Source organism: Chionomys nivalis, chromosome 8 (assembly GCF_950005125.1).
Source record: "Chionomys nivalis chromosome 8, mChiNiv1.1, whole genome shotgun sequence".
NCBI classification, from domain to species: Eukaryota; Metazoa; Chordata; class Mammalia; order Rodentia; family Cricetidae; genus Chionomys; species Chionomys nivalis.
Window position 1 is genome coordinate 4,665,004 of NC_080093.1, and position 121,896 is coordinate 4,786,899.

Here is a 121,896-nt window from a genome sequence, read left to right on the forward strand (position 1 = left end):
CCTTCTGGTGTGCAGTCACAATTCCCAGAAATGACACCTGACAAAAGAGAAGTAATTTTCGTCTTTCCTGTTGCTTCTCAAAAATGACAATTGGGAGGTAGGTACATTACCAAAACATATTATTACAATGTCAAAGTTACTGTCAAAGATACTTCAGTAATGGTGCTAACGGGATTTCAGTTACATTGCTGGAGAGATTATATTAATGTTTCCCATTCTATCCGGATTCATTAGCATGATAGTAAAATTATGATAAATGAGCAGGTTCAAAGGACCAGAGAATTAATACTCATAATCAGTGGGTAAGATCTACAGCCAAATCTTGAAAGGGAATAAAAAAAAACCACACAAAACAAACAAGCAAACTGGTTAGAGTATTTGATTTGATAGATGGTCTGGTGTTGTGTTTGTGTGTGTAATTATATAAGTGCAAACCAACAGCTATCGACTTGAAGCAAACTTCACAAAATACTGCCCTCATAATGTACAGTGATGACATACTCATGGTGATGTAAGCAGTGATGTGTTTAACTATTTAGTAGTAAGAACTGCTTACTAATGCTAATGAGGAACAGGGCAAGAGGAAGATATGGAGAAGAAGGTCTTGCTAGCTCCCTGCTGAAAGTTCGTTCATGGCTTCCAACTGCAGTAGAAATAAAGGTGAAGTCCCTTGTGCTGCGGAGATGGCTCTGTGGATAAAGCACTTGCCATATGAATGTGGGGACCCGAGTTCAGATCTCCAGAGCTGATGTGAAGCTGGAAGCTGTAACAGCCATCTGTAATCTCTGCACTCCTACCCTGATGGAGTCAGTTCCTGGACCAGCTAGCTGGGTGTTTACAATGGGGCTGAGACTTTGTCTGTCTCAAAGAAACTGAAGGAGAAAACTGATACCCGAGGCTTCTCTCAGACCTTTGCTTGCACCCTGCGACACACGTGTGCTTTCACTTGGGCACAGGAACATGCGTACATGTGCAGGTGCAAAAACCAGACTGCCTTGCTCATACCCCCACTCTCCTTTCCTCTCCCTTTGGTGATACGTGTATGCTCACTCTCTTGATTGCTCCCCCCCAACCTCGTGTGTGTGTATGTGTGTGTGTGTGTGTGTGTGTGTGTGTGCTGGCATGGTCCCAAGCAACACAGGCTGGCCTTGAACTCACTAACTTGAATTTTGATCTTCTTGCTGTTTTACCCTAAGGGATACAATTATCAATAACCCCAAATTATTTCTCTTATTAAAACAAATTTTTAACTTCATCAAAGATTTTATTGTTAATATTTCCTCTACATAAAATAATGTTATTTTGGCTAGGCCAGAGCAGGCCTGAGTCAGTGAACTCCACAGGAGCAGGTACAAGGGAGCAACCATTGAGGGAGTAGGTAGGAACCAGCGTCCTCTGTGGGTCTAGGCATGAGTCTCGGACCTGTGAAGGATTAAGCCTGAGCCAGGAACTCTGTGGGTCTGGACATGAGTCTGGGACGTCTGAGGAAGTAGGCAGGAAAAAGAGACCTCTGTGGGACCTGGGCGTGAATCGCAAGAGCAGGCCCAAGGCAGCAACCTCAACCAAAAGAGCCCCAGGCATGCAATCTCTGTGGCTGCAGGCCCTAATGACCCCTGGTATTACAGAGCAAACCCCAGGAGCACCAAACAACCTCCAGGATTATGGTATAACCAATGAGGTGACTGGAACTCTGGCCCTGACTGCACCATGAGAAGCAACCATCTGATCCTTGGAACCACTGGCACCTGGAAGATTGATCACGAGAGTCACAGACAGCCCCAACTACACCAATCAAAGGAAAAGATGGGTAGACAAGGTAAGAACACATGCAACGCAACAAAGAGCAACACGACACCAGTAGAAACTAGTGACACTACAACAGCAAGACTTAAATACCAAATAGAGATGAAACAGAAGAAAATGATCTAGAAAATAACTTGAGGAGAACGTGTGAGGCCCTTAAAGAGGAAATGAAAACTTCTCTCAAAGAAATGAAGGAAAAGACAAACAAAAAATTGGGAGGCATCAACAAATCCCTTAAAGAAAACAAGAAAAAGCAATAAAACATATGAATAAAAACTACTCAAGACTTGAAAACGGAATAAAGAAAACACAAGCCGAGGAAATTATAGAAACAGAAATCATGAGAAAATGATCAGGAACCACAAATGCAAACATAAACAGCAGAATACAAGAGATGGAAGAGAGAATCTCAAGCGTTGAAGATACAATAGAGGAAATAGACTCATCAGTCAAAGAAAACGTTAAATCTAACAAAAAATTAACACAAAATATCTGGGAAATATAGGACACCATGAAAAGACCAAACCTAAGAATAATAGGTATAGAAGAAGGAGAAGTTCAACTCAAAAACACAGAAAATATATTTAACAAAATCATAGAAGAAAACTTTCTCAACCTAAAGAAAGATATGCCTATGAAGATACAAGAAGCTTACAGAACACCAAATAGACTGGATCAAAAAAAAAAAAGTCCCCTTGCCACATAATAATAAAAGATTAAACATACAGAATAAAGAAAGAATATTAAGAGCTGCAGAGGAAAAAGGCCAAGCTACATATAAAGGCAGAATCACACCTGACTTCTCATTGGAAACAGTAAAAGCCAGAGGTTATGGTCAAGTGTTATGCAGACATTAAGAGACCACAGATGCTGGCCCAGACTACAATACCTATCAAAACTTTCAATCACCATAGAAGGACAAAACAAGATAGTCCATGACAAAACCAGATTTAACCATTACTTGGCCACGAACTCAGCCTACACAAAGTACTAGAAGGAAAACTCCAACCCAAGGAAATTGGCTACATCAACAAAAACAAAGACAATTGATGATCTCACAGCAGCAAATCCCAAAGAAGGGAAAAACACACAATTAACATCATCAACAATGAAAACTAAATTAACAGGAGATAGAAATCACTGGTAATTAATATCCCTTAATATAAATGGACTCAACTCACCTATAAAAAGACACAGGCTAATGGATTGGATACAAAAACAGAATCCATCCTTCTGCTGCATATAAAAAACACACCTCAACCTCAAAGACACATTGTCTCAGAGTAAAGGGTTGGAAAAAAAATTTCCAATCAAATGGACCTAAGAAACAAGCTGATGTAGCTATCCTAATATCTAAGAAAATAGACTTCAAACTAAAATCAAAAGAAATAAAGAAAGACATTTCATATTAGTCACAGGAAAAACCCATCAAGAGGAAATCTCAATACTGAACATCTATGCCCCCAAAACAAGGGCATCCTCATAAGTAAAAGAAGCACTTCTAAAGCTTAAATCACAAATTAAACCCCATACACTAATAGTGAGAGATTTTAACACCCCACCCTAACCATTGTACATGTAAGTAAGACAAAAATTTAACTGAGAAACAATGGAACTAACAGATGTTATGACTCAAATTGACTTAACAGACAACTATAGAACATCCCATCCAAACATAAAAGAATAATACCTTCTTATTAGCACCTCATGGAATCTTCTCAAAAATGAATCACACACTAGGTAACAAAACAAACCTGAAAAGATACAAAAAAATTGGAATAACCCCATGTATCTTATCAGATCACCATGGCTTAAAATTACAATTCAACAGCAACACTAATTCCAGAAAGCCCACAAACACATGGAAATTAAACAATGCTCACCTGAAGCATCAATGGGTCAAGGAAGAAATAAAAGACTTCCTAAAATTCAGTGAAAATGACCACACAACATACCAAAATTTATGGGATATAATGAAAGCAGTGTTAAGAGGAAAGTTCATAGCACTAAATGCCTACATAAAAAAGCTGGAAAAATCCCACACTAGTGAATTAACAGAACATTTGAAAACTTTAGAACAAAAAGAAACAAACTCACCCAGGAAAACTAGACAGCAGGAAATAATCAAATTGAGAGCTGAAATCAACAAAATAGAAAAAAAAGGAAACAATACAAAAAATAAGACACAGAGTTGGTTCTTCGAGAAAAATCAACAAAATAAACAAACCTTTATCCAAACTAACCAAAATGCAGAGAGGGAAAATCCAAATTAACAAAATCAGGAATGAAAAGGGGGACATAACAACAGACATGGAGGAAATCCAGAGAATCATTAGGTCATATATTGAAAACCTGTACTCCACAAAACTGGAAAACAAAGGAAATGGACAACTTTCTGGATAAATATCACTTACCAAAATTAAATCAAGACCAGATAAGCAAATTAAATAGACCTATAGCTGCTGACCTATAACTGCTGAGGAAATAGAAACTGTCATCAAAAGTCTTCCCCTCCCCCCAAAAAAAGTTCAGGACTAGATGGTTTCAGCTCAGAATTCTACAAGAGTTTCAAAAAAGAACTAATACCAATACTCCTCAAATTGTTCTACACAATAGAAACAGAAGGAACATTGCCAAGTGGTTTTTAATGAGGCTACAATTACCCTGATTTCCAAACCACATAAAGACATTACTAAGAAAGAGACTTACAGACCAATCTCACTCATGAACATTGATGCAAAAATACACAATAAAATACTGGCAAATCAAATCCAAGAACACATCAGAACTATCATTTACCATTATCAAGTCGGCTTCATCCCAGAGATGCAGGGATGGTTCAACATATGAAAATCTGTCAATGTAATCCATCATATAAACAAGCTGAAAAATAAAAATCACATGATCATGTTATTAGATGCCGAAAAAGCTTTCGACAAAATACAAGATCCCCTCATGATAAAGGTGTCGGAGAGAGTAGGGATACAAGTAACACACCTAAACATAATAAAGGCAATATACAGCAAGCCAACAGCCAACATCAAACTAAATGGAGAGAAACTTTCAGCAATCCTATTGAAATCAGGAACAAGACAAGGTTGTCCACTCTCTCCATGTAGTTCTTGAGGTCCTAGCTAGAACAATAAGACACAAAAATGATACAAATTGGAAAAGAAGAAGTCAAACTCTCACTATCTGCTGATGATATGATAGTTTACATAAGCAATCCCAAAAATTCTACCAAGGAACTTCTACAACTCATAAACACCTTCAGTAATGTAGCAGGATACAAGATTAACTCAAAAAAATCAGTAGTTCTCCTTTACACAGGTAATAAATGGACTGAGAAAAAAAAATCAGAGAAACATCATCCTTCACTATAGCCACAAATAGTATAAAATATCTTTGAGTAACTCTAGTCAAACAAGTGGAAGACTTGTATGACAAGAACTTTACATCTTCGAAGAAAGAAATTGAAAAAGACACCAGAAAGTGGAAAGATCTCTCATACTCTTGGGTAGGTAGAATTAACATAATAAAAATGGCAATTCTACCAAAAGCAATTTACAGATTCAATGCAATACCCATCAAAATCCCAGCAAAATTCTTCACAGACCTTGAAAGAACGATACTCAACTTCATATGGAAAATATAAACACCCAGGATAGCCAAAACAATCCTGTACAGTAAAGGAACTTATGGAGGCATCACAATCCCTGACTTCAAACTCTACTATAGAGTTACAGTACTGAAAACAGCCTGATGTTGGCATAAAAACAGGCAGGAGGATCAATGGAACAGAATTAAAAACCCAGATATTAATTCATACACCTACAACAATCTGATTTTTGACAAAGAAGCAAAAAATATTAAATAGAAAAAAGAAAGCATATTTAACAAGTGGTGCTGGCATAACTGGACATCTACCTGTAGAAGAATGAAAATAGACCCATATCTATCACCATGCACAAAACTCAAGTTCAAATGGATCAAAGACCTCAACATAAAGCCAGCTACACTGAACCTCATAGAAGAGAAACTGGAAAGTATACTTGACCACATTGGCACAGGAGACCACTTCCTAAATATAACCTCAGTAGCACAGACACTGAGAGAAACAATTAATAAATGGGACCTCCTGAACCTGAAAAGCTTCTGTAAAGCAAAGGACACAGTCAATAAGACAAAACAGCAGTCTACAGAATGGGAAAATATCTTCACTAACCCCACATCAGACAGATATACAAAGAACTCAAGAAATTGGTCATCAAAAGAACAAATAATCCAATAAAAAAATGGAGTACAGACCTAAAGAGAGAACTCTCAAAAGAGGACTCTAAAATAGCTGAAAGATGCTTTAAAAAATGTTCAACATCCTTAGTCATCAGAGAAATGCAAATCAAAACACCTATGAGATTCTATCTTACACCTGTAAGGATGGCCAAGATTAAAATCACTGATGACAACTTATGCTGGGGAGGATGTGGGATAAAGGGAACACTCCTGCATTGCTGGTGGGAGTGAAAACTGGGTATAGCTCCTGTGGTTATCAGTATGGTGACTTCTCAGAAAATTAGGAAATAAAACCTACCTCAAGACCCAGCAATACCACTTTTGAGTATATACCCAAAGGATGCTCAATTGTACCACAAGGATATGTGCTCAACTATGTTCATAGCAGCATTGTTTCTCATAGCCAGAAACAATCTAAGTGTTCCTTGACCAAAGAATGGATAAAGAAAATGTGGTACATTTACACAATGGAGTACTACACAGAAGAAATAAATGACATCTTGAAATTTGCAGGCAAATGGATGAAGCTAGAAAACATCATTTTGAGTGAGGTAACCCAGACACAGAATGACAATTATTATATGTACTCACTCATAAGTGGATTTTAAACATAAAGCAAACAAAAACAGCCTACAAACCCACAATCCCAGAGAACCCAGACAACAATGAGGACCCTAAGAGAGACATACATGGGTCTAATCTACATGGGAAATAGAAAGAGACAAGATCTCCTGAATAAATTGGGAGCATGGAGACCATGGGAGAAGGTTGAAGGGGAGGGGAAAATAAGGAGGGGAGTAGAGAAAAATGTATAGCTCAATAAAATCAACAAAAGATAATGTTATTTTGATACAAAATGAATCGCCCCCCGATACCTAGTCTCCTTTCTCAGGAAGCAAATTTTAGCTTAGTGCGTGGCTGCTCAGAATAGAAACTGCATTTCAATTATCTCCTACAGCTTGGTGCGTCAATGTGACTAAGGTCTGGCCAAAAAGACATAGGCAGAAGAGATGGGAAATTTCAGAGTTGGCAGCCATACAGAAAAAGTATGCCCTGCTCCTCTGCTATTCTTCTTACTCTTTAGACTTCAAGCTAAGGTGTCCAGGGATTTCCAGACATGGAGTAAGAAGGGAGAAGGAGCCTGGGCCCTGGTTAGTCTGTCCTGAGGCTACTGTAAGAAGCAAATGCAATGTTCATTGGCTAAGCCATTCTTGTAAGGTCTCTGTTACCCAGAACAGATCTTCCTCCAATGCACAGAGCTTCCCTTCCACCCCACTGTCTCACAGTGCAGGCATTTCTCAGCACGGAGGGCTCAACTCAGATGTCACCTCAGAGGAACATTCCTTTACTACTCTGTTGAAAGCCAGTCTATCCACTTTCTATCAACGGCGAATATTTGTACACAACCCAGCAGCATGTTAGCTTCTTTTGCTCAGTGCTGCACTTTCCAGTCGCCTTTTCTCTAAGAGTTCAAGTTCCGTGGATGGAATGCCCTTGTCTCTCACACCTGTGGCTAGATCCCTAATTCTTGGACAATGTCTAGCGCATGGTGGGGGAGCATAATTTAGTTGTTGAATGACGAAGTATATCATACTGTGAAGTTAACAAAGTATAAATGAATCTTAAGACCAATGTACATATTGTTTGGAAGCATAGAGCTAAGTTAGGAGACACAGTATCTAAAATGTTCTTAGATGGTTACTTCTGGGAACCAGGGCTGAAGCGGAGCGGTGCTACAGGATGATACTGTTTATTGTTCTAGGTGTTACAGGATGATACTGTTTATTGTTCTAGGTGTTACAGGATGATACTGTTTATTGTTCTAGGCACTACAGGATGATACTGTTTATTGTTCTAGGTGTTACAGGATGATACCGTTTATTGTTCTAGGTGTTACAGGATGATACCGTTTATTGTTCTAGGTGGTACAGGATGATACTGTTTAATGTTCTAGGTGTTACAGGATGATACTGTTTATTGTTCTATGTCTTCTGATAATACTTGATTTTTTAACTTGTGCCTATATAACTTTGGAAAATATCACACTTAAAAGTAAATACTGTGTCAAGTGGTACGCTAGAAGACTACTTAATGAGACAGAAAGGCTATCCACAATATGAAAACTAAAAAGTTACATGGCATGTTGTTACATAGAGCAAAAATGTCATTTATTGAAGTGTGGAGTACATGTATAAAAAGAAGATAAGTTATAGTTAATATGCAGGATGGTTTCCCATGTGCAACCTAAGTGGATAGCCCCGTTCTGAAGACAGAATGAGTGCTGCTTGGTTAATCACAACGAATGGACAGCTGAAGACCATGTTTGAAGGACGCAGCTGGAGCTTCGGCCCCAGGGTATCCATAGGCCTTGGCCAGCCCTTTGCTTATGGAAAAGAGGGAGGAGCTATTGAAATATGCTGAGCTGAGGCAGTGTGATAAAATTTGTTCCCGGTAGACTTGTGAAATGGTGAGAAGCTGAGAAGCTATTGAGACAGCAAAGCTCCAGACCATGGAGACCAGAAGCAGAAAGCAGCAACATCAGCTGGAAAGGGTCTCAAAAACCTGCTCAGAGAGTTAGCAGGATTGGCTGGAGTAAGGAAGCGAGCGTCCAGGACCCCAGCTCCATGAGGGTAGTAAAGGCAGATTGGCCCTGTTTGCTGTTTCATCCCAGCGTACACCAGGCACAGTTGATGTGCATTCTGAACCGGATGAAGGCTGGGGCTTGCAAGACCGGCTGATTTGCCTGTGCTATGCAATCTCTACAGTCTTTCCTGAGCAGTGGGAGGGCCCTGGTGGAGGCGGCCAGTGAGCTTGGTTTGGATGTACTGCATCACAAGGCTGATGTCGGCACTTAGTCAAACAGTGGACAGTATTTGACAACAAAGCTGAGGACAGCATGGGACCTCCAGGCACCTCCCGAGCTGTAGGACAGGAGGGAGTGAAGTGTGGGGGAGGGGACGGTAAGAAACACTGTCAGTACAGCCCTGAGGTTAGTTCTGAGAGCTACCCCGACTTTACAAGAAGCTGTTGCTGCTGATGGGGCAGGGCAGATGCACAGGGCATTGGAGGTTGGAGCCTATGTTAGGAAATTAAGGACACTGATTGGCCCATACACCACACTGTCTTTCTTTAAGGTTTTTGTTTGTTTGTTTATTTTCCGCTTCTAACTTTAAGAAGTCTCTGACGCATACCCACTGCTAAATTGTCACCATCTTATCAGGGTTCCAATAGCTGTTTGGCAGTGGGGAGGCTTTTCCATTGCTCCCTGTCAACGCTGCTTCAGAACGTGGCTTCTACACGACCCGGACTTCCTGCGTCAGGTCACACCCACAGGTTCTGTGAGCCCTTTCTGTCTCTCCCAGGGTAAGCACACACTTTCTTTCAGCGTAGAGAACGGTAAAAAGGTTTCACAACATTAAAATTAAAAATAATGTTCTCATCATGTTCTTGATTAGCAATTGATATTTGGATCGTGTGTTTTTCCAAATTTTCTTGGCCAAGGATATTCTCAGCACACAGTTATTTCCTGAGTACAGATTTTTATTTTCCTTCTCTTTCTTCTTTCAATTCATCATATTTTTAAAAGATCACGTGTGTGTGTGTGTGTGTGCGTGCATGTGCGTGTGCGCACGTGTCTAAGGATGCATTCCTGTATGTGTGAACATGCATGTTCATGAGTGGAGGGCAGAGGCCAACGCCAGCTGTCCTTGTCTGTCACATTACAGCTTACTTTTTGAGACCGAGTCTCTCGAACTTACATACAGCACAGCATTCAGACTGGCTGACCGGCGAGCACCAGCATCTGCTTGTCCCTGTCCCCTGTTCTGGAGTGACAGACATGCGCCACTGTGCCTGCCATTTAGGTGGGTGCTGGGACCTGCACCCAGGTTCCTCAAGTGTGAGTTACTGGTTGCCATGGCTGGTAACAAACCTGGATGGCTTGGAAGAGCTGCAAGCCCTCTTGACCACTGATTAGCCCTCCAGTCCCAGAACCACATATTTTTAACCTGTGGCTCAGTATTTACTTATCTAACCGATTTTGTACCAGGAAGAACAGACCTTTCTCCTGCTTAGGTCTGGAGTGTTGGAGGCAAAGTAACAGAAAAAGCTTTTTCTCACGCTGGTGTTTACCTCAGCGTGGTCACAGCAACCATAAAATGATGCAAAGAGTTCATTACAATGGAGTAGCCCGCCGGGAATCATATGAAAGGCTAAGTGAGAGTTAGCCAGCATTTCCAGAATCTCATGGGCACACAGAGTGGAACAAATCCATATATGCAAACTGGGCATGGTGGCGCACTCCTTTAATCCCAGCCCTCAGGAAGCAGAGGCTGGCGGATCTCTATGCATTAAAGGCTAGCCAAGAGAATGCATACCTGCAGAATATTCATTTTTATAAACAATTCATTGACACAAATAAATGGTAATTCCTATGCATGGCACCAGCAGCCAAATGCTAGCTTACTGCTCAGTTTAATGCTGTCATACATGAACTGACTTTGACAGAGCTACTGAGCCACTTTGGTGACTTCTGAAGGATCTGTCCCTTTCCTGGAAACAGAATAAACCAGCGACCAACCTTCCAAAGGCTACTTAAAGGCATGAGGGAAGATGTGAGAGTCAGAACTTGCAAATGTCGTGTTGCCCTGTGTAAGAGCTGCTCACTCCCATTCCTAGGAGACATCTTCGGTGTGCCGTTCTCTCCATGTGTTCAAGATTCCTTCAAAGTCTTGGGATAGCCGCTTTTCCAGATGGCAATGATGAATTCCCTCCTTAGCAGGCAAACACGGGTCTAGTGCCTATTGGGAGCACCTAGAGCTGCTTGTTTTTGGAAAGGAGAGCAGTTTTTAAAGTCCCACTCCTCCCCATGATTCTTCCAGGGCTGCATTGTCCACAGCAAGGAACTGTGGGTGCATGCGGCCACAGTTCAAACCCCACTACAGACAGCTTGCTTGTTTATGCAGCTCCTGTTTTTCCATTCCAACAGCTAAATGCTAAGGACAATGAGCAGTTCCCTCTGTTTCTAAAGGGTCCCTGGAGACTTCTTCATGCCCTGGCTTGGGGAGAGAGGATGTTGTTAATCCATTGCCATCACACGACTAATAGGGCAGCTGGTTTGCTTCTCTGATAAAAGAATGAAAGACTTGGCTTGTCAATAGCTTAACTGTGCTCACAAATCTAGAATGGTCTTCCTGCCCTCACATTCCCCCAAAGTAGCTTCAAAGGCCTGGTTTCCTTCCTAGGGTGTGAGCTGTCCCTCTTGCTGATATTGGTAATTCCAGGAGTTCTCTGCGCTGACTGCCTGAGTCTTGTGGCAGCTTCTCCCTTGTGCTGGGGACTTTGAAGTTGGGAGGACAGTAGACTGCAGTCTGTGTGCCTGTTCCTGCCGTGGGGGTGGCGTGGGACGAGGAGGAATGTTTTCTTGCTGGAATCTGAGCTGTGGTGTGGTACTGAATTTTTCCACCACACTCATCTTTAAAAATAAGATGGATAATGTATTCCCAGCCTGCGCTAGGGCTGGAGACAGGGGTCCCCTGACTTTTCTGAAGCTCTGCTAGCATTTGCTCTGTGGCTGCTTCATCTTAAAAATAGGTACCTGATGGATTGCACACCAGGAGGGAAAGAGAATATATACATGAATGAGCCAAAATGAGAGGAGCAGAGAGGAGGAGGGAAAAGAAGGGAGGGACTAAAGAGAAGGAGGAGAAAAGAAAGAGGAAGGAAAAGGGGCAAGAAAGAGAGAAAATGGCAGTTACATGATGACATAAGACCTTAAAACCAAGCATCGCCTTTATGTGGTTCGAAGGCATCTGGAACACATCACACAACCTCTTGCGGAATCCGTCCATTCAAAACCGACTCCGATTCCTCCTGCCTTTCCCCAACCAGCTTGATAAGCAAAGAGAGCTCAGGTCTCAGAGTTACCAAGGACTCTAATGAGAAAAAGGGGAAAGGAGGAGGAGGAAGAGGAGGAGGAGGAGGTGGAGGAGGAGGAGGTGGAGGGAGGAGGAGGAGGGCAGCCACTCAAGTCAGTGTTTGCAGAACCAAGATTAGAAATTTGCAGGCGTTTTCCTTTTTGTGTTAAAATGGAAAGGCTTCAGATGATTCTAGTGCAAAAAAAAATTCATGGATTTACAGCTTCTTTTCCCCTGAAAAAGGTAAAATGTAGCCATTTTGTAGTGCTTGAATCATCAGGAAAGAAGTGTGGGCGTGTTGCCTAGCTCTAAGCAACTGGAAGTGAAGCCATGTGGGTGCACACACCAAGACAGAAAGGAGAGTCTGCACACGTGGTGGACAGCAGAACAAGTGGGTCCCTGGAGAATGAGGGGACTCACAGCCCCCAGTAGCTTAAGCGCCAGTAAAGTGACGTGTAGAACAAGAGACACACCTAAAATGGAAGCAGAGAAGGGCTTGTTAGGGCACCTCAGGACTCTGCAGCACAGCGCATGTCTCTCCGAACTCAATGCCCAGCTCCTCCCCATCCGAGGACACCTACAGAGCAAAGGCTGTGGGTCCATGACCTTTAATATTTCCATTATCCATCCTGGAAAGACGCTCAGCCCTAGAGTCCAGCCGGGTGGCTGACACAGCACACTGCTCTGTGTGTGCAACTACCAACGGCCGCTATTTCACACACAGATAAAAGTGTTTAAGTGATCAGTAACACGTCTTGAACATTTACTGAAAATAAGTTACAGAGAAAACTGTTTCTAATCAAGTTTATATTGATAAATTAAGGAGTTTCCCAGTTTATTCAAGCCTAGGTTTTGATAAATACTACTTGTGTATTGACCCCACACTCTTGCTGTTTTGTTTTTTCTTAAGAGCAGGCAGATGAGGAAGCTCCAGCCAGGAAAGGAAGAGGAAGAGAGCACTTGTGAGGAATAAACAGGGTGTGGAGAGGGTCTTGCTGAGGGTGTGCTTGGAGCCTTTGATGTAGAGCACGCACGTAGGACACAGGTGCTGGCGAAGGGCTTGGCTGAGTTTGGCAAGGAAACTGGGCTGTGCGCTGAGGGAACCTGCCAACATCACAGGGCTCTGCCAGTGGCCCAAACATATTCATCAAATTTTGCAATAAAAAGAATAGAAAAAAATAGTCATCTATATTTTATTGTTATCTCTAGTTTTGGTTTGACTTTTTATGATGCTAATTAATTGATTAGATGATATATTATTTTGAAAGATATAAATACTTGTAACAATGACCACACTCTGAGGATAACTGAGGATGCAGCTATCAGTTAGCTGGCACAGGACCCCATCATCACTGATGCTCGAGGGGGTCATAGATGACTGGGAAGGGGCCAGATCCCCAAGGATCAACAGTGCCTGTTGCACCTTAGCGGAGGGCCACACAGGAAAAGACAATGACAACAGTGGATGAAATGGCAGTAAATGAAGTCCTAAAATAGCCGAATGTTTTACATCCTGGGACCTAAAAAAAGACAAAAGCTTTTCCTGTTAAGCTGGCCTGTGATCATCCAGTATGAGAGTGACCCCGAGTGTTAACATCAAGGATGTGATTTCAAGGCTGTCACTTCCAAGAGCTTAGAGATGTCCCTCGGACATGGCCAGTGGCCTCACTTCCCTTGTCCATTTGGAAGCTGAAGGCAGCTTTCCTGAACTCATTCGTGCTTTTAGCCTATATAGCTCCTGGTGGGATGAAGAGTCTCTAAATTTTATAAGACGTTCAGAAATGGGTTTATCTTGAATTCTATTCTTTCTAATTCTGCTGTCAAAATATTGCTACTTCCTACTCAGAAATCTCTTATCAAGCTTGTGGCTTATTCTTCCTTTCAGGATTTCATTATAACTAAAGAGGAATGACCTCGGAACTTCTACACTCCTGAAAGATGGGGGAGGGGAAAGGGAGGGAGGAGAAGATGTAAGGAGGGAGGCACTACCTGGGCCCAAAGCGAAAATGGGCTGCTGGTTACAATGACCGCAAGGACTCCCCAGGAGAAATGACAACAGATCAGAATAAAACCCTAAAGAAAATCAGCCTGACGGAGTCAAGACCTGGGGCATCCGACAGCTTCTGTGGGGCGCCTGCCTTCCAGTGGTAGGGCGTTTAACTCCCAAGTCTCGATTCCTTCTATAAAGCGGATTAACAGTCTTCGTTTCTTGGGGGGCACTGGGCGGTGGGTAGCTTCATGCATGCTGGGAACCTCCTACAGAGCAGTACAGGCAGTGTCCCAGATTGCCACGCTCTTCACAGAATATTCTGTCAAAGACCCCTGTGAATCTCATCCTGAAGAACCCTGGCATGGCAGCCTTGGCCCTTCTCTGGCAGGTCTAGGTGTGTGACTGTTGGACTGGGCCTGTGGCAGTTTGAATGGCCCTTCCTGAGGACCCTTGACACTTAATTTGATGGCACTGGCTGTTGCTTCTAGTACCCTGAGTTCATGCCTTCAGAAAACTCTATAGACAATGGCATCTAAGTGATATTTAGGCCCTGTGATCATTTAAGCATGGTTTTCTTCATTCTCTTCCCTACACGGCAATGTTCCACTTCTGTTCTGGCTACTGTCCGCACCCAGCAAACTCGTCTGCCACTTATTCTATGTTGACATCTGCTCCTAGGAAAGAAACCAATTTGATCTTGAAGCCTGAAGAGTTCAGTTCTGGATTGCTTACCTAATCCTAGCACAGTTGCTCAACAGTCATGAACATTGGAAGCGCCCATTCAAAGAAGAATCATTAATACATCCCTAACCTATGATCAAATTCTCAGTTCCTCTGGGCTGGCTTGACTCTGTCTGTAATGTATAAATCCACTGAGATAATTTGTGTATTAGCCTTGGATGGTCATTCCATCTTTATCTAAGATTTGACTTTTGCACAATAAACACTAGGCAACTGAGAACCATTTCTAGGGCTCAGTGCAGTCCTCAGAGTAGAGGGACTGCCCACTCTGACCCCAAAAGCTGTTGCACTTCCGCTCCTTATCCTAGACATGGGCCAGTACACACTGAAGAGTTCCCTGTCAGGGAGACATGATTAGCAACCCTAATTGTTTTATGGTTTCTATCACCTCAGAGGTTGCTTATCATGAATCAAGCCATGTAATTGGAATTAATATCCAGCCCTGGAGATTTCTAAGTGCCAGATGCCCCCAAGTTGCTACATCATAAGAGAATTGCTCGCAAAGTCATCACTGTTTATGGCGCTCATCGGCATTGGGTCATTACCTCAGTCAGTCTCAGTCAACCAGGACCTGAAAGTCCCCTGCTGCTTTGGTGAACTAGTCTGTCCTCTTTCCTAAGCCAATACTGGAGCCCGGTTGAGATAGACCGGGCTTGCGCGCGCACACACACACACACACACACACACACACACACACACACCGGCATATGCTTGTAATTCCCCAAATGCCAAAACTTGGGTTTTCATGGCATTTGCTCAGACTTGTCACCCAGTGTCCCTCCTTTACCAGGAACCTGTCTGGGGACAGGAAGTGAAGACGGTCTTTCAGTCCTCTCCACTGTCAGCCATTCTGACTGGTCTCCTGTGAGCTCCTTGTGTTTCCTTCTGATCTACTCAACAGCCTTGGGAAGGCCTAGGAAAACATTCCACTTCTCTATGGAGTAACATTGGGTCTTTAAGGCTCACTCCATGGCTGAGAACAGTAGGTCACACAGTCCCCAAAATACCTTCCCACCCCAACACTTCTTGTATTGCAAAATTACCCTGTCTGTCTGTCTGTCTGTCTGTCTGTCTCTCTTTCTCTCTCTCTCTCTCTCTCTCTCTCTCTCTCTCTCTCTCTCTCTCTCTCTCTCTCTCTCTCTCTCTCTCTCTCTCTGTGTGATGAAAGAGAGAGAGAGAGACCGGAGGTTGGTGTTGGATGTCTTCCTCAACTGCTTCTCCGCCTTTTTGGCGTAGTGGTCTCATTAAGGTCAGAGCTCACAGATTTAACTAGACTGCCTGCTGCAAGATCTGACCAGCAGTCCCAGGTATCCTCCTGTCTCTGTCTCCCCAGTGCTGGGATGACACATGCATGGTGTTGTGCCTGCTTTTCGTGTGGAAGTGGAGGACCTGCTCTCGGGTCCTCACGCCTGCTCAGCAAGCGCTTCACCCAACTGAGCCACCTCACTAGCCCCATCATAAGCAGCCTTTGAGAGATTCTTAGAAGTGGTGGGACTTGTCCTTCAGTCCCGTTGGTAAAGTTGTGAAGTTAACAGGCACACAACAGTCTGGCTCTAATAGTATAAGACCATGTTAGGAAATGCCCCAGCCGCTGACTGCTGAAGCTCACAATTCTGATGGCCAAGCTTGAGAATATTACTGAACGAAGTTGGTAACCAAATCTGTGAGCACTTGGGAGGCCAATATCACCGACAGTCTTTTGCAATTTGTTGGAGCAGGGACAGACAGCTGGAAATTGCAGATATTTATGTAGATGGAACGCAATACTCTAAAGGGATTATATTATATCATGGCAAATGTCTAGTCACCATATTGTAAATTTAATTTTAACCAAAATTCTTATTAAGCCTATTGGAGAAAGAGGACACGGTATATAAACATTTTTAAAATTCAACTGCTTTCAAGAGGCAGAATCCAAGATACAGCAAACCTTCAAATGGGAAGATAATGTCCCATTTGAGTCGCATTTAAGCATCTTGAGGTAAACCATCAGCTCCCGAGGAGCTGATCACTGAAAGGTTCAGGAAAACCAGTTTGAGTGAGTGTCCTCATTTCTCCTTGACATCGAAGCCTGAGTCTTCAGCTTCTACTCTACACACTGTAGAGCTTGAAACTTGTTAAGGGTTTGACCTTGAAGTTCTAATATACTTCAAAGCAAGCCTTAACATTTTTGAGAGTTTCACACATTATTTCGTACTATATTTACAATATTTTCACCCTTCCGTTTCCCCGCTCCAACTCCTTCCATGCCCCCAATCCCTCTCAAACTTATGACTTCTTCTATACTTATTATTGATGCCTACATACATACAAAAATCCTACTGTGCCCATTTAGTGTTTCTTATATGTACTTATGTTTAAAGCTGACCACTTGGTATTGGATAGCCTAGGGGCTCATGGGCTGATTCTCTATTGTAGCAGCCTTTGGTTTTCTGTAGCTCTTTATCTAGAGATGGGGTGTTGTGCAATTTTTCCCATTCACATTGGAATGTCAACTGGTGTTGTCTTTATTCAGGTCTTATTTAGGTTGCCATATTGTTGAAATGTCATGACTGCTGCATCCTTGTCCTGTCTAGGGGGCATTATCTAGCAGCAGGATCCTGGTCCTGGCTCTTCCAATCTTTCCTTACGCTCTTCAATGATGGTCTCTGAGCCTCAACTGTAGAGGTTGGGTTGTGGATGTCCCAGTGGGGACTGAGCATCCCATGATCACTTGTTCTCTGCATTTGATCAGTTGTAGATCTTGATAATTGTGTCTGATGCAAACGAAGCTTCTTTGATAAGGAATAAGAATGATTCTTATCTATGGGTGCAAGGAAAAGCATTTAGAATATGGTACAAACTCTATTGATTTACAAAGATGAGAGAGTAGCTTACAAAGCAAATTTAAAAGACAGTAACCTGGTGCTTCTGAAAATCTTGAAAGAGATTTGGATTTCCATCATCTTTCCCCCTAAACTCCCCTGAAGCTGATGGGCATCAACTTCAATATAATATATTTTATGCATTAAGCTTGTACTTTTTAAACATTTTTCAATTTATATGTCTGTGTAAGTGTCAGCCACACGTGTGTGCAGTTGCATGAAGGTCAGAAGAAGGCATCAGCTTTCCTGGATCTGGGTTTTTTAGACAGTTAGACACCAGATGAAGGTGCTGGGAACAGAGCAAGTATCCTGTGGAAGAGATGCTGCAAGTGTTTTTAACCACTGAGCCATTTCTCTTCAGATCCAAGATACGTCTAACTTCCAATTCTATGGCTCTTTTAACATCATGATGACAAAAGCATTAGAGAGTTAAGACAGATGAAATACAGGTAAATTATAGTGTGTTAAAGGACACAAAGGTCTGAGTAGACAAGACAAACAAATTTGGAGATCTGTTCTTGGCATGGTGACTATAGCTGATAATAATTCATAGCAGACTTGGAATTTGCCAACAGTAGATGTTAAATGTTCTTATCACAGAAAAGACAGCTATGTGTGGTGGTGAATATATTAATTAGCTTGATCTATGCATATATCAAAACATTATGTGCACAGAAAGTAAATGAAGGAAGGTTAGACAGACAACAGATAAATGAATAGGCAGACAGACAGCAGATAAATGAATTCATGTTTTCCTAGTATCTCTGTATAAACACAATTTTTGAGAAAGAATGATCTTTCGTTTCAGGATTGTTTCCCTTTCTGTGACCTTTTCCAGCCTTTCAGATACTTTGCCTTCGTTGCAGACATTGAGCCTTCCAAATATCAGACCTAAGTATAAATTTCAGGAAAGAACCAAACACCGCAGCCTTGAGAGTGACTTTAACAAGCTCTTTAGTCCTTGAAGATGCTGTTGGTGCTTGCTGTGCACCCACTGGGTTTCTGAGCCTGGCAATTAGCCTGGTGGGTTGGCTTCTGCTTGTTTGTTTGTTTGGTTTCCCCGAGACAGGCAATGGAGTTGGGCCTTGATTGGGAGGGTGTGGTCCACATTCAGCTGGCCAGAGTGGACCACAGAGATAGATGATAGAAGAAGAAGAGGGGCCAAAGAGATGCATGGAACTCTGAGTGGTGAAGCCTGGGGGGCAAAGGTCGCTGATCATTTTCTCCATCGCTCTGTGGATCTACCAGGTTTTACCCTAATATCTGACCCACTATTTTTATTAATAAAACAATAAAAGAAGCCATTTTATTCCCCTCTACTGCTATCTACTGGCTGTAGATATTCAATGGCAGTTTCCAGACCAGGCCATGTGATCAATCGTGTGTGTGTGTGTGTGTGTGTATGTGTACATGCCTGTATGAGTTTACATTAATGTGAGTGCATGTGGAGGCCAGAAGTCAATAATGTTGGGGTCTTTCTCAAGCACTCTCTACTTCACCATCTTTTGGGACAGTGTCTCACTGAACACTGAATATTGGATGGGCATATTAACTGCCAATGAGCCTCAGGGTTCTGTCTCCCTAGAACTGATATTATAGACTCACACTGTGGAATCTGGGCCTTTGTTACACACGGGTGCCATGGATCTCAACTCAGGTCCCTTTTGCTCACACAACAAGCATGCTACCATCTGAGTTGTCTCGATACTTCTACCAATTGCATCCTGAGGTGGGACCCTGCAAAGGGATGCTTGACCCTGCCTATGTGTTAAGATCATATGGGATATTTGCAAATGTTGATGGTTAAGTCCCACTCTAGAGATCTGATTGGTTTTGGATTGCGGAGGGCCATTGGTATTATTCTGAAAAGCTCGTGAAGGAATTCTAATAAGCAACTAGGCTTGAGTCCGCTGATCTCAGCAGTCAAATCTCACAGGAACACACAGTGTGGAGCTAAATGTAATTATGAGAAACGTGCATTCAACTTTTCCATATCTAGACCAGGGCTCCAATTCATTTCATGCTCTTAACACAAACCATTTCAACTCAATGTGATTTTTATGGCTTAAGAAAAATTGAAATCAATTATTTTCTCTGCAAGCTTTCAGGATTGTCCTCATGACTAACCAGGAATCTGGCCTAAACTAAGTCAATGCTTTTATTTTATCGCATTTCATATTATAAGCTGTTGTATAAACAAATCCTAAAAATAAATTGAGCTATGAAAAATGTATAATTTAAAAGGTGGGTTTTTGTTTCGCATTAATATTCTCATAAACTTAGCATTCCTTTACCATGAGTTCTAAGACTGAGTTCTAAGATAGAGAGACCAGAGGCCTGCATTCTTGGCTCGTGGAGACGAAAAGGCAATTTATTTGAGATTTGATTTCTGTCCAGTCTTGAGGGAAACTGAAAATTCTCAGAATAAGAAAATAATATGTAATATACTTTACACACACACACACACACACACACACACCGTTGTGTGTAAATTACGAGCATTTGCACAGACAGTCGCAAATGAGTGGGAAGGGGGTTGATTTTTCTTGGAAGTAAGTTAAAAAGATGTTTCAAAAACCCCAGTTAAAGGAGACAAGCGTTAACTCAGCGTTGCCAAGAGATTCCTACGAGTCTTTAGGTCAGGAAACTTACCCTGGCAAATATGCCAATCAAATGAAAATGTGGCATGCCTATTCTGGTGCATTCTTGGGATTGTTGGCATGCTTCTTATCGCTGGTGTAGGATGCTGGAGACTTTGCAGCAGGAGCTGCACCTGAGAGGCTCTGTGACCTGATAGGGCCCCAGTGTGAAGGAAACCCTGTGCTCTTCCTTGGGGAAAACAAAACAAACTCCACCAAAACCTAAAACAGCACTCAGGAGGCAGAGGCAGGCGGATCTCTGTGAGTTCGAGGCCAGCCTGGTCTACAAGAGCTTGTTCCAGGACAGGCTCCAAAGCTACAGAGAAACCCTGTCTTGAAAACAAAAACAAAACAAAACAAAAAAACAAACAAAACAAATGAGCAGAAGACACACCCACTTTTTGCTTGCTTGCTTTTGCCTCTTCCTTTGGATTAAAATAAAATGCTGTGAACACTCAAACAAAAAGCCCTCCATGCCTGCTAAGGTGTCATGACTTCTCAGTGTTGTGTGGGAAGAAGGGTGTTCTCTCTTTCTTTGGGGAAAACCCACTCTTTTAAATCATGGAATATGATCCTTTTCTTGAGAAGAGGATCTAAATTTACTGACCTTAAAAATATCTCTCATAAATATAAATACAGCTCAGAAAAAAAGAAGAAATGTGTTCTTCAAAAATTAAAAATAGAACTACCAAATGACCCAACCATCCTGCTGCTGGACACACCACCAAAATAAACTAAGTCACTGTGTTAAAGAGCTAGATGCATGCCCACGTGCATCAACACACTATTTACAACAACCAAGAAAGGGGTCTACCAAAGTGTTCATCAGTTGGCGAACACGTAAAGAAAGTGTGGTACAAAATGGAATACTTATCCAGAAATCCAGAAGAATGAAATAGTTGGTGGCAACATGGATGGAACAAGAAATCATTGCGCTAAATGAAACAAGCTCAGCACAGAAAGAGACACTGCACTCTTTCACGCGTGACCTTGAGAGGAGAATGGTGGTTACCAGATACCGGGAGAGAGGAGAGGAGGGAAAGAGGAGAGGGGGCTCATGAATGAGTTCTAGGCTACAGTCAGGGAGTATTAGGAAAGCTCTTGGTACTGTGTATTGAACATTTCAAACAGCTAGAAGAAAGAATTTTGGAAAAAATATTACAAAGATCTGATAAATGTTGGAGAGGGGTAGTTACAATGATTTAAACATTATACAAGATACAGCACATATTGACCATGACATGGCTGCTTTTAAGTATGTTCAACTTTTATATATTTGTGCATCAATTAAAAACCAAAGTACAAGGAAATGAGAGAAAGGGCAGGTTCAGTTTCTTTTTATTCATATTGTCTGATTTCAAATGAGAAAATACTGTGCACTCATTTATTTCCACAGCTAGAGAAATGAATTGCAAACTGGGAGATGTGATCTTGAGATAATTTGCGAGCACCCCCACTCACTCAGTCCTGTTTGATCTAGATGATTAAATTATTGTCCGTGAAATTGCAAATATTGTAATGTTGAACTTAACCAGCATGCCAGATCTGATCATTCAGGACAGAGATGGGCAGGAATGATGTGATGTAAAATTTCCTGCTAACATCATTTTATCCCTGGAAAGAAGTCCTCTTAGTGCCCCCTGATATTGAAGAGTAAACACCTGCTGCACAGTTCTTGACTGGGGTTGGGATCGGCCCAAAACACACCCCTCAAGTGCGTCCGAGCACCTGGGTTCTATTTCAGACTAAGCAGGCTTACTCCCAGAGACCCAGCACACTGACTGAATTTAAGCATCCCCAAATTGTTTGAGAGGGAGAGCTAAATTTGGAGAGCAGGATTAAAGCTCAGCAAGAGGGTGATTTAACAAACCCGCCAGAACCTACAGGAGGGATGGGCTAAATCTAGATGTTGGCTTACAGGTCACCAAAGCCTCATTCGATTGATTACGGGTCACTAAGGCTTCATTCAACTGACTACAGGTCACCAATGCCTCATTCGATTGATTACAGGTCACCAATGCCTCATTCGATTGAATTCATCGATTCGTTTATAGTTCTTTTCATAAATGGTTTCCTCTACGTTTTCCCCATTGCCTTGCCTTTTCCAAGCAGTGTGCTTCAATTATTGGAATTGAAATTCTAGAGCTATTGACATCCAAAAGATGTCTGGTCCATTCCAATTACCTTGCAGACATGCAGCAAAATTATGAAGTGAAAAATATTTGGGGCATTTGTAAGAGTTGTACATATGGGACTGGTATTTCTCGGGACAAAAACAAGTTATTCAAGAGATGGCGTTTGTCAGAAAGCGACAGCCAAGACTATCCTGGCAACAGCAACCATGGCTCAGCAAGACTCAGAGCTCGGAAACAGGAGCAAATTCATAAAAGGTTATGATGTTGTCTGTTAAACGCATTTAAAAATTTTGTTTTGTTTCGTTGTGTGATAGGGCCCATTTGCTTCAGGCTAGTCTCAGACTTGCTATGTAGTCAAGACTGGCCTTGAATTCCTCTTCCACTTTCTAAGTGCTGGGATGATAGGCACATGCTACCAGGCCCTGTGCATTTAGATTTTTTGGATGATTAATTTACAATGCCTGCATTAACCCAGAGTGCACTTGATTTTCGCATTAGTGCACGAATAGATTTTAAAATAATGATATGCTAAGCAGTAATCAGTATGCGTTTGTTGAAAGAATTATTTTCAACTCAGAAGGTCACTTCATAAAAATTCTCCAGGAATTTGGCAGGAAATGTAGTCGCACACAGCAATATGGAAAGCAGATCCACAGCAATCCCTCTGACAGCAGCACGGGAGCGCCATGAGAACAGAGGTATGCTTCCCTCGTCCGTTGCTGCTGGCTCGGTAAGAAACACGTGAGGAGTGAATGGCTTTCCTCAGATATCAGGAGTCACCAAAACTAAGGGGTGAAGAATTCATCCTGGATAGTGAGCAATTAGTGCTTAGATTTTATTTCCAAATTCAGGTAGAGGCTGGCCATCAATTTGGAAACCATAAAAGGGACTTTTGGATGTTCTTTCTCTTATTATTATTTGTAAGAGTGATGATGATGATGATGATGATGATGATAATGAAGGTGATGATGATGTGTTTACCATATGTGTGTAGGTGCCTGTGGTGGCCAGAAGAGGGCGCTGGGTCTCCTAGAGCTGGAGTTAGAGGAGGCTGGGCCAGTACAGAGTGGGTACTGGAAGGTCCATCCTCTTCAAGAGCAGCAAACCTTTTATCCACTGAGTCATCTCTCCAGCCCCCAGAAAGGGATTTTAGCTCCAATGCTGATTTGTTTTCCAAACCTTGAGACTGTTTGCAGCCAGGAACTCGTGCTTCTAGATAACTTTCAAAACCAGAAATTCCAGTCAATAAAAGGGTCATGTTTCTGTACGTCTTCAGAGTGCCTTGTACCCAGTAGGTATGTATACTTGCATTGGGAGCTGACAACTTAGGTACTAACCATAGCTTCTATTTTTCTGAGCATATGTGCATCTGGGAAAGAACTGACATAAGGACTGAACGGGTAAACACACTGTTATTCAGTACTGTTGGAATGATTAAGTTTGTTTTTATTTCCAGACCTGGGGGAAAAGCAGTTAGCATATGGAAAAATTCTGGGCAATTCCTCCCTGCTTCCAATCATTTTCAAATAAAACACTATCTGCATAATTTCTCACATAGTTCTATGCTGTAACAAGATACTGTGGTTGCTAAGCATTTTAATACAAAGACCCTTCAGGGACCATGTTGGATGATGGTCATTGGCTAAACTTGCATCATGCTGGCACTTGTTGGCAGGACTTATACACAAGGCTGAACTCTCACCAGAGGGCAGCAGAGAGAGCTGGCAGTCAGGAGAGGGAAGGCTGTAGAGTGTGCTGCCAGATTCCTCACCAATGCTGCTTAAGCAACTCTTTATAGTGCAGACTTTCAACTCTTTTTCTAGTAGGGCTTTTCACGTCTGGAGCCTGGAACCCAGAACTTTCCTATCAAAGAAGAGTTGTGCTTTTTTTCTTCTTTTATTTCAGAATAACAAACCAAATAGTTTGATTCCCATTACCACGTAACTGAGGGTCTACCCTTGAAGGTGAGTTTATGCTTTACAATTGGGTGACATCTTGACTGTTTGCCATTACTGAGAAATACAAGTAGGTGTGGATGTGGATGTGCCAAGAAGTGGTGGTTGGGCTAGGACGTGGCTCAGTACATAAAGCCTTTGCCACACAGCACGATGTACTGAGTTCACACCAGAACCATGTAAAGTCAGGTGTCATAGCATGCGCCCGTGATACTAATACTTTTCCAGTGAGCTGGGAGTGGAGACAAGCTTGCAGTCCAGTTAGCCTGGGACACAGCAGTGAACAAGAGGCCCCGCCTCAAACAAGGTAGGTAAGGACCAACACCTAAACTTTCCTTCAGCCTGTGTTAATTCCGAGAGTCACCAGAGAGAAAAGAGTTCCACCGTTTTTGAGTCATATTTGATTCAACTTTTTATTAACTTTAAATATTGACTAAGATGGACTTCAGGACCAGTCCCCAGGACTTCCAGCTGCGTGGTCGCTAGACTAGTGCTGGCACTTTTATGGGCAAAACTCATAGGCCACCGTACTTTCCTATAAAGCTTTGTTGTTATTTGTCAAGAACTACAACTCCCAGCATCCCAGAATGTTATCTGGTCCTTGGGCAGGTGGGGTTTATAGTTTAGTGTTGGGTTTTACACCAGTACACACTTGCACTCACATGCACAAATGCATAAGTATGTTTGAGAAGTGGGGAGAGAAAGAGGGAAGGAGGGAGAAGTCGTGGTCATTAGAGAGGAGAGGATTTTGGCTTTTTTGTTTGTTTGTTTTTGTTTTTTAACTAAAAGCACCAGTAACAAAAGCTGGCTTAGATTGGCATTTGGTCACTTCCAGACCCGTAATCCATAGAGTTTTGGATTGCTCCACTTTGTGGAGGGCGGTACAGCACAGATGACGTCACTTCCATGCTGGAGTCTAGCTTTCCGTTCTTGACTTGCTGAGGGACATCAGGGTGACTAATGAGGAGGTAAAATCGAAGCCTCTGTTCTAAAGCTTTTTGATGTAATAATAGGTTATGCTTTATTACTAAAGGGCTCAAAGAAATCAGCAAGGGATTTAAAACCTGGAAGAAAGAAGCAGGGAAATACCGATAAGTACATGAGAGAATGAGTCCAAAATAGCAAGAGAATTTGAAGCTGTATAAATTAAAATAAACTTTACTATACTGCAAAAGTTCTGGAACTCTCTTTCTCCTACAGACCCCAGGAAACATATTTCTAGAAACATTACTGGCAGGTAGGTCCTTCCACCTAACTCCTGTTTGTCAGCTGAACTAGGGAAATAAATTTTCCATTCAGTCATAAGCCATCTTCTCGTTCTTCCCCACATGTAACAAACATAGATTATCAATGTTAAAAGTTATTAGATATTAACCTAGAAAGAGGAAGAAAAGCAGGCGTAGGAAAGCCCCTTGGTTTTATGCTGACATCAGAGTAGAACAAAGAAAGTGTGACCTCTGCTGACCTCAGCGGAGATGATGTGGTGCGGCCCAGAGAAGCCTGGTGACATGAACCAGATTTGCTCTTCTGGGGGGGGGGGGAGAGCGGCTGGAAAACTGTCCGAGCTTGGGGTAAGGAGCCTTGGAGTACTTCCTCTTGCGGCTCACAGTTAACCCCCCAAGCTTCCCGCTCCTTCAGAGGACCCTGAGGTCAGTTGCCAGCACTCATATTCGGGGACACACAATTTCCTTTAATTCCTGGGTCAGGGGACTGCCATGCCTTCTTGTGGCCTCCATTGACACCTGCATGTGCATGATACACGTCAACTCCCCCAGGCCACACATACACACACAAATAAAAATGTCTTAAGAAGATATGGCCTCTCCATATTTAATAGGGGAAATGTGTTCATACAGATGTATGATCTTGGTGATTGCTGCAGCCGCCTGGCTTTGCACAGTCCTCTCCATACACCTCTGCCTGATGTGAGCTGAAGCACAGAGTCAGCTCAGTTGTTCAGCCGTGGATCCTAGGCAAATCATTTTATTTGCTTCAAATGTAGATCCTCCTACAGGAAAATGCAGACAGTTTCGCCTCAACCTCAAACACATTGGGAGCCGCATAAAAAAACGGTGTCCCGAGCTTTGCATGCTCCCCATGTGTCTTTCTGTCCCCAGACGTGTCAGTTGTCCGTCCCTGTGTGAGCCTTGTCCGCATCGAGTGCTCTCTTAGCTTACCGGCAAGCCCCCTTTCTCCCAATTCCTGCATCGCTCACAGTTTATAGGCTGTGTCTAAGCACTTTGAATGTGTTATTTCTTACGTTACATAATGCTTGTCTCATAATTAGTCATGGCTCCCCGAGTGGAGTTAGAAAGAAAGGGCTCAGAATTACCAGGGTTCCTTAAAAGAATGTGCTACCACTTTTCAAAAAAGGGCTCCAACCCCACCCAACAGTAATTGGGTCCAGACGGGGAATGTTCCAGGTCAGGAAGCAACTAAGTGGCAGATTAACTATTAGGACCTTGGAAGACTGTGGTATCAGGCATCACATGAACTTGGCAGGTAAGTGAGTGGGGTTGACTCTGTGACCTGGAGACAGTGACCCAACCTCTGACCTCTCTGAACTTGGTTTTTCTCTCCTGTAGGGTGGTGTGGACATCACTCACCTCAAAAGTCATGAGGAGATGGAAGGAAACGATATTTTAAAAATTGTTTTCTAACCCAGTAGAATCTTTAAAGACCCCATCCCTAGAGGTTCTGATCTACCAGGCTCTAAGCACCCATCTGTGTACGTGACCTGAACAGAAGCCCTGCCTGATGGACCTGGACTCTCGGATCGGTTCCCACGAGTGATGCTGTGCTCGGAAGCGTGGCATCCTTTTCACTCCGGCTTAATAGGCACTTATTATTATTATTATTAGCATGCTTCAAGAATCTTCAATGTAAAAATGACCAAAATAAGGCTTTCCAAATCACAAAGGGCCTAGAGATTTGCTTGGAATAACAGATACAGCTAACCTCCCACATCTGTGGGTTCAACTACAGACTGAAACTATCTGGGGAAAAATTATGTTTGTATTGAATACAGCCATTTTTCCATTTCATTATTCTCTAACCAGGCAGTGTAACTATGCACACAGCACTGACATTAAATTAGTTAGGAGTGAACCAGAGGAGATGCAGAACATATGTGTGTAGGGCTATATGCAAATACCGCATTGTTCTATATAAGGGACTTGAGCATCTTGGATTTGGGTGTTTTCCTGGGGATCCTGGAACCAATTCCACATGGGTGAGCGGCCTAGGAAGTGACGCAGAAGCATGGATGGGGCAATCGGTTCTGCCTGGACAGAGAAGCATGACATTTGAGCCGACTCTTGGGCCCAGTGTTTGCCAAGTAAATAAATCCTGAATTGAAAATGTTCTCCACATAGCGATGATGTTCCCTTTATTTTTCCTTTCATACTGACCTCAGAGAGTTCTAGAGTTACTCTTCTCCAGCAGGGAGAAAGGGGGCACAGGGAAGAAGATGTATGTGTGCAAATCCTTTGATGATCGTGCACGATCTGTGAATCTCTAACAGCCAGCACAAGCTCTGTGAAGGAGGTCCCCTTCTCAGACTGATGGTGACACCAGATTCAGGTCTGTGTATCCAGCACGGCAACTGCCGATTCCATCAGTGTTCCCAGCACTAATAAATCCCCAGCCCTGCGCGAGCAGGGCTTATATAAGCTGGGGAAATTTTGGCAGAGTCCCTCGCAGTTTCGCACACTTTGTTTGGAAGTGTGAGATATTAATTAAAGAAAAACGAGATGACAGCATTCAGCTTGGTGACAGCACCTTGCCAACCATCTGCAGTGGTGGAGACCAGTTTCTTTCTGAAGCTTCCCCCTTTGCTGTGGAGCCCCCACCTTCTCCACTTAGCTCATGCCAGGGCTCCTGGCTCCTCAAGGAAAACTCTGAAGATCTTCTAAGCACAGTGTTAAGTGTGTGGTAAGATAGGACTGAAAGATGGCTTATGAGGACTGAAAATCCGATTAGTGTGTTACTTTCCCTCGGAGAACAGGAAAATCCTAGCGGTCTTAAGTGTGTAAGACTAAAGCAGCAGACAGGTTTCTCAGCAGCTCCTAAAGCAGCGGCTCTCAACCTGTGGCTCTCAACCTGTGGGTCTCAACCCCTTTGGGTACTGAACCGCTTTCACAGGAATCACCTAAGACCATTGGAATACATTACAATTTATAATAATAGCAAACTTGCAGTTATAAAGTAGCAATGAAAATAACTCTATGGTTGGAGTCACCACAACCTGGGGAACTGTATTCAAGGGTCACAGCAGCATTAGACAGTTAAGTGCTGCTCCCCTAGAGGAAAGCTTCTGAGGAGACACCTAGCAACGGCAGCGCGGTAGCCCAGGCATCAGTGCCCAGTTCTGGAGGAGTGGAGGAATTGTTATCTCATAAGAGAGCCTACATGCTTTCTTCCTTCGCTGCGATATAGCTCTGAATTCTAGCCTTTGAGGGGTTCTCTCTCTCTCTCTCTCTCTCTCTCTCTCTCTAGGTGTATCTGTGTCTGACTATGTGTCTATGTGTCTGTGTGTGTTGTGTGCATGCAGGTACACTTGTGTGTGTGTGTGTACGCGCATGTCTATTTCTCTGTGTATCTGTCTGTGCATGCAGGTACAGGTGTGTGTAGCACAGGAGATCACCTCAGCCATCATTTGGCTTTTCTTTTTGGTTTTTCAAGACGGGATTTCTCTGTGCAGTCATGGCTTTCCTGAAACTTGCTCTGTAGACCAGGCTAACCTCAGACTCAGAGATCCACCCTGCCTCTGCCTCTTGTGTGTTGGGATTAAAGGTGTGCACCACCACCGCCTAGTGACGTTTGCCTTTTTAAAGACAACATCACTAAGCGGCTAGCGAGCTGGCCAGCAAGCCCCAGGGATCTGCCTGTCCCCACCTGCCCAGTGCTGAGACTGGGAACTCACACCTCCACACCCAGATGGGTTCTAGGGAAGGAACTCAAGTCCTCATGCTTTCACGGAAGCTCTTCCCCAACAGAACCTGCTTCCCGGCCCTTTCTGTCATCTTCTGTTTTCCTTCAGCTCCAAGTTAAGACTCGTACAGCCATCTGTACCTACTACAGCACAACTACTACAGCGCAACCTTCCCACGGGATCCCTGCTTAATGTGCTTAATTTCGTCTTATTTTCTTAAGTTTAATTTTTCTCCCTCACACCCAGATTTATTTTTATGTACATTGGTGTTTTGCCTGCATGCATATCTGTGTGAGGGCACCATATCCCCCGGAACTAGAGTTATAGACAGTTGTGAACTGTCATGTGGGTGCTGGGAATTGAACCTGGGTCCTCTAGAAGAGTAGCCAGTGCTCTTAACCACTGAGCCATCTCCCCAGCCCTGGCTAATTTTATTTTAAGATGCAGTGAGTCAGAACTGTTGTCTGTAAAGGGGTAAAGGATTCTTATTAAGCAAGGCGGCAGCTGTCTCTTAGACAGGGACGCTTTTCCCAGGAAGCTTCCAGATGCTTGGAACCTTCTCCACCCTGTAGTTAGCATTGCGTGGCTGTGCACGGGGGCTCTGGCCTATTCTAGAGTATCACGGAAACTCTACTCATCCACTAAGATATAGGACTCCCTCTCCAGGCTCTCTCAGAATTCACCTACCTACGACGCTGCTTTTCCACACCAGCCACAGAGGAGTCCTCTTCACAGCTTTTGTGTTTCTGACACTGGATTTGGGTGAGAGGTCACACTCATCTCTTAGTTAGGTCTGAGTGTGTTTGCCTTAGCACGTGTGGGGATGAGGTTTGCAGAGTCGGAGTCCCTGTTACTCCTCACTCCCCTGAGGACAGTCTAACGTTTTTGTCACTGGAGATGTGTGAGTTACCAACTAATGACCGTCACATAGACCCAGACTCATCTGAAAGGACACCTGTAAAACATACAAACCTGTCGCAAGAAGAGCGTTGGTCAAATTCTAGTTTTCAGAGTAAAAACTAGGGGTAAAAACTATAGGTTTTTTACTTTCTCCTGGATAAAATGAGGGAAAACGATTATGTTACCAAGACAAGAGGCCCATCCAAAGGCTGAGCCACTCCAGGCAAGCCTTAGAAAGTGCGCTGCAGGTTTGTTCCCGCTCTGCCCCTCTCCTTTGTGTACCATCTGCTTCAGCGATGCTTCTTCTCTTCCATGGGTCTCCCGGTGAGGACAGTCAGACTCTGGTCTCCAGATCCAGGGCGTCTGGTTTGAATCCCACGCTCTCGCCAGCCATACCTGGAGCAGGTAAGTTACTTCCCTTCTCTGTGCTTCTGAGGCAGTCAGTCTTGTCTTCATAGAACTGTTGTAGGATTGGGAGAGTGTGTGGAGAGTGCCCTGTCACAGAAGGCACACAGCAGTGTGAGTCACGATTAGCGCTCTGTTTACGGTGGCCTCCTTCCTTTCTGAACGCCTCTGTCACCACACAGTGTGGTAATTTGTAGGCCTCTGGTTTTTAAAAAATAGCTTTATTCCCAGTCCTATTTCTGGCACTCTCAGCTGGTGTAGGAAGTTCTTCTGTTCATGTGTTGCTTTCATTGGTTAATGAATAAAGAAACTGCCTTGGTCTAGTTGATAAGGCGGAACTTAGGTAGGTGGAGAAAACAGAACTGAATGCTGGGAGGAAGAAGGGCAGAGGATGAGAAGCCATGGATACTGCTCCTGAGATGGATGCCGGTTAAAATCTCCAGTAAACCACTGCCACGTGGTGATATATAGATTAATAAAAAAGGGTTAAATTAATATGTAAGAGTTAGCCAATAAGAAACTAGAGCTAATGGGCCAAGCAGTAATTTAATTAATATAGTTTCTGTGTGGTTATTCCGGGTGTAAGCTAGCCAGGCAGCTGGGATAAACAGGGGGCCCTCTCCTTGTAATGCTCATCTATCATTTCAAAGGGGCCAAGAGGCAAATACAAACAATACCTTACCATCATCCTGCCCCCAAGTCCCAAATCAGCATCCCATAATGCCCTGGATTAAACACTGATGTCCACGTAAAAACCTCCAACACCATGCGCTGCTGATTCTTAGCATGTGTACAGTTGCAACAAGCCCTGATTTCTGTTTTATAAGTCCACACTTAAACAAAGAGGAGCTAAGAATGTCAGAAAATGCTCAAAATTTTGGAGCAACTATAATTAACATAACCCCAAACCTAGACTTATACATTGGTGTTCCTCAAAAGAAAATGACCTTAGCACCAAGATCACGGTAGACTCATTTTTCTCTTCGCTGTGGTCAGCAGTTTGCTGGAGGGTTGTGGACACTATGACTTCCTGTTTGTGTGACAGCTCCCAAGTGTGCTGCCAGCGCCACATAAACTTACTGATGATGAGGAAATGACTCATATAGAAAAGACTATAGCGGCTTTTCAAGTTAATTCTATGACACCAGGCAAGAAAGAAGCAAAAAAAAAAAAAAAAAAAAAAGAAAGAAAGAAAGAAAGAAAGAAAGAAAGAGAAAGAAGAATAGCCAATGTTACCAGGGTTATGGATGTCAATATTTTATTTTAAAATATCAAAATTGAATAATGTTTATGAATTAGTACTTACCACAAATTGTAGTGGTTTCTTCCATTAGCATTGTTTATCAAGCATTTGCTGTAAGCCACTCACTGTATTTATGGGCTGGGAATATAGGGTGAATAAATGTAACTGTTCTCCTCTTGGGACATAAGATAGGGAAAGGTATCTTCTAGAACCTTCTATGATGATGGAAAAAGTCTGTTTCTGTGTTATCCAATATTGTAGTTAATTACCATCAAAGGTTATCAATACCCCAAATGTGACTAGTGCTTTGATAAGGAATTTTAGGTGTATTTAATTTTAACTAATTTTAGATCAAATAGCACATTTGGCTGGTGGCTACCATATCAAGTAAGTCAGTCAGTTTCAGGGTCTAGCACTGTGAGTGCCAAGTTTTCCAGAACCATCTAGTCAGAGTGATTTGGAGAAGGGCCCCAAGATCCTGTGGGACTGTCGGTCATTCAGCAAAGATTTCATTAACTCGACGTTTTGGAGAGCTTTTCCAAGAAAACACATGTGCTACTTAGTCCATGTGCCACCAGTCCAGCTTCAGGAAGAAACCCTGATGTGATCCAGCTGAGTCCGAAAGCCTTGAGGCCCGTTTATCACGTTCCATTCTTCTCACCATGCCAAGGGAAAGTCACTTGGCGCATGCCCTGAAGAGAAGGGGTAGACTAGTGATAGAGCCACCTGTCTTCACTCCCTGGCACACACGTGTGCACATATACCACACACAAATGCGTAAACGTGGTCATCTGCTTTCCACACAGTAAAGAAACCTTCCCGGAATGCAGACATGTCAACAGCTTCAGTGTAATGTCGTGTGGCCTTGGCCCTGCACACTCATTCTCCTTCCTAACCAGCTATTCTTTGGAATTCCTTCTGAATATTTTTCATCTCAGCAGAAAGAACCAAATGGAAACCTCTGTATACCCCTGCGGTCTGTTCTGGAGACCCAAGGCACCCAGTAGGAAGCTGAGAGACAAAGTCCCACTAAATGTCATGATGTAGAGAAGGTATGGGTTGAGGAACTATGGGTTCAGCATGGAGCTGGGGTACCTTCAGTAAATCATTTCCTCTTTCTGAGCTCTGACTTCTTCCTCCGCCACATCAGACCGAGGCCAGCTCTGCTTCCCTTTGGGCCTCCGTGATCAAACACTTCAACCGGAAGCAACTTAGGGAGGAGAGGATTTATTTTAGCACGGAGGTTACACTTCATCTTTGGAGAAAGCCTGGGCAGAAACCAGGAAGGAACTACTGTTTGCTGGCTCACTCACAACCTCCTGCTTTCTTACACAGCTCAGGACCAGCTGCCTAAAGAATGGTGCTGCCCACAGTGGGCTGGGCCCTCCCACATCAGTGAACAAATAAGACGGTCCCCTAAAGACACGCCCACATTAGGACCAATCTAATCCCACAATTGAGACTCTCCTCTCATGCGACTCTAAGCTATGTCAAGTTAACGGGACATGGACAAAGATGAGACAGCCAAGAACAGCTCTAAGCCATCCTATTTTCTCTTTCACTGTCTAAGCAGATCCAGGAGGGGGCTATCTTTCCTAAGGACAGCTGGACCAGTTTCTTTGCAGCATAGACCAGAGCCATTTACTTGAAATGTGGTCAGTATGGACATCAGTGAAGGAGATCACAGATGGGATTTTCCTTGAGGCTGCCTGGGCTCGCATCTGTTGGTAGCAGGGAGTGTGCCGACGATGCTCTTCTCTTTAGCCAACTTGAGAACCACAAGGTACCGTCTTTGTCAGGCCTGGCCTGATGGCTTTTCCGGCCTTCTTCTAGCTGATTCTTGGCTGTATTCTCACCTGGGTGGCAGAAAAGGACAGATATCTCTCTTCCTAGGTCTAGAGTTCTCCTTGTGGTCACTGTTGTTCTTAGGAGAAAGAAGTGACCTTGAGCGCTAGGAGCATGTGGTTGTTTCCAGCTCTGGGGAAGGGGAGGCACAGAGGACGTGAGGACCTGGGCTCTGAGGAGCAGCACGGAGAATGGCATAGAATGGGTTCCCCCTGTTCACCCCAGCCACCAGCACTACATACCTGGGCCCAGTCAGGAAGGCTGCTTCCTCCAGGCCCTGGTTTAGTTGCTCTCCACAGAAAAGGAAGCCAGAGAGGAGCCAGATGCTCTCCTCAGGCTTCTGTTAGAGGCAGCTGGGTGGCCGTCTGTTTTTTCAGCACTACTGAGAGCTAGATCCTTTCCTGAAAGAGTGGATGTTCTGAGCTCTCCTGCAGACTGGGGGGCCTCTCCACTGAATCCCTGGGATGAACGCATGCTCTGTGCTGTCCTGCAGACTGGGGGGCCTCTCCGCTGACCCCCTAGGATGAATGCATGCTCTGTGCTGTCCCGCAGACTGGGAGGGGAGGCTCTCCACTGACCCCCCTAGGATGAACGCATGCTCTGTGCTCTCCTGCAGACTGGGGGACCTCTCCACTGAACCCCTAGGATGAGCACACGCTCTGTGCTCTCCTACAGACTGGGGTGACCTCTCCATTGAACCCCTAGGATGAACGCATGCTCTGTGCTCTCCTGCAGACTGGGGGACCTCTCCACTGAACCCCTAGGATGAGCACATGCTCTGTGCTGTCCTGTAGACTGGGGGCCTCTCCACTGAACCCTTAGGATGAGTGCATGCTCTGTGCTGTCCTGCAGACTTGGGGGGCTCTCCGCTGACCCACTAGGATGAACGCATGCTCTGTGCTCTCCTGTAGACTGGGGGCCTCTCCACTGAACCCCTAGCATGAACACATGTCCGGGCTGTCCTGCAGACTGGGGGAGTCTCCGCTGACCCCCTAGGATGAGCGCATGCTCTGTGCTCTCCTGTAGACTGGGGGGGTCTCCGCTGACCCCCTAGGATGATACAACAGAGACCTGGGTTTCTCAGTCCAAGCCCTTGAAAGTGCCATTCAGATGCCGAGAAGCACCCAGAGTGTGGTCCTCACCCCCCATTCTGTGTCAGGAGGTAAGTTCTGGGGTTGGGGTAGGGTGGCGGGTGGACAGTGTACTGGGAAGGACCTGCAGTCCTGTCTACTTGTCCCACCCAGCACTTCTGTGAGCTGGGTGGATGATCGACCCCTGGGTCCTCAGAGGACAGCTGGATTTCAGAGCCCAGGAATCCATCCCGCAGATGGCTTCAGGCAGTTTTACCTTAACGATTCTTTATTTCCTCACTGAAATGGCTTCTTCTTTTTTTTTTTTTAGTTATGAGATTTGAAATATTCATGTATAGATATTTATTTATTTCATATGTTTTATACACATATATACATGTTATACTGGCAACAATCTAGATAACAGAAAATGAAATACATTGAATGTCTCTCCTGTGTGCCAAAGGTCTTTACTAATCTAAGCCTACATACAAGGCAGAAGTCAGGGGATCTTTTTCTAAAGCTGGGTTAGATTCTTGGTTCTGCCCTCAACAGCTACTGAGCTCTGAGTCATGAAGACTGAATATCACTGAGCTTTCAAAGCCTTCTATTTTCCATGCGAAAGGACAGTATGCTGAGATGTGTCCTCTGACCGCCCGCCCCCCTGTACCGACATTCCCCAAGCTGATTAGACTTCAGCTGCCGACTCCTGCTTTCCTGATTAAAAGGCCTTTGGTTCTTTGACTTCACAGGACTAATTTGGTAATAAACCAATCAATTAAGAACATATAAACATAGTTTCCTGTTTACATTTGGAGCAAGCAGCTCTTGGCTGGATACAGAATCTAGCTTCCAAAATAGTTACCACGTCTTTAAGAAAGCAGGTCTACTGAGCCCGGTAAGAACGCCTGGTAACTCTGCCTGGCCTGACGGCCCCTGGGTTGCTGAGTCACAGGAAGTGTCTGGGAGGACAGCTACAGACTTTCATCTCTTGCCTCCCTGGAATGAATAATTCTAATTCCTAACAAAGAAGCAATTGTGACCTCAGAAAGCACACAGTACTACTAATTAGACCATAGATTTACTTAGTCGATGCCTGCTGTGTCTGGTGCCAAGTCTCAGATAATAAGGCCTTCCATTCTAACTCTGTTCCTTAGACATTACCCCGTGTGACCTCGATACAGCAGCTACAGAGGGGCTAGTGACCCCCATTGTTAGGACAAAGTAGGATTCTGTCCTGTCTCCGATCATGATGATCCAGGGCTCCATCCTTCTGCTGCTGCCATGGGCCCGAGGCAGATTACTCTCCAGTTGATTCCTTCTGGGTCTTTTTGATGGCTGGACTCCTCTTCAGTGCCTTCCCTGGCAAACCCTGTTGGTATTTTAAGGGGCATGCACAGGAGGGGGCATGGAACTTCTCTGAATGTGGGATCCGGCCAATTGAGAGTTTCACTTTCTAGGACACAAGATAGGAGAGAATTAAATGATTAATTAGAGAGTATCCTTGGGATCCCATCCTTCATACCTCTTGAATCTGTTTTTGAAAGAAATTGAACGATGAGCCAAAGGCAGTTGCAGGTGATCTGTATGTTCAAGCGGAACATGGACTTTGATTTTCTGACATCCACGGGCCTAAGCCTCTAGGCAGGCTCTGGAAAGGGCTGACGGCCCACTGTGCAGGCTAGTGTTATGTTAACTTGACACAAACTAGAGTCATTTTGGAAGAGGGAACCTCAGTTAGGAAATGCCCCCATGGGACTGGCCTATGGACAAGTCTGTAGCACATTTTCTTGATTGATAATTGATGCTCACTGTGGGTAGTGATGTCCTAGGGCTGATGGTCCCGGATGCTATAAGAAAGCAGGGTGTGTAAGCCGTTGGAAGGAACCTTGTAAATAGCACTCCTCCATGGCCTGGATTCAGTTCCTGCCCCAACTTTCTTTGGTGATGGGCTGTGATGGAAGTGTAAGAGAAACAAACCCTTTCCTCCCAAGTTGTTTTGGCCATGGTGTTTTATCACAGAAGTAGAAATCTTACTAAGACGTCCACAGAGGGATCCTGTTGCTCCAAGAACTCAAAAGACCTGGAGAACCCTGTGTATCCAAAGGAGACCACCATCCAGGAAAGCCCCAGCCAAAAGCAGAAGGAAACGGAAATTGAATGTTTCTCTTGCAGCTCGCCATTTCTTATCCCTCTAAACACACACACCATCTCCTCTGCCTCTAAAAAGCTGTCTCACTTTCCTCTCACTGTCCCTAGCCCCTCCCTCTGCCAGCCTCCCCCTTCTCTCCACTGTGGCTAAAGTGGATGTCATTGGCTCAGACACGCGAGACACAGGAGATGCCCGTGCTCCCACATGCTCTTTCCCAGAAACAAGTGCTTGCATTTTAAAAGAGGACTGGCCATCTGTTTTCATATAAAAGAAAGAAGTCAGGAGTGGTGGGGAGGAGAGTTTTCTACTCCTCTAGATCGGTGGCTCTCAACCTTCCTAATGCAGCCCTCTAATACAGTCCGTTCCTCATGTGTGCTGACCACAACCATAACATTATTTTCATTGCTACTTCATAACTGTAAGTTTGCTACTGTTATGAATGGTAAGATAAATATCTAATATCTAGGCTATCTGTGAAAGGTTGTTTGATGGGATTGAGACCTACAGGTTGGTGGGGGTTGATAGTGGTCAGTATTATTTGGGAGTTGTTCTCAGATGCATGCAGAAGACAGCAAGAGCACAGGAGAGGTGCGGTCTACAATGGCAGTCATGATGGTGCACATGCGAACGCCCAGGTGGAGATTTAGATGTGTGTCTGCTCACAACCCCTTTTCTGATGTGGGATTCCCCTCTGTATGCTGTGATTACCACTGATAAATAAAGGAACTGGTTTGGGCCTATGGCAGAGCTTTAGGGGAACAGAGCTGGATGGGGGAAAACTAAACGGAATGCTGGGAGAAAGGAGGCGGAGTCAGAGAGAAGCCATGTGGTCCTGCTGGAGCCGGAAGGAACTTTAGCAGGTAAGCCATGTGACAATACACAGATTAATAGAAATGAGTTAAATTAAGATGTAAGAGTTAGCTAATAAGAAGCTAGAGCTAATGGGCCAAACAGTGTTTTAAATAATATAGATTCTGTGTGATTGTTTCAGTTCTGGGTGGCTGATATGAACAAGTAGCCTAATACAACACTTTTCTTGATTGCTGAGCACATGTATGGATCTTTGGGTCAAAATAATAGTAACTTCCGGAAGTTGCACATGGTTTTCTTCACCCTTTGGCTGTAGGGTGGACCTTTGGCAGAAGCCATGAATTATAAATTGCCAGACTATTGGACTAGATCCCTCAAACCAATGTCTTATCTACCCTGCAAACTCGTATCAAGGATTGAACTCAAGCCAAACACTGCCTGCTGTGAGGGTATCCTCAGAAGACCCATCTAGTCTCCCCCAACACTTTCGGCTCACATCTCAGAGCACACACTGTATTCTGAGACTGCTGACGATACTTGCTATACCCGCTAATCTGTGAGCTACTTATGTATAAGCTGAGACCACCTTTGTAGCCTTAGTACGTAGCAGTAGCCAGTAGAGAGTAGGGAGATGTTCAGTAATAGCGAGGAAGCAGATGAATGATGAACCCTGGCACTGCCACTAACTAGTTTTGTATCTACCTTAGTCACATGCCTGACTGGCCTTTACCCTTTTAGATAATACAATAAGAATTTCTCCAACTGGCAGGCTTATGGAATGATGGAGAAGAAAGAAGCTGAGTCCTTAATACGCATGACACATAACCACAGATGCCCAGAGCCAGAAGATAGATCATTACTGTTGCAGTTTATAGAAATTTCAAGTCAAGGTTCTATGCTTTCTAAGAATGTTAACTCTGTGGTCCTGTGTTTTAGATGTATCTATCTGTTAACTGTGTGGTCCAGTGTTTTAGATGTATTTATCTGTTAACTGTTTGCTCCGGTGTTTTAGATGTATCTATCTGTTAACTGTCTGGTCTGGTGTTTTAGGTGTATCTATCTGTTAACGGTGTGGTCCAGTATTTTAGATGTATCTATTTAATAGAAGACAAATGTGAATGTCCCTAACAGAAGCAGCACATGTTGAGCCCTTCCTCTCCTTTCTCCCTAGTCACAGTCCAAAGATCCAAGAAGCACAGTTTGGAAACCATAGGGAGGAATGAGTCCTTGCTCTGCTCCTTGCTTTAGAGCAGAGAAGCTAAACACAGAGAAGGCAGCGGCTTTTCCTAGGTCACGGGGCTAGAAATCAACGTGGACTTAGAAGGAATGAAAAATATGAAAACTATACTACCCAGAAATGCCATTTACATGCATGTAACATGATCTTGGTTTTTAATAACTCCATGCAGAGGGTTATTAGATGAGAAAATTGACATTCAGGAAAGTGAGCCACTCCATGTCACATGGCCCTGCAGGTAGAGGCAAAGCCATAGTAATTGTGTCTGGGACATTGCGAATGTGTCAGCATGCTATATCATTTTGTTCTTCAACAACTGCTGCAATCACTGTCCCTAATTTTACAAAAAGGCAAGACACAGACTGCTTAAATGGGCTCTCTACAGTCCACAAGTTAGTCTGAGTCATGGTGCTATTTCTGCACCCCACAGTGCCTGAGATCAAAAGCCCCGAGCCCTTTCTCCTAGCCCAGTGCTTTCCCCAGTAGCACTTGAAACAAAAGACAAAATTTCATTCATGTTCTGAATCATTCCCAGACTTCCTCCCAGAGCTGGATCTTCTTCTTCCCAGCCCTGACTTGATCTGGCCTGGTCTGGTTCATAGGACTCACCTCCTTCTGGTTACAGCGGGTAAGAAACAGGGAAACCTCCTCCAGGTTCTGGGGCTTCAGGTCATTGACAGCCAAGATATGGTCTCCATGGCAGAATATGCACCCTAGTCGGGGAGGGCCTTCCCACTGAGCCACACTGCAGTGGGAACACAGCATCCAACAAGAAAGTGAGGCAGAGTTCATTGGCTCCTTGTGGGGGCAGGAATGGGGCCTGTGGGATCACCTCACTCTGTGCCGAGTTGCCCCACATTGGAAGCCAACCCTCTCCTTCTGTCTGGACTAACTTCTTCCCTGCCTCCCTTCCCTCAGAAGCCCTGCTCCAAGCTAATCACCCTTGCAAGGCCCTGCCAAGTCCAGTCCCTTGTTTTGCTTGTAGTTAATCTCTCCTGTCCCAGGACTTATAATTATGCACGGTGGGAATACTTTAACTGTAGTTCTGAATAAGATGTACTTTTTATATTTACTGACTCACGGGCCTCTCCTTTTCATCTGGCTTTATGACCTGGGAGTACAGAACTCCCTTTCTGTTTCCTTAGCTGGTGTTTAAAAATTGATAACTGCACAGTTCTAAGAAAACAGGATGCTCAACAAACACCTGCCAGAACTGAGCACACAGCACTGCAGTGAATATTTAATAAGTGGATGAATGAACGGACGTGTAAGCTTGGTCACAGACAAGTTCATAGGCCGAGCAGGCATTTACAAGTCTTAAATTACAAAACTTTTGTAAAAATGGAAAGTTATGGCAGTATGGGATCTTATTTATATTAAAGAGTTACCTTGTAAAAATTCAGTCTTCCACAAAAATGAATTAAACATGTTGGCTTATTTATTTTAAGACGGGGGAGGGGAGAGCATCTCATTATGTAGCTAAAGCTGGCCTTAAATCTACTACAAAGCTCAGGTTGGCCTTGAAGTCTATTCAAGGGAACTAAGGTTACTGGCATGTGCCAACATGTCCAATCACAGTCTAGGAGGATGTAGAATTAGATAAATAGAAATTATGGGAGGCAGAGACAGGAGGATCTCCGTGAGTTCGAGGCCAGCCTGATCTACAGAGTGAGTTCCAGGACAAGCCCCCAAGCTACAAAGCTGTCTCAAGAAACAAAACAAAAAATATTTGCCACACAGAATTTTGTGCTTGTGTTTTGGAATAGAGGTTTGAATGGAGTGTGGGACTCTTAGGCCCACATATATATCTTTTTCTTTTCGATCTTATAACCTCGTTCTCTTCTTTCCTTCTTTAAATATTCACTCCATGGTGCCTGGAACAGCCCCTTGCCATTCGTTCTCCTTTGAAGGATCAGAAACATCCTGAGTCCTGGGCTTTTTGGTTCTCTTAGATCCCCTCAAAATTTGACCTCCTATGTAATAATAATCTTTCTGCTGGCGAGCCCTCTCTCTGGCAACAGCAGCCCTAGTGCTCCGTTGGTTTTGTCAGATGCAGTGTTCAGAACGAGGGTGCCATTTCATCTCTGATATCTGTTCAAAGCTCCACCTACCATATCCGTCCCGCCGCTTCTACAAGAGCAAGATAGTCGATGGCATCTCGAGGAGTGAGGAACACATTCAGAGTCTCCACTTGGCTCTCGTCCGGGACATTGCTAGGACAGAAAACATTTGTGTAAGTCGCGTCAAACAGCCGACTGAGCCTCGCTCTGAGCTATCCTTCCAGAGTTTGTTTTTGACCTTCTGCTTCTGAGATGACATTTTCCAGTTAAAGCTTGCCCAAAACATACCAAGAAAGAAATATGAATTTAAGGTATGGAAAGACATTCATTAATCCTCCCAGCCCCTCTGGCATGTGGTAGTGGTTGGCAGACAGCAGAAGGAGGCAAAACTGGACCAAGTGGGCTTATAACCATCTCCATCCGGTCAATTTTACATGTTTGCTTTCTGGAACTTATTTCATACAGGAGGGCATGTAAAGCAGCTAAAAATCACAACTATCTTGTCAAGTGCCCTTGACATCACCTAGGACCTAAACTCTCCCCTTCTTATCTGCTCAGCACTTCAGGAGGCTTGCCTGCTCACACGACGCTAGTGCGGGAGGCTGGTGATGCACGCTGATGCTGGATCAGCGTGGTCCAGGTTTTAGGGCCTGAAAGATTGGCCAAGGGAAAAGCATCGAAACCGTTGGGAGGGCCACCCCCATCCCGGGGGACCACTCTTCTTCCAACTCTATCAGTTACTGTCTATGGTCACAACACCAGTGACACAGAGAAGGGTCACAGCCTCAATGACACACAGAGGAAGCCTGCCATGCTTGTCTGACTTGGGAATTTTCAGGAACTACTTTGAAATTTATAATATTGAGTGCATTTAAGGCATCTGTCTTGTTCTTAGGGCCCAAAAAGTTTTAGAAATCAGGGCTTTACTTGAGTAATATAGACAATTTCACAACAGTTAGGGAGGCGGACCCCGTTTTGTCTTCTGCAGTCTGTGCTTCCAGGTCAGCGAGTGAAAGATACAGATAACTCCCTGTGCCGAGTTCTTGCAGAGAAGTTGCCTGCTCCGGAGTCTCTGGGGAGCTCTGGGTTTCAGCTTGGCCATCAGCAGATGCAGGGGTCGATTGTTTGAAGAAGCTGGAGTATAAGAAGTTGAACAAGGGTCTGTTTAAGCACACACGGTGACAGCTTTCCACTCTACCTGTCAAATAGGAGCGTCTAACAGCCGTAAGAAGACTAACAAAGCCTTGGAACATGTTCAACCATCAGAATCCCACCAGAGGCAGAGTCAAACTGAACAAGCTTTCTTTCTAAAAATGGACTTGGAATTGAAATAACATTTTACAGGGCTGGGAGAACAGGGTGAGAGTATGAGAGACATAAAAGCCAAAAAAACCAGAAGACTTCTGAAGACAGAAGTGTCCTGATGTCACAGGTGGCTTTCTGTGGGTGAAGAAACCATCACCACATTCCTTTCTCTTTAGTCCACAGGTTGAACTCCCGTCCCTTGAGCATCTGAAACCTGAAATGCTACCTGACAATACGGATGCCGCGTGTGGAGTAAGTCCACACCATCATGCTGTCTTTCATGAACAAAGCCAATTTCAAACATTTTTGCCTAAGGTTATCAGCAGGCTGTATATATATAAGGTACATTTGGAAATATGAATCGTGCATGTATTTTATGTTTAGATGACTTCTGTTCCACAAGAGATCTCATTATGGATATGCAGATATTCCAAAATCTGAAAAAAGAAATAATTCTGAAACCAGAAATGTTGGCAATCCTAAACATTTCAGATAAAGGACATCGATCCAAATCAATCAATGTGCAGAGCGGAGTCTTTGTGATGCTTTGAAGCAATTTGTCAACAGTTCAAAAATGAACTGGGGGCTAGAGAGATGGCTCGGTGGGTAAAGCACTCGCCTTGTAAACAGTAGGGCCGCAGGTTGGCTCTCCAGGGCCCATGGAAAGCCAGGCGTGGTAGCGTTTCTCCAATCCCAGTGCTTCCGTGGCAAAATGGGATGTGGGGAATCCTAGGAAGTTCACGGGCCAGTTCATGTGGTATGTGCAGTGGCAAACAAGAAGAGAATGACTCCAACAAAGCGGAAGATGAGGACCAACACCCAAGGTTGCCCTCTGACCTCTACATATGCCTTATGGCTCATGTCAACGCCACACACGCGCACACATGTACATTATCCATATGTATACATATATATGTATGTATGTGCATATATCCTCACACAAAGGTTAACACGCTGAATTGGTGGTAATTGTTCTATTAAAAATAGGTTAGCTAATAGCAATACTTAGAAGGCATTTACACTCACCAGGATCTCATTGACATGTAATTGCTCTCAGATTTCTCGAAAACTTGGTCTGGACTACTGGATTCAATGGAGTCATCGGAATCGCTGGAGTCAGCAATATTCTTCAACTAAAAGCATGAAGAGAAGATGTAAGGATACACGTCTGCCACTGGCCAGGCCCCTCCTTACCTCCCACTGCTCTGCAATGGAATCACACATCTTCATGGCAAGGACAGCCGCTCTTCAGAGAATATCACCTGGCCTTAACCACGGGAGATGGAACCACAGTTTCTGGCAGATTCAAAGGCTGTTTTCCCTTCCTGGGAGCCCTTGGGTCCCATTCTAGACACATGCATTCTATTGAGAAGCATTGAATTTTCCTGTCTGCTCATTCCTAGTCATTCACTGCAGGAGCCTTTCCTCCAGGTGATTAATTCTATCATGGAACCTCGGAAGCTGATGGGGCCAAAGACTGGATGCAATTGTTGCTTCATATCCATGGATACTTCCCCTCTAATTCATATCCAATGACTTCTCTTCATATGCACGGGTACTTCCCTTCTAGTTCATATCCACTGACTTCTCTTCATATGCACGGATTCTTCCTCTCTAGTTCATATCCACTGACTTCTCTTCATATCCACGGATTCTTCCCTTCTAGTTCATATCCACTGACTTGTCTTCACATGCACGGATTCTTCCCTTCTAGTTCATATCCACTGACTTCTCTTCATATCCACGGATTCTTCCCTTCTAGTTCATATCCACTGACTTCTCTTCATATCCACGGATTCTTCCCTTCTAGTTCATATCCACTGACTTGTCTTCATATGCACGGATTCTTCCCTTCTAGTTCATATCCACTGACTTCTCTTCATATGCACGGATTCTTCCTCTCTAGTTCATATCCACTGACTTCTCTTCATATCCACGGATTCTTCCTCTCTAGTTCATGTCCACTGACTTCTCTTCATATGCACGGATTCTTCCTCTCTAGTTCATGTCCACTGACTTCTCTTCATATGCACGGATTCTTCCTCTCTAGTTCATATCCACTGACTTCTCTTCATATGCACAGATTCTTCCTCTCTAGTTCATATCCACTGACTTCTCTTCATATGCACGGATTCTTCCTCCCTAGTTCATATCCACTGACTTCTTTTCATATCCACGGATTCTTCCTCTTTAATTCACCACTGACTTCTCTTCATGTCCATGGATACTTCCCCTCTAATTCATATCCACTGACTTCTCTTCATATCCACGGATTCTTCCTCTCTAGTTCATATCCACTGACTTCTCTTCATATCCACGGATACTTCCCTTCTAGTTCATATCCACTGACTTCTCTTCATATCCACGGATACTTCCCTTCTAGTTCATATCCACTGACTTCTCTTCATATCCACGGATACTTCCCCTCTAATTCATATCCACTGACTTCTCTTCATATCCACGGATACTTCCCCTCTAATTCATATCCACTGACTTCTCTTCATATCCACGGATTCTTCCCCTCTAGTTCACCAATGACTTCTAAGTGGAGCATCCCCTTCCTGTCAAGCCAGTCATCTGTGCATCTGTCTCCTCACCAAAGGCTCTCTTCCAGACCTTACGCTCATGTGGTCTTCTTCGCCAGGCATGCCTTTTTCTTCTCCTGCCTGGTGAAGTCCTGTTGTTTCTCCACATTCCTGAATCACCCCAGCCTGCCCGACAGCTGTTGTACAGCTTCATCTCCTTCCCCAGACACCATATCCCACAGGGGTCTACAGCCTTCCTTTCTACATACCTGATTGGTTGGTTGCCCTAGAGAACACTAATGCAGAAGTATTCATGGTGAAAGAAAGTGTTTTATGCTTAAGAAACCATGGGCCATGCCTTGTGCTATGCACTTGGCTGCTTACAATGCAGAACTATGTACCAGGGGCTCTGAGAACTTCACTGTGATAGACAGCTTGTTTAAACCACTTGTGACTTAGCATTTCTATAAACAACTTGACCTCAGCATGCATCTTCAAGTTATAATGTCGTCATCTGGTAGAAACCCCCCAGTTTTGGAGATGATGCCACTCTGTTCCCCTAATTTTGTCTACCATCTCATTCCACCTTTTCTATCTGTGGCTAACACACATAGAACTCCTTGGCCAATGTTCCAGGAAGTCAATCCGTGTTTTGTCACTTCCCTGCTTAGAAGCTTTCTTTGTCCCTATGCTTCTCACAGAGTGAAGTCGGCTTGAAATCTAGTACCCGACATGGGCTGGCTGGTTCTCCCATCATGGGCTGGCTGGTTCTCCCGTCACGGGATGGCTGGTTCTCCCGTCACGGGCTGGCTGATTCTCCCATCACGGGCTGGCTGGTTCTCCCATCTTTTCTCCTGTTAATTTTCTACTCTGCCATTCCTTCACACACTCTGCAGTGTTGTCTACCTGAGCAATTCACCAGACATGGCAGATGCCAGAGGTCCCTGAAGCCTGCTTTAACTCAAGTGGAAAGAGAAAAATCTGCCCTATATCTGATGACCCTAGACCACTGCATGCCTCTTTGTGTGGCATTATCTTTGGTGACAGAGACTGTGGGCTCTGAACTGTGGAGGACCATGAGGCCCACTCGTCACTGGAACACTGCAGTGTCTAGCACCCCGAAGAGTGTCCGGTTATTAATAGGCTGCTTCACACACACTCACAGCTGATTACTCAGTGACTTTTACCCTTTTCCTTTCAGTCCAGGAAACAGAAAGACTACTAAATTCCAAACGTCATCTACTGAGTTCTCAAATGTCACCTCCTCTGTAGAACTTTCTCTGGTTTTCGACCTGGAAACCAGTTTCTTCTTCCCACCTCTGGTACTACCCAGGCATCCAATGGGTATGTGTCTTGCTCCTAGACTGGTGCCAGCATCATGAGCAAGCCATTGGTCTCTGCCAGCTTTACCTCTGTGCCTTCCTGATCTCAGCCTATTGTCCCAGCAGCAGTGTGTGGCAGAGGCTCGGCAGACGTGGTGAAGAGATGAATGATGGGTGGGTGGGGGCACTCACTTCTGAAAGGATGCTTCGGGGAGTCTGATAGTAATTTTCTTCTTCTGTGTCTTGAGGGGGTTCTGAATATAAATGGTCTTCATGATGATGATTATGATCTTGCCTGAGCCCTTGGAGACTATTTTGTATTAAATGCTGAAAAAGAAAGATGCAAAAGGAATTAATGAGTTCCTTCCTTCATTTCTTCCTTCCTTCCCTCCCTCCTTCCGTCCCTTCTTCCCTCCTTCCCTCCTTCCCTCCTTTCTTCCAATAAAATTAAACCAATCCTTTCTAGAAAAGCTTTAGTAGATGAGTTGTGTTGACAAGGACGCAGTCTCCTTCAGTACGACATTCGGAAGCCCACACACTGGACTTGCCTCTTCAGTCTGGGTCCTCTAATGGTATGAATGTTTAAGCTCATGTCTGGAATTTTCTCAACTGTGGAGAAGTTACAACTCAGAACAAGAAGTTTTCTACTGTGAGAGGCATGGCAAGACATGGAGCTTTGTCATGGTGCCTCCACCCCATGTCATTCCTGTCATCTCAGCAGCTTCTGAGGAGATAATCAGTCCGGAGTCACTGAACCTCCAGGGTTCCTCTTCTGTGTTGTGCCTTCTCTGTTTCCATAGTAGTGCAATTAGGTAGTGCTGGCTCCGTGACAGTGTGAATTATCGGTTTCCAGGTGAGGTAGATACGAGCAACTAATTATTGTCTTCCCTCTCCTAACAGACACCAGATACTCCATGAAGGCAGCTGCCTGAGTAGCCTAAGGATTGTTATGAGTGCAATCTAGTTACTCCAGGAACAAGACTGGGTGGCGAGGCCTTGCATAAGCCCCGGATGTTTGTTACGAATTCCATGGAAGGTAAGTGTGTGTGTTAGATAGATAGATAGATAGATAGATAGATAGATAGATAGATAGATAGATAGATAGATAGATAGACAGATAGAATACCATGATTCAGGATGGTTCAACTTCCAGATTTTTTCTCTCATAGAGAGAATACAAATGCAAGACACATTCAGTGGGAACTGTATTGCAGATTTTGAACTATAGTCTTTGTGTGGGCCACCAATAAGGGTAAGATAACTTTTTTTGTAAGCCTGGTGGCAGCAGTAGCCACAGCTCCTTGACAGCCCTGCAGTCACAGGGGAACAGCAGACCCTGCACTGCATGTTTGTTGCTGAGCTGTGATGTTCAGAAAGTCAGGTGCGGTAAATGCACTCTCAACTCGTGCTGTTTCCATTTATTATGAGTTTATCAGGACTGGCCCCGCGGAGAAGCCCACAAGCATCTCTATATACTTAAGTCATGTCCATTTCTCTATCTCAAAGCTCTCTGCTGTGATACGAATGTTCCCCTCGGAAACACATATTGAAATTTAAATGTCATTTTTAGAGCAGTAATGGTAGAGCTTTAAGAGATAGACGGGTCATGATAGCATATTCCTGAATGCCATGTCTGAGATGGGGAAGGATGGTTCACCCTGGTTGTCCTCTGCCTTGCTCGCATGTCTGCCGGTCACCTGATGAGTCAGCAAGAAGGCCCCTACCAGATGAGATTCCTCTCTTGATCCTGAACCTCACAACTGTCAGAGCTGGGGAAACCAATTGTAATTGCTGTTTGGAAACTCCTAGAGTACCACAGTGTTCTGTTATGGATGCTGAAGATGCACCCCGGAGCGGGATTAGGCTGAGTTGGGAGAGAAGGATTCCTGATGGACCAACAACATCAATAACAAATCCCATCAAGACACGTGGTTGTCTTTCACTTGAGATGGTTGAAAAAACAGTATTACTTGATCTGAATAAATAATGGGAAAAGGTAAAAGCTGCCAACAAGGCTCCTCTGTGGGGAAGGTTCCTCCGAGTGGGGTTTTGTTCAAGGTCAGTCTGCCTGCCTCGTGTCAGGCATTGGTTTTCCTCATGGCTGAGATGAGGCATTTGGCCTGGTGGTGTTGATATGCCGGAAAAGCTTTTAAAATGTTGGAGAGCTGCCAGCTAGATAAAATGAGAAGCCTTGCCTGTGCTTGGTACCCACAGAGGGAAAGGAGCCAGTGGGGTGTCTCTAAGGGATGAAATGACAGATTTCAGGGAAATAAACTGCCCAGCCTGTTTACTGAGAATAGCCAAATCTAGACACACAGCAAACCCAGAGACATGAGGGCACAATTCTGTGACCTTCAGGGGGCAGGCATGCTATCTGACTTCCTCAAACGTATCGTGTTCAGAGTGAAGAAGATCTGATACCCAGAATGAGAAGCCAGACCGATGGGGTGAGCCAAGGGAACTCCACCTTCCTGAGGGTATGGACAGCACAACAGGAGATCATGGGGTACTTGGGGGACTTTGTGCCCTGAGTGTGGAAGGAGGGGAGGTTGCTGGCCACACTTAGGGAAGGACCTGCTGTCTGTCAAGATTTTCAAAACGGAACTAAAATCTTTAGAGTCAGCTAGGTAAGCGTTAAAGCCTATCTGTAGAATAGGAAATGAGCAAGTATGAATAAATATTAAGATCAGAAATCATTCTCTCTCTCTCTCTCTCTCTCTCTCTCTCTCTCTCTCTCTCTCTCTCTGTCTCTGTATGCTTTTTGTTTGTTTGTTTTTTCCCACTGGCCTGGAACTCACCAAGCCGGCTAAGCTGACAGGCCAGAGAACCCCAAGAATGCACCTGTCCCTGCCTCCTCCATACTAGAGTTGTGATGTGTGCCACCACACCAGTTCTGGGGAGTCAAAGCCGGTCCTTGTGTTTACATAGCAAACACTGCTCTGAGGGACCTGTCACCTTAGCTATCTCCTCCAGGAAGAAAGATGGGTGAGGTCAATGCCTGCTGCTAGTTAGTGGTTCTATTCAGCAATGGCCGCCTCCCGGCTGCAGCATCCTGACACAGTAGGAGGAGCTTTGGATTACCACGTCTGGAAGACTGGCCCTTGGCAATGCGAGGCCGACAATCTCCGGTGCACTAGAGAGACCAAAGAAAGGACTGGGGTCGGAAACTGGTCTTCTGTCACCCAGCGAAGGCTCCTCCTGCTTAGACAAAAGTCGTTTTGCAGTTAGAGTGCAATCGCCCTCCTGTTACTGTCATCCCCTCCACGACCACCTGGGTGTCCCTTCTCCAGGGTCCCCACAGCCTTGACATCCGCACTGCCCAGTGGCCAGTGTCATAACACAAAGACAAGGGTCAACCTTGTCAGTGCGACTTTCTCCCGCTCCCCAGTCCCCAAGGACACCCAGCCTGGCCTAGCTATGGTTGTATCACTAAGACAAGTCCCCAGAGACACCAGCCTGGCTTTAACAGGTGCCCTGAGTGCCCCCCCAAGCCTCTCCTCCCCATCGTGTCTCCCTTCACGCCCTGTCGTTTCTTCTCTCATCATCGAATCTCCTGGGAGACATGCCTTGATCCCTCCTTCTCTTGGGCGTATGCTATCAGCATGGAACAACATGGAAAATACAACCATAAATGTAGCTACACCCAAGATCCTTCTGTGACAGGCTCTAAGAAAGGACCGGGAGAAATTTACAAAGCTCCTTATGAAGCCAATTAAAACCTTCAGCTGCTTACCTGACACAAGAGACATTATATTAAAATGCGGGCAGATGGAAACAATGTTTGAGACGCCTCCCTAGACTTAGCCATTCAAAGGGAAGCTGGCTATGCACCTAAAATCACAATGGTAGAAAATAGTATACTTCACGCTGCTATGAAAATTGCCACCATTAACTCTCACTCCTCCTGCCGCAACAATGACAATATAATTTAGCTCTCTTACAAAACACAAAAGTATTTTTCCTTTTGTTAATTGTGGAAGTAGCAAGGGCATGCGTGTCCTCGCTTATTCATTCTTTGTATTAGCACCAGTTGCTAAGGGGAAAGAAAGGGCTGCTGTTGTTTCTAAGGAAAGAAGGCAGTGTTCAGGTGTCCTGAACGCCATCATTAGTGATGTCGAGTTACCTCTGTATTCTGATGAGCTGCATGCGCACCCCGGCAATACGGTGACATGATGGAGACCCAGTCTTTGATCGTCTCCCTGAGGGCAGGAAGAGAGTTTCAGATAACACTGGTAGCAACCTCTCCCACACGCGTTCTGGACCTAGCAGATTCTTTGCACCCGGAGCAGCTTTGGGATCAGCTTTCTACAGAACAGAACTTTTTCCCCAAGCAGTAGCATGGTCCACTGTTCCCTCTCTGTCTCTGCATCTGCACAGTTGAATTAACCCTCAAGACTCCTCCAGTACGGAAACTCAGAAACAGCAGCAGGAACATGGGGCGCAGGGCTTCTGCTTTCCCAGGTGTTCTGCCTGTCAGCCGCAATTGTGTATCCTCAGGAAACGCATTTTTAGGAAGAGTGTTGTATTGGTTCGTTCTTTGTCTACTTGACATGAATACAGGTCATCTAGAAAGAGGGAAACTCAACTGAAGAAATTCCTCTATCAGGTTGATTTGTAGGCAGGTCTGTGGGGGTATTTTCTTGATTAAATATCAGTGTAGTAGGGCCTGGTCTACTGTGGGCTGTGCCACCCCTGGGCAGATGGGCCTGGGTGCTCTAAGAAAGTAGGCTAAGCAAGCCATAGCGAGCAAGTCAGTGAGCAGCACACCACGCTCCTGGGCCTCTGCATGGTTCCTCCTCCAGATCCCTGCCTCAAGTTCCTCCTCTCACCTCCCTCAATGACGGCCTGTAATCGGGACATGTAAGCTAAGCAAACCCTGTCCCCAGGAGCCAGTGTTTCATCACAGCAGACAGAAAAGCGAACGAGGCAAGTGTATCTGCGCAAATCGACACATTTCCCCTTCTTTTCTGTTGTCTTGGGTGGCAATTCAAAAGAAAACTGCAACTTTGGGTCAACTGGAAACACACGAAGGCTTCACGCTTGACTTCAGCCTTGCCTCCTCCCACACCGTAACCTCTCTCCCATAGATAAGCGGGCGTGAGATTCCACAGGAGCCACTCTTAAAGGCCACAGATGCCTTAAGGGTGAGCAGTCCCTCCCTGTAGCTCACGGTTTTTCACAGAATGCTTTGTGACTCTCTCCTCATCTACGAAGTCTTCCCGGCTCCCAGCCCTCAGCTGCTACCTTGCGCAGAAAGGGACTACTTGCAGAAATAGTTGGTTCGGTGGAGGTCACATGTAGAGATACCTCCTACACTAGTGAGACCGCTATCTGCGGAAAAAAGGGAGAAGTTTGACCCAGAGATGTGTGCATGTGGGGAACGCCATTTAAAAGCTAGGGTTTGGTGCGGAACTGCGAGAGAGGGATGAAAAGAGCCTTCCGTCCACAGTGCTTCATGGGAGAGGCCATGTTTGCTCCTCATTCTGACTCCCAGCCTCCAAAACAGTGAGGTTAGAAACCTCTGTTGTTATACCACAGTTATAACACACGTAGGCAGCTAGCAGCATGATTCTGAAAACTACTTTAAAAGTCAAGGAGGAAGATTAGTTAGCACTTGCCACGCAACCATGAGAATCTGAATTTAATCCGTACAGAAAAGCCAGGCACAGAGGAGTGTCTGCAGCACCAGCTGCGGAGCAGAGACAGGCGGATCCCGGCAGCTTTCTGGCGAGTCAGCCTAGACTAACTCAATCCAGTGAGGCACTGTGCCAAAAACCAAAGTGGACAGCTCCCGAGGTAGACAGCTCCTGAGGAGTGATGGGCAAGGTTGTCCTCTGGTCTCCATGTCCACACACACTCACATGTGCATGCACACACGTGTAAACACTCAAATATACAACCATACACATGTGCACACACTCAGATGTGTAGCCATGGACATATGCACACATACACATACGCACATACTCACATGTGTAACTACACATGTGCATACACTCTCACATGTGCAATCAACACATGTATACACCCTCACACGTACAGCCACACACATGCACACACATGTATACATTCAAATATGCAACCACACACATGTGGACACACTCAAATATGCAGCCACACAATATGCACACTGGAACATACACCACACACTTACATGTGCAACCACATACATGTACACACATAGTATTATGTGCAACCACACATATGCACACACATGTGCAACCACACACATGTACACACACTCAGTTGTGCAGCCATAGACATTGCACACACACATTAACACACACATATGCAGTCCACACATGCATACACACTCACATATCCACACATACTCCCATGTGTACCCACATACACATGCACATATACTCAGATGTGCAGCCATATACATATGCACACATACAATCACATGTGCGGTCAAACACATGTACACACACTCAGATGTTCAGTCATACATATACATGTGCACACATATATGTATACACACATGTGCAGCCACACACATGCATATGCATGTATACACACACTCACATATGCAGCCACACTTATGTGCACACACACTCAAATGTGCACACACACACACACAAAACCATTTTAGAACACTGAAGACTGCTGCTTTGCACTTGCAGCCTGGTTTCCATTCTCAGCCTGTTCATCATCTATAGATTTATGATTTATAATGCTTTAATTTCACACTCAGCAGACACGCTCTCATCATGCCCTCACCTGTCATGGCCAATGAGGAAGTAGTCCCTGTTTGCGGTTCTGATGGACATCACTTCATCCGGGTGGCATTTGAACATCTTCTGCACAGACTGCATCTTTTCTGGGCTATTTATACCAACTTCTATGATGGTGCTTCTACAGACACAAAGAAACCAGACTGATACAGAGAGCAACTTAAGATAAAAACAGATCCCTATTTTAAATTCGGAATGAAACTGATGGTTTCATTGACCCACATTTTAAAGACTGTCTAGTTCACATCATAAATCTCATTTGAATTCTTTCTATTTTAGAAAATAACTCTGGATCTGGTTCATCAGTAATTGAAAATACTCTGTTCAGCTTGAATTTCAATTCTGAAGTTTCCATTTGGGTTGGATTCCTGAGTCCACAAATCACTATATTTTCCACTATTTCTGGTACATGAGTTCTGAAGAAAAGACAAAGAATAGTTTATCTAAATATTTCTTAAAGTCCACTGTGGCTCTATGAAATTGAATTTAAGGAGGTCTTTCTCATCAAAAAATTAAGTGAGACAAAGTCCTCAATCGAAGGATCAGGAATTAGAGATTTACCGCCTATGACACACAGTGTGAAACAGCTATTTCACTTCTACCTACGCCCGTTTGTTATGTCGGTTCTTTTAGAGACACAAAACCTATGGCAGGTCTGAAGCCCTTGCTTCTTTTTGTTAGAGATTCAGGTTCAAGTTTCTGTGCAGCTTGTTTAGCGTTTGACTTGGGCACATTTGTTGCTGTTCAGTTTTCCTGGTGTGGATACGCACCGATCGATTTCGATGGAGCCTCGGTGTTGATGGTCTTTGTAATAGGAGAGGCTCAGGCCCCTTTCCCCATTCTGGGACAGGATGAAAAGCCGCCTTTTCCAGGAGGTCTGAAAATGAGAAGGTTTCGCTGTTCAGCTAAACCTCAGAAGATGAGCAGGGACTTTTCTCAACTGCTCCTGAGGCTGGTGGGAGGCTGGTGATAGGCTGGTGGGAGGCTGGTGGGAGGCTGGTTAAACTACAGCAATTACTTACTGCCGAGAAGAAAAGCTGAGGGGGTGGCGACTTAATGAAGTAATCTTGTTTGTGAACTTCATTTCCATAATAAAATGTAAACTGTTTACCTAATAAAAGAAAGTGAAGAGGATTCAGTTTGTTCTCTCATAAATTTCAAAAAAGAATGGCTTCACTTGGAAAACAGTATCTATCTCCAAATTATTCCGCCATTCAAAAGAACATGTACAGTAGCTGCTCCCCACCCTAGCCCTAATGAAAGACCAACTGTAGAGCATCTAGAGGCGGCTTCATTCAGCTCGCACCTGCCTGACTGGGTTTCTGCAGTTTGGCCCTGGGTCCCTCAGTGTGAGCAAAGGTTTGTTTCCTTTCTCATTTTGACAGTGAGGTAATGTGTGAATCACCCTCTGGCACAGCCAATCAAGGCAGGACCACGTGCTGGTGGGAACAAGGCAGGAGGCACTAATCTCTCTGTTGCCAGAACAGGTTCGGTGGCCTCAGAGAAGGAAGTTCAGGAGAGGGGCCTCACCAGCGTGACTGGATATCATGATCTCAGCAACCCCGACTCCATTTTCACCCAGCAGGCTTTAAGCCTTTGGGAAGGTCTGTCTTTTCTGAACCCCAAGGCAAACCAGACCAATAGCCTGGGATGGGAGATTAAAATGTGCCCTTAAATACAATTTTAACAGCACTGTTTTCCTGAATGAAAGTAGTCCCTGCATTTCATTTAGACAGTTTAGAAACTACAACATAATAACAACAACAACAATAGAAAGCTACCTTTAATTCCAGGAATTGCGATGAAACAGCTAATATTTGGGAGCCTCTTTATCACTTCTGCCACCCAAATTTCCACAGCAGGTATTTCTGCTTTTATTTGTCAAATTGTGTATGCATGTTTAGTGCACACGCATGTGCACACACACACGCACACACACTTCCTCACATACCAGGACTATTAATCTACACATGTATGTGTCACAGAAAAGATTAGAGCACCCACATAAGACAAGACAAATGCGATTCCCTCCAGCTCTGCTGGAAAAGACTGTAATTCCTGGGACGTCAGGTAGAGCACTGAGAACCATGCCAGACCCACCTAACAAATCATCAAGGCACGCCTTAGAAGATCACGTTGTTCCAAAGAAACCCAAGATTTATAAGAATAAGGAAATATTTGGTCCCAGTAAGGTAAAATTTGTAATGCCTGGCAATGGGTCAAAGGTAGCTGGGCACGCAGAAGAGGCAGACAAATGTGACAATAATAAAGGGGATAACTAATCAATCAAGGCAGACCTTGAATTGGCACAGGTGTGAGACATGCCAGAGATTTACTGTTATTGGCAAAAGCTCGGGAGATACATGAGTTAGAGAGACCCAGAGTGAACTCTGAGAGACGAAAACAATGACACCTTGGGGGCAGGGAGGTCTACACCATGGGCTGTAAGAGAAGACCAAATATTTTAGAGGAAAATTACCATGCAACCTGAATGCACAGCAATAGGGACTAGCAAAATAAGCAAAGTCCAAAGCATAAAAAGAAAACTCATGCACTAGGAGCAGTCTTGTGTGGCCCAGTATGCAAGCAGCTGGGATTCCTTAAAAAGAGGGGTAAAGGCAAAAAAAAAAAAATTAAAAAAAAATTGAAGAAACAATTCTAAAAGTTTTGCAAACTTAAAACTATAAACCAAGATCCAATCAATCCGATGAATCTCACGAAACACAAGATATGGGAAAAGTAACATACCCTGAGGTTCCTTAAAATTAAGATGTTCAAAAGCATGTCACCAGAGAAACATCTCAAAAGTAGACAGGAGAAAAGACAGTCCACACACAGCAAAGACAAGCAACAAAAGTGCTCAGTTTCTCTGTAAAATTTATTTATGGGTATGAGTAGTTGCTGTGGGACAATGGTCTTGTACCCTGTAAAGATTTGTTACTTGTATTTTAATAAACACTGATTAGTCAGTAGCCAGGCAGGAAGTATAGGTGGGGTGACCAGAACAGGAGAATTCTGGGAAGAGGAAAGGCTCAGTCTGTAGTCGTCACAGAGGAAGCAAGATGAGAATGCCTCACTGATAAAAGGTACCAAGCCACGTGGCTAATATAGATAGACAAGAATAATGGGCTAATTTAAGGTGTAAGAAAGAGTTAATAGGAAGCCTGAGCTACTAGACCAACCAGTTTATAATTAATGTAGACCTCTGTGTGATTCTTTGGGACTAGATGGCTGTGGGACTGGGCAGGACAGAAACTTCTGTCAACACTGCAGTGTAAAGGCTAGGGGTGGACAATGAGATTACATCTCTGCAATGAGCCTGGATTATTTGTGAACTAATATACTATTATTTAGGCTGTTATAGGTTTAAAAACATATAAACCCTAAAGTAATACCATCCGAGATTAAAGAAGGCCATTTTATAATACTATAGGAGTCAATTAATCCTAAGAGAATATAATAACAGTAAACATATGTGTACCCAAAAGCAGAGATTTAAACATGAAGCAAAACCTAACAGAATTGCAAGGAAAAATAAACGTATTCAAAATGAAATGCACCCTCGCCCCTTGTCCTTCATCTCCTGAGACAGGCAGGAGAGTTGACCCAGACCCCCACCAACTGAGTGGGTCCTGCACCTCACCTGGGCAGCACAGTAGAGCTGACCCGGTTTATAGGGGTGTGAGTGAGTCTTCCAGAATTCATGAATGTGAAAGACCTGGCCCTGCCCCTCATCTGTCATATCTTAGCATGGGCAAGGGAGAGGTGCCTTCCCTGACCCACTCCTGGCTGCCTGTGGCAGGTGGAGGAGCTGGTCCTGAGGTCATGAGAGTCCCTGCCTCTCACCAGCTGCAGTGCTCAGGAGAGCAGCCTACACCTCGTCTGAACAACACAGTAGAGCTGGCCCTGCTGGTGTAGATGTGGGTGAGCCATCCCTAAGGGCATGAGAGCAGGAGTAGTAGCCTCACTTGCTGCTTATTGCCTTGGGTGAGCTAGCCAGGGCAGTGCTGGAGAGGTTACCCTGCTGGTGAGGATGAGGAAGAGCTGGTGGACTGGCCAACCCAGCAGTCACCCAGGCCCAGAACCAGAGCTTTGAGCGGGCTCACTCCAGCATCTACCCCATCTATGATCTGCGGGAGCACCTGAAGATACCAGTCCTGTAGACCCAAAGCTGCAGGATCTCCATGACACAGGGCAACAACAGTATATCCTGTGAGGGCTGAGCATCAATAGTGTAGCAGAAACCAGAGGCTCTGAACTAGACCAATGACTCATTGCAGTGAACACTTGCTAGTCATGGTGAATGTGCTAAATGGTACACCATGTGACTCCCTGTGACAGTACAGCTTCTGTGATAAGAGGTTTCTTTTTCTTTTAAATTTTATTTTGTTTTATCTTGGACAGGTGTCACAAGGGCAAAGGGCAGATGTGAAGGGATAGGGTGGTGAATGGAATACAGATGCATGATGTGAAATTCACAAAAAATAAAAAAGTTAAATTAGAAACAAAAGCAAAATGACAGTCACCAACTTAAAAAGCCTTCTCTCAATAACAGAGAGAGCACATAAGGGAAAAATCAGCCAGGATACATCAGCTTGAGCAACATCACCAAGGGCTTAATCTGGTTGGTTAAGAGCATTTATAGGGGGCAGCGGCAGAATGGTTGGTTCTGTTGCCCTGTGTGCAGCATAGCTCTTCTTTGTTGATGAGGTTTCTGTCCTGCCCAGTTCCCTCAGTTGTTAAGTCCCAAAGAAATCACACAGAGGTCTACCATAATTATAAACTGATTGGCTTAGTATCTCAGGCTTCTTATTATTCTTATAACTTACATTAGCCCATAATTCTTGTCTGTGTTAGCCATGTGGCTTGGTACCTTTTTCAGCGAGGCCGTCACATCTTGCTTCCCCTGTGTCTGGATGATGACTGCAGACTGAATCTTTCCTCTTCCCAGAATTCTTGTTGCCCAGCCTTTACTTCCTGCCTCGTCCTGCCTATACGTCCTGCCTGGCTACTGGCCAATCAGTGTTTATTTAAAATACAAGTGACAGGGTACAGACCACTGTCCCACACTTCTTGACAGACTACGGTCAACTAGAAAGAGAAGATCCTTCAACCAAATCCAAGATATTTACTTCTGTTTTCAATATATAAAGAGCACTGAAGACTATGACCTTTTCTCTAAGCTCAAGGACAAGAGGAAAGTGTTTGCATTTACCCTATGCAGAGCAACTGAGCAAAGAAAGGAAGTAGAATGCATCATGGGTTAGAAAGAAGTAAAAATATATTTACAGATGACATGATCCTGTGGTAGAAAAATCTCAAGGAGTTCACAGACACAATAAGAGTTAATGGACAAATTCAGGGGTGTATGCCGGGTGGTGGTGGCGCACGCCTTTAATCCCAGCACTCAGGAGGCAGAGACAGGCAGATCTTTGTGAGTTTGAAGCCAGCCTGGTCTACAAGAGCTAGTTCCAGGACAGGCTCCGTAGCTACAGAGAAACCCTGTCTCGAAAAAACAAAAAACAAAACAAAAAAACAAAACAAAACAAAAAAAATTCAGGGGTGTGTGAGATAGGTCACTGTGTGTGCAGGAGCACAGACGTGAACCTGTTCCAGTGTGTGAAGTCACTGTGTGTGGAGGACACAGATGTGAGCCTGTTCCACTCTGTGAGTCACTGTGTGTGCAGGAGCACAGACGTGAGCTTGTTCCAGTGTGTGAGTCACTGTGTGTGCAGGAGCACAGATGTGAGCCTCTTCCAGTGTGTGAGTCACTGTGTGTGCAGGGGCACAGATGTGAGCCTGTTCCAGTGTGTGAGTCACTGTGTGTGCAGGGGCACAGATGTGAGCCTGTTCCAGTGTGTGAGTCACTGTGTATGCAGGTGCACAGACGTGAGCCTGTTCCAGTGTGTGAGTCACTGTGTGTCCAAAAGCACAGATGTGAACTTGTTCCACCTTGACTAAAGGTCAAAGTATTTGAGTTTACTTTTACTTTTTCAAAGTTGTTAACCACAGGTGTAGCTACAAACAAGAAACCCTGATTAGTTGGTGTTTTGGGCATTATGATGGCCCATAGAGGTGAATCTGTTCCATCCTGACCATAGGTCAGAGAATTCAAGCCTATTCCTGCTCCTTTATTTTCAAATAGGAGGTTTGATATAGGGAGGGGCTGCCTACAGGATACTTGGTCCAGGGTGTATTCACTGCATATTCTGCCCAAAACATCAGAATACTTAACTTAGGAAATAGTTGCTTGAGATCTCCAGCATTGAAGCAGGTAACTGTTCTGGCTGTCCAATGCATCATGTTAAAGCAGTATTTTATTTTCTCCCTGCTCTCTTTTGTATTGGGGTATAAAGACATATGAAAAATAAACACAGGTGGACTCACTATTCACTGAGTTGCCCTCCTGGTATTATCTTATATTTTTGGTTGTGAGCCTAGCCTTTAACGGCTGAGCCATCCCTCCAGGCCTCCTGGTATTATTTTAAGTCTCTGTGTTCCTTTCGTATCTCTGTTCCTCCTACCTAACATTTCTAACCCACACGGCCCCACCCTCGAACATAAGAACCTGTTATGATTGGATTGCGACAGAAGTCACCCCAAAATGTGGCTTACTACAACTATACAACCTTTCTCAGATTTCCATAAAGTGGTAAAAATGTCCTAAACAGAGATAGAAACATGCCTATATACAATCTGACAAATAACTTTGCATAGGTGTACAAATATTGTAAACAGTAATAACAAATACAATTTGAACTTGTATTAATAATATACAAAAAAACTATGCCAGTGTAAATTATCCATAAATAATAGCTCATAAGTATCCACTCTGTTACCCATTATTATTATCTAGGGAAAACTCATGCCACAGAAACAGAAAGTCTAAGTTCAGCTGTGCCACAGGGGAACCACACAAAGTAAAAAATACCTGGTCTGTGCCCCAGTTTGCCCCAGGCTCCAGGAAGCCACGCCTTAGCTAGGACCTACCTCCTAAAGATAATTGGCTAACAAGGCTTCTCCATCACCTACACATAAGTCTCAAGAAACATTCAGGGAGAAAGGGAAGAAAGATTGTAAGAGCCAGAAGACTAGGAAGTCTGCTGTAAAACTGAATCTCCTAGAAATGGCAGCCTAAATAAGATATTAACAATGGCAATATTAACAATCCTTAAGGGGAAAATCTCATGGAGTGTCACCCTAATACCAAGAACTACAGGGAACTGATAACCGTAGAGAAGGAGAATTAGCCTCTCACAAGGATGAGTCCCTTAACTGGTTACCCAATACAAAGGGATCAGCCCTTTTATTACATAAATGATAAAAAAGGATTCAGAGGTTGTATTTATATATATTTATATGTTTGTGCATCTGTGGGTATGCATATAATATATATGGGTGTGCATGTGTGTGTGCATGCATGTTTATAACACTTATAAAGAAAAAGAGGCCACCAATTTGAAAATGGATGAAGGAGAACCTAGGAAGGATTGGAGGGAACAAAGGGAATTGGGGAAGTGGTGTGATTAGATTTTAATTAGTAATATGTACAAAAATTTCAGAGGAGAACCAATGGAACTAAATAGAAGACCCAGATATCAATCCACACACTTATGAACAACTGATTTTTGACATAGAAGCAAAAAAATATAAAATGGAAAAAGAAAGTATATTCAGCAAATGGTGCTGGCATAACTGGATATCAACATGTAGAAGAATGAAAATAGATCCGTATCTATTGACGTGCACAAAACTCAAGCCCAAATAGACCAAAGACCTCAATACAAAACTAGCCATACCAAACCTCATAGAAGAGAAAGTAGAAAGTACACTTGAACACATTGGCACAGGAGACCACTTCCTAAATATAAAACCCCAGTAGCACAGACACTGAGAGAAACAATTAATAAATGGGACCTCCTGAAACTGAGAAGCTTCTGTTTCTCAGAAGCAAAGGACATGGTCAACAATATAAAACGACAGCCTATGGAATGGGTAAAGATCTTTACCAACCCCACATTGGTTGAGGGCTGCTTTCCAAGATACACATACATATACAAATAAAATAAGAAAGTAAGTCTCCCACACATGCTAAGACACAGCTCAAACAACTTCTCCATACCCCAGCCTTCCCTCCAGCTTCCACAGGGCTTTGTTCTCATCCATGATTACTTTGTGGCTCTATTAGACATGCTGAGCTGAGGTTCTCCATGCACTGCCTGTCTTTCTGTGTTTCTCTCAATTTCTCAGTGAGATTCTAAGTTCCCTGAGCACAACAGCTTATAGCAAAGGCTTCTGTACACCTGTTGGAGTTGAATGGGACAATTTGTACTCAAGCTACTACATCCCAAGTTCTGCTGTTTTAACCATTTTCCTGGAGCGAATTATGTGCGTGTATAGGCAGTGTGTGCTGTGTGTTTGCACAACATGAGCTGAGCTGCCCGCCTAACAAGCCCCAATGACAATTCGTGGTTTGTTAAGTAAGAATTCTATGCAAATTAAAGGAATATATATCCTAGTCGTGCCTGGGCTGTAATTTATTAAAGGCACTGTTCCAACCTACAAAGGGAACACTGAGCCAATGACAAACAGGAAATACCAAATGTCTTGATAATTCAGCTTTTACACATAATAAGCGAATCCAACAGCTTCTACTTTCTGTAGACCAATTGTCACCGTCCCAGAATATCTGTTGTCCCTACTAAGCGGGAACTGATGTCCGTGTCCTGGACAACCTGATGGACCTTGCTCACCACTTTTGGTGGACAGATGTTTTCTTCCACCACCACACCCCTTAGGTACCTGGACTCTTTGCAGATCTGGGTTCCATCTGGATGGTTCTTCTTACCTGTCATAGGAGAGGTGAGACAACAGTTAGCCTCCAGATGTGGCCGCAGTGACTAACTCCATCCGGAGTCAAGACAGGCCCCACCAACTCTGGCTTCTGTCTTTTCTGTCTGTAGTCTATGTATGGAGTCCAGAGGTCAACCTTGGGTGTAGTTCCTCAGGTGACATCCATCTTGTTTTTGAGACAGGGTCTCTCATTGGCCTGGAGTTCACCTGACTGGCCAGTAGGCCACAGGAATCTACCTGTGTCTGCCTCCCCCACTGATATGACAAACATGTGTTGTCATATCTACTTTTCAGTGCGGGTTCTGTGGAGTGAAGTCAGGTCCTCATGCTTAAACAGCAAACCCCTTACTGACTGAGCCAGTCTCTCCAACACCATCTCTCCAGCTCCTCTAATTCCTTGTTAACGTGTTCCCCCATTGTATCCAAAGGTGATGGTAGCCACGGCGCCTGTGCTTACCCAATTGGTGATCTACGAAGAAGCTGTGAAAAAGAGTACAAGGGCAGTCCTCCCTGTGAGAGACTACAAGGGCAGTCCTCCCTGTGAGAGACTGCAAGGGCAGTCCTCCCTGTGAGAGACTGCAAGGGCAGTCCTCCCTGTCCCCAGGGCAGTCTTCCCTGTCCCCACCACATGTGACTGTAGAAGGAGAGCCCCAGGGAGGAAGATTAGAGACACCAGAGCAGCACAGAGGCAGCTGATCCTGGGTCAGCTAGCACTGAGAGGCAGTGTGGGTTGAGAAGCCGCTATGATAAGCCTTCTTCACATCTCGGGGTTGCTTTCTTCAAAGAGAACCTCATGAGCAAGGCCCAGAGACCCCTCTTCTTCAAGTGCCTCTGCTAACCATGCAGCCATTCCCAAGATTTCCTGATGCTGAGGCCCAGGACTGACCCATGGAAGCTGACTCTAACCAGATTTGTCTATCATCCATGACCATCTAGGGCAGTGGTTCTCAACCTGTGGGTCATGACCCCTTTTAGGGGGTTGCATATCAGATATCCTGTACATTGGGTATTTCTATTACAATTCACAACAGTAGCAAGATTACAGTTATGAAGCAACAACAAAAATAATTTTATGGTTGGGGGTCATCACAATGTGAGGTACTGCATAAAGGGTCGCAACACTAGGAAAGCTGAGAACCATCAGTTAGGGGACAGAGAGGTCGAAGGGACGTCCATGGGGTGAGGGCTGCAGGACCAATGGACTAGGACTGTGTCTGTGACCTCTCTCTACCTTGAATTAGTAACATCTCAAAATGGAAGGCTCTGAAAAAGGAGGCACCAGGTAATCTGGGGCCCTCAGGGAAGAAGGCTGAGGGCTGTTTGCACGTCTGTCCTGGAGTGACCGCTCCTTTCCTGACCTTTGCTTTAGGTTATCATCAGCCACTCATCCCTCTCTCTCCTTTGCTGGTTGGGGAGAAGCATGTCGGAGCTATTGAAGACCAGCGTGCGTTTCTGGACTCTTCTATCTCACCCCCACTGCCTGGGGAAAGGGTTTCCCTTCTGGAGGGGTCCTGAGCAAAAGCAGAGGTGATTATCTCACTGCATCTCTGGGGCATCTCATTGCATGCACTGGAGAACCAGCAGCCTTTGCCCTCACCTGGGGTGATGGACGAATTCCACCAGATGGAATGCCAAGCAGGAGAGGCCAAAGGACTTCGTTCCCTTGAAGAACAGCTCTTTACAAGAACTTGAAGATACTTTGCCCTTCATTCCAAAGGCACAAATAATTAAAAATTAAAATATGCATTTTGAAATTGCCCTTGAGAATTTTATGCCAAAAGCATGAATTTCTGGCCACATCTGTAATCCCAGCACTTGAGAAATAGAGGCAGGAAGATCATATGCTCAAGATAGCCTCGGCTACATGATGAGTTTTAGGTTGGCCAAGGCTAATTTGAAATCCTATTTAAAAACAAAACAAAAACCTCCCTGGGCTTCTTTTCAATGTCAGAGTGCCATTGCAAGGAGAAGTGATTAGGAATAAGCCCTTTCAGCACGCCCTTTCCTCCGGCCTCCACGGTGTGGGACACGGCCATCCATGCATGTAGCGTTTGCCCCAGTGAGAAACGGTGCACAGAGCCTGGATCCTGGAGCTTTGCAGAGAAGGCCAGTTGTGGGCAACATATTTTAAAGCTCAAAAATGTTTGGAAGTTGTTCTTTGGGGAAAAAAAAGTTTTGTTTTTCCTGACAAAATACGTAATTGTTTTTAAAGGACTTATAGTCTGCAAAGGGGAGGGATAAAATCCTCCCAATAACGATAATAAGAACATCTTGTTACTTTGTACAGAATCCATGCATAATCCTTGCCCAGCACCAGAGCTCCAAGTGGAGCCAGGAAGAGTGGCCGTGGCACCCTGGGCACTGAGCACCGAAGGTACCTACGCATTTGCATATTTTATGATTTAGGGTCTCAGAACTAGCCTGCTCTGACGGGGGTATTTCACAAATGGAAACCTCCCTTTGAGAGAGAAAGCGGGAGGTGAAGCGCATCTAGTTCCCCAGGGCGACACAGACAAGCTCCACACCTGCATGTCTCTTCAATTTAGCACTTTGATCTCCTTCAGGAAGATCTCCCACTTGTTCCCCAACCTATTTACTGTCATGTCGATTGGGATTTCATAAGTGTGATGCCAAGAGGTCCCCTTTCCCTCTGGATCTGCCACCTAAGAAGATTATAAAGAAAAACCCTAAAATATCAAGACCGCTCAACTGGAAAATGTCCAGTTTTCCAATTTGTAGTTGCTCAGTTGTGAAAAAACTCCCAGATCACCAGATCTTGAGACTCTAAACTCACAGTTCAGCAAGCAGTACTCACCAGGCCAGGGGCAGTTCTCTGTCCGGCTCTGAACTCCTCCGGCTTACTCTGAGCCTGGCCAGAGGGCGAGGATTAAGTACAGGCTCTGTCAGAAACGAGAAGCAGCAGGAAGTTCTCAAGCCTTGGGAAAATCTTACTTTTGTCACAAGCAGGACTGGAAGCTGGTGCTCGGGGAAGTCCTGGCCTTTCGTTCTTCTTGTGGCTTGGAACAGAATCGCACCTGATGTTACAGGTATCTGGGGGCGGGGGAAGCAAACAAATTTGAAAAATTCCTGCAAGACTTTGGACCATAGTAACAATGACTCAATGCCAACCTAGCCTTGACCTTCTGCAGTGCCTACCACCGAAACAACTCCCCGCTTCCCACCCGGCCGTATCTCAGAAACACATCTTCCTTAGGAAGGAATTCTTTGTCCCCAACGAGGAAACAAAAGCTTGGCTTCTCTAACACAACTGTTCCTTCGAGGGCTCTCCAGGAAGACTGGCTCGTTCATGCTTGAGGGAGCAGTTTCATTGATGCAGTGAGGGGCTAGGCATGATGGCCAGCACATGGCCTCTTCCAAGCAAGAAGCTAACACAAACGGTTGCCATTTGACAAGGGCAGAGGTATTGGCCAGCTGAGGGGCTTGTGTGTATTTTAATTCATAGTTCAGAAAGTGAGAGGTGGTGGAGTGTGAATGAGTTATCTTGTTACACCTTTAGAGATGAAAGTACAGTCTTGGATCTTTGGCACCCTCACAGAGGTAGATCAGTTCCTGCCCACTTTGGCACGTATTCACATTGTAGTCTTTCAGACTTCAGACTTTGTTCTTCATTGGAAAAAATAGGATGGATAATCCTTTCGTTTTCCCTTTTGAGACAAGGTCTCATTGTTTCTGAGGCCAGCCTGGAACTCACTAGGTAGTCAAGGCTGGAGTCTGATCCAAGCCTTCCGAGATGGGGACTGTAGGAATATGTGCAACCATGCCCAGCTTTGAGACAGGTAATTCTGGCTTCACAGATTCTTTCCTAAGAAAATAAGACTTCAGATCTAAAAACCAACACAGTGCTGGGCAGCCTCCAGCCAAAGTTCTTTGTTGTTTAACTTCTGCACCCATGGAGGGTGTGGCTCGCGCTGGTTCCTTATTTGGCCACTCTTCTGGGCTCCAGGCACGCAGAAGCAATCAATTTGTGCACCTGCTGCACTGAACTCACTTTGCTTGTTTTAGGAGGAACCATTTCTTGAAATGTATTTCCTGATAGAAAGTCAGCCTTGAACCTGGACGCCCTCTGTGACTCCACAGCAGGTCTTTGTCTAGTCGCTGCTAGTTAGTGCCCTAAGCAGTTCCTCAAAAGCTGCTCTGGTCTCCACTGGGAAGCACAGAGTTTCCGAGAGTCTCTCATACAAGCAAGACCTAACCAAAGGGAAAGAGGAAATTGCTTTATGAGCTGTACTTCTTCACCACAATAAATTAGGCAGCAGGCCCAGAAACTTTCCATCCCGTGTTCCAATCTTTGTCCCTAATTCTCCAAAAACCTGACACAATTTTTCAGGGAAGAGGCTTAGCATATCCCACAGGTGCCTAAGAAAGCTACTTAAACTCTAGACACAACCTATGAACCGAAAATGATGTCTGCTTCTGGCATCAAATACCAACCTTGTGAGGTGTCCTTACACATGCCATGAGACAGAAGCATGCTTTTTCTTATTAATCATCACCATCAACATGGGCAAGGCTGTCAGCCAAATATCTTTGCAAGCAAACAATTTCTTTAAAATTTCAGACAACCAATTTGCTAATTTCATGATAGGCCTCTGTCATGAGATCATTCTTCAATTTCCTGTTCCTCATTCACCAAAACAGTGCTGGAGTGTGCACTACATGACAACACCTAGTGTTTATCGGGGATTTTTTAGCTCACTTAAAATATCATTCAATCACAACAATTTTGTAGGGTAGAAATGATGTCCTCATAATTTAAAAAAGAGGAAACTGTAATTTAGGGATGAAATAGCTTGCTAAAGGGCATACGTACACCCAGGGACAGAAATGAAGCTCTTGTCCATGCTGACCCTGTGGCTGGCATGTCCTCCTTTGTACTCTGTAATCCGTGAGACCTAAATTGGGACCGGTTGCTCTGGACTCTCAGCTTGCTCTGATGCTGACCGGCAAGGGTAACTGGACGGGTTGCCAGCTCCATGGTCCTCATGATCTCATTTCTGTCCTTGTTCAAAGCAAGGGCTCATCAGTGTACAGGCTGACCAGCCACATGGTGTAAGTTCATTGTCTGTGTAGACAGGACATCCATGTCGATGCCACCAGGAAGTGGTGACATCAGTCACTCTGCAGGCAATCTTTACTGTGTCTCTTTTTGGGGACAAATAATTAAAAGAAGCAAGAAAAGGCTCTACACACAAAACAGTAATAATGAGGGTGTCCTACAGGCTTTGTAGAAAATGACACCAGGGCAGAAATTCATCTCCTGCCCCATCTGATGTCCAAATCACCCTGTCTTTGTGAAGACAAAGAACTTGGTAATCTGAAGTATTTTTATGATTTTAGTGAGTTCCAACACCAGACCGATGGGCAATGTGGATCATCATTATTATTACTACTACTACTATTATTATTATTATTATTATTATTATTACTACTATTATTATTATTATTGCAGCAGTAGAAATCACAGTGGCCTCTTATTTGTCAGACATCATGCAGGATGTCTGGGTGAAGGAGACCAGAGCCAGTCTGATGACTTGGTGATATTCTAATGCTGGCTTTGTGGCTCTGATTGTTTCTGACATGGTTGTCTGCCATATTTATCACGTTCTCACAAGAAAGCATCCAAGCCCCAGAGAAGAGATGGGGGACAAGAATCCCTGTTAAATCCTTTCTACATCAGGGAGGAACAGTTTTCCTACAAGGCCTCAGGAAGATTTCCCATTGCATTTGATTGGACTGGTCACGGCACCTCACAGCCAGTCTCAGAACCAAGAGGAGATGGAGTCTCTTTGGCTTGGACTGGTTATGATTCTTTCCACTGTCACGGGAATGAAGTCAGGGCTCAGCCAGGCAGGCAGGAATGGCAGCTGTGCACCAGCCTGGCCTCCTCTCTGGGAAGGGCTGTGGAAGCGAAGCCTGTCCCTTATCCCTTGATCTCTGCATGCTGCTCTTCCTGGTCTTCTTCCATGCTGTTCTGCCCTCTAGCTTACGCTCCCTAAATTCCTCCCCTGGTTAACTCCTGCTCATCCTCCAGATCTTGCTGGTGCCTTGCTTCTCAGGGATCTCTCTCTCTCTCTCTCTCTCCCTTTCCCCCCTCTCTCCTCCCCCTTCTCCTCTCCTTTCCCCTCCCCTCTCCCCCCCCCTCTCAGGACACCATCTGGCCCTATGTAAACTTTGGGGCACATTTCACTACTCTTCATTTTGTGTTCATTGTCTGCTCATTTAATCCATGACTGTCTCATCCTCCACAAGACTGTGTGATTCAGTGAGATAAACACTGTGTTTCTGCTCACCGATCTCCCCACAAAGAGCTGTAGGATCCACTGAGATAAACACTGTGTTTCTGCTCACCGATCTCCCCACAGAGAGCTGTAGTGTCTCTCACAGTCTGCTCATGGTGGTGTACCTGCTGTACGGCAGTGACTGTGTTATGGATACACAGACCCTGAAAAGATGAACATCTTTGAAGAAGTCATCTTTGGGCCAGGGAGACCAAGGAGCTAGTGCCACACTGACAGCATCCACCTCTCTGTTCCTTCCTCCCTCCAAGGTCACCTTGAAATGGCCTACCTCGGTGTGACCCTTAAAAACTTTTAGCCTCTGTTTTTCAGCTGCACCTCCCTAGCTTTGCTGTTCTTCCCACCACCTCATGATAAACCAATCGTCTCTTCACCCTCTCTGCAGCCTCAAGATTGCCCATCTTCCTCATTCCTTCAGCATGTCAGCTATGCTGACTGGCCTCTTCTAACTAAAACTGCCGTTTCCTTTCCTCCTGCAAAAGCTGATGAGCTAGGCTGGGCTTTGCACGAGAAGACAGCTGAAGGGATGGAGTGAGTGAGCAGCAGCCCCTGGCACTGGCCTTCCCCTGGCTGGTCACACATAGCAGCCTGAATGACAGACTTTGCTCAAAAAGGCAATGGCAGTGGCCACCCTCGCTGAAGTCCTTTTTACTTGGCTTCTAGGTTGCTCTCATCCGGATCTAATCTACACTGGTCAGTTTCCTTGGTTCCATCCTATTTATTTCTCTATTCACGTTTCAGAACCCTCAGGGATCCTTCAGAGATGTCCTGCCTCTGCCTTTTCCAATGCTAGAAGCACTGTAGGTCCATTGAGGTTCACAATGGTAAGTGGCAAGACACAGATTTGTCTTATGTGTGACAATCTTTGGTTCTGGAGCAGATATGGGAAATTCATGGAGGGTGGGTGGGTAGGTGCTTCCATTCTGGGCTAGCGTCTGCTAGGGAGGAACCACAAAAGAACCGAGGAGTTAGGTGTACTGACAAGTGAGTGCTCAGATGATGACCCATGGAATCAAAGGGGTATAAAGAGGGAAGACGTAAAGAGACACATGGATAAAGGAAACGAGAATGGGCTCCTTGGAGTGGGAGTCCTGGTGAGGTCAGAAACTGATGGTCCAAGCTGGCTGGAAGAAGGTTGGTTCATAGAAAGAACAAGTTTGAGTAATCTTAAAAATAGAGTGACATGCCCAGCAGGGTGGTAGACTGTGTGCAAGGCCCTGGACTCACTTGTGCCCCCAAAGTAGAGCAGCTGCAGGACTCAGGCAATTGAACTGAGCAGTACAGAGATCAGTGACAACGAGATCAAGGAACTGAGGACTAAGGTGTTTCATCTTCCATGTGGGTATCCAGATAATGGAACAACATCCTTTTGAAATTTCTAAAAAGAGGGTTTTTTTTTTCTTGTTTGTTCTATAATATGGTTGTGAACAGAGCCTTGGCTGTGGCCTATAAAGGTTTTAGAAACAGAAAAACATAATAAAGGCAACAATTTCCTCCCCCTTAAACACACACACACACACACACACACAAACACACATTTTTATATTGGATTCGTTGGTAAAAGCAAAGACACAGACACCAAAGAGGACTTTTAGATCCATATAGTGCTGAAGTCATGTTTATCTTTATTTCAAAATGACATTTGGGTCCACATAGCAGTGAGGATGGAGATAGACAATAAAGGGCGAATCAAAGATTCCAGACTCAGGAGACAGTATGGCAGTGAAGCTAGGAGGGAGGAGGGAGGTTTGGAGACAAAATAAGAGGGAGGAGGGAGGCTAAGAGGGAGAAGGGATGCTAGGAGACAGGATAGGAGGGAGGAGGGATGCTAAGAGGGAGGAGGGATGCTAGGAGACAGGATAGGAGGGAGGAGGGATGCTAAGAGGGAGGAGGGATGCTAGGAGGTAGGATAAGAGGGAGGAGGAAAGTCAGGAGAGAGGAGGGAGAAGGGAGGAGGGATGCTAGGCGGCTTCCTCCTTTTACTCCCTTTCCTTTTCCTGTCCTAAATGTTAATCCTGTCATTGTGGCTGTCCATGAGCTGTGAGGTCTTGCTGGACACGGAAAGGGGCTGCAGTTCTCAGTACAGAAGATGAAGGGAGAGAGGAGGAGGGCCTCAGGAGCAGTGGTCACCACACAGAAACTTACCTTCCACTGCCCATTATATTGTCCAGGATGTAAAATGACTTCTGGTCTCTGTGAGTCAATGATGGGGCTTTCCTCCTGCTTGTGGTGTGAGTGGCCCAATTTTCAACTTCAAACATAATAGAACTGACTGGCCATCCATTTCCTGAACCATAGAATAGAAAGTAGGCTGTAGATGAATTTATATGAATCATAAATTCAAGGAATCAGATAAGCCCCATATAATAAGATTATACTCCAATTGGTATTGTGCTTTTGTTATTGTCCGTTTGTATTGGGAAATGTGTTTTTTTCTTCAATGTTTTAATCTCTTTCAAGCTCTGCTCTAGTCTGCTTTCTGTTGCTACAATAAACACCATGAAGGAAAGGGTTTATTTCAGCTCACAGGTCACAACCAATTATTGAGAGAAGTGCAGACAGGAAGTCAAACGAGATCTGAAGCAGAAGCCACAGGGAAATGCGGCCAAGCTACCTCTCATACACAATAGCTCAGGCCCACCTGTCTAGGGATGGTACCACCTATAGTGGGCTGGTCCCTCCTCCATCAATGGAACAAGGAAGATGCCCACAGGCCAGTCTGATAGAGGCAGTTTCTCCATTGAGGGTCCCTCCTCCCAAGTATGTCAGGTTGACAACCGAAATTAGCCATCACAATCTCCTATTTCAGTTGATTATATTAAAAGGGGAATATTTAATTTCAACGTTTATTGGTATGAATTGGATAGCAGGCACTGTGGGAATAGAGAAAGAGATACACTTGTGTGGAAATAACCAGGGTCTCTGTCAGGATCCCTCGGCTTGGAGTGGACATGGGAAGACTTACTAAGGGGTATTTACAGAGGTGTCAGTTGGGTTAAGGGAGCCAGTCAGGCATGGTGAAATGCCAGGGCCCACTAGCTGCAAGCCTTTACCATATCTAGGCCATGGTGAAATCAGAAGGAGGGAGGGGTTACCAGACTGTGAGGAGATTTGTAGCCATGGAAGAGGTACCACACTGCTGCAGCAGAGGCTCTTGGATGGCCAACATCACTGCCAAAACCATGACCAGAACAGACAAAGTGGAGGAAGTGGGGATGGGAAGGGATGGGGAGACGTCAGCAACGAAGAAGGGATGAGGAGAGAGCCAGCAACATGGCATCAGAGAGAAGCAATGTTTAGGGAGGTCAGCCATGTCCTCTGTCATCCAACTGGGATGCATCTCCTGGATTTGGCGAGATGAAGGTCCTAGCGATTTTACAAGACCTGCTTGTGAAAGGGTGCTGAGCCGAAAGTCTGACTGGCTGATGTGAGATTCCCCTCTGTATGCTATAAACACGTCTGGTTATCATTGGTTATTAAAGAAGCTGTTTCGGCCGATGGCTCAGTAGAGTAAAGCCAGGCAGGAAATCCAAACAGAGATATAGAGTGTAGCTGCCAAAGGAGAAAGGCGTCAGATGGCAGCCAGAAATTTACTGGAAGGTCACGTCCTTGTGGTGATTCACAGATTAATGGAAATGGGTTAATTTAAGATGTAAGAGTTAGCTAGAAATATGCATAAGCTATTGGCAAAACAATGTTGTAATTAATATAGTTTCTGTGTGATTATTCGGGTCTGAGCAACCAGAAAACAAATGAGCAGTCTCCTACTACAATCGACATGGATGAAAAGAGGCAAGATCATCTACCTGCTGAGAGCCATGGTGGGGGCAAGGGATAGCAGAGTGGTTCTGGAGGGTCACACGAAGAGATCTGGAGGGGGTATGATCTGGGGGAGACAAGTGCTAGAGTTAGTCCATCCAGAATTGAGAGCTGAGTGTTTATACAGTGCCTCCTGCCAGCTATCAGGAAGACAGCGATTCACTGGCACAGGTAGCTTCTCAGCTTTGGAGGCCATAGGCATTCCCTGGCAAAACCAGTGGTCAAGGAGCACTGACTGATACGACTGGCTGTCTCGTCACCACGGACGACTGCAGAAAGGAGTTTTAATGGGCGCATGGGTACCCTGCACTCAGAGTTTTAAGGATAAGAAAATCAGTATAACAGGAGCTTAATATTCTACACTCAACCAAAGTTTCAAGGATGAAAAAGACAAAATTTATAATAGGCTAAATAATGGTTCCACACAACAATCTCCAGAACTCAGGAATATGATACTGTATATGGCCAAAAGTGAATTAAAAAACATAAACTGAGGGTCTAGAGATGGGAGGAGGGGCCAGACTGACTCAGCTAGACATTACAGACATGGGTAAAGAAGCCGTTGCTGGAGACTGAAGACTGAGTGGCTAGCAGCCAGGAAATGTGAGCATCCTGTAGAATATGGAAAGGGACATAGATTCTTCTTTGGACTCTGTTGGAACCCACCCTGCAGATGACTTGGTTTTATACATCTGACGTTCATAACCGAGAGCACATCTGTGTCATTTTAACTCACTAAGTTTGGCAGTTCAGTCGGACTCTGTTATGGGGGGAGTGGATGCAAAATGGGTTAATGGAAGAACCTACCACAGAAACTACTGAGTACCTCAAACTTTTGCAACCTGCAGAAATACTGATTTTTACTCTGTGCACCCTTATTTCCCACAGACACGATAGAGGCAGCAGGAACCATTCCACCTACCTGTGTAGCCACATACCTAGGAGAACTCTTCTGTGGGATGGACTTTACAGACAACCCATGACTCTCCATGGTGATGATGGTCTTATGGTTACACACCCACACTCACTGTGTTGAGCACATTAACTCTGCAAGGCTTTATACATCAGTCATACTCCAATATGAAGGAGGAAGAGAGACAAAAGCACCAATCTGAGTGATGACTGCCCCTCCCGTAGGCGCTCCGCTCTGATCCACTCCATCCTCATCCAAGCCATTCATCCCCCCAGCAGCCTCCCACCAGGATTTCTGCCTCAACATTTTAGCCCCTTGATGTTTGCCTGATAGTCTTCTGTAGCACCACACCAGATAGACCCCCCCCCCCACTCAGGCCTCTCTAAGGGTTTCTCATTCATCCCAGTGGCACCCAGCGTGCTCACATGGCGGAAAGGCCAGCAGTCCGTCAACATCCCTTTCACCATTATTCCTGGAACCCTGGTTTTCTCGCTGTTTCTCACATAGGCCTGGTGGGAGGGGCCACGAGGTCTCTGCTCTGCCTCCCTTCTCCACCCCCCCACTAGATGTTAATCACCCCAGAGAAGACTTTCCCAGTCATTCTTGCCCAACCTCCCACTTAGTTGTTTATGGACTCCATATCTTATTGATCTTGCTACTTAATACTTCCTGGTACACAGAATTGTGTTAACTATCAGTGCTCTCGACCAAAACACGAGTTCTTCCAGGAGTAAGACTGTTGTATTTTCTGCTGTATCCCCAATAATGGAAGGGCACTTTACACACAGTTGAAGGAACACTTGATCAAATGTACAGACAGGTCACTCTAAATACGGTCATTTCAAGTGCCATCGATAGCTAAGGACCAGTGGCGAGCCCTCACAGAGCTGTGGTTCCACTGAGAGGACAGCTGGGTAAGTTTTCATGTCCCCACCCACATCTCCTGAAAGAGAAATTGGCCTTCAGCCCCCCACAAGCCTTGTCAAGCCAGGAGAGAACTTAAGAGCCGACTGTGATTTGTTGAAAGTAAACCCCTCCAACACAACAATGTTCAGTCACAAACTGGTTTTCTCTGTACCCTCAAATGAGAGTGAACTTTGCTCCCATTGGCTGCCTGGCTGCAGGGACATGGCCCACGGTGCCCGCATTCCTTACCTTGTGCTAATCCATCACCTGTCATCCATACCCAGGTCTGTTTTTAGAGTGGCCAGGCTGCTTTGTGCTAGGTTTCCCCTCATAGGACTGACAAAACACCCGAGGAAAACAACTTAGGGTAACTCTGGGTCACAGTGTGGGGGTGGGGCGGTCTGTTATGGGGGAAGGAAGGGGTGGGGCAGTCTGTCACTGGGGGAAGGATGGGGTGGGGCAGTCTGCCATTGGGGGAAGTGGGAGGCACTCTGTTATTGGGGGAAGGATGGGGGTGGGGGCTGTCTATCATTGGGGGAAGGATGGGGGTGGGGCACTCTGTTATTGGGGGAAGGATGGGGGTGGGGGCTGTCTATCATTGGGGGAAGGATGGGAGTGGGGCAGTCTGTTATGGGGGAAGGAAGGGGTGGGGCAGTCTGTTATGGGGGAAGGATGGGGTGGGTGTAGGCTATCATTGGGGAAGGATGGGGGTGGGGGCAGGAGCATAAGGCATCTGGCTCTATTGTGTCCAGCCATTGCTTAGGCAGTTAGCTTCTCCGACTGACCGGGTGTGGAATGGCGCTGCTCACATTAAGGGCATTGTCTGTCCACCTTGATTAATCTAGTCTGGAAAACCCCTTGTGGCTATGCCCAGAGGAGTGGCTTCTTGCTGGTTGTGACCATCACACCTAGGTTTATATTTTTATAAAATTAGAATATAATGACATCGTTTCTCCCTTTCCCTTTTGTCTTCTAGCTTCTCCCACACACTTCCTGTTTTAGATCAAATCCATAGCCTCAATGGGCAAATCCATGTGCCCATTCCTTCAACTGTCGCTTACAGTCTGTGTTTGTTTGTGATTTCAGGGCTGACCCCTAGGAAAGTTCCCCTGCATTCCCCCTCCTCTCACCTTCCCTTAGTTGTCTGTCGTTCTTTGTCTAGGGTGGAGGCCCCACAAGATTTATCCTTTCCATGTTAGCTGTCTACTGGCTTCATTCTTGTTCAGGCAGCCAGGCTGGTGACACTCCACAGGTGTAGCCTCCCTGACATTTCTAGGAGACTCAGTCCCAGAAGACATCCTGCTCCTCTGGCTCTCAGGATGCTCCTGACTTCTCTTCCCGATGTTCCCTGAGCCTTAGGTGCAGGAGCTGTGATTTCTTATAAACAAACAAACAAACAAACAAACAAAAAAGCCGATTGAAGATGTTCACTTTAACAAATTTCCTCTACCCCCTTTCTTTTCCTATCTCCATTTATCCAAACTCCCTAGAGGGTGAGACCCTCCTTAGGTTTCAGTTTTCTACCTAGTCAATTCACCCTGCAGGGATTGAACACAGACTCCTGAGCCCAGCCTCACTCTGGGATGAAGTGATCAATACCACAGAGGCTCTAGTGTTGCTAAGGTGTCCGTGGAGGAAAACCGTCATATTTGGTCCCTCTCCTTATGGTCTATAGAAGTCTACCTAAACAGGCTCATCCATCTCTGGAGCTCCACAAGGATTTGTCCTTTTGTTGTGGGAGGTCCTTCTGTCTATGTGTTGCTTTTATTGGTTAATGAATAAAGAAACTGGCTTGGCCTATAGCATGGGAAAAAGAAAGGCAGAGAGAGAGAGAGAGAAGTCATGGAGCCACTGCTGGAGAGCAGAGCTAGGCCGGGAGAACTGGACTGAACGCTGGGAGAAAGAAGGGCAGAGGCAGAGAGAAGTCATTGAGTCCTGCCAGAGCCAAACAGAACATTAGCCGGTAAGCCACAGCCATGTGGTGATACACAGATTAATAGAAATGGGTTAAATTAATATGTAAGAGTTAGCCAATAAGAAGCTAGAGCTAATGGACCAAGCCGTGATTTAATTAATGCAGTTTCTGTGTGATTATTTCAGGAGGCCGGGAACCAACAAACAGGTCTTCCTCCAACATCTTTTGCTTGAGATGAGTCAGTATTTTTTTCAAAAACACCCACCAAAAGAAATGGGTCCTTAATGATTGTATATGTTTATGGAGTCTGAAAAACTTTTTTTTTCCCTGCAAGTTATTTCCCTGGCTTCTCCCAACAGACTCGTGAGACAGCAATGCTAGAACAGCGTTCTGCAGCATTAGCTCCAGGGCTGCCAGCTTTAGCTAAACAAATACAGAAACAAAACAGTAACAAAAGTAATTTAAAAAAACCACACCAAAGTAGGAGGGACATGGAACGGTCCATCCAATATTTGGTGAGTACTTACACCAAAATAAAATTGTATCTACAATTTGTAAATGGAGGCTGTGTATTGGTTTTCTGGCTGCCCAGTTCCAAATAATCACACAGAAACTATATTCATTACAACACTGTTTGGCCAATAGCTTAGGCATATTCCTAGCTAGCTCTTACATCTTAAATTAACCCATTTCTATTCATCTATGTATTACCACGAGGCTGTGGCCTACCAGTAAAGTTCAGGTGTCTGTCTCCTTCAGCAGCTACATGGCATCTCCCTGACTCCACCTACTTTCTCTCTATAGCTCTTCCAGCCTGGCCATATTCTGCCCTTCCATAGGCCAAAGCAGCTTTATTCATTAACCAGTAATAGCAACATATATACAGAAGGACATCCCACATCAAAAATTCAGATGTATTTGGTGCTGCCCTAACAGAAAGAGCTTCTCCAAAGACAATGAAGCTGTTTTGGAAACAAAAACAAATCTTGCAATGAAATTATGCATCCACAGGAGACTATGGGAAACAAAGGGAGATGCAAAGAAATGCAGAGAACTCCATGAGCATCACGAAACAGTGAACCATGGTGGGGAGAACCAAACGCAAGGGGCATCCATCTGAGGCTGGACAGGCAGTTGCTAGGTTGGAGTGTAACGTGTGAGTCCTCTATGCAAAGTCGTGGTTCCGGTTCTCTGTGGCAGTTCTTGATTTCAGAAACACACACACGGGACCTCCAGACATGTGCACATTGTTGTCTTGACAACAATTTGATTTTGACAAAAGCGACACCATGTGGACTATTGATGACATTTTCTCTAGGCACTCTGGGAATTCTAGAGGTGGTCTCCTCTTACACAGCTCAGGTGAGTGATATATGCCCTTCTCTTGCCTCTAGAGCCCTCCTTTCCTGTGCATAGACAATTATTATCCTTAGAAAGTACCTTGTGTACATCAAAATCCCATCTGTAGCCCTTACCCTCACCCCCTTTCCCAAGACCCTTTCTGTGTCTCACGTTATCATAGTGTCAGGCATAAAAACATTGGCTGCTTCCTGTATTCTATGCATGTGCTATGTGCTTGGTCTCACCTCACCCTTGGAGAGAAACAGTAAACAGAACAATTCCTATCTAAGATGGAGAACAGGTTTGGAATGGTTGAGATTCCTATGGGTTGTCTAATATGGGAGCAGTGGAGTTGGGATTTGAAGCTGAGGTTGTCTGACACCATATGGCTTTTCTCGGCTTGTATACTAGGAGAAAAGGGGATGACACTAACAGTTTCATCAGTGCACTAGTCCAGCCTTGTGCTTTGCTCAGCTTGGCTTTCAGAAGCTCCTGGGCCTTGGAACAACCACTGAGTAGACCTCCATTCCATGTGGGTGGCTCAGGAGATTAAATGTGTTATCAATACAGCAATCCTTAAGATGTATACATATTCTTGGAAACTTTATTTTTAGCCATGAAAAAGAGTGTCACCACAAAGCTTTTGAAGAAAGACATTGCGATCATTGCCAGTATGTTAAACTCTAAATTAACCCAGGCACAGTGTTCTTTAAACACATTTGCTGAAGCTAAGGGGCAAATAATTTATAGTTGATTCTGGGTAACGGGCCATCACTGTGTACCAAGAAGCTGTTTTCTGTGACCCATATCTTTTTTGGCATAAGCTGCACTTTGTGCCTTATGTAAACATTTGTGAAATTCATGAATGCTTGAGGAGAAGGCTGGCGTCCTCATGCCAACCAAAATCACAACCAACAACCCCAAAGCAAAAGAATTTGTTTGCTCCATCTTGCCAGTACTTACGGTAGCTGGGGAGCAAGGCAATCTGCAGGATTCATCACTGCACTAGTCCAGCTAAGAAAGTTCTATACCCCCAGAAGAAATGCTTGAGAATCGTTTGTTCCCTTCCCTACTTAACATCAATCTAGTTAATATTAATTGTGAAAGGTATTGCAGAAAAAATAAATTCCTTTAAAAACATCAGTAATGGGGCTGAAGAGCTGGTTCAGTGGTTAAGAGCAGGAAAGTTTGGTTTCCCGTACCCATGCTGGGTGTCTTCTGCTTTTAACTCCAGTTCCAGAGGACCCAACACCCTCTTAAATGCACGTTTCACTACTACATACACATAATTAAAAACGAAAACACTCAAATGTCAGTATGCATTGTGGAGATGAGTGGCCCCTCTTGTCTAGCAGTAACTGTCAAGGGGATTTATTCCAGAGACAAGAGAGGCCGGTGTCCCTGGGGTAACCTGTTGAAGGCTGCTGGTTTGTGTCTCTCTTACACATCACAGCCTTCCACAGTAAGTTGCCTTGAGTTTAAAATTCCTAGGTAGACTCCCAAAATTCGTGGGCAAGGGCACCCCAGCCCTGAGTGCATTAATCTCCAGAATCATTTGCCAGTTAGTGTGGGGAGAGGGTACTGTGCTAGTTACCTTCCTCATTGCTGTATAAGCACACCTGAGGTGCAACTGAAGCCAGCAAAGGTTTGGTCGGCTCATGTTCAGGATCTTAATCCACCAGGGAAGAAAAAGCAGAGGACTTCACGGCAGCATGAACACACAGCAGGTCCTGTCATCTTGACGCCTCAGAAAACACACAGCTGGAGTCAGCATCTTACCTAAAAGGTCAGCTCCTAATTCCCCTGCTGCTAGCTCGACTGCATGCCCCAAAGGCTGCACACCCTTCTGAAGCAGCTCCACTTGCTGGAGACCAGGGGTCCAAATGCAAGAGTCTGTGTGGGCATTTCACATTCAAACTGCAACCCAATAGACAGATAGGCAGGTCACAAACAGCCAATACTCCGGGTGCTTCGATCGTCCTTTCTGGCTGTTTAACTTAGGCCTTGCTGAGACTGGTTCAAGGGAGCCCTGTAGAAACCATAGGAAGCCTGCTTCCTCGGAGTGTGAATCGGAAACACTAGCAGTAGTGGTTAAACAAAGATTCCTGGTTTTCATCCCAGACCTTCAGAACTGCAGTGGGAGTACAGCAGGCTAAGGAACTGCTTCGGAAGTCCTCTATGAAGGTTCAGATACCCCAAAGTTTGAGAATCACTAAAGGAACCATCTATCTGCAGCCCCAACCTCCTCCACCCTCACATTCCCTCCATTTTGCTGACAGCTAGAATGGAAAGTATTTCTTCTAGCAACCTGCCTCTGCCCCAGGCAGAGGGGCAGCCTCCATTTGTATTTAGAGCTGTGTAGACACAGCTTCCTAGTTAGTTTAGTGGGTGCTTGCTTATCTTTTCTGGGGTGAGCATTATTTCTTGGTCACATTTGAAGCACACAACAACACAACATTTGGCAATGAGTTGGGTTAAAAATTCACTCCACCGGTCAGTCCCTGCAATCCTGGAAGACTTCAGTTTGACAACACAGGTTAGAAAACACGAACAAACAAAAGATCTGGGGGCGGGAAGTGCAAGTGGGTGGTCTATTCTTGATTCTCACATCATCAGGATTTCCTGCCACCACCATCACCTCCATATCACATCTTCATGTCACCGCCATCTTGGATGTCTACTATTTATTGATCTTTATGAAAGCATCCCCTAAGCCCTCCACTCTCATCTCCTTTCATCTTCATGTTACCTTCCTAGGTGGATGAGGAAACGGAGGGATCACATGAGTATCATGCGACCAAATGCCTCAGATGGAATCAGATCTTAGATCAAACTCAGTCTAATTTTTAAGCATTTCAATGTTTTCTTGCTTTAAAAAAAGGTGACAATTTGTTGACTGAGATGTCTTAAACAACCAAAGCGAAAACTAACAAAAGCAGACCAAACCCATCCTGTCACTGACACTTCCTTCTCCTGTGTCCCCATCAGCCTCATGCTATTTGCTCAGGCCAGCCCACCAAAATTCAAGAAGTCCTCAGTCTTGTGTGCCTGAGGCTACCACCCTTCCAAATTTATACTCCACTAACACTGTATGGCTTTAAATGCTTTAATGATTTTACTGAAAACCAGGGTGGCATATTTATAAAACATAAACTAAAGCTAATGCCAAAGGCAGCTCATCTCATTGGACCACTGGATTTTCAGATGTTGAGGGCTCTTCACGCATGAATCTACAAGCTAACAGAGTTTCCCTGTCCACATCAATGTGAGGTGTTGGCTGGGAATCTCCAAGTATGTCTTTAGTGTGTCTGTGTTTATGATTTACAAATCCAAAAGAATGACTTAATATCTGATGTCAAGCTCCTGAGGTCTATCAGGAAAGTGATCTGTGACCCAAGGGCACGCGAGCAAGGAGAGAGAATACATCTCTGGCGTAGGTCGCAAGGGCAGGATGGGAGGTGGGCATGGAGGAACAAGCTTCCGGGCTTCAGTGCGCAACAGCTCCTGCCTACATGTGAAGACATGCGCTACAACACTCCCTTTCTATTTAGGAAGACATCTCGAAGTCTGCAGATCACATCTGCAGACACGCCGAGAGCGTCCAGGTGAACCTACTGTAACATGCAGCAAGTGCTTTGGAATGGAGATAGGTGTAAGAGATGAAACGCTTATAGTATACAGGCCGTGGGGGCAGGGTGCTATGGCTTGAGTGTGACTTCAGCTCCAATCCTGGAAGTCAAATTCCCAAACTGACATTCTAGCAGTATTTGGATATGGGGACCTTGGGTGGTTGATCAGTCACTTTTCTCATCACTGTGGTAACATACCAAACAGAAGCAATTGAAGAAAGCATAATGGTTGGTTCTGTCAACGGACACAATGTAGAGTCACTGAGAAAGGAATATCAGTGCGGGGTATCTTGAAGAGATTGGCTACGTCTATTAGGGGGTTGCATTCTTTCTGTTGATTATGGTGGGATGACTTCCCCACTGTGGGCAGACTACTAGATAAAGAGTGAGGAAAACCCCCGTTGAGTATGGGCACGCAACAATTCACTGCTTTCTGTGGTTGACTGTGGATCTGTGACTATGAGCCAGATGAACCTTTCTTCCATAAGGGGCTTTAGCCTGGGTGTTTTATCACAGCAAGAGGAAAGTAAACAAAAGGACTGATTTTGACTCACAGTTTGAAGGTACACAGTCTATCAAGGTAGAGAAGGCATAGAGGCAGGGCCTGGGATGGCCAGTACATCACATCAGCATTCAGAAAGTCAAGAGAGAATACTGTTGCTCCTTTGTTCCTTCAAGTCTACAGGACAATTCCAAATCCAGTTAGGCTGACACTGAAGATATCGCTGGAGGCCCATATTTCAGTGTAGAGAAAAACACCTACATAAGTAAGTGCTCCTTCAAGGTGATGAGCACATGGATCTAAAAACAGACTCTTGATGAAGGAGTCTGAGGTGACCTTGGAAGTATCCCTGAGATTCTGGGCCACTGCCCTTTGCCCTCCTGGCTTATTTCAGTCAGTCCTCTCCACTTCGGCATTTGCATACCCGACTGACCAAAGATCAAACACATCTGATAGGCTGGCTAGTCTACTAGTTGACACAGCAAGCTCCAGGTTTAGCTGAGAAACTCTGCCTCTTGTTATAGAGGAAAACTTCACTGTGAAGGTCCAAAAATGTGAGCCTGCTCCACCTTGTCTGAAGGTCAGGGAGTTTGGGGTTGCTCAGAGTTGTTGATAACAACTGTGGCTACACACCCTGACCTAGGGTGTGTTTTCTTGGTGTTTTGGACATTAAGATGGCCCATAGATATGCATCCTCTCCACCCGGACCAAGAATCAGAGAATTCAAGCACACTTCTGTTCCTTCTTTTGAAATAGGAGGTATGACCTAGGAAGTGGCTGTCCTCAGGATACTTGGTCTAGGGTGGGTTCACCGCCTAAACAACAGAATGTTTTTCTCACGAATTAATGGCTTGATGTCTCAAAATACTGAAGCAAGTAACTGTTTTAGTTGTCCTTTTTATCAAGTTAAAGCAGGTTTTGCCTTCTTCCCTGTTGTATTTGGGGTATGAAAGTATATGGAAAATTAACCATGGGCAATTTTAGTATTCACTGGAGCTCCCTCCCGGTACTATCCTGTTTCTGTTTTATTATTTTCACTTGCATCTTTGTTCTCTCTACTCATTTTTCTAATCCCCATACCCCTACCTTGGTAAGTGGTATACTTGTTGAGAAGCTGGTCTCCAGCACTTCACAGTGTCATACCCACACATGGGCACCTACACATCCACAGACAAGCACATAATATACAAATACAGAAAAATAAAAATATACAGGGGATATGCACAGATTTGTGTGCAAATACAATGTCATCTGATGAAATGTGGGCATTCACGGATTTTGGTACCCTGGGGGTTATCCTGGAACTAGTTCTCCCATGGATACTTACATGAAGCACGATTAATAAAAACTCAGAGAGAGAAATTGGGGTTCAACCTGAAGGTCAGAAAAGCAAAACAGCCAGTCACTGGCTCTTATGGTGATCCTGCCTCCAAGAATGAGACTGACCGAGAGCTGTCTCCTCCTGTCTTATTCCTCTCTAAGTGGGATTAAGGGTGCGCACCACTACTGCCTGGTTTCTATGGAAACTAGTCTGACTACTGGGATTAAAGGTGTGTGTCACCACTGGCTTGTCTGTAAGGCTGACCAGTGTGGCTGTTTTACTTTTCTGATCCTCAGGCAAGTTTTATTTATGAAAATACAGGTGAAATGCCACTACACTTACAACTGTGGGTACCAAGATGAGCTGCTGCTGCAAACTGATGGCTACCACAGCTGCTCACCTTGCACAGCTGCTCACCTTGCACAGCTGCTCACCTTGCACAGCTGCTCACCTTGCACAGCTGCTCACCTTGCACAGCTGCCCGCCCACCACAGCTGCTCACCTTGCACAGCTGCCCGCCTACCACAGCTGCCCTCCCACCACAGCTGCCCATCCAGCACAGCTGCCCGCCCAGCCCAGCTGCTCGCCTAGCCCACTGCATTTTGGGAAAGGTCCCAAAGAGGAAGAATTGGAGGGAGCGGTGTGCACCCAGGATACCAGCAGGCAACGCTTGGTCATGGGCAAGCCTGCCAAAGAAATACGGCAGGCAATGAGCTGCAAGAGACTGAAGGTCAGTCAGAGCCTGTGACCTTCCAGGAGATGCCACAGGCTTTCTCACAGAGAGGAGTTCATCTGCCTATGGTTTTAAATGGCACATGCACAAATCCCACTACTTTATCTTGAAATCTGTTTTAAGCAATTCATAAACATAACGGGCTTATGATGATTTACAGAAATGTGCTCAGGAATAGAGCTGAGGACAATCTGTGAATGTATAAATAGCCAACTGCTTAAATAGGCTGATGGCACCCTGAGGAAGAACAGGCAGAAATCCAGTTCTGTGTGCATGGTGCCCACAGATGCCACTCAGAACACCGCCTCCCTCCTAACACCGCACACGGCAAACTCAAGTGATGAAGACACAGGGCACTCCTGCAAGGAAAGCCTGGGTTCTCCAGACCAATGACAACTGGGAAGGACTGCTCCCAGCAGGTAAAGATGCTTGCTGGAAAAGCCTGGCTTCTGGAGTTTGATCCTTGGAACCCAGATAAAGGTGGAAGGAGAGAACGGACACCACAGAGCAATCCCCTGGCTGCCACTTGAACACCATGGCATGTGCACAACTCCCACACTAACAAAAAAAAAGTGCAGCCATAGAGTTATGAATGAACTCGGGCCCAGGTGGGAGACGATATCGCATCTTGATAAGCAAACTGTCTCTGTGAGTACCCAAGAACGAGGGTGCTTTCTTAACAGGGTTTAAGGAGTTGAAAGTACAGGTTGCAGATCCCTGAGCTAAATGCCTGGAATCGGAAGTATTTCAGATTTTAGAATTTTAGGTTTGGGATTATTTAGATAGATTTTACTAGCTAGGGATCCTTAATCCCAGCGATCTCAAATCTAAGACTTTTTGAGTACACGAAACCATTTTGGAATATTTTAGATACTACACACTCAACCTGCAGTACCCACTGTTTGTAACCTACATAAGCAGGGGTCACTCTTCTCTTGCTATGATAAAAAATATCATGACCAAAAGCAACTCAGGAAGGAAGGGTTCATTTTACCTTCTGGTTTGTGTGGGGCAATGCTATAAACCCCCAAAGCTGGCTCCCTGAAGCATACTTCTTTTAGGAAAGGTCTGTCTGCTATAGGTTCCCCGCCTTCCCCTACCAGCACCACCAACTGGGCACCAGGTGCTGAAAACTACATGAATCTCTGGAATCGTCTTTCATTCAAACCACAGCATTTGGAAAGTTAAAACAAACTATCTCTAGCTGCCTCTGAGAACCAAGAGATGCTTCTGCAATGAAAAGGAGAAGGTCCACACTAGCAGCGGACAAGGATGGACATTGAAGTCCAAAGTGGTAACTGATTAAACATCACTTGTGTGCCTGTGGAGAATGAACTAGATACTGAATAATGTGCAAGAGAAGTGAGCTTGGTGTTTGTGGTGCCTAATGAAACACGGGGATCTGCGAGTGTCTCCACTTGAGAGAGCACTGGCCCCATTTCTCACCATTTGATTTAGCTCACTTATGAACACAACTGCACATGTATAAGTTCACTTTAGAAATGAACCTGGTTGTCAATAATTTGCAAAGGCTTTACTTTATTAAAATGAATAAATAAACAAAGCTTAGCCCTTGGGATAATTTCTTCCCCTTTGGCAGAACTTATAAAACCAACAGCTAGGCCGATATGGACAGTCCACACACTTGGACGCCTTTATCTCTACACTAGCCCACTTTGCTTACAACAATCTGTGGACTCTGGTAGCTGGAGGGTCATAGTCTCTAACTGTGACTATCTGGTATAGTTTTGATGGCAGGGACCAGGGACAAGTTCCACAAGTTGATCTTAAACAATTTACTTTGTGGTAAGACTACTTTTACAACACTGATTCCCCCCAACCCCAAATTAATAGGAGGTAGTCCATCCCAAACGGATTTACAGGTTAATTAGCCCTTTTATGAAACTATTTGACTTCTAGATGATTACACACTTCTCCATTTCCTCCTTACTACTACGTTTCTTCTTCTTCTTCTTCTTCTTCTTCTTCTTCTTCTTCTTCTTCTTCTTCTTCTTCTTCTTCTTCTTCTTCTTCTTCTTCCTCCTCCTCCTCCTCCTCCTCCTCCCTCTTCCTCCTCTTCTTTCTCCTCCTCCTCTTCTTCTTCTTTTTAATTTTCCCTAATTTCTCTGCCCAAAATAACTTCAAGAAGAAAGCAGCCAGGGCCAGTTAGGAGTTACTAAACCACATTTTAATTAATAAATAGGAACATTTGTTAACACTTATTAGATGGAAAAAAACAGAAATGTATAACGGACAAATTCTAAAGAAAACAGCGCCTTGAAAACAAAGCGCCAAGAACTTTGCCCTAAGCTTCATTCGTAGAATCAGAGGCAACAAAAAATTATTCTAAAAAAAAAAAAAAACACCTTGGACTATTTGAAAGAATCCCAGATGCATCTGAAATACAAAAACATTATTTTGCACATGCAGTAGAAACAGATTGTTCTTCAGCACCTGTGTGGATGGTCTGGCGAGCGATGAACAGATAAACTGCTCTGCATACAGGGGGACTGATTAGCTAAGCTCACATATGGGCCACGGTCACACCCACTCCCCGGCTCAATAGCCCTTGCCCTGTTCTGCATCTCAGGGACCTCGGTCCCCGGGGGCCTCACTAGTTGCTTGCAGGTACCTTGGAATGGTGAGGCTCTGGTGAGGACAGGAGGACAAGCCTGGGGAGGCCTGGGGCTGTCTCAGCGTCGGACTCAGCTCTGGCTCGGTTTCTATCTCAGACAGTGGTTTTGTCCTTGGCGGGGCTCCGTGTACCACAACCCTCCACGGTCCTGGCTCCTAGGAGGCAGTGCTAACCTAGTTCTTACTGGTGACCAGGGAACCAGACTCCTCTGGGGGCCTCACAGTCACACACGAGGCAGATTGTTACTGCTTGGCTCTTTTTCTAAATCACCCTCTTAAGTGAATGCCCCCATTGACGCTTCTCCATTGAAACACCTAGAATGGCTGGTTTTCTGGATTGAGTCCTGCATCCTAGAATATGAACTATTTTCTCACTTCCCTGGGAAGGTCTGCATAAGAATCTGTCCTAGCCAAATCTACACAACAGCCACATTTTCCAGGAGAGGTCGATGAATATCATAGCTGTATTTGTTTGTCAAGAACTGGAATTTTCTTGGCCAAGCTCTACTAAGACTTTGGCTTTCCATTAATGCCACCACCAACAAGTTTTCTCTAGAGGTCATTTTCATAGCATTTCATCACTCAATGTGATGACCAGGTAAAAGAAATATGGACAAGAAATTAAACTTAAAAGGAAAGTACAAAGCTATCCAATGAACAAAATTATTAAACAAAAAAGTCTAGAAACCCAGAATATCAGACATTACCAGAAAATTTCCTCCCTGCTGAATCAACATACTCTCCTGAAATTAAATCTCTTTAATATTTCTGAACATTCGAGAGCATCAAAATGATTAGAAAATTGCAACTGGACTCATTAGTGAGTGACGGCAGGTCCTCAGCTGGAAGGGATGCTCAATGGCCGGCTGAAGAAGAGTTCTTTGGTGAGCATGGAGACCATACAGGGGATCTGCTTCTTCTCGTTGAAGCGGGGATCATCACTCTGGGACTCGAAGTGCCTGGCCACCATGTCATTCACCCTGGTCAGTATCTGCATGATCTCCAGCTTTTTGCCATGCTCGTTCAGGATGGAGCAGAGGGCCTGAACAAACCAGGAGCCTTTTCCCGGGTTCCTCCATGAGTAATAGCCTTCAGCCAGAGAGGGAGAGGAAAAGATAGAGGGAGAGAGAGAGGATCCATTAGTCAACCCTGATAGTTGTGCCACCTACTGGGAAGAATGGACTCTCAGCACAATGGGACCTAGGTGTTTGGAGACCATCTCCCTCTCTCCTGCAGCAAAGTTACCAATGCACATGCTGTGTGGAGAGCAAACATCTTGGGTGTGAAGTACTACACAAAGAGGCTCAACATGCTTTGGATATCCCAGCATGGAAACTAATCACAGACCATGTTACTAAAGACCAGTGATGGCAGATATTGCCAGAGGATTTCCTGTGTCTGAAATACCTGAGACACCCAAGAGTGAGCTATGTGGAGAGACTCCAGGGAAAGTGAAGGATGTCTCACAGCTTTGCAACACCGCACCACCCTCTTGGAAGAGTGTAAGCTTCTAGCCCAAGCCCAGGAACAGAGTTATAAGAGCTGCAGAGACTTTTGAGGTGTGTGTTCACTGTTGGGAGACACAGATTGAAGGGTAGATGCTGTGGGAGAATGCTCTTGTATACTGTAAAGATTTGTCACTCATATTGGTTTAATAAAACAGTGATTGGCCAGTAGCCAGGCAGGAAGTAAAGGCAGAGCAATCAGACGAGGAGAATTCTGGGAAGAGGAAGGCAGAGATGCGGTCACAAACCAGATGCAGAGGAAGCAAAATGAGAATGCTTTACTGAGAAAATGTACCAAGTCATGCGGTTAAACATAAATAAGAATTATGGGTTACTTTAAGTTGTAAGAACTAGTTAATAATAATCCTCAGCTAATGGGCCAAACAGTTTATAATTAATACTAGCCTCTGTGTTTTTCTTTGGGACTGAACGGCTGCAAGACTAGGCAGGACAGAAACTTCTGTTTCTGGGTAAATCCTGTTGAAGAAAATGCAGAGGCAAGTATTGCTGGCTACTTTAGGGGCAGGGACAGGGAGGTTCCTGATCTGGGATGGTAGGCATTGTCAGGCAAGAAATGTGCTTCTCATAGACCACACAAAGTCTCTGGAAAAGAAATCTGACTCTCTGGGTTTTCCTGGGCCTGGTCCCAAACGTCCTAAAAGGAACACCCTAGGAGACCCAGGTGCTGAGACGGGAACACCTGACACAGAGGAGCAGATCCTCAGGAAGCCAGGATGTCACAACAGAAGATAGTCACCTGAACAATGCAGAGGTTCACCGGACTCTTATCCCTGTCCATGGCTCCCTCCTACTGTGACGTCCTGCCATCTTGGCTCTAGGGGAATCTAAAACTGCTTCTAGCAGACAGGAAAGCTGGTGAGGAAGTTGGAAGATCAAGTTTCCCACAGCACTTTAGTGTGGCTGGGGAGAACTCCCACCTGCATGTCCAGATGGCTACCTGGGAACCCCTAAAGGACAGAGGTCAGAGGACACAGGCCTAGAGAGTCAGTCACCACCCCGCCTCACCAGGTCACCATGAAGAATGAGAACTAGAAATTAGAGCAATAAACATGGCGTTTCAGCCATCATCTTGGGATGGACATTCTGGTGAGAGGCATGTCTTTGTTTGGGTTCTTAAACAGTGTCCACCATGCTGTCTAGTGTCTCAGTCTAAACCGCGAGGCTACCGGACTGTGGGCCCTTCACCCAGGAAGAGGGAGGAGTGCATGCCTCTCACTGACAGCAAGAGCCAACACAAAGCTGTATTCAGTTCACACGATGAGTTGTGTTGACGCGTCATCCTGACAACTGGTCCATATCCCGTCACCTGAAACCTGGGTCAGCATCACTATCATCCTTATCACCTAGTGAGGGTGATGGAGGAAGGCCATTGGTTAAAAAATAAAGAAACTGCTTGGCCCTCATAGGTTAGAACATAGGTGGGTGGAGTAAACAGAACAGAATGCTGGGAAGAAGAGGAAGTGAACTCAGACTCGATAGCTCTCCTCTCTGGGGCAGATGCGATGAAGCTCTGACCCAGGATGGACGTAGGCTAGAATCTTCCCGGTAAGCGCACCTTGGGGTGCTACACACATTATTAGAAATGGGCTAGTCCAGGTGCGAGAGTTAGCCAAGAAGAGGCTAGATATAATGGGCCAAGCAGTGTTTAAAAGAATACAGTTTGTGTATTGTTATTTCGGGGCATAAGCTAGCCAGGCGAGCAGGAACTGGGGCGGCAGGAACACAGCCCACAGCTCCCACTACATGAGGGCGTAAGGCTCAGTCACCAAGTGGGCACACAGTAGCAAGCTGCAGTGCAAACTGTCCTTAGAATGCTTGACTGCCCTGAACACACTGGCAGCTGCCAGTCCCAGCCAGGAGCCGGGTGGTGTAGTCACAACTGCATTCGTATGGAGACAGGGTCTCATTCAACACAGTGGCCTGGTAAGGATGCACTATCATCTCCCTGGGCTTGAGCTTGACCTTTGACCTCTAGGGGCTCCAAGATAGCCATCTGAAAGTACAGACGCCATCTTGGAACTTTTTCCTCACATTTCTTTATCAGGGCAGAGTTCAGGCTGCTTGGCAGCGCACACAGCCCACAGTAGGCTCCTCTGTATACTTTCCATGTTCTGACACATGCTGAGCTATAGACCGAACTGTGCACTGTGAACATGTAAACTCTGTTTACATGCCGAGGTTCCAGCCTCCAGCGTGATAGCCTTCATGGAATTGAGTTAACAAGGTCAGGAGGGTAGGCCCCCGGCCCAGTAAGGTTAGAGTCTTTATGAGAAGATATGACAAAGCGCTTTCTCTTGCGTTTTCTCTGCCATATGAGGAAGAAGGAAGGCCATTTACAAAGCAGGAAGAGTCCTCCTCTGAGACCGGCTGGTCGTGGAATAGGTGTATGCCGACCTAAGCCAACGGACACATCTATGACCCGTTCGGTCTCGTGTCTGGCAAGTACACTGGGCATTTGACCTAGAACGGGACGGTGGCTGAACTCAGGGGTCAGTGATGGCAGTACCATGGAGGAAAGCCTTCCTTGTTGGCCCTGGAGGAGTCCGCCCTCTTTCTCCAGGGCCTCAAGACTCTCCATCTCCACACTGGGTTTGTTCACAATGATGCCTGCCAACCTCCCAAGAGAAGGGGGACCAACATACTTTCTGTCTCTTAAAGTGTTTAAAAGGGGTGGCGTCACCATCTTCACAGAAGCCACGCGTAGAGCCTGCCAGATACACTGTAACTATTTATCGTAACTAACACCATGCCTTTGAAAAAGTCCCACAAACTGGGAATTCTCACTCAGCGAGGGTCTGTGCCCAACAAAAAAAAGGCTTGTACCGAACAGACCTGAGTAAACACAGGGCTTGGCAAATAACAAGAAGCCACACCCATTCAGGGCATTGTGGGGTACCTGCCCTGATCACAGCATAAATGATCCTGGTCTGAGACATGAAACAGAGCATCTGAGCACTGAAATTTGACCCTGGACACATTTTTGAGGCTCACCCAAGTTCAATTAATTTTTCATCTGCTAAAGCAACAATGACTTTCTCCATTACCTACACAATTATTATAAGGATGACGGGGGGAGATGGTTTATAATTATTCAAAATGACATAATTTTTATCATAACATAGTTACTTATATGTATTTATTGCTTATTGTGAAAGTCTTGTTATTATTATTAATCCTAGTAAGTAACACAAAGGGACAGAAATCCACTTTCCTGGGGACAGAAAGGAATTCTCTGGTAGGCAGAAGAATGGTCCTCAGAGATGGACACACCTAACTCTGGAACCCGTGACTAGGTTTCCCTACATGATTAAAAGGGCTTTTCAGATGTCATTAAAACAATAGACTTGAAATGGAAAAACAGTCCTGGGTTGCCCAGGCAACCCAGTCGCAGAGAGTGGAGGAAGGTTGAGGGGAAAGAGCGTGTTCGCGGGGTCGGTAGAGAAGACAGAGGGAGGGGAGGAGGGACAGAGAGCAAGGCAGAGAGACCTGAGGTGTCTGGCTTTTGAAGAGAGAGGTCACAAACTAGGGGATAGAGGAGGTTCTAACATGCTAGGAAAAAGAGGAAACAGATCTCCCCCTGAGCTTTCAGCGGAGAGGCAGCCCTGCCAATTCACTTTGGGGCTCTGACCTCTAGAACACCCAGATAATGTGTTTATGTGGCTCGAGTCATTTTGTCTGGGAAAGACTGGGCATCTGCTATCCTACACGCCTGGGCATGAGCGGAAGTGCTCCAGACGTCAGAACATCTGTGTGGGTTTGACTGGTTGAACAATATTTTTTCCCCTTTTTTGGGGGTGTGTAGTATGTATAGGTGAATGTGTGCACCTGTGTGCAGGCACCTGTGACCATGTTGGATGTTTTCCACTATAGATCCCCACTTTATTATTTGGGACAGAATCTGTCACTGGATTTGGAGGTCGCCAGCTCAGCTAGAGTGGCAGGCCAGTGTGCCTCCAGGGTACTCTGTCTGCATATCCAGGGCTCCAGCACACATTGCTATGTCTGGTTTTTATGTGGGTGCTGGGGATTCAGTCGTGGGTCCTGATGCTTGAACTGCAAGCAGCTGAGCCCGCGCCCCATTTCTGACAAGCAAGTGTGACATCTGAGATGCTTCCGAGTCCAAACTTCTGAGCAGGATACTGATTCAGTTCCAAATTTCCAAACATTTTGGGTTTGGGATGCTAAAACCATAACGGATTACTGTGGGAGACTAATACAGCCCTCTGAATTCCCATGAAGAACTGTGGATTGGTAAGGCCAGCAGACAGTGGATGGGGTACCTGGAACTGTGGAGTAAGCAAAGAGAAAATCAGCTTCCACCGGGATCTTGTGCTTGGGATTGGCATCTGTTTCTGTTTCGTTGATAGACCCGGAGTCGGCCTGAACCCCGTCGTCCAGCTTTGTCCCTCGGCATGCCTACAGCATATCAAAGTAGAGATCACACCAGGGCTGGAACTGAAACTGCGTGTACAGCTCCCTGTCGTACCCTAGGAGCTCAATGGCCAGCTGATGAAGAGATAGCCACCGGCCTGAGTCAAATCACAAAGAGAAGCTCAGCAACCCCTTCCAGAAATGAAGCAAGTGCCCGTGCCAACCCTTTTCGGGCAGAAAGCCCAGCCTCAGTTTGCACACTGCACAGAAACACACCACCCCTGGCACTATGTCACTGCTCCCTATCCCCAACCCACCGGCTTTGCAAATCACCTGGATGAAGAAGAGTTTGGGCTTTTCTAGCAGGGTTTTGCACCGATCGCCCCTAAAATGATCCGTCAGATCCTTTATCGGCGTTTTATCGTCTTTCCCATAAATTAGATTCTCTTCTCCGTGGCTGAGCAGGATGCAGGCGAAGCAGGCTGAATTGCTGTGGTCCTCCTCGGAGGCTGCAGGGAAGCGAATGTCAATACAGAAGACACTAGGGCTGGGGCTCCAGAAACAGCTGACAGTTCAGGGCCAGGGAAGAGCACAGCATCCCCTTCATAAAGGACCGGGCTGGGTCCTCCCTGAAGAGACTGGGAACTGCTGAGGAGAATTCCAGGATTTCTCTTAGACAGAACCCAGGCACCAAAACAGTATTAAAAGACCCCGGGGAGCAGAGGAACATGGCGGCCCTGTGGGCTGATTCTGGGATGCTGGAGAGATTAGTTAACCTCCATCTTCTTGTCTGTCTATAAAAAAGAGGTGGTTATGGTGGTTATCAAATGAGTTCCTATTTATTGGACACAAGGTCTCACGGTGTAGCTCTGGCTGGCATGGAACCTGCTATGTAAACCAGGCTGGTCTTGAATTCAGTCTGCCTCTGCTTCCTGAGTTCTGGGATTAAAAGTCTGTTCCACCACATCCAGATACAGTTACTATTTTAAAATTGAGATACATAAGAAGCATCATGAAAGTATTTGTTAAAGAAAGGAAAATGTTAGGCCAAGTAAAATAAGCCAGTCATAAAAAGGACAAATGCTGTAGGATTTCAATAGGTGAGATACCAAAATAGAAAGGAGAGTATCAGTGGCTGGTGGGGGTGGGGAGAAAATGGCACGTGGTTAATTGGCAGGTTGCTTTGGTTACGGAAGATGAAATGAATCCTAAAAGTGACTGCTTAACTCCACTGAACCGCTCTCTTTAAAATGCTTAAAGCAGTGACTTTGTATTACACATAATTTATTACAATAGAAAACAATATACATGTGAAGGACTCTAAGTCAGCATGCCACAGACACACACATACATCCATGTCTACCGCTGCACTAGTCACAGTAGCCAGGGGACAGAACTAGCCCAGCAACAGAAAGCACATAAGGAAAATGTGGCCCATAAACACAACAGAGTTTTGTACAACCGTAAAGAAATCTGAAATCATGACATCTCCAGGAAAACAGACTGAAGCAGAAATCACTGCGTTAAGTGAAATTAACTAGCCTCAAATGCAAAGACCCTGCGTTTTCTCTGGTGTGCGGAACCTAGCTTTGAAAGTATGTAAACACGTATGTGTGAGCTTACATATGTAGGTTATAAAACTAGAAAGGGGATCATGAGGGGAGTGGAGACGTTAATGGGGAAGGGTCAAGGGAATAAATGGGCTAAGAAGGCGGGAAGAGAGGGGCGGGGCACTGGAGCAGGGTGGGGAGCCGAATGAGAACAAAGCTGAATGACACACACACGTGAAACCCATTACTCTGCATGCTAAACTAGAAAGTTAACAGAAAAAAATATCAGATGTCCGTCAATCCAGGAATCAAGAAAGAAGTCACAGAGCACACAGCTGACTGGCTTCAGCTAATCCATGGCCAAGACACTAACAACCTACTAGCTAATCCCAAATTAGCCATGGGAAAAAAGATTTAGAATTTCAGGGATATCGCCTCTGTGCTGGCACTTACCCAGGTACTTTAGGTGAGTCATACATATTTTTCAGGATTTATTTTATATGTAATTGAGTACAGGTGCCTGCAGAGACCAGACAAGGGCGTCTGGTCTTCTGGAGCTGGAGTAATAGGTGGCTGTGAGCCATCCAACACAGGTGCTCAGACACAAACCCAGGCCCTCTGCAAGAGCAGTATACACTCTTAATCACTGAGGCATCTCTCTGGCCCCAAGTAGTCAACTCAAAAGAAGATAAGAAAGGCTACATAAAATATTTCTTTTCCAGATATGTAGTTAAGAACCGCTGAGCCCTCTGCTGTCTGTAGGTCCCTGTCTACTGAACAGGTATGATTCCAGGTTCAGAACATGCACCTGCCCCAAGTGTGAGAGTACCCCATCCGTGTCCTTTAAGGCATGTCCAGCCCACGGCTTGTACGGCAGGACATCTATGAACCTGGGCTCAACGCTAAGTGGAAAACTTACCTAAAACGTTATGATCCTTCTAGGACTGACTCTGTAACTCTACATGGTCCATAAGCATGAACTTGGCGGATGTCAATGTTATATCACAATGTTAAAAGGCCTGGTGTAGAGTAAACACATCTCTCCTAGAGACGGGCACAGTGCTTGAAGTCTGATCTGGCACCTAATTTATTCTCCAGTCTCTCTTTCTCTCTCTCTCTCTCTCTCTCTCTCTCTCTCTCTCTCTCTCTCCCTTTCCAAAGTCCACCCACACAATTACAACGTGGCCTATCTATACCCAACATTCCAGAGCCCAGATCTGGCTCCTCTGGCATAGGGGTAGGATGGGCAAGGGTAGCTCGCACTCACCTTTTCTAAGCAGATCTTGCATCTTCGCACAGGAGCAGTCATTGTAGACGACTACATCAAAACCCAGGCTTCGGAAGCACTTGAAGAGGGCCTCCGCGTCTTTGTCTGTCCCATTCCGGACATCCATACCTGCGGGGGTGAAGCAAGGAGTGGGGGTGAGCCATGCAAAGGGCAGGTTCCGGTCAGGTCAGGTGCTGCATGGGGCTCCAACACCTGGTGCTGAAGCAGAAAACACCTTCCAACATCACATCTTCACTGCCCAACTGGGACTAGAAGCAAACTCAAGAGTTGGGACTCAGCCTCCACTCTACAGGCGCTTCCCCATGGTAACGCGAAACCACATGGGTCTTGGGATGGCCAGTACTGGCTGTCAATGTCATGTGATCTAGCCTCACCCAATTAAACAGTCCATTTTATCACAGCAATAGGAAAAGAAACTAAGACAGTCTCCTTGATTTTTAGCTATAGCACACAGCAGTCCTTCAAGATGGAAAATTCTCTGCATCCCTCTCTCCTGGATATGGACAAGCCGGCAGAGGGCTTAGCACAGCGCTCTCTGATGAATGTCTCTGGTGCCATGTGAGAAAGTGGGAGGATGAGGAGAGGCGGGCCCGTCCCCGACACTCACCTGTTGTTATGTCAAAGTTCTTGTTGTTTATGATGATGCATTTTCCCATCTTCTCAAAATTCATGTTGTACTCGTAAGCAGGCTCTCGGACCCGGGTGGTCTTGACTGGGCATGGAGAGACATTTTTCTCCTTTTTCTTCTTTGACCTTGGGTTAGAGAAAGTCAGTTAGAGGCTATGGAAGCAGTCTGGGCAGTTGTGTGCTCAGGAGGTCTTGCTTTGTGAAGAGAAGACCCACAGCGACAGACAGTGCTGCTTAAGTGTCACATTCCAACGGAGTAAGGAAAACGCAACTCCCAGAGTGGCCAGCGTGGAACATGGATGACTCAGCACCTGCCATGAACTTGTGAGGCCCGTGGGGACCCAGTGGGGCGTCCACTGGGTACCAAATTTACACAAACCTCACAGCAGAATAACTGCCCTGGGTCAGGCAACGGCTTACTAGAAGACAGGGCTACCCTGTTTATCACGTCCTAGACAGCAAACATCCCACAGTCCCGGTTATAGTAAGTGGCTGAACTGAGCAATGCTCGTGCAACAGGGACAGCAGGAAGCACGAGAAGGGAAGTCACAAACAGACACAGCAAAGAGCCAATACACAAAGGGCTGCCCCGATTTAAGCACCTCCTACTGAGCCTGGAGAACTTTTAAAACCAGAGGACCATAAAGACCTTCAGGGATGCCAACGCTATTTATTTACTTTAAAAATGTGGCTTGTGAACGTGGTACAGGTACGATGCCAGGTGCCTTCCCTCTACTTCTTTCCATCTCTTTTTTTTTTTTTTTTTTTGACAGTCTCTCCAGGAATGTGGAGCTCGCTGTTTTAGCTAGACTGTCTCGACCCCAAACTAGTACTTGGGGTACAGACACGTGCTGGGATGTCTGAAGGAGTCCAACAATGCTGTCTCATGCCACAGATGCAGAGAATTTAGTAGTCGCTCAGTGCACAAGCTGCTGCTGAAGATGTGGGGATTCCTAGAGAGCTGCCGCTCCCCGGTCCACCCTAGGAGCCTGAGAACCCTGGTCCCAGGATCCACAAAGGAATCTGCAGCAGCAAACAGCACAAAGCATCTCCGCAGTGAGAGAGAGGGACAAAGGAGCAAGGGTGAGCGATCTCACCTCTGCATCCTTTTAACATCGGTGCTATAAGATGCTGCCATTCAGAGCTGAGGTGGGACTTCCCACTTCACCGACGGCAATCAAGACAGCTCTTCACAGAAGCGTGGTGATCAGTGATTTCTCAGGGGCTGCACACTGACATTCAAAACCACCCACCCACCGCTGTAGAAGGGAGACAGGGTAGGTTTTCCTGAGTGTAAGCTAAGCGAGGTTCTGTGCGTTCAAGGACATGCCACAGGGGCAGGAGTAGAATTCATGTTTCCACTGCCACCTTCTCAGTGGTCCTACAGATGGTGTTCCCCATTGTGAACTAAAATACAGATGCAGGGTTCCCTACCCCAGGAACTTTCTGGTGTTCAGCAGATGTACAGGGGGTGGATAAAGTGTCCGATGCCCGTTTATAGGTATCACTAACAACAACTAACATTTGTCAGTACCCATGGAGCTTGCTAAAACTCCTGGCTGCATCTCCTCCCTGAACCTTCAGTCAACTCATAAAGGAGGGCAGATACCACCTTGATTCCAGTTCTAGACGAATGATGGAGGCTGGAGTGGCTAGCTGGCTGGCTTGGGGAAGAGCGAGTACACAGGTGCATGACAAGTGTGTGGCCTTTAGATTAGTTACTCATTGGACAATGGTGACCCTCAGATGGAGGAAAGCACCAACAGGCTTCGAGATAAAGCAACGGACGAGTTACCTGTTCTCAGAGATCATCCATGGTTCTAACTAGGCCCCAGGATTCACACAGTGGTGTGCAGGGGACCCTTGGACAGAGTCCACTAATTCCAGCTCCCGGGCCCACGGCTCGGTCAGCAGCTGGCTTGGGAAAATGGAGATGAGGAGGTTTGATTTTCTCAGTGGTAAACACAGCCCTTGTCAAAGAGGGTAAGGTGCCTGAAAGAGCTTTGAAACCCACCAAGTTCAAAACACACACAGCCTTCCTTTCCTTGTTAGCACCTGCTATCCCCAAGCCAGGAGCTTCACGGGATCAGTGCACATTCCCAAGGTCATGGTCAAGGTCAAGTTCTGCTCTGGCTGGGTTGTGACTCCCCACAGAACAGCCTCCTGGTGTGTACTTTCTCTACATAACACCCTCTATGAGCAAACACTGCCTTTGATATTGAAATCTAGGGCAGGACTCATGCGCCTCTCAACTTCCTTTTGGGGGAAGTTGGTGTGTAATTTGCGGCTTTTCTTAAACTGGGTCCCCTAACTCAGTTACCTCCTCAACAAAGGCAGCCCTGGGACTGGCTTTATATAGCTTTTCTGTGACTCCTTGGAAAAGACCAGAATGGGAAGAAAATGAGAAAAGTTTAAGGTAGCATAGGAATCTTAGCATATTAACCTTATTTTAGGGCACAATTCCTTCACCTAGAGTAAACAGAAGGCCATCTAGGACTGTAGCAGGATGCCCTGCCGGCTGGAGAGCACGGCTTATTCAGGACAACCTCAACAGGCACACTTGAAGAGCACAGTTCTGTTTCTATCTTCTTTGGCAAGGATTTCTATGTTGAGGGGCTAGTGAGATGGTTCAGCAGAGAAAGGGCGACCCGAGTTCAAACCCTGGACTCCACGTGGTGGGAACAAAAAAGTTGACTCCAGGAATTTGTTCTCTGATCTCCACACGCAGGCCACAGCATGAGCATGCATGTGCACACACATGCACAGGATGCAGAGGTGACCCCTCACCCTCACCATACACTGTACATACAATGTACATACAAATGTAAAGACCCCAACAATTTTTAGGACAATAGTCATGTCTCAAACATGCTGTGGCTCTTATATTTTAGTTGTCATTAGTTCATCCCTAGTAACGTGCAAAACAAAACCAGCAAGCATGGTTTGTGAGGATAAAGGGTTGGAGAGAATGTTACATGGGAAATCAAAGGCCCGTGCTTCTGTAAAAATAGAACCTGGAACATTACCTCATTATTTGAAAAGGTAGCTATTAACTTATTTGCTTAAAAAACAAGGAACAAGACTGGGGAACAGGGACACATGCTGTAAAGACAATAATGCATGGTTACAAAAAGTACCTAAAAATTGAATTTCAAATCATATACAGTTCTTATCCCTGGGCAGATACCCCAGAAGGGTGGTAGGAACAATTTTCCTCCTCAAACCTGCCCCTAGATTGAACTCCTCAACACTTTAAACTCACAATTATTTGTGTGTGTGTGCGTATGTATGCATGCACTCTATGTGTTTCTCAAGGACTGAACTCAGGTCATCAGGCTTGGTGACAAACACCTTCACCTACTGGCCCACTTCATCAGTTATGAAATTCTAGTTTTCAAAATGAAGCCAAATCTCCTCCTCTTGCTGATTTGGGTCAGTCCACATTAATGGTTCCTTGTAACTCAAACAACCTTTAAACACCAGCTCTGCCCTGACCACAGATGTATACCATCAAATTTACCTTCTTAAGAAGGTCCGGCTGTGGGCAAACAGACTCTGGGATCAGCTTAGAGCACAGAACACAGAAACAGTGAAAAAGAGGAAGAGACTGAGAAGGCATCAAGAATGAGCCAGGAAAAAAGCAAAGGGCAGCCAGGGCCACTGCACACAATGACATCTGCACGGACGAGTGTGAGACAATCTCCTGCCATCGAAGAGCTCAGCAGCTTGGGGCACCCTTTTCTCTGGGTTTCCTCTCCTTTTAACACCCATTATCCCTTAGAAACTGTGGGGGTAGCTGCCATATTGGTACACATTAATTGCTCAGCCTATCCCTCGACCATTTAGTGAGGGTCACAGAGTCAGTACAAATGGCAAAATGAGAATTTTCAGGCCATGCTTCAACATGTGGCCTGAGAAGCCAAAAGGATGAGCTGGCCAAGAGAGGGCAGAGCAAAGGCAAAGGAAAAATGAGCAAAGTTGAAGAGGGTGGGAAGGTGTTGAGGGAGGAATATTTATTTATCTGTGCTGTGAAGATGTGTTTCTGTCTAAAGTGCCCTACAATTGGCTCAATAAAAAGCTGAATTACCAATAGCGAGGCCCAAGGATATAAGTGAAAACTCTTTTCATATGGCACAGAAAAAGATTTGGTTATACAGTCCAAATGGACTTAAAAAGTTAACATATGCCTTTTATCTGCTCAAACATCAAAAAAAATTATCTTTCAAAAAATAATCTTTAGCTGACTTGTGCACACCACACATTCCATACTTGTGTTAATGCAGATACATATGTTACCTTTAAAAGTTTGTGTGTTTTCAAATAAAGACAAGTAGCTCAGGTGATCCAGCCTCTTAGAATGCCTCTGTTGCAGTTTCCTCAAAATTCTGCATCCAGAACAACATCAAAGCTGCTAGCTGAGATGGTCCAGCCTCACCCACTGCTCCAGCCAGGACTTCAGATAAGCCCTGCACTGTCCCGTCACACAGAGTTTGGACAACAAAAAATACAGTTAGATTTCCCAGGACTTGATTGTTATCCCAACTTTCTCAGGGTCCCCTAAAGATGCTATTAATACAAAGTTCCTGTTATTTTTGTTTTAACATATTGTATGTATGTTTCTACTCTTGTTTAAGGTATTGTGCCTATGCAGCTCATTTTAAAACATAGTGTAAAGTTCTAGTCATTAAAGGCTATTATTAAAAACTGTTTAGGATAATTAAGAAATGTAGGTTAGTAGTCATCTATAACAATCAAACTTATAGTCATGTAGGTATGTTTTCTAGGTCAAAAAGAGATATATTTTAGATAGACGATGTTCTTCAAATACTTCAGAGACCTTCAGAATATGGCATTTAATATGTTTTAATAACATAAGGCTTTTCATGACAGTGAGACAATCTGCTCCTGGTAGCACCAGTGTACTTCAAAAAAGTATGATGGGCATTGAAAAAACTCCAAATGGAGTTTGCCTTCAATGTGGCAAAGTTAGCTGTTGGGGCAAGAAATTGCCCTTGCCTCAACTCCTGACAATGTGCTATACAAATTAGTAAAGCAGGACACAAAAGGCAATTGCTGAACTTAAGCAAGACAAGGTAGGACAGTCCTTCAATTCCTGCTTCACAGAAAAGTCTGTCGGATATTCTAGGCCTGTACGCTGAAGATGCAACATTGCAGAGGAACCTTGGATAAACTATCCAGGCAGCCAGATGTTTCTGTTATTTCTATTGTTTTGGACGTTGCTTGCTCTGCATTTCCTATTTACTCAGCTAGTACAATATTCTTTTCAGATCTTGGATAGGATTGAAGACTAGACAGTTATAGCTCTATTTTCCTTGTTACTAAATTCAGAAAAGAAACTTACATAAGAGATATGAAGTTTATAAGACTGAAAAACATAAAAGCTTAAGTTGTTTATCTAAGAAAATGTTTTAAGATTTAAAACATATTTTTAAAAAGTGGTTTAGGTAGAAAACTTTGAACTCACTAAGGTAGAATAGATAATATAGTGCTTTCTTCGAATTTGCTAAATACAAATGGATTTAGCAAATAATGACCAGGAGGCTGTAGAGATGATCAGTAATTAAGGGTACTTGCTCTTCTGGTGGAGGACCCAACTTTGGTCCCCAATACCTAAGTCAGGTGGCTCACAATCATCTGTAACTTCCTTTTCAGGGATCTGATGCCCTCTTCTGGACTACACAGGCACCAGTACACATGCATAATCACACAGACACATATATACACATTAATAAAAACAAAAAGAAAACTTAAAAGAATGAATCAGGTCTCAACAGGCAGCACAAAACTCCATTCCAGATTTCCCAAAGGGCCCTGTGTTTTCATTTCTGACTTCAGATTCTATTTAGTGCTCTCATTCATGCTCAGGCCCGCAGTGAGCTCACAAGACTCTCAGAGCACAGCAAGAGCCACGAAAGCCATAGTGGGCTCAGGCCCATCTGCTTCTGCACACAGAATTACTGACATCCGGCCACTGGCTCAGGCAGGACCCCGAAGGCTCAGGGCACACCATCTCCCAATCAGACGCCTTGCTCCTTACTGGCCTCTAGAGTGTTCTCCTGCACTCTTCTTCCAAGTGAGTTTTAAACAACTAAGAACAAACAAACAAAAAAATTTTGTCGCTGCCCAGAGCTATCCCGTGAGTTCCTACTGCTGAGAAAGATGCCAACATTCTGGCCACCATCACATGTATGGTTGAGCCACATACTATCTCACTCTTTCCTTCTCCCAATCATCCCACTCTAGAAAACCATGAACTTGCCCAGCTTGTGCCTACCACAGGCCCTTGCCATTGCTCTTTCCTTTGCCGGGCATCTCATGATGCCATAGCTCCTTCATGTCACTAGGGCTACCAACCCCTCTTCTACCCACCATTCTGGGTCTTGGGCCTTCAGGAGCAGGCAGGACAGAAACCTCAGTCAACAAATGGTGCCAACATGGACAGCTAAATCCACTTAAAACGTGAGAGGGTTTGGGAAGCAATTCTAGACACAAAAGAACAAAGTAAGCACGGCTTCTTGGTAGCAGCATTTTCTCAGGTGGGCTCTGTTTGCTAGAGGCAAGCATGTCTCATTTAAGAGAGGCTTCCTGATTCGGCTTTAGCTGCAAAAACCTTGCAGCTCTTTTAAGAGGCCCCACCACCAAATACTTAAATGGTGTTGATGAATAGCCAACAGCATGCTTCTTGGTGGTAGCAGGGACTTTGAAACACCATGGAGTTGTGGCTATAAACATGTCTCTGTCCAGTACCTCTGCCATGAGGCTAGACTCTCAGAAAGCTAAGAAATGGGGTGGATCCAGCCATTAAAGCCACAGCTTTATTCTTAGCCATATCAATTAGCAAATTAAAGACTCATGTAGTCAGAAAAGGGGAGATAAAGCCTCTAAATGGTTTACAGTGTGTTTAAAAATATATGTAGGTTTGGGAGAGAAAAGAAAAAGGATAAAGTCCTTGAGAGAGAGACAGAGAGAGAGAGAGAGAGAGAGAGAGAGAGAGAGAGAGAGAGAGAAGAGAGAGAAGAGAGAGAAGTTGGGTGTGGTGGCACACACCTTTAATCCCAACACTTGGTAGGCAGAGGCAGGCAGATCTCTGTGAGTTCAAGGACAGCCTGGTCTACAGAGTGAGTTCCAGGACAGCCAAAGATACACAGAGAAACCTGTCTCAAAAAGCCAAAAATTAAAATCAAAAATAAAAGAAATAAAGTTTAAAATAAAGTCACATAGAGATGGAAAATACACAGAGTCTGGATACTGTATGTTATTGTGTTGTTTTGAATTGTTTGACTTGACGGCTGAGGAAGGAACAAAAGCTGCTAAAAGACATTTGGTTACAAATGCTGCTGAATTAATCCAACATATATATTTTAACAATGTCCTGACTTCAAAATTTAAGTCAAAAATATGTTACTTTAGAGAAGAGGTTTTGCTTTTGTTTCTATAGAAAATGAGAGGCCGTGGATTCATTCTGGGTTAAGAAAAATGAGGTTTGATCTAGGAAGACCCTCTGAGAAATCTCCAAAAGGAGCGGATGGCCCAGATGTCTGAGTTCTACATCCAGAACAGATTCAAGGCTGTTGGCTGAGATGATCGAGCCTCACAGAATACTCCAGTCAGGACTTGATTATAATATTAAATTTTCTTTAAGTCCCCATAAGATTATCAGTGCCCCCAATCAGCAGGAACTAGCCTGGAAAACTACATCAATATTCCCCCAAAAATGGATTATGGATGTTTGTCTTTGTTTGGAATGTTGGTTCCAAGTTGTTATGTATAATGGTCAGGAAAAAAGCTAAACAAAGGAGATCTGATTCAGAGTTCTTGTTTTGAAAAAAGGGGGGGGGGGCTGTGGGACATCGGTCTTGTACTTTGTAAAGATTTGTCACTTGTATTTTAATAAAATGCTGATTGGCCAGTAGTCAGGTAGGAAGTATAGGTGGGGAAACCAGAACAGGAGAATTCTGGGAAGAGGAAAGGCTCAGTCTGCAGTTGTCACCCAGACACAGAGGAAGCAAGATGAGAATGCCTCACTGACAAAGGTACTAAGTCACATGGCTAACACAGACAAGAATAATGGGCTAATTTAAGTTGTAAGACTAATTAATAAGAACCTGAGCTAATAGGCCAACCAGTTTATAATTAATGTAGGTCTCTGTGTGTTTCTTTGGGACTGAACGGCCGCGGGACCGGGAAGGACAGAAACCTCTGTCAACACCATAGCTCCTTCATGTCACTAGGACTGCCAACCCCTCTTCTACCCACCGTTCTGGTTCTCATCTGTTTTAGTGTGTGCATCACACATCACCTGACCTCAAGTACAGAGTCACCATCTGCCCTGCTAGAGGGAAAATGCATTTCTCTCTTTCCTCCACCACCTGACCTCCCTCTCTGGACGCTTGTCTCCGTGTGTTGCCTTGGCTGGTCCTGAACTCCTGTGCTCATCATAGCACCTGGCTGAGGGTAAACCTATGAAGTCAGGACTCGGGCTAATTGCCTAGTACCTCCAGTTTGGCTGGGTGAGCACCCTGGTCACCTGTGGGCCAGCTAGGCACTTGAGGTGAGCTAAGGGAGGAGCATCTGAAGCCTCCCACCCCAAGGTTACATGCCCGAAGGAAACTGACTTCAGTGATGGGGCTGTTTTGGAAGTTCTGGTGAGCCAGGGACGGTTGCTTTTCTTTGGTCTTTCCTCTGTGTTTAGAACTCAAACCACCTGGAAAGGTTTTCAGACTGAGATGTTCTCTCTCCCAACCCTTTCTCTTCTCCTATTTCCAATTTTGAATCTTTGGAGCATGAGGTCATCAAAAGCCTCCAGGAGGGGCAGAAACAGCTACACTTGGCACCTTGCTCACGCACAGCTGGCTGGGCAGGCATGTGCCCACTGGCTGGCTCAACAGATTCTTTGCCCATATGTACAGCACACATGTATAGTGCAGCACACATGTGGAGAACCCATGGAGGACACAGAGAGAACTGTATCCTTACAACTACAGTTCCAGACAACTGTGAGCTGCTGTGTGGACACTGGGAATTGAACCCAGGCCTTCAGGAAGAACAGCTAGTCCTTTTAACTGCTGAGCCATCGTTCCAGCCCCAGAGAGAAAATCCTAAATCAAAATCACACCTTTTGCAAAGAATGAGGATGGCTCCCATGTGGGCCAATGCCAGCAACAGGCATTGAGCATGGATCTAAACAAAGGCACAGACAAAGAGCCGCAGGGACCCTTGCAAGGAGAATGAGAGGAGGAGAATAAGGTGGATTGGTTCGTTCCTATCTGCAAAAGAAGATTCCTGAGGATGGTATGATAGAGACATCCACAGATTCTGGGGTAAGACAGATGGCTGGAATCCCTGCTTTTCCACGGAGGTATTTGATCATGGTCACAAGTTACTGCAATTCCCTCTGCTTCAACCTTTGTGAAGTGGATGAAAACAGCTTCTAGCTCAGAGCTTGCAGACAAGTTAATATCCACAAAAAGTGTGGTATGTGGTTAGAATGTCACGATCATTTTTTAATAATTTATCACTAAAAGTGTCTATCTCTGTGGTGGCATCAAGAGAAGACACTGTTTCCATGCTTCTGGTGGCCATCTGCACTCTCAAGTAGGACAGATCACACATGCTGCCCTCTCTACACGGCCTCCACTGTTCAGCCCCATTCCTCTGGTAGCACAGCCTTCTGGGCGGTGCCTCTGTGCAGCCACATAGATGACATTCACAAGTGAAGTGCCCCAGTACTGACAGCAGATTGAACATTAGGTCACTTTACTGTGATAGTCAAAAGTGACCCAGGACATGCCATGGCTGATGTCATCTCAGAGTCCCCCGGTCTTTAATATACCATCAAGAGTCCCCTATGTGTAAGCAACCCCCGCCTCCTGGGTCAGTCAGAGGTGTTCTTCGCGCCCTAGTCCTAGCTGCTAAAAAGTCACCTACCAGCACATATCAGCAGCTGTGGCCAAGCAGATCAGCGGACAGACAAGCGTCACTGGACAGAAGAACAGGCTCTTGGGACTCCTGGAGACTGCGCTAATTAATTGGCTCCCGGTGGAAGGAAGCAGGGCCGGCAAGGGCAAGGAAGGAACAAGAGGCATTGAAAGATTCCAATCAGGACTCCCTCAGCTGGCCATCACCCCTAGAGACAGGGCTGTCTGGATGTGGCTGTCCTCCTTGCCTCAGATTCTTACAGGCTTTCTGTGTAAGGAGCTAGAAGATGAGGGTTGCAGACCCAAGGCCAGTCAAGGGACAGGAGTCTCTCTGAAAGGAACAAAGTGTAGAGACAGGGCAGGAACAACTCAAGGTAGTTTTCTTATGAATAAATGCATGAATACTTCTAAAGCCTTGGGCTTCACAGTCAATCAGAAGTCATGGTCCCATGAAGTCTGAGAGAGACAAAGAACGATGCAGTATAAAACTGGCCATGGGCTTTCTCATGCACATGGATGGATGGGCATGTGCTGGCATTCGCCCATGCACGAACTTATGGAAGCTACAGGTTTACGTCTGGTGTCTTCCCTCAGTGCATTCCACCGTGTGTGTGTGTGTGTGTGTGTGTGTGAGAGAGAGAGAGAGAGGGGGGGGGGGATTGACAGAGACAGAGAGAGCAGGTCTGAACCTGGAGCTTGCTCTTTTGGCTGGTTGACCAGCAAGCCCAAGGGATATCTGCCTGTTTCCACCCCCAGTACTGTGGTTACCAACACAAGTCAATGTTCTCATGTTCCCAGATTTTATTTTATTTTTTAATTATTTATTATTTATTTGGTTTTTCAAGACAGGGTGAAAGACCTGGATAAATCCAGACCCCTCTAGCAGGAAAAATCTAGCCAAAAATCTAGGTTCAAAGACTCTGTTTCAGGAACTAGCTGAAGATAAAGTTAGATTATAATCTTGAGAAACAGGGAGTTACCCCCTTATGATTATCACTGGTATTTTCGGAATTTTCAATGACGTCCTCCTTTGGATTACTGGGTCGTGGTTTCTTCCCTTAAAAACCCCTTCTCCCAGTTACTCAAGGTCCAACTCCTCTTCTGAGTGGGTTATGAGTCTCGACCCCAGTGCACTGGTTCCTGTCCTGTCAATAAACCTCGTGTGATTGCAGCAAGGACAGTCTCTCGTGAGTTACTGGTGTGTGTGGGGGGGTCGTGTTAACCTGAGACTTGAGTAAGAGTTTCCCCAAACCAGGGGTCTTTTAAGGGTTTTTCTGTGTAGCTCTGGCTGTCCTAGAACTCACTCTGTAGACAAGGCTGTCCTGGAACTCACAGAGATCCACCTGCCTCTGCTTCGCAAGTGCTGGGATCAAAAGCGAGAGTGGCCACTGCCCAGCTGGTTTTCTTTTTTCTAGACCCAGATTTACACAGGTGCTGGGGATTCAAACTCAGGTTCCCAGGCTTGAGCAGCAGGCACTTTACCCACCGCGGTAGGTCACTGGCTGAGAATTTTCTAAGCCGGTTTTTATCACTTCCCATTCCAGGCCTATCACACCCAGGCCCACCCCCCCACACACACCCACACCCACACCCTTTCCACCTCTTCCTTCCCCTTTTTAAATTCTCTGCTGCTAAAGTCTAACCTTTATCTTGGCTCTTTTTACATGCAGAAGACCCCCCCCCCTTCCCAGGAAACACAGGATTCTTGTTTGGAGGCTGTCATATTTAAGTAAAAAATCCAGGATAAAACAGACTAGTAAATCAAAAGTCCTAAATCCTCTTAAAAGCTTGAATGTTCCACAATTGGCTGCAGATTAAAAAACAACAACAACAAAAAAAAACCCCACAAATCTGGGCACTAAATCACTGTACTTTGGCCAGACAATCGAGATCACAGCAGACAAGATCCTGGTAGAACAACGTACAGTGTGCCAAAGGATGTGCTGAGATGCCATGGGATGGACAAATCACACGGGACACACGCGCACACACACACACACACACACACACACACACACACGTGCGCGCACGCACACACACACAGCTGCCTAACCAGCCTTCCATCTTGGTGCTAACACGGACCCCAGATAGCCCCAGGGCTCTTCCAGGAGCAGATAACACCGGCACTGATTACTGGGAAGGCACCGGATCATCCTGGCTTCTCAAGCAGAAAGCCATTTCTCACTGCGTCAGATTCCAGTGTGAGGCCAACTCAGTCATTTCCATGAGTTAAAAAAAAAAGAAAAGACAACAAAACCCCTGCAGGTTACTTCTATAAAAGGGGCTGCGTGAAGGAGCTCTAGCAACTATTACCAGATGACATTATGGGATCCAAACAGTATTCTGCCTGCTCGACTAGGGATCGAGAAACCTCAGAGCACAGCAGACTTTTACAATCCACTCTGGGTGCCAGTATAATTTTCCCCATCACTGGAGTAGATAAATACAGGTTTTATCCTCTTACACATCCCCTGAGCTGCTCAAAACGTGAATTATGCCTTTCTACATTTGGAAGGAAATATAAGCACACAAACCCCTGCCTATCTATTTTCTAAAGTGCTTCCCTGAATCGGGCAGTCGCCCAGTAGACGTCCCTAGGCACACGGTAAACACAGCACCAGGCACAGAGAGCTCCCTGCTGCTGTTGTATGTGGAACTGAGGCTCTGGCTTTTGTAACCGCTTTGTCTAAATATTTTGGGGATGATTCATTCATGGTTTGAACATTCCAACAGAGGGCATCCCCACAGTCTTTTCCACACCACAGTAGAGGCAGGCCAGAGTGCCGAAAGGGGGGAGCAGAGAGGTACCTGGTATCCCCGTCAGGAAGCTGTCCCTTCTGCAGCAGCACCAGGCTTCCCCGTGAGACTACCGGGAGTGAGTTGCCGCCTTCTCGGTAGTAGTAAAAACTCAACATGCTTGGAGCTCAGCTGGTGACAGGAGCCTGGCACAGGCCAAAGCCCTGAGGGGCCGGGACTGAATCAGCAGCTGGAGTTTTCCATAGGACATTCAAGCTGGGGCTGGGAAGGTCACACTGGCCTCTGGCTTCTCTGCTGACAGGCAGAAATGGCCAGGCCTCCACACTGAGGCCCCCACCCCATCCCGGGGACGGCTCCCTATGGACAGAGTGACAAGTACTGAATCCAAAGAGTGCGATACGTGTTGGGGGGACCCAGACTTCCACGAACCATCTTCCAGAATGAAAACTGAGCACGATGTGAATGGCTGAACAAAGGCCGAGTGTCAACAGATGCAAGCACGCCCGTCCAAGCATGTTCACACACACACGACAGCCTGCCCACCCCAGCACCAGCCAACAACAGGCTGCGAACAACACAGTCTGCAAAACTAGATAGGGTTGTAAATGGTGAGCTCCTGGGGAATCCAACAGTCCAGGCTCACAAGGTTGGATTTTCCTTCTAAAGGAAGTCAGGGGAGGGGAGGTTAGAATTAACAGACACTTCCAGGGCCTTACAAAGTCCCTTCATGTTCAGAGGAGGCAGGTGGCCACGGTCTCGCATGAGGGGAGTGGTCCGGAAGGAGGCAGGTGGCCAAGGTCTCGCTTGAGGGGAGTGGTCCGGAGGCCATCAGCATCCCAGCATCAGCCTTCCAAATGCAATTGGAAAAAGACAGACGTAGAAGGACCCAAAGGCACAGCTTCCCCGGGGCTTGGCCCAGGGCTGTGAACACAGACGGCCTGGGGACCCGGTGAGGGAGGTGGTCACGTTGTCCCTGTGGCTCCCTGCCCTCCTGAGCTGTGAACAAGACAATCAGCTCTTTACAACTTTCTCTCACTTTGCAAAATGCAGATGCAAGGTAGCAAGGTAGCAAGGTGAGTCCAAGAGTACGAAGGGAAGAACATCTCCCTTTTCTCCAAACGTGAGCCTCCGCATGTCTCTCTCTGACTAAAGAAGGATGGGGAGACAGACCACCGACAGCAAATTATCAAAAGATTTAAGGAGAAAAAAATCATTCAGGGAAGAAATAAATACACAGGGTTCTCTTCAAATAGCACAGGTAAGTGGGGCAGAAGACAGCAAGGTGGGCAGAGGACTGCAGGAGCCCGGGTTCAGGAGGACGCGCCATCTTCAGTCCCCCCCACCTCGTGTGCCTGTGTGTACGTACACATGTGTACGCATGTGTGAGTGCGCGTGCATGTCAGTGTGTGCGTGTGTGGTGCGTGCGTGCGTGCATGTGTGTGTGCGTGTGTGTGTGTGTGTGTGTGTGTGTAGGACAGACACCAACTTACAAGTTCTCTCCTTCCACCACATGGGGCTCTGGGCATCCGACGTCAGTCCTCTGGGTGGACAGGAAATGCCTTTATCTGCTGCGCTGTAACTCCAGCCCAATCCTGACCTAATCTACACTTTTCACTTCCTGCTGGGCAACGCACACACTCCCTACCAGGACCCTGCTAGGCAGATGCTGGCGAGTGTGGGGTTCAGTCTTGCAGTACTACATTTGTTTATTTCAGAGGGGACGGGTTGTCCTTTCATTTCTATCCCCGTGTGGATGTGTCCTGTTCCTGCCCAGACACACGTGTCCATGTAAGTTATTAATAGGTGGAAGGACCTTCCAGAGGTGACAACGCAGTTCTCTAGGGTCTGACCATGGGAGCAGCACAAAGTCCTTACACACAAGGGTAATGCCGGCATCCTGCGCTTGGCCGTCCTATCCCTCGAGACCATGGACCTAAAGAAACCTGCTCTGTACGAATTACCCCATCCCAGGCATTCTGTGATAGTTAAGGGGAACAGACAAAGGCAATATGAAACCTGATTATTTATACTTCCTTTTCCTATTTCCTTCTATTTTTCTCCCACGGACAAACGCGAAGCTAAAGTCCCTGAGTGAGCACTGCATGCATAGGAGATATAGCCCCATACTCTAGATTCTAGGACCCAGCACTTTGTGGCTCGGGGCTCCTGAAAGGTGCCCTTGGATCTCTTTACTGGCGGGTCATTGCCTGCCCCACTGAAGCAGCTGTCCACACACTGTCCCTTAGCTGGGGACACAGAGAAAGAGCAATGAGCATGAAAAAATCATTTGCTGTGCTGTGGGGGGAACAGTGTGGTCGGCAGCTGTGGGTGGCACGTGACATCTGGCTGGAGGCATTGCACCCCAGGTTAGACCTGCTGGCTGGAGGCATTAGTCCTGCTGGGTGACAATGATCTTGCTTCCCTTGTCCACAGACAAATCACCCCATCAGGGGGCTTCCTTCTAGAGTCCACTAACAAACACTTCCTCACCAGGTACATGTGGGAACTTAAGAAGCTGCGTTGCCTTAGTAAATTCTCAATCCAGTGGGTAGGAAGGGTAAGAAGAAATGGGGACTAAGGTGACTGCATGGTTTCCATGTCCCTCAGTCAGTGAGGAGGAGACCAGGCCAGGATCTGAACGCAGGCTGTCGATCCTACCGAACCTCCACCAGCATTTGCATGAGACCTTTGAGCTGCCAGTTCAGCATCCAATTGTTACTACCTTAAAGCAAAACTTGAATGCAGGTACCCAGTATTCTGGAGCTCAATGGAAAGGTTTTTAAGCTGGAAACCAAAAGCTGTGGATATAATTTAATGTTCCTATCTTTTAGGGTGCTCATTCCTGGCCTCTTTGGGTCAGTGGGTGCCCCTGCCTTCATGGGAGCATGCTCCAGCTTGATTCAACAGTCTCTGGGACATCTTTGGATGCAGTTTGGCATTTTGTCTCTTGTCTATTAACTCCCAAGCATCGTTCCCTCTGAACTTCCCTCCTTTTCCCATGAGTGAAAGGCAGCCACCTGATCTTTCTTATAATTACACAAGGAACACATTTTAAAATAGGGAGCTGTTTCTATATAACACACGCTAGTAGAGAAACCCAAACTCCAGGCTGGAAAAAAGCATTATAACCAGGTGGTATTATTAAACACTCCACGGGGGATGAAGGCTGAAGCCATGTGACTTGATCCTGCAGAAAAGGGAGTTTATCAGATTTCGAGGCAGCTTCTGCTCCTTCTCTCTTCCACAGGGAGCTAGATGCGCACAGGGGCCTCGTCAGGGACACGTGAGGCCCGGAGAAGCCTAGGGGATTGACTCGGTGTGCAGTCTGTTAGCTACTTGGCTGTATTCTGTTGAACTCTGCCTCGTGTGGGCCTCGTGCAAGCTTTGGACTTTGCAGGTGACATGCAGGAAATCAATGTTTTCCAGGATGTGAGGTTGCTCTAAGGTCTGGATCACCTGAGACTTTCAGTACTCAGGCCTCTCCAGGGGCTACCACACTTTTCCAAGCAGACCCTGTCACTGGCATGGCCTGACCATTTCCATCTTGCCTGGCCTCCAGCGCCCCCTGGCGATTCCTTGAAAACTAAAATCTCAGTTCCTCTGTCCTTCCCCAGCCTGTCCTAGCTCCTAGCCCACACCTCAGCAATTAAGATTCTATTTTCTGTGGCTCTGCCCAAGCATTTTACAAAAACTTAACTCATGGCCCTCAGAGACTACACGACTCACACAGACGGCACTGATTGGCTCTAGCCGCTCAGCAGTCACTGTGGTATCCAGAGAGGGCTCCCTTCAGGAGCCAGGTCTTGTGCTATCAACTAAGGTCCATATTTAATGTAGATCGTCATACTGATTTCTTTTGGAGAGCTTAAGAGCCATGCTTTATAAGTCTTAAAACCATCTTTTGTGTTTTTCTTTTTGTGCTTTTCTGTGTTTCATAAATGTTTTTTCAATAATCAGAAATACAGAAAAACATTTTAATATATAAACTTTAAGTAAAGGGCAGTTCATTTAATTCAGGGCCACTGACGTTGAAATAGAACAATGCAGTTCTGCCATCTAGTGGCCAAAATACAAGAGAGCAAAAGGATGTGAAGGCCTTAACTTTGGGGCCAAAGTCCCATCCAGGCATTTGGAGCAAATGAGGTTTCTCCCCTCAAACCTGGCCCTGAGAATCTTTCCATCCTTACAGCGAAGGTGAGTGGGTAATCTGGTTCTTAATTAGGGCAGCTGGGGTGGGGGCACATTGCCTCCTGGAATATCCATGGATTAAGTGTAATTAATATCAATATCAAATGAAGATGTGATTACTCAGACATGCCAGACGTAGACTCAAGAAAGCCAGGGCCCTGCACGGGTGGCACCAGTTTCACCCAAGGAGCCGGTCATTCTGGTACCCACTGTTCCTAGAACCCGAATTCTGCCCTTCAGCTGTGCTCCTCACCAACATCAGCAGCCCCCACCTTGCCCTGCAGGACTCCTGAGAGCAGCCTTTCATCACTGGGAATTATCCCTCTAACACACACAGCTGGTGAACAGGAAGCCACCAAAGCACGATGCTCCCCTTCTTGGACCTGCCTAACCAACAGAGTCCCTACTATGCAGACCACTCCCATGCACACACACACATAGCACAAACCTCCTTTGCTGAATGCCCCCTCCCAATATGTAGGTGGAGATGGCAGGTGTGAATTAGGCCCACATGGCGGAGGGGTGATGGCCACAGCAACGAAGAAAACATACCGCATAATTGATGAGATAATGCTGGTACGGTCTGGCTTAGCATCAACTGAGTCTTCACTGGAAGAATCTATATTTTCCAGTTCCGCAACACAGTTCTGGTCATCTGCCATCTAGGAGGAAAAAATCAAATCAGAGAAATAGAGATGCCAAGTGGCACCATTGCTTTGTGATGTGTGTGCTCATGTGTGTGCAAGTGAACGTATGTGTGTGCCTGTGCATGTGGAAGCACAGGTCAACCCTGGGTGTCATTCCCTAGGCACTGTCCCCCTTGTTTTCTGAGACATCTTTCTCACTGGCCTGGGTCTCCCCTGTTAGGGCAGGCTGGCTGGCCAGTGAACCCCAAAGATCCACCATCCTCTGTCTCCCAAGAGCTGGGCTTAGAAGTGTGTACCATAGCTCCTGACTTTCTTTGTGGGTTTCAGGAACTGAATTTTGATGTGGGATTCCCCCTCTGTATACTGTGAATATCACTGGTTAATAAGGAACCGCTTTGGGCCTATAATAGAACTATAGGGGAACAGAGCTAGGAGGGGGAAACTAAACTGAATGCTGGGGAAAAAAGGAGGCAGAGTCAGGGAAAAGCCATGGAGCCTCTGCTGGAGACAGACGGGCTAAAACTTTACTGGGAGGCCACGACTTCGTGGTGATGCACGGATTGATGGAAATGGGTTAAATTAAGATGTAAGAGTTAGCCAATAAAAAGCTAGAGCTAATGGGCTAAGCAGTGATTTAAATAATATAGCTTCTGTGTGATTATTTAAGGTCTGAACTGCCGGTGGGCTGGGAAACAAACAAGCGGCCCCCCAGCAACAGAATTTAGGTCTTTACACATGAGCAGCAGGCACTCTGCCAACTGTCGCCCTCTGTTTTTTTGGTGTTTTCAAATGGCACTCTAGGTGGCACAGTTCTTAATGAATGAAACCTAGCAGTGAGCAGTCTTGCATGTTTAGGCTTCACAGTTCTTGTGCCATCAATGCAGCAATGTAGTAAAAGCACCAGTACCAACTACACGGCAGGCAGGCCTCCTCCCAGTGGCTGAGCACCCAAAGCCCTTGACCTCGGAACTTCCACTCCAGCACCCATGGCTTTGCTAAACATCTGGGGTGCACAGCAAACTGTGTAAAGCCTGTCACAGTTGTAACAATCAGAAAGGCCCCTAAAGTCCTGGCAGGCCACAGGATGTCACTCTTCACTGTGGGTGGCTTTCCATCAGACAGTTTTCCTGCTCCAGAATCTTCACACGGCTGGAGAGCACGGGCTGCTCTTCCAGAGGACCCAGGTTCAATTCCCAGCCCCCACATGGCAGCTCACAACTGTCTATAACTATTCCAGGGGACCCAAAGTCCTCACACAGATGTGCACATAGGCAAAACACCAATGAATGTAAAATAAAAATAAATTATTTTTTAAAAAGATTCTTGAAGAGGCCTAAGGACAACTCAGTGACAGGGTGCAGGGCGAGGACTTCAGTTGAGCCCAGCAGAGCGGCATGTACTTGGAACCCCAGTCCCAGGGATGCAGGCATGTGGCTTATCTGGATCAGTAGTTCCAGGCCAATGAGAGAAGACCCTGTCTCCAAGGGAGAGAAAAAGAAAGACAGGTAGACTCCTGATGAATGACACCTGAGGTTGACATCTGGCTGATATTCATACATGCACACATACACAGTACACACACACACGCACACATACACACATACACAGCACACACACGTGTGCGCACACACACACAGCACACACACATTTTCAGGTGATTCTCACTATTTAAAAGTTCACCTTTTCTCTCATCTCCCTGGATCTCAAGGTCCCTCACTACCTAGGGCAGGTGTCAGGAGAATGGCCTGCTTGTTTACATGAGTAAGTCCTACTCATTCTCTGCCCGTTCGGCCTCTTTGAGCAGACACAAAATATTTACTACCTGGCTGTTTACCCCATGCTCACTGCCTACTTGGCTCTCATGTTTGTCATTTGTTTGTGCTAATTGCTTGGCTCCCACAGAACAATATAAACTCATTGTGGTCGAGGCGTCTGGTACACAGACGGTGCTTACGAAATAAATATTAATTGAGTGGAAGGGCTGGAAGAAATGAACACCCCCATGGGAAGAGAACTAGCTAAACAGATGCAGCTGGTCCAAGGAGCACCCATATTGGAATCCTTGTCCACAAACCAAATCCTGTTTCATTCTGCGTGAAAAGATCAGGGGCTCGCCTTCAGTGAGCCAAGAAAACTGGCAAACTTCAGATTTTATCTGGTATCAGACCTTCAGGGACAGCGTGTGCACACCCATCAGGGCTGGCCTAAGGATGTGTTCACCTGGTTGGAAAAGAAGGTGGTTATATAAAGAAGCAGGTTACATCTGTTTTATAGAACACCTTGAGTCCCAGGACATGACAATGAATGGCATCTGGAGATGGAATCCAGACTAGAGAGGGTGTCAGGGAGGCCAAGCAACAGCTCTGTGAAGTCTAGCTCTGAAGTGTCATTGTGAAGTTACTTTCCAGAAAATAAGAGAGACAGGAGGAAACAGACAGAGAGAAGAGGGAGGGAAGGGAAGAGAGGGAGAAGAGAGGAGGAGAGGCTTGGCTTGCAGGCAGTGGAGGAGGAACTGAGACAGAAAGAATCGTGGACACAACCACAGTGGCCAGCAGAAATCAGATGGACACAACCACAGTGGCCAGCAGAAATCAGATGGCCACCGTCTGTCTCACTGTGCACATCACAAGCCTCCTCACTACAGTGACCAATGGCTTTCTGGTCAGGACACAGCTCTTTCAGATCAGGACACCAAATGTTTCTTAAGAGATTATGCCATCAGAGGAGATAAGCAGAGGTCGGACATTCAGGAGACACCCAGCAGTTTCTGGTCCTTCTTCACCACACTTAAAGCTTACAGTCTTCAGCAAGGCACGTGCTTGAATATCTTCAAAATAAACCATTCAAATCTTTGTTAAAACCTACCAGAAAAAGACTATCCTCAATATGGGTTTAAGCCTTGACTCTTGCCAAATTTAATCTTAAAGGTTAAACCTAAGATCCTTAAAAACAGAGAAAGAGGGAGGTGTTGAAGGAGAGGCAGCTTGTTTGTTTCCTGGCCGCCCACACTCCAGAAATAATCACACAGAAACTGTATTATTTAAATCACTGCTTGGCCCATTAGCTCTAGCATCTTATTGGCTAACTCTTACATATTAATTTAACCCATTAATCTGTGCATCACCACGAGGTCGTGGGCTACCAGCAAAGTTTCAGTGCATCTGTCTCTGGCAGCAGCTTCATTGCTTCTCTCTGCCTCCTTCTCCTCTCTCCCAGCATTCAGTTTAGTTTTCCCCACCTACCTCTATTCCCTGTGCAGGCCCACGACAGTTTCTTTATTAACCAATGGTATTCACATCACACAGAGGGGAAACCCACATAGTGAGGAGTATGGAAGGGAGAAGGGAAGAGAGAGAGAGAGAGAGAGACAGAGAGAGAGACAGAGAGAGAGAGAGAGAATGAATGTCCTTGTGACTACAGAAGAGTAGGTTCCAGCTCTCATCCTGCTCTAGAAGTGACAACTTTGGCCACTCCCCACAGACCAGAATACAGCCTGGAAGTGTAGGTGTCTATGGGGATCCAGCATCAAGAGATCAAATTCTCAGATGTACATAGCAGAGAACCTAAGAGGGCAGTTTCTGTTCCCTCCCTACAAGGATGGAACAAAACAAGACATTTTAACAGCAATGGAAGGGTGAAGAAAATGTATTATCTGCCAAAATGTTAACACCTGAAACACAGAAGAAGGAAGCCACAAGACTGAATAATAAATACTAACTCAGTAAAAAAAAAATGCACAAGACGTGGTTGGTTTGGATCTGGTGTGTCCCCTCCCCCAAAGTCCTCTAGCACTACTGCCAGGAAGCCCTGCAACCCAAAGTGAGGCCCCAGGGGAAGCCCTCCAGTCACTCATGGGTCCTCAGAGGAAACAGAGACCCACCCACTTCCTCTTCCCTTTTAAAGCCCGCGAATACCCCACTGTCATGACTTCAAAATGGAATGCTCCCTCCAAGACTCATGTGTTGAATGAAGGCTTGGTCCTCAGCTGGTGGGGAGACGGAAGCTTTCGGAGGCGGGGCCTTGCTGGAGGAACTAGATCACTGGGATTGTTTCTTTAAAGGGTAGTGTGTGCCCGGACCCTCCCTGTCACCTTCTCCTTACTTTCCGGTTGCTTCAAAGAGAGCAGCTTTACTGAAGTAGCAATCCTGTTCCATGTGCTCCGCCTCATGTGGACTGAGCCTTCTGAACCAAGGGACAAAAGCCACTCTAAAGCAGTGGTTCTCTGCCTGTGGGTCACAACCCTCAGATGTTTACACTATGACTCATAACAGTAGCAAGATTACAGTTGTGAAGTAGCAATGAAATAATTGTATGGTTGGGGGGGTCACCACATGAGAGGCTATATTAAAGGGTCACAGCATTAGGAAGACTGAGACCCACTGCTCTAAAGGGAGCTCTCTTTAAGCTGTCCTCTGAGGTATTGGTCACTGAGGGAAAACTGACCAATATGTGCCAGCATGTGTTATATAGGCACAGGTCTCAGAGCCACAGGCCCAGTTAACCATGGGCTGGAGCCTCTGGAGCGGAGAGCAGACCACAAACAACAGAAAGCTGAGAAACTCAGGCTTGAAGACATAAGAAGGGAGCCACGCCTAGCTGAGAATCTACTGACTGCTAGATGGGGGAGTCAGTTTTCCTTAGGTACCCTGACTGTGGCCTCACACCCATGTGCAAACGGTCAGCAGGAGACTCCCTTCTACCACTTGTTCTCTGCAATGCCTACACCACCTTCTGTTGGAGGCCTGTGGTGGTTTGAATGAAAATGGCCCCCACAGGCTCAGGGGGAGTGGCATGATTAGGTGTGGTCTTATTAGAGTGGGTGTGGCCTTCTTGGAGGAAGTATGTCACTGGGGGTGGGCTTTGGGGTTTTGAGTACTCAAGCCAGGCCCAGCTTCTCACTCCCTTCCTGCTGCCTGATGTCCAGATGTAGAACTCTCAGCTACCTCTCCAGCACCATGTCTGCCTGCATGCCACCACGCTTGCTCCCATGATGACAACGGACTAAACCTCTGAACTATAAGCTGGGCCCCAATTAAATGCTTTCCTTTGCTGTAGCATGGTCTTCTCACAGCCACAGAACACTGACTAAGACAAGACCTAAAGCATTTCCTTGGCTGCCAGGGAGTGACCAACTTTACCCTATCACATACTCTCGTCAGCAGGATGCTCTGCCTTGCCACAGGCCCATAGCAACAGGGCAAGCAGACCAGACGCCGAGATGCCCAAAACCATGAGCTAAAACACATCTTAAGGGAGGAATCTAAGTCGTCAGCCTCCCTGCTAACAACCTACAGCAGCAGCAGTGGACCTGACTCCTCGATCTGTAAGGCTAAGCACTCAGTAGCTTCTTTATTCCCGTGGTGAGAGCAGCTCTTGATTTTGACTCCTGGTCTGACCCTCAAGCCCTCCCAGAAAGCCATCCCACCTTGGTTCTAAGCCCGAGGGGTGTCCTAGCATTACTTTTGTGTACCTGTTCCCTTTTCAGGGGCTGCAAAGAGCAATCATCACAGGGACATTGCTTGCCCACTGTCAAGAAACAAATATCTCTTTAAACGACTTTAAATGTGTGATGTTTGTTGTTACGGTTTGGGTGTAGTTGGTTCCTCAGGGAATCCTTCGGTGGGAGGCTTGTCCCCTACATGCTTAAAGATGGTGAGACTTAAGAGATAGGATCCAGCAGGAAGCCACCAGCAGGGCACTCACTACTCATGGATGCTCTTATGGGACCCCGTGTTAGTTCTCAAGAGGTTGCTTGAAGCACAATTAATAAAAGCTCAGTGACAGATATTGGGGTTCCAGCTGAAGATCCAAAAAGCAACACAGGCAGCCACTGGCTCTTATCTAGACCTCAGCCAGAAATGGAGCTCCTGCCTCCAGGAATCTCAGAATGAGTCTGTGTCTGAGAACTGTCTCCTCCTGTTTTATAATCCTCTCTAGGGCTGGGAATAAAGGTGTGCACCACTGGGATTAAAGGCATGCACCACCCAGTTTCTATGGCAACCAGTGTGGCTACTAGGATTAAAGGTGTGTGTTACCACTGCCTGCTCTGTAAGGCTGACCAGCGGGGTTGTTTTACTCTCTGATCTTCAGGCAAGCTTTATTATTAAAAAATACAAATGAAATGCTTAAAAAAAGAATACGTCCGGCCACTCCCCAGCTACTCCAAACTCCTGTTTTACCACGGGGTTGCTCCTACTAGCAAGCCCTTTGGTTGCTGGGACGCGGTCTGCTGAAGTGCTCTCCCAGACCCAAAAGTGCTCCTGGCTAGCTTTTTATTGTCAATGTGACCTATCTAGAGTCACCAGGAAAAGAAAATCTCTCTTGAGGAGCAGCCCAGATTAGACTGGCCCGGGGCCATCTCGGTGTGTGGGCGTGTGGGAGGGGTGAGGGGGCGGGTCTGTCTTGCCTGGAAGGCCCAGCCCACTGTGGGTGGCACCATCCCTAGGCTGCTGGATCTGGACTGTGTAAGAAAGCTAGCTGAATGAGTAAACAGTTTCCCGCCTCCAGGTTCCCGCCCAGATATCCTCCAGGAACAGTCAGATGAAATACACCTTTTCCTATCTAAGCTGCTTTTGGTCATGGTGTTTATCCCAGCAGCAGAAAGCAGAGTGGACACGCGGAGGTGGGTCAGGATACTGAGGAAACAGGCTTCTTTCCCGAGCACAGTCACATCATACAAACCCCCTGCCCAGATACATTCTTCCCTAAGTGCTCCAAGTCCAGAGCTGCCACCCTCCACACCAGTGTCACCAGAGGTTCACCTGGCGAGGTAACCAGACTTTGCCCACATCCTGCCTAAGGCTGCACGGTGGCAGATTATAAAGTTAGGCTTTAACAGTACGGAAGGGGGTGTAAGGTCAGGTTGGCCAAACTCTGAAGGAAGAATAAGACTGTAAACAGAAAATCCGAGCCTCACAGTAAATCCAGTTCAAGATAAGGTCTCGAAAAGTACTTCAGGAACATCACGTACATCTACAAGCAAACTTCCTTCCCCATAAACCGCAAAGCCCAAGGGGTAAACGTCGGGTGTCCCCTAGAGCCCCACTGCTCAATGTCGCCTGCCAGTTTTCCACCTTCAAAGTTCCTACAAGAGCTCTGATACAAGGGTCCCCCCCCCATGAGTACTTTTAGCCTTGGTCAAAGACCTGTGCGCTCTAACTCCCTCCTTCCCTGAGCACAAGTCAGCCAGGACCGCCCAAGATTCTCATTGAACAGAAGTGGCAGGCGCTTAAGCAGCCCGGCCGGTCTGACGAGGTAGTCCTCCCGAGACCAAGCAAGACAGACAGTCTCTACTGCCCTACACCCGTTCTTCCTTCCCCGTTATATCCCGGATGTAACCGGATGTGGCGAAACCCTCGGCTAGGAAGTCCAGGGAGAACCAAGCCGAGGAAAGCCAACGATGAAGGGGCGTGCAGAGCCCCAGCCTCAGCACCAGCCTGCCTAAACGCCATGCTCTGCGAGCTTACGGGAAGGAGGGAGGGAGGGGAACCCGGGCCGGGACGCACGGGTGCGGAAGAGGGGTGGGAAAGCCACGACGGGGGCCCCAAATTACCGTTCCCACGGTGGCCGGCGGGAGCCCACGGCTGCGTCCGATCCTCGGGGAGGGCCTAGGACAGCTTTACGGAAAGCGAAAGTAAAAGTCCAGGAGCTCGAGGGGGAGGAGCGGGAGAGGCAGACGCGGGCCGGGCGGGGCTGCGCGCACCACTCGGGGAAAGCGGGCCACGCGCGCGGTACAGCGCGCCCACCACGGGAAAGCCCTTTCCGGCCCGGGCGCGCAGGCTGCCTCGACTCGCCGCCTGGTTTGGGGTCGCTCTGTGAGGTTCGGGCAACCCTCTCCGCCGCACGAAGCGAGAGGGTTCTACAGAACTGGCCAGCCGCGGACTCTAAGGAGCTGCCCGCCAGAAAAGTGATCCTCAGAATACCCTCCGCAAATCTGCCGCGTGCTCAGAAAAACTGTGTGCATGGTCCAGTTCTCCGCAAAGCCCCCCCCAGTAGAGGGGCCCAGCGAGTTGGAGCCATTCCCCTCCCCTCCCCGTCTCACCTGCGCTACTTACGCAAAGTTCCCAGCACTCACCCGGGAGCGTGCGAGTTTGCAAACCGGTTGAAGTCAAGGATCCCGCTGCCGCGCAGTCCCTGACGTAGCGCAGATGGTCGAAGTGCAGATTGACCCAAAGATTTGACGTCCCCTCAATGACGGGGCTCCTGTTTCGTCATTTTCTCTTTAACGCAATCAGCTCTACAGGATACCGTGCACCAACTGTAGCTTTGGTCAGGCGTCTTTTCAGAAGTTGCTTGGGAGGGGACGCTAAGGGCAGTAACTTTGTCTTTAAGCAAGTCTCCGCCTCCTAACTCTGGCTTGCATGGATATGGCACCAAAATCATTCGTGTGTGCTGCCCTGTTCCAGGCACTATGAGGAAGCAGCGTTTCCACAGGTCCTCCTTCATGTCACCTCCAACGTGCGCGCACACACGCCACACACACACACACACACACACACACACACACACACACACACACACCCCGGGCTTCCAAGTACTCCCCTCAGCGGTCCTAAGAACCGCAAATTAACTACATTCATACTGAAGCAATGACAGTTTTAGGCATACCAGAGATCCTTGCTTCTAGAACCTGCAAGTCTCTTGAATCACCAGGGCTTTTTTCTTCTTCTTCTTGAGCCTGAGTTTCAGCACTATGTCTAAAAATCTTAGCAGGTATGGGCACTTCCTGGACGTCAAGAAAGACTCACCCCAGTCAAGTGTGAGGGAATAATTAAAACCAACAGTTCTTTTTTTTTTTTTTTTTTTTTTTGATTTTCGAGACAGGGTTTCTCCGTAGCTTTTTGGTTCCTGTCCTGGAACTAGCTCTTGTAGACCAGGCAGGCCTCGAACTCACAGAGATCCGCCTGCCTCTGCCTCCCGAGAGCTCGGATTAAAGGCGTTTGCCACCACCGCCGGCAAAACCAACAGTTCAGGGACACCAGCATTGAATAAAAAGTAGGGCACGCTGGTGTCCCTGAACTGTTGAAGTAAATGTTGTGGTAAGCCATGGCTCACACTTAGATGATTTGCATTTTTAAACAATTAAACTGACAATCCTTTGAAAAATGAAGAATTCCATTAAGTGAAGCTACATTCTGATTTATCCAAGGTGTAAACCTAGACTTTCCAGGTTAGCTCTGAGGTGTGGAAGGGACTTTAACAGTCCATCTGAGCTCATTCAGTGATGAGGCTTTGAGTTGCCC

At 45.7% G+C, this 121,896-nt stretch overlaps 2 protein-coding genes across 3 annotated transcripts; both read right to left on the minus strand.

The window, feature by feature from the left end:
* Positions 1 to 36,025: 36,025 nt before the first annotated feature.
* Positions 36,026 to 63,425, minus strand: Plekhs1 (pleckstrin homology domain containing S1). Of its 2 annotated transcripts, XM_057779425.1 has the most exons (13): positions 63,330 to 63,425; positions 61,682 to 61,727; positions 53,902 to 53,990; positions 53,650 to 53,756; positions 52,866 to 53,000; positions 50,266 to 50,341; positions 49,227 to 49,340; positions 46,335 to 46,469; positions 43,322 to 43,428; positions 41,918 to 42,124; positions 41,042 to 41,143; positions 39,540 to 39,675; positions 36,026 to 36,187 (listed from the first exon to the last, which is right to left on the minus strand). In XM_057779425.1, the coding sequence occupies exons 2-13, from the start codon at positions 61,707 to 61,709 to the stop codon at positions 36,032 to 36,034; spliced, it is 1,392 nt and encodes a 463-aa protein (XP_057635408.1). In that variant the 5' UTR covers positions 61,710 to 61,727; positions 63,330 to 63,425; the 3' UTR covers positions 36,026 to 36,031. The 2 variants fall into 2 exon arrangements, with proteins under 2 accessions (XP_057635408.1, XP_057635409.1); XM_057779426.1 differs by lacking the exons at positions 53,650 to 53,756; positions 53,902 to 53,990; positions 61,682 to 61,727; positions 63,330 to 63,425 and having other exon boundaries at positions 49,227 to 49,343; positions 52,866 to 52,997.
* Positions 63,426 to 85,217: 21,792 nt separating this feature from the next.
* Positions 85,218 to 120,282, minus strand: Casp7 (caspase 7). The gene is made up of 7 exons (XM_057778264.1): positions 120,207 to 120,282; positions 112,560 to 112,669; positions 95,105 to 95,250; positions 94,477 to 94,605; positions 91,993 to 92,168; positions 91,569 to 91,704; positions 85,218 to 86,851 (listed from the first exon to the last, which is right to left on the minus strand). The coding sequence occupies exons 2-7, from the start codon at positions 112,667 to 112,669 to the stop codon at positions 86,601 to 86,603; spliced, it is 948 nt and encodes a 315-aa protein (XP_057634247.1). The 5' UTR covers positions 120,207 to 120,282; the 3' UTR covers positions 85,218 to 86,600.
* Between the last annotated feature and the right edge of the window lie 1,614 nt (positions 120,283 to 121,896).

Coding starts and splice junctions, on each gene's coding strand:
- Casp7 (XM_057778264.1), bottom strand. CDS start 112,669: ATGGCAGATGACCAGAACTGTGTTGCGGAACTGGAAAATATAGATTCT. Junction 95,251..112,559: donor ATTATCTCATCAATTATGCG/GTATGTTTTCTT, acceptor CTCTAACCCAAG/GTCAAAGAAGAAAAAGGAGA. Junction 94,606..95,104: donor GAACTTTGACATAACAACAG/GTGAGTGTCGGG, acceptor TCACCCCCGCAG/GTATGGATGTCCGGAATGGG.
- Plekhs1 (XM_057779425.1), bottom strand. CDS start 61,709: ATGGAACCCAGATCTGCAAAGAGTCCAG. Junction 50,342..52,865: donor TTCCTCATTGGCCATGACAG/GTGAGGGCATGA, acceptor TCCTGCCCTCAG/GGAGACGATCAAAGACTGGG. Junction 41,144..41,917: donor AAATTGTCTATATTACTCAA/GTAAAGCCCTGA, acceptor TTTCTGTCCTAG/CAATGTCCCGGACGAGAGCC.